This window comes from Ahaetulla prasina, chromosome 4 (genome assembly GCF_028640845.1).
Source record: "Ahaetulla prasina isolate Xishuangbanna chromosome 4, ASM2864084v1, whole genome shotgun sequence".
NCBI classification, from domain to species: domain Eukaryota; kingdom Metazoa; phylum Chordata; class Lepidosauria; order Squamata; family Colubridae; genus Ahaetulla; species Ahaetulla prasina.
The window spans coordinates 125,056,806-125,200,984 of NC_080542.1; the positions used below are offsets into that span (position 1 = coordinate 125,056,806).

The 144,179-nt window shown below is 39.4% G+C and overlaps 1 protein-coding gene and 1 long non-coding RNA gene across 12 annotated transcripts; one reads left to right on the plus strand and one right to left on the minus strand.

Moving 5' to 3' along the window:
• Positions 1-17,360: 17,360 nt before the first annotated feature.
• On the minus strand, positions 17,361-109,419 carry ARHGAP21 (Rho GTPase activating protein 21). 10 transcript variants are annotated; one of them, XM_058180523.1, is made up of 29 exons: positions 108,484-108,504; positions 107,579-107,705; positions 94,058-94,174; positions 92,450-92,584; positions 66,602-66,778; positions 66,482-66,506; positions 63,165-63,192; positions 57,239-57,270; positions 56,046-56,150; positions 52,534-52,612; positions 48,388-48,442; positions 35,710-37,582; positions 32,331-32,492; positions 32,141-32,240; positions 32,006-32,042; positions 31,389-31,514; positions 30,105-30,383; positions 29,380-29,444; positions 29,154-29,302; positions 27,292-27,440; positions 27,023-27,178; positions 26,867-26,945; positions 25,271-25,344; positions 25,092-25,181; positions 24,012-24,137; positions 23,800-23,841; positions 23,312-23,417; positions 21,504-21,535; positions 17,361-20,236 (listed from the first exon to the last, which is right to left on the minus strand). In XM_058180523.1, exons 2-29 carry the CDS (start codon positions 107,597-107,599, stop codon positions 18,674-18,676), a joined length of 5,982 nt encoding a protein of 1,993 aa, XP_058036506.1. In that variant the 5' UTR covers positions 107,600-107,705; positions 108,484-108,504; the 3' UTR covers positions 17,361-18,673. The 10 variants fall into 10 exon arrangements, with proteins under 10 accessions (XP_058036506.1, XP_058036505.1, XP_058036510.1 ...); XM_058180522.1 differs by lacking the exon at positions 107,579-107,705 and having other exon boundaries at positions 108,484-109,419; XM_058180527.1 differs by lacking the exon at positions 92,450-92,584 and having other exon boundaries at positions 108,484-108,502.
• LOC131196991 (uncharacterized) lies at positions 88,260-96,295 on the plus strand. 2 transcript variants are annotated; one of them, XR_009154858.1, is made up of 3 exons: positions 88,260-88,358; positions 91,298-91,346; positions 95,719-96,295. It is a non-coding gene; the product is annotated as an uncharacterized LOC131196991 (long non-coding RNA). The 2 variants fall into 2 exon arrangements; XR_009154857.1 differs by lacking the exon at positions 88,260-88,358 and adding an exon at positions 90,409-90,529.
• Positions 109,420-144,179: the final 34,760 nt, after the last annotated feature.

Below are 144,179 nucleotides of genomic sequence, written 5' to 3' on the forward strand. Positions count from 1 at the left end.
GAATAAGGCAACAGTAGCCGAACCGCTGCATAAATTACTAGCAAAGATGGCTGCATGGTCTTGGGGAAAGGCAGAAGCTAGGGCATTCGAAGGGGTAAAGAATCTCCTAACGAGTGATAGCCTCCTTATCCAATACAATGGCACGCTGCCACTAGTGTTAAGCTGCGACGCATCTCCCTATGGGGTGGGGGCTGTGCTCAGCCACAGGTTACCTAATGGCACAGAGGCCCCTATTGCATACTACTCCCGAACCATGTCAGCAACTGAAAGAAATTACAGCCAGCTTGATAAGGAAGCCTTGGCTATAGTCTCAGGGGTAAAGAAGTTCCATGAGTACGTATTTGGACGTGATTTTGAAATCATCACGGACCATAGACCTTTGCTAGGTTTGCTGGCTGGCGACCGCCCGACGCCCATGGCACTTTCGCCAAGACTAACCCGATAGACTATATTCCTGGCAGCGTATTCTTACAAATTGCTGCACCGGCCAGGAAAGGAATTAGGGCATGCAGACACGCTGAGCAGATGCCCGTTACCAGAGACTATCGAAGACCCCACTCCGGGGATACCAGTTCTGCTAATTGACTCTTTGGACTCTGGCCCAGTCACATCCAAAGAGGTGGCTCGGGCTTCGTATAGGGACATTACAATACGAACTGTAATGGGTTGGGTACAAAGAGGGTGGCCCGCTGCGCCGGGCGAGCATTTTAAAGAGTTTGTAAAGAAACGTGGGGAACTTTCGGCTCAAGGGGGGTGCCTCCTATGGGGGGATCGAGTGGTGATCCCGGAGAAACTAAGGAAAAAGGTATTAGATCTCCTTCACGAAGGTCACCCAGGGATCGTGAGGATGAAGGGTCTAGCGAGAAGCTATGTGTGGTGGCCCTTAATGGACTCGGAAATTGCTGAGAGGGTAGGGAAATGCCAGGCCTGCCAGGAGTCCAGACCGCTACCCCCTACGGCCCCGATTAGGGAATGGGAGAGACCCCAGGGACCCTGGTCTAGGATCCATATCGATTTTGCCGGCCCCTTCCACGGCCAAACCTTTCTGGTAGTAGTCGATGCCTACTCCAAATGGCTGGAAATTATCCTCATGAGATCCATGACAGCCGAGGCTGTGATCTCAGTCCTAAGACACCTATTTGTAACCCATGGGCTGCCCGACACTTTAGTTTCCGATAACGGCCCGCAATTCACGGCGACCCAGTTTGAGGGGTACTTGGCAGAAGAGGGCATCCGACATGTCCTCTCGGCGCCTTTCCACCCTGCGACGAATGGCCTTGCAGAACGTTTCGTTCGGAGCGCAAAAGAAGCATTGTCCAGGATCAGGCCAGGTGACTGGCAAACAAAAATCGATACTTTCCTGGCAGTCCAACACAGAACACCCTGTGTCACAACTGGCAGAAGCCCAGCAGAGTTACTAATGGGTCGGAAACTCAGGTGCCCACTAGACCGTTTGAACCCGAACTACACACCAGACGGTTACAAAGGGGCACTCGGAAAAACAAGAGGGATGGCAGTAGGCGACCTAGTGTGGGCACACAACTATAGCGAGGGCCCGACCTGGTTAGCAGGAAAAATCCTAGAAATAACAGGGCCCAAATCATATCTAGTCGAAATAAAAGACGGCCGGGTATGGAAGCGCCACATAGACCAAATAAGAAAACGCATAACCGAACAATCAGAATTAGACGAAACAGGCCCTGACTATCCAATGTTTGAACCCACAGCTGACTCAAACCCGGGGCAAACGCGGGACTTATCTGAGTTCCAGGAGGTCCAGCGACGCCAACCGGTTCCTTCGGAAAACAGCAGGGACGGCTCTGCAAATAATCCAGGGCCGGATGGCCTAGAGGAGGAGCTGAGAGGAACAAGCAGTCCCTCCGGTCAGCTCGACGCACTCCCAGAGAATGAAGTGCGCAGGTCCGAGAGAGTCAGGAGACGCCCAGTCTATTTGCGTGATTACGTTGAAAAGTAATATGTAAATATTATGTAAATAGTGGTAAAGAGTTTTCTGGGAGGGAAGGAGTGTAATGTATCTTTAAAAGTTTTGGCGGGAAAACAGCACGTTGCTGATTGGTTGAAGCCCCCGGCTAAACTGTATTTAAAGAGAGGTTTTTCCCAGCCCGAGTTGCTGGGTTCACCATATAGTAAAGAGCTGTTGTCACTATCCTGGTCTCCTGTCTCGTTATTGCCCGAATTTAACACCTACAGCTTCAGTGACTCCATCCAGCCACCTCATTCTCTGTCATCCCATTCTTCTTTTGCCCTCAATCTTTCCCAGCATCAGGCTCTTCTCCAGTGAGTCTTTCCTTCTCATTAGGTGGCCAAAGTATTTCAGTTTCATCTTCAGCATCTGGCCTTCTAAAGAGCAGTCAGGGTTGATCTCCTACTTATTGGTTTGATCGCCTTGCAATCCAAGGGACTCGCAGGAGTCTTCTCAAGCACCAGAGTTCAAAGGCCTCAATTTTTTGGCACTCAGCCTTCTTTATGTCCATTTGAAGGAATAAGAGCATTCATAATTAAAACAAATAAACCTTTAGCAAATGTTTTGGAGGGTAGATGCTTGGGTGGATGTAAGGTCTACCAACTTTTTAAGTTTGGCAACAGCTCAAAGCCTTTCAAGAAAAGTTTTTATTAATATAATTAATGGATCTCTTGGTATTAGCTGCTCAGTAGCTTAAAGTGCTTTTTAGACAAGGTCATCACCTTTACTTGTTAAATTGCAATGAAATCAATGACTTTGCTCAGTAAACATTTTTCCATCTGTATGTTTTATTAGTTAATCTTTAAATAATTAATTTGTTGTATTAGTCATCTTTATTTGCAAGTAGGTCTTTATATGGAACAGTTTCTTTATTTCCAAAATTATTTTAAATCAAGTCTCTTGCTGCCATTCTTATCATAATGCTCTAGAAATAGACCACAGGCTTGAATGATTGTAAATGATTATAGTATATCACGTTGATTATTGCAAAACTTATCTAAACTCTGTATTCATCAGCCTTCCTAACAGTGGTGAAATGTAAAATTTGTTACTACCGGTTCTGTGGGTGTGGCTTGGTGGGTGGGGAGTTAATGTGGGCATGGCCAACTTTTTTTTGTTTCTTTTAAAAGCATTTTTTTAGAACCTCTTTGGCCGAAGAGGTTGTAGAAAAAATGCTTTTAAAAGGCTCCTCTGATGATCCCAGCTGAGTTGCCTGATTGTCAGAGGCTTTTCTTTTCTTTTAAAAGCATTTTTTTGCCTTTAAAAGAAAAGAAAAGTGTCTGACTATCAGCTGGGATTGCCAGAAGAGCCCTTTAAAAGCATTTTTTCTACAACCCCCTCGGCCGAAAAGGTTGTAGAAAAAATGCTTTTAAAAGGCTCTGATGATCCCAGCTGAGCCGCGCAATCATCAGAGGCTTTTTTTTACTTTTAAAAGCATTTTTTCGGCTGAAGAAAAAATGCTTTTAAAGGTAAAAAAACCCCCTCTGATGATCGTGTGGCTCAGCTGGGCATGGGGGGAACAGGGATTTTTGGCTACCAGTTCTCCGAACCAACCCCCACCATTGCTATCAGATCAGGTGATCTGGTCCAAACCGGGAGCATTTCACCCCTGCTTCTTACCCTCTAAATATGCAGATTGGGAGCTCACTGATTATCTGCCTTGTTTTTGAAAATTCAAGATGGATTTCCCAATTTTGTTCTCATAATATTGACCCTGTGAATTAGATTTGTTTAAGTAAAATATTTGGCCCAAAGTCATGTCTTGAACTCCATGGATTTGAACTAGAGTCTTCTGATGTAAGTTAAGCATCATAATTATTGCATTCCATAAAATCAATCTAAGGAAGCTGGAAATGGTTGATGTAGACATAAATGTTCTCTAGATTTTCAAGAATAAAATCCCTGTATACTGAGATCAACTGACTGAAATAGTAGTTCAGAGAAATCATAATGAAACTAATTTACAATTAAGCTGTCAATTGTTTCAGTCTGCATATATTTGTAGATTTAGATATAACCCTAATCGAGAATCATGGCCTCTTTTCTTCTAAAAGTTTTATGTAACTTGTGGAGGCATAGAACTTCTAAATCTCAGTTTGCAATAATTAATAATTAATGAATTATTTATAGTTTGTAAATGTATTGGTTTGTATTAATTGGTTTGTTCTAGCATCTGGGTCCTTTTTGAATCTGTGACAGTAGCTACAAGATATGTTTGAAAGAATTCTCCATTCTCCTCACAAGATTTCCCTGCTGAAGGAGGGTTGTTTTGGAGGGAGGGGGGAGGGGACAGAGTGGGGGGGGGGAGTGGGGGAAAAGGGAGGTGAAAATTTTTGTAAAAATTTTTTCAATAAAAAAAAAAGATTTTATTTTATTTTTTATGAAGCAGTTGTCTTATCATTAATTACTGATTGGATTAATTTAACTGAGGAAAGAGTTTTGAATATAGAAGGTTATGGTTTGTTATATGGGTGGCATGCCTATTTATTATATGATAAGAAAGTAGATAAAATATTTAAAAATAATATAATTAGAAATGCATTATTGAGGGTCTGGAGGAAATATCAATATAAATTAGATGGAAAGATTCCAATATGGACAATCCCGAGACACATGATAGAAAATATAAATATATATCAAAAGATGGAGGTAGTTACCTATAAAGAACTTCTTTGTATGGAAAAGGGGGAATTACAATTAAAATCCAGAGAAAAGATGGGGGAAGAAGGGAAAAATTATACATGGTTCCAATATGGACAATTACAAGCTAGATGGAAATTAGATCAAAAAATAGGTGTTAAGCAAACTGAGGATAATTTGTTAAAACAAATGAGAGATCAAGGCCAACAGCATATTAAGAGGTTGTATAATGTATTAGTAGAAATAGACTCAGAGACTGAATTGGTTAAGGATTGTATGATTAAGTGGGCACAAAATTTTCAGCAACCAATAATGTTGGAAACTTGGGAAAGAATTTGGGTGAGGAATGTTAAATTTACACAAGCGCAAAATATGAGAGAAAATTTTTATAAGATGTTTTATAGATGGCATTTAGACCCCAAAAAGTTGTCATGTATGTATCCTAATGTACAGGCTAAATGTTGGAGATGCGATTGTGAAGATACCACTTATTACCATATATGGTGGACTTGTAAAAAAGTTAGAGCATTTTGGATTAAAATATGGTGGATCATGCAGAATATTTTGAAAAAGAAGATTAAGTTTACCCCGCAATTCTTTCTACTAGGAATAATTATGGATTGTACAGCTATAGAGACTACATTGATTTTGAACTTAATAACAGCCGCAAGACTTTTGATTGCTCAATATTGGAAGAAAGAAGAATTACCTACAATTGAAGAATGGACACTCAAAGTATCAAATCTGGCAGAAATGGCAAAAATCTCTGCTTACTTGAAAGACTATACACAAGAAAAATATATTTTAGAATGGAAAATGTGGATTGATTATATTCAAAATAAGTATCAGATAAAAAAATATTGAATAGCATATGAGTAAATTTAGGAAATATTTTGTATTAGATATATTTCTGAAGGAGAGGGGAATTGAGAGTGTGATTAAGTGTGGAGTGACTAGAGATTATAATTTAGGAATTATTTTAGATTACGATTGTTAGTTTTGATACCCTGCATTTTGTTCTGGGAAGTCGGGGTGGGGGGTGGGGGGTAAGGGGGAGGGGAATTGGGGGGTTGAGGGTAGAGATGGAGTAATGGTTAATGTACAGGGATTATTGAAGATGTATAAATATAATTAATGTAGGGTCGGGTCTGCCCAGTTACCATTTTAGAACGGTGGGGAGGGAGAAAAGAGAGAGTAGGAGGTAGGAAAGAGGAGAAGAGGAAGGAAGAGGGGTAGAAGAGGGAGAAGGAAGGTGTAGGGTGGAAGGAGGAGAGGATGTAGATAAGAGAAGGAGAGGAAGGTCTGGAAAGTAAAAGAAGGTAGAAGAGGGAAGAGTGTTAAAAAGGGGGGTGGTGACTGGGCAAGCCCAACTAATTGTATATAACTGTACATTGAATGAGTTGTTTGACATGATTGTAAAAATAAAACTTTTTTATGAAAAAAAAAAAAAGATTTCCATGCTGGAGAAAGGATTAGGAGAACTGTTGATTCATATATTTGGAGTAAAGATAAAGGTAAAGGTTCCCCTCGCACATATGTGCTAGTCATCCGACTCTAGGGGGCGGTGCTCATCTCAGCACTGTCCGAAGATGTCTTTGTGGTCATGTGGCCGGCATGACTAAATGCTGAAGGCACACGGAACACTGTAACATTCCCACCAAAGGTGGTCCATATTTTTCTACTTGCATTTTTACCTACTTTTGAACTGCTAGGCTGGCAGAAGTTGTCTGGGGTACCTCAAGTTAAAGGAAGTTCTTGCAATTAATTTTTCAGATAAGCCAATGAGACATATATCTTAGTCAGAAAGATGTTTATAAAGCTTTGGATGGTAATCTGAAATCTGTAGATAAAGAATCCCTGAATCTTCTATTTGTGTCATCAAAAAAACCTTAGGAATTTGGCTGCAAATCTCTGAAAAACAACAATGTGGTTCTTTTTCTTTTCCAAAACGAGGCATAGAGAAAAAGAACTTCTGGAATTTTGGAAATCCCAGCTCTGTTATTTCAATTATTTAATTCTACCATTGTTTTGCCTGCTGCAATCTTTGACTGCCAAAAATAAAGAAAATAAATGTTATCTGTTCTTGCCTGGGGAGAAAATAACTTGAAAACCATCATTGCTGTGTGAAGTCCACATTTCTTTAGAGTTTTCCCTTTGATTGGCTTTTTGTATCAATTTATCTTTCTTTTCTTCCTTTGTCACTTTGCACATTGCTTTTGTTTGTGTTGTGGGAACATCTACTGTATATTTAAAAAAAATTAATGTAGAACATTGCCAGCCCTCATTGAACCAATTAAGTAATATTAATAACGGAACACAATATTCTGGCTGAACTTGAACTTGAATTGTAAAGGGATGCTGAAAGTTAAGAGAGTGATAGCTATTAATTATCCAGTTTTTGTTGTTCTTAATGTTCAGCTCTGTGAAAGTCTGATGCTTTGTCTACTGCTTAACTACCTTGGAGTTCACATGAACTACCGATCATTGCCTTTAAAAGAAACTATTAGTAATTTGTTTAAGGAATCCAATTCACCCTTATCAAGGTCCTTGGAAGAAATGAATATGTATATACTGGAATGTGCATATTTAAGAGAATTAAGTCGTGTTGAGTTTCAGATGGCTTAATTCAACTTAAGCTGCCCATAAGAGCACATGATTTGAGCAATGGAAGTTCACTCATTTTTTAAAAAAGTTTTTTTTAAAAGCAACAAAACTGTTCCTCCCCAAGGTCAATTCATAAATCCAGCAAAGATGAACTGCTCAGATTTATGGTTATCTGTGATATCACAGTTTATGCTCCCTATCCACCCCATCACTTTGACAACTTGTTAATATTGATTTCCTCTTTAAAAATAATCAAAGTCTGTAGTTTCATTATCTCAGAGTTTCAGGCCCCCACCTAGAGCAGTTCTAATGGACTTCAGCATTAGGTTGATGCTAGCTGGGGAATTCTGGGAGTTGAAGTCCACACGTCTTAAAATTGCCAAGTTTGAGAAAGCCTGACTTAGAACTTTGGATGCATTCCTTAAAGCCCTGTTCAAACAACTGCTATATTGTTATTTTTTAACAGGGCAAGAAGGGACAAATCAATGAACTCAGGGATAGTAATCATACTTCTTTAATTAGTTACATTTTAATTAAATTAAGTAAACATTTTTCATTGGTCTAGCATATAGTGACCAGATTTTAACATTGGTAAAGTGGGACACCATTGACGGGGTGGTGGGGTGGTTCTAATTTTTTTTACTAGTAGTTCTGTGGGTGTGGCTTGTCTGGTAGGTATGGCTTGGTGGTCATGTGACTGGGTGGGTGTGGCCACCTTGATGTCTCTCACGTCAAAGGTTAGGGTGCAGAGTGTGTATGAGCACACAACTTTAAACTGGAGGACTATTTAAAAAAAAGCAGTGACCTTCCTTGATGTGAAGCAAAAGTGATCTGTGCATGTTCAGGAGCTGCATATCCTCCTTCTTGAATACCTTCCATCAAAATATCTTCAGAGATCATATCAAATCTCTTACACTGCATTTTCAATTAATTACAATACAGTGATCCTACCTAGCTCATATGGTGTATTGTTACTATCAGGAGTAATTACAATACACTATATTAAAGGGGGGGTGGTAGAAACATTAGGATGAATTTATACAGATAGCATAAAGGTGTGAGGCAAGGAGGAAATATTGTCATATGGAGTATTTGGCAAAAGTGTATAAAATGGAGATCTGTGGGATTATCGTATCTGTTAAATTTAGAAAAATTCCGAGATTTACTAAACTGGAATTGATGCAAAAGCCAATGCTTAAAATGAATAAAACCAGGAGTTTCCTGCGCCAGTCCTTCCAGAAAAATCCAAACCTAATTACTCCATCTTTACTTCATCTCGGCAACCGGAATGAGTGTGACGCTGCTGCTGCTGCGGCTGCTGTTTAATCATTCCAAAACTGACCAAGTAATTCCCGAGCCAAGTTCTACTTTTAAAGTTCAAACTTGGGCTGAATTCCCGAAAAGGGCATTACAAGTTGCTGTAGTGAAGGTAGGGTTTTTCGTGTACAGAAATACATTTTGCATTTAATGGGCCCCCTTCTCCCCCACCCATCCCCACTCCCCCCGCAGCCAGGAAAAGAAAGAGAACCGAATTTTGCAAGCAAAACAGGCATTCTTTTCTCTGCTTTCTTCTATTCGGTGTAACAGGGCACTTGTGACAAACATCGCCCGAGGGGAGGAAATCCAAACCAGACCTTCCTTCCTTCCTTCCTTCCTTCCTTCCTTCCTTCCTTTCTTTCTTTCTTTCTTTCTTTCTTTCTTTCTTTCTTTCTTTCTTTCTTTCTTTCTTTCTTTCTTTCTTTTTGCTGGCACGAACCCCAGCGGCTCTTCTTCCAAAGCCTACCTTGCCGGATTTGCTGCGGCACCAACTTCCAGAGGTTCAAGCGCTAGGGAATATCTGCGCAACCAAGGCGAAGCCGATGGGCAAAGGTGGAGAGCGCGCGCTCGGCCACGACTGGCTATTGCCCCAGCGACTGAGCGCTCCTTTCCACGCCCGACCGCTCGGCTCGCTGCTCCCAGAGAGGAAGTTAATACCGAGCGGAGAATACAGGCTGCCGATGGGGCGGGAGGGGCGGCTGCTCGAAGATGACTGGGTGGGCAAGAATAGAATAGAATAGAATTTTTTTTTTTTAATTGCCCAAGTGTGATTGGACACACAAGGAATTTGTCTTGGTGCATATGCTCTCAGTATACATAAAAGAAAAGATACGTTCGTCAACATTTCTAAGGTACAACACTTAATGACAGTCATAGGGTACAAATAAGCAATCAATATCAATATAAATCATAAGGATACAAGCAACAAAGTTACAGTCATAACAGTCATAAGTGAAAGGAGATGGGTGATGGGAATGATGAGAAGATTAATAGAATAGAATAGAATAGAATTTTTTATTGGCCAAGTGTGATTGGACACACAAGGAATTTGTCTTGGTGCATATGCTCTCAGTGTACATAAAAGAAAAGATACCTTCATCAAGGTACAACATTTACAACACAATTGATGATCAATATATCAATATAAATCATAAGGATTGCCAGCAACAAGTTATAGTCATACAGTCATAAGTGGAAAGAGATTGGCGATGGGAACTATGAAACAATTAATAGTAGTGCAGATTTAGTAAATAGTCTGACAGTGTTGAGGGAATTATTTGTTTAGCAGAGTGATGGCCTTCGGGAAAAAACTGTTCTTGTGTCTAGTTGTTCTGGTGTGCAGTGCTCTATAGCGTCGTTTTGAGGGTAGGAGTTGAAACAGTTTATGTCCAGGATGCGAGAGATCTGCAAATATTTTCACGGCCCTCTTCTTGATTCGTGCAGTATACAGGTCCTCAATGGAAGGCAAGTTGGTAGCAATTATTTTTTCTGCAGTTCTAATTATCCTCTGAAGTCTGTGTTTTTCTTGTTGGGTTGCAGAACCGAACCAGACAGTTATAGAGGTGCAAATGACAGACTCAATAATTTCTCTGTAGAATTGGATCAGCAGCTCCTTGGGCAGTTTGAGCTTACTGAGTTGGCGCAGAAAGAACATTCTTTGTTGTCCTTTTTTAATGATGTTTTTGATGTTAGCTGTCCATTTGAGATCTTGCGATATGATAGAACCCAGAAATTTGAAGGTTTCTACTGTTGATACTGTATTGTCAAGTATTGTGAGAGATGGAAGTATGGAAGGGTTTTTCCTAAAGTCTACCACCATTTCTACGGTTTTGAGTGTGTTCAGTTCCAGATTGTTTTGGTTGCACCACAAGGCTAGTCGTTCGACCTCTCGTCTATATGCAGATTCGTCATTGTCTCGAATGAGACCAATCACTGATGTGTCATCTGCGAACTTCAGTAGCTTAACTGATGGATCATTGGAGATGCAGTCATTGGTATACAGAGAGAAGAGAAGTGGGGAGAGCACACAGCCTTGGGGGGGCCCTGTGCTAATTGTACAGGTATTTGATGTCATCTTGCTTAGCTTCACCTGCTGCTTCCTGTTTGTTAGGAAGCTTGTGATCCACTTACAAGTCTGTTCCGGTACCTGTAGCTGGTTTAGCTTAGTTAGGAGAGTGTCTGGAATGATGGTATTGAATGCTGAACTAAAGTCTACAAGATAGGCATAGATAAAACAACAGGCGTTTCCTAGAATGTGTTTGAAGAAACTTTTTGCCCTCCCCTGTTTTGCTTTGCCTCTCTTCTCTTTGCTTTAACGAGATTTGATCTCTCGAAGAGAGAAGTTCCGTTTGACCACAGTCAAGACCTTCCCTTCCCAGCCTAAAGACAAAGCACCCTTAAATGCACCCTCACTCAATCGGGACTTTTTTAGAACGCCGCGGGACGTGGGACAAATTTCTAAAAAGCGGGACTGTCCCACCAAAAGCGGGATGTCTGGTCACTATAGTCTAGCACCCACTTCATCTTTACTGCTTCAAAAAATCTGAGCAGAATCGGATTTAATTAGCACTAATAAGAGACAATCAGCGATTCCCAGATCTGCAGGTGAGTCTGGGAAGTTGTAAAAGAAGGCAGAGACAAACCACTGTTACTCTAGAAACTATATGCAATTATTTAGGGAGTCGGTAAGAATCAAACACAATACACGATGCAAGGACAACCCACAGTTTAAGAATGGCTGAATAGCTGAGCTAGGGAAAAGATTCATGGATTCTTGAACAGATTGGCTGTGTTTGCACAGTATGTTAATTGGGGCAGTTAAAGAATCTCATACAAGTGAAACTGGATTAGTTTCTATTTGGCTTTGGCATGGCTTTAACATCTTATACAAACCCAGCCCATGTGATCATTTTACGTTTCTGCTTCTTAGCTTCAAATTTATTTATTTATTTTATTTATTTATTTGTCACAACAGTATATATAAGCATGAAATAACTATACGATATATAAGCATAAATATAATCATAAATATGTAATAACTATATGAAATTGGATACAATCAAAGGGAACATTAGGACAGGAACGGTAGGCACGCTGGTGCTCTTATGCACGCCCCTTACAGACCTCTTAGGAATGGGGTGAGATCAATAGTAGATAGATTTTGGTTAAAGCTTTGGGGATTGTGGGAAGGGACAACAGAGTCTGGTAGTGCATTCCAGGCATTAACAATTCTGTTACTGAAGTCATATTTTCTGCAATCAAGATTGGAGCGGTTCACATTAAGCTTAAATCTATTGTGTGCTCGTGTATCGTTGTGATTGAAGCTGAAGTAGTCTTCAACAGGAAGGACGTTGTAACAGATGATTCTATGAGTTAAACTCAGGTCATGTCGAAGGCGGCGGAATTCTAAATTTTCTAAACCCAGGACTTCAAGTCTGGTGGCATAAGGTATTTTCTTGTAATCAGAGGAGTGGAGAACTCTTCTTGTAAAATATTTCTGGACATGCTCAATTGTATTAATGTCCGAAATGAGGTGTGGGTTCCAGACAGGCGAGCTGTATTCAAGAATTGGTCTTACAAATGTTTTATATGCCCTGGTTAGTAGTGTAGTGTTTCTGGAGAAGAAGCTACGCAAGATTAAGTTTACAACTCTTAAAGCCTTTTTTAAGAGTTAAATTAACTCTTAAATTCCATTTATTGGGTTTTAGTTACATAGATACACAGATGCAGAAACAATACATGTATCAGTTGTTGAATGATGCCATCTCTTATCCATAAGAAGTGTTGGCCACTTCGGGATTGTATCCTAATGTACAGGCTAATGTTGGAGATGTGATAGTGAAGATGCCACTTATTACCATATATGGTGGATTTGTAAAAAAGTTAAAGCATTTTGGATTAAAGTATGGTGGATCATGCAGAATATTTTGAAAAAGAAGATTAAGTTTACCCCGCAGTTCTTTCTACTAGGAATAATTATGGATTGTACAGCTATAGAGACTACATTGATTTTGAACTTAATAACAGCCGCAAGACTTTTGATTGCTCAATATTGGAAGAAAGAAGAATTACCTACAATTGAAGAATGGACACTCAAAGTATCAAATCTGGCAGAAATGGCAAAAATCTCTGCTTACTTGAAAGACTATACACAAGAAAAATATATTTTAGAATGGAAAATGTGGATTGATTATATTCAAAATAAGTATCAGATAAAAAAAATATCGAATAGCATATGAGTAAATTTAGGAAATATTTTGTATTAGATATATTTCTGAAGGAGAGGGGAATTGAGAGTGTGATTAAGTGTGGAGTGACTAGAGATTATAATTTAGGAATTATTTTAGATTATGATTGTTAGTTTTGATACCCTGCATTTTGTTCTGGGAAGTCGGGGTGGGGGTGGGGGTAAGGGGAGGGAATTGGGGGTTGAGGGTAGAGATGGAGTGATGGTTAATGTACAGGGATTATTGAAGATGTATAAATATAATTAATGTAGGGTCGGGTCTGCCCAGTTACCATTTTAGAACGGTGGGGAGGGAGAAAAGAGAGAGTAGGAGGTAGGAAAGAGGAGAAGAGGAAGGAAGAGGGGTAGAAGAGGGAGAAGGAAGGTGTAGGGTGGAAGGAGGAGAGGATGTAGATAAGAGAAGGAGAGGAAGGTCTGGAAAGTAAAAGAAGGTAGAAGAGGGAAGAGTGTTAAAAAGGGGGGTGGTGACTGGGCAAGCCCAACTAATTGTATATAACTGTGCATTGAATGAGTTGTTTGACATGATTGTAAAAATAAAACTTTTTTATGGAGAAAAGAAGTGTTGGCCACTTCCTGCCATCTAGTGGCTGTTGTTTAGACTACAACTTTGTTGTTTTTTTACTCTGCTTCCTTTAAAGTTTTCTACGCTATCGTTTGATTATTCTGCTGAATAATGACAGCTGCAGAACTATATATAATTCTCTCAAGTCTTCCCATGATTCCTTCTTTTTGATTGCCATTTCATCCAAGTCCCAGTCTACTTTAAAATGCACATTTTTTCTTGGTCAGTGCAATATCTTTGGTTAAAAATGTATATCAGGCATTTATAAGTTTAGTATCAGTACATTAAATGCTTATGTGAGAATCAGGTCTACAAATTGTAGTTGGGTGTAAAGATAAGAAGCTGAGCTGAACTTGATTCTTGATGAAATTAGGGGCACAAGATAATAGACTAAATGTACATGATAATGAAGTATTAATTATGCCTCTTGGGCTTTGTTTGTATCAGTGCACTCCCATCTGGTATTGTGTAGAGCAGGGGTAGTCAATCTTTTTATACCTACCGCCCACTTTTGTATCTCTGTTAGTAGTACAATTTTCTAACTGCCCACCGGTTTCACAGTAATGTGCTGTGTATCATCATCTGTGCATGCCTCTCACACACCAATGTGCGATGTGCACGTGCATCATGGATTGGGTTTGTGGGGGGGCGCCGGCTACCAGCTCTGCTTGTCTGATACAGCTAGGTAGTGTGGGAAGAGATGTGTGAGCTATTCTGGGACGAGGCTCTTTTGTTTGTGGTCGCACTATAGTGCCATTTAGTTTCATTTACGTAACATGAACTAAACTTATGCGCGGGCGATACAAATAATATATTTTCAGAAATTTAAATTGTCACAGGGAATTTTATGAAAACCTAATGAAAATGTTTTTAAATCATGCTATGGTTTTTTTTTAGAAAGTCAATTAAATTTAAAAAAAGGAAAGTGCTTCAGTATCGCCCACCATGAAAGCTGGAATGCCCACTAGTGGGTGGTAGGGACCAGATTGACTACCATTGGTGTAGTTCATGATCTATACTTGATAAGCTGAGTCCAACTAGTTTATAATTTGCTTCACAACAATATTTGGCATAGTGGTAATTTCAGTGTGATAAGTGAAGTTAGTCCTTTTCATTTTAGGTGTGTTTCATAGGCTTTTATTTTCACAGGTGAATTTCCAACAGTGCTGAATAAAACATGAGCCATTCTTTGTATCAAAGCGGAAGCTATGAGATTTTAAAAATAAGAACCATAAACTCTAATATCATAAACTAGATATCTTACTAACAATAGTCCGGAACATACAGAGATCTTGATTATTCTATGGAGGTGATACTTGATTAAGCTACATTTTATCAGTTAGTGTTCATGTGATTTGCATCCTTAGGACTATTAACACAGCTATTTGTTTTTGCTTCCTTGGCTAGTTAACTTTGCCTGACAGGTAACATGTGATTGACTCATGCAAATACATCTTTAAGTGAGGAAGGAGGCAGTCTGTGGTAGACACACACACACACACACACACACACCAAGGAACCTTTGGTGGGTCCACCATGCTGAATAATTTTCATCCAGATTCCAACCTTCTCTTTTTAGGGAAGAGTGATAAGGGTGACCAGCTTGCAACTACAATGGGTATTGGAGGAAGTCCATTATTTGAACCTTTCAGTCATGTTTCAAGCCAGGACAGAGTGTGAAATGGCATTGGTTATATATATATAGTCCTCGCTTAATACTCTATGACCAAAGATATAACAGCACTTAAGAATTAGCACTTATGCTTGTCTTAAAAGTTACAGCCATTGCAGTGCCCTCATGATCGCATGACGTTGGGTGCTTGGCAGTCCACCCACAATTACAATCAAGGGCACTTCAGCTTCCCCTGCCAACATATCTCCACCACACCTCTATCCTTTTGGCCACCCTGTGCTCTGCCACCCCATCTGATCTTGGCTGTGTTCTTCCTTTTGCTTTCTAAGGCCTTGCACAGCAGAGCGCACGACAGCAAAAGAGCAGAGATTTGGGAGGAAGGAATGGGCAGGAGGGGCTTTGGCAGTTCTTTCCTAATGGCTGCAAGCAGGACTACAAAAATTGCCGTTGCTAAGTGGTGCAGTGATCAGATATTTTGCCCAATCACTGCATTGCTTAGTGACAGAAATTCCACACCCAATTAGGGTCATTAAACAAGAACTACCTGTATTTTTCTTTGGCCTCTGGAAGAACTAGGGTGGTGCTGACATGACTGTAGCAGTTTTTGATTTTTCAGGTATTTCAATACCCCAAGTCATATTCATACACAATTAAGAAGAGTCTCATCACATGTTATGATGTGTGTTCATAAGGGAATTGATAACACTCTATGTAGATGGACTATTATACTGTATATACATATTAAAATTATGCTGTGCTTGCTAGTTATTTTTTGTCTGAGGCATTAAAATGTCGTTCTAAGGATCTGTGATGATGCCATTCCCAGTTGTTACCAAATTCATTATTTGACCTTTATTTATTTTTAAAAGAAAAATGTTGCAGAAGTCAAGCTTTAAGGCAGGGGTGTCAAACTCAAGGCCACAGGCTAGATCCGGCTTGCAATGTGGTCAGATTCGGCCCTCGCGGTTGTTCTGATCTACCCAATGTGAAGACGAAACATGTCAGCAGTTTGGCAAGTGGCGTCAAGCTGGCCATGCCCACCCAGTCAGCCATGCCTGCCTGGCCCCTCCGAGGTAAACTATAGCCCTGACGTGGCCCTCAATAAAATTGAGTTTAATACCCTTGGTCTAGGGCAGGGATCTCCAACCTTGGCAACTTTAAGCCTGGAGGACTTCAACTCCCAGAATGCCGCAGCCAGCTTTCCTCTAGACTTAAAGTTGCCAAGGTTGGAGACCCCTGGTCTAGGGCATTGAAGTGAAAAGGAGGGGCTAGAAGGTTTTGGTGATCAGAACAAGGAATTACTTATTTGATAAATATTTGATAAGTTTCAAAATGAAGGGATCTGAATGAGAAAGATATTTCTCTAGAATTTATGAGATTCATTTCTGGTGTTCATTTGAGTTAGAAATAATACTGTATGCTGATTTTTGAATTTAAAATATCAGTTATCTTCTATTATCCAAGCCAAATTTAAATTCTTTTGATCTTTATTATTATATGTAAACTATTCACTTGCAATATAAAACTTTTCTTAATGGAAATATGTTTTGTATTGAAGTTCAAACTTTTATCTTAAATGAACATTTCAGTTACATCTGTTAACTGTCCAATTTATGACTCAGAAAATTATCATCTCACAGCTTGCAATATGCTCATTACATCCTCAAAATCCACAGGACCAAGGAAGACATGGTACATCTATTCAAACTAGTATTTTCTAAAGGAACAAAAGGCAAGACAAGAAACAATCACTGGAGAAAAGAAGAGAAGCAACCTAGAAATTTCCTAATGGTGACAGTAATTAACCAATGGAATAATTTGCCTTCAGAAGTTGTGAGTGTTCCACCACTGTAAAACTTTCAAAAAATGCCTGGACAACCATTTGTCTGAAATGATATGGGGTCTCCTGCTTGAGCAGGGAGTTGATCTAGAAGACCTCCGAGGTATCTTCCAACTCTATTGTTATTTTATTCTATTCTATCTTCTTTGAAATAATTCCCAGGAATGGTAACTTTGTCCAAAATTCCTGAAATATTTTACTTTTTATTTTTGTAACGTAAAATGAAGGAGCTTATCTTAGCAATGAAACAAATTAAACTCCCATCAAGCTGACACAAGGTTTTAGTATGTACAAGAACATTGTTTGCTTATAGCCTGCTTGTAAAAATTAGAGGCTGTTATTTGATAAGTAATCCCCACTGATTAATAAAATTTGCAAGCAAGTACTAGTCAAAGAACTCACCCATCTTTCAAATAGCAGATCCCTATGCAATAACCTCTTTCAATTATTTCTTTTTATTTTATCCTTTATATAGTTATGAAGAAAATTTGACATGTTTATTGTCTCCGTTAAATGAAAGTCAGTCCATACAAGAACAATCAAAACCAATTTATTTCCAGTGTTTTAAGTGGATATACACAGAAGCATGTACAGATCTGGATTTATTAACTCCTCATGCAGAATTATATTCTTGGTAAAAGAAACCAGTTCTATCCACATATCCAGGATCTACTATCTACACTTCTATGTTACAACATTTATATCAAAGCTGGTGTCTGAGGAAAAGATACACACATAGTGTATTTACATTTAAGTTATTTTACAGAAAGAGTAAAAATTCAAGTCACATAATACTCAAAAACTGTATTAAAATCAGAATATAAAACTCAAAAACCCAACTGGAATGCCTAAATGGAAGCTCTGTACCCATGTGTGTTACATTTTGAAAAATGTAATGAAATGTCTTAACAATAAAATGCAGCAATTTGTTTTATGTTTAACATAAATGTCTAAATGTAACAACTATTATGGCACCTTAACAAACCAAATGAACTTTTTTAAAATTTTAATTTTTGATGAGGCACTTGTTAACGACTAAACTCAAATTTTTTTTTCTTCCAACTAACAATGTCATAGTTGCATTAATGCATAGTGCATACTAACACTGGGGGACAGGACAACATAGAACAAGAGAGGAGAGGGGAAGGGAGGGGAGAGCTACTGAATTGTGGTGCTGGCCATTTAATGGTCTCAATGGGACTGGTAGAATCAAGTTATATCCTCCTGGGCCCAGATAATTTATGAGGGTGAATATCATTGTTCATATATTGGTAGCTTTTCCCAGTGATTTAGAAATCCAAGTACTCAGTGAGTATTATAAACCAGAAGAACTATCAGAACTGGTATTATTACCTCTTGATTATAACTCTGCAGGAAACGAGGACTCTGTTTTTGAGGAATCATCTAATTGGTTTACATTCTCCCTTTCAGTCTCTACAATAAAATGTAGCAATTTGCTCTTTACAGTTAACATAAATATCTAAATATAACAACTATTATGGCACCTTAACAAATCAAATGAACTTTAAAAAAAAGTTGATGAGGCACTTGTTAACAACTAAAATAAAAAGAATTATTTTTTCTTCTGACTAATAATATTGTAGCTGCATTATGCATAGTGCACACTAACACTGTGTGTAGGGTGGGGAAAAGCATACAGAACAACCGAGGAAAAGAAAAAAGAAAATACGCTACTGAACTGTGGCAGCGGCTATTTAACTGTGTCAAAAGGACTAGTAGAATCAAGACATAATCTCCAAGGTCTCAGATAATTATTGAGGGTGAGCATCAACAGCCAGGCTGATGGACCTCATTCATAGTTTGGTAGCTTTCTCCACTGAAATGGTCTAGAGTACTGAGTACTCCATGGGTTTTATGTACCAAGCTTCAGTGGAAGAACTACCAGAAGAAGTGGTACTATCACCTCCTGATGATAACTCTGCAGAAAATGAGGATTCTGCCTTTGAGGAATCATCTAATTGGCTTACATTCACCTTTTCAGTTTTATTTGTTTTAAGGTCTACTGGGTTACTCAGCAGACGCTCTTGTGCAACATACTCTGAAATGGGTGTGTACTGGGATGGGGATTTTGTCTTAGGTCGGGTTACTGCTAAAGTGTCTTTCTCCATGCTTGGGTATTTCTCTTGAATTTTCCATGCATTCAGAACACTTGATTCAATAAAATCTCTCTGTCCTCCTAATGTGTGTCTTCGCCTGATGTTCTTTCTTTTGGAGCTCTCTGCAGGGCTTGACTCCTGACTGCCACTTCCAAGCATATCATCGGAGGATGATTTGAGACGCAGTCTTAATCTGTCTGGAATCTTGAGTTTCCATGTAGGCTCCTGTTTGACAGGTTCACTTCCTGTTGATGGGGTTAAGCTGCTGTCTGTCTTTCCTTTCTTTATATCCTCCTCGTGTTTTGCATCCCTTAAGCCTTCACTCTCCATTTTGTACCTGGCCAACTTTTTCCGAGATAGAGTATCACATTCAATAAGTTTGTATGAATTGAAAAGTCGGCGACTGTCTAACTTTGGCGTTGAAGTGCCTCCTGAACAACCTACTTCATTTTCTTCAGAGTTTCTCCTAAGGTTCTTTGCCATGTCTTGAGTCTTCTCCCTGAATAACCTATCCACAGGAGAACTTGCTGCAAAATCAGGAAAATCATTTTCACTGTCTGTTTCTACAGGGCGACCTTCACTGATCAGCTCACTACTTTCGTCATCGGCCTCTTCTCCTTTACTCTCAGTCACCGAGTAAAGCGCTTCAGTAGCCAGCACAGTGGAATCTACACCAGCTAAATATGCAGTGGAGGATGTTGTGGAGTAACCTGAAGTGATGGAGCCAACATCAGCAGTTAAAAATTCACTGCGTTTATTTTCAGGGTCTCCTAATCTTTTACAGGATACTTTTTGCAGAGGTGAACTGCAGCTGAGGGTAGTGCCTGAGTCCAAAGTGGTTTCTTCCAACACAGAAGCAATCTGGAAATTAGGGACTTTATGGTAATCTTTTTCTGTATTTTGCCAGGAGACGAGATTTGGGGATCTCCTGTATTTCTGAATATAAGATGTTGAGGGTTCTTCAGAGAACAAATTCTCTTTTTTCAGCAACATTTCATCCTTGCTTGTTGCAGAATTGTTAACACAGTCTTCTTTTTCTTTCGGAAATCCTGTTTTCTCTATTCCCCCTGCGGTTTCCTTCTCCAGCTCCGTTTTAGATGTGTCCTTTTTTGCTGAATCATTGAAATGGAGCTCTGCAGGCTCCTTCATGAAAAAAGCACTATCCCACTCATCTTCAGAGCTGCTGGGTTGCAATTTGTCTTTTGCTTTTTTCCGCTTGCGACTGGTTGTGGCAAATATAGAGGATTTGAGTAGCTCTCTGCTGTATTGATTATTTCCAGATCCCCAAGAAACCTGTATGGAAAGAAACTCATCATAAGCATCATGATTAAATTTAAAAAAAAAAAAATCAGTTGTGGTTCAAAATATTTTCTCTACCAATCTTCCAACACAAAATTTTATGTATATGAAACTAGATATATGTTATTACCTGTCACCGCTGAATTGTTCTGCACATAACTGCTCTAGCACCATAGCATATCAATTACATAGGCCATGTTTTCTCAACCTGTGGCTTAGTACTCTTCAGGAAGTCTCACCCATTGTAAATGGACTGTTATTACGAGCCTAATCAGCCTTGCATTGCCATAACTAGATTGCTACCAAAACCTGTTCTCTTTACTTTGCCTGTACTAGTGCTTTTGGGCAGTTGCTGTGATACAGAGGGTTTTTTCTTTATATTTATAATTTAAATTTAAATTTACAAATTTATAATTTGTAAAAGCACAGTGGCCTAAGTGAAATGAATGTAGCACTTTTTTTTGAAGCAGTGCCAAATTAAAAATAACCTTGCCAGTATATTCTTAAAATGCAGTTGATTATTTATCAAATACCAATTAACATTAATCAGGATTGCAGTTTTGACTGAATTATTGAATAAAGTAAAGGGGTTTACTTACTTTACTCAAAATTTGCAATTGTGAGTGTCTCAAACCAATTAATATTAATTCTGATCTATCACTTGATTTTTTTTTTACAAAACTCATTCTATTCTGCTTTAGAAATATTTTACAATATATTCTATATTTTCAATACAGCATTTGTGCAGACTTGATTTATAAAAGACTCACAAACTAAGATACGAAGAACACAAACATCTGTATATAATATCCCTTACATTATATGCCGCCAATATATACTTTTCAGTGTAAAGTATTTACATTGGATTTATCCTCTTAACCTCTTTCCCACAATCTATCTTTAAAATTAATAGTTGCCTTTAGTCATGTTAATGAAACAAGATTATGCATATTATGTTTACACATAGCAACATTAAAGTGAATGGTATATTTCTTACCCTTAATAATCAGGCCCAAGAAGTACAGTGGGTGAGTCATTTAAATTCAGGTATAAAAACCAGAGCCCAATTCAAAGCTCCAAGGGGCTTAATACAAGCAAGCCTTTTATTGTCAGAATCCATTTTTTATCAACAACACATGAAAGATCTAGTATAAATAAGCCTGTGAGCCTCTCTCAACATTGTAATGTATAAGCTCAACCTTGTAAAAAGGTTGTATTGTAATGTATAAGCTCAACCTTGTAAAAAGGATGAATGATTTACCTTAAATTTGGAAAAGTCACCAGTAGCTGAATCTATTGGAGAGAGAAAAAAAATCAACACAGCACTTTAGTCAACATGGCACAAAGTTTTGCTTTTACTCTAGACAATGCTGAAGTATGAAAGAAGACAAGCACAACAAAAGGTGAGAGCAAACAGATAACAGAAAAAATAATCAGAACAGTGGACAGTAATTGCTCACAAAGATGCAAGCTGCACCACAGAAAGCCACCGCCATGAAAGGATGCTGTGAGTTGGAGGCAGAATCAGCTCAATGACAGAAATGGCAAAAAAGCCCTTTCTTCTAAATAAAACAGAAATACTAATATTTATTTAATGCTCTAAGCGCACGGCCCTGCAAAACCGCAGCTGGGGGATCTTTTCAGGACTGTACTCTGTACATTCCAGCAAATGAAATGTACATTTAAAGCATTATTTTTCGTGCCTTAGACTACTTTCTGAAACAATTATTATAATTCTTTTTTGCAGTTCTTGTTTGTATGCTGTCAAATTATATTGGGCTTTATGGATTTAAAAGCCCCAGGTAACATTTCAGTGCTCCTCCGAGCCATTTGTTTAAGAATTTATCATTATCTAGATTTTTTTCCACAGCCATCAGTTTTGTACTCATTTCCAAACAGAAGCGTTATTATGAAATGAAAAATGGATACCATAATTGTACTGTTCGGCAAAATAAAACAACGGAGGTTATACAATTAGAAAGGAGGTACGGAGGGGCTAGCAGAGTAACTAAAAGACATTTTCCAACTTGCCAGGAGAGTGACCCCACTGGAGAATTAATGAGCTGAACCCCATGCCATGCCCCTTTTGACACATGGCTAATGACTAGAAAAACCAGTGGACCATACCATGCTATTTCTCCTCAGGGTCTGCTTCAGAAGTAACAAGAAACAGCAAAAATACTTTTAAAAAGTAGCATTGATCTGTTCAAATACTCTTGAAAGGATAAATTTACAGTACAGATCAACTAGTCCTTTGTGCATTTACAAGAAACGGGGGTTTCTGCAGACAAGGCAGCTACAATGTGGGCAACAATCCTCCTTCTTCCTACAGTTCCAGTTGTCCATCAGTGACACCACAGAGTCCACTAGTGACATCACCGTGTGATAGACTCCTCCCACTTCTCCTATTTCAACAGCAGGATAGAGGGGCTGTTTCAATAAAATGCTGAAAAAAGTTTTCTATAAGCTAAAACACAAGCTAGAGACAAAGGTATAACATTTGGGATAAAAACATATTTAGTGAGACAGTATGATGGCAGTTTGCAGTAGTAGTACTTAGCTGAATATTAAGGTGGCAGTCATAAAAAATAAAAAGCATTTAGTAATGAACAAACATAATTAGTTGCAATATAGTTTGGAAAAATATACTTATTAGTCAAGCAAAATGAATTTCAAAATCTTGATTTTGCCTCTCTTAAGTTTAAAAAATTACTACCATCAGAACAGTACGTAGAAGTTAAAGCTTTCTGCCTTCTTCTCAACGACTTAGAAAGTAGTAGATACCTTATCTGTGTCATGTTAAAAAGTACATGGATAACCATGGTCAATGATACACTAGTGAACATGCTGTTCTCATGGTCTAAGAATTATATTGGTTGCTGAGAAAGCATTCCAACCTACATCATGCAACATGCTCAACTCACTGCTGACCTTTAAATAACACACCCAAGATCATGTAGATAAAGGGAAAAATCAAGTTTATTAGCAAAGAAAGAAAAAGAAGATCATTATAATAGATCATCAGAAGAGAGAATTTTCTAACCTACAAACTGTCCAGGCAAGAGTTACCTGATACATCTCCAGGATATACTCCAATCCTTCCAATGTTGCTGAGTAAATGATCTATGCTTGGCACTGGCTGAGACTCTACTGTGTTTGCTTCCTGAACTCCTGTCTATAGTTAATAAACAAAGATTTCTTCATCATCAAGTCACAGTCAGTGGTTTCATCACGATTCAACAGTATTTAGAAAAATTAGTCACCCGAGAACTGAAAAGAATGTCAATCTTCCTATATAACATTTAAGGAGAAAGAAAAATACTTAAACTGGCATATTAAATGGAGACAAAAACTACCCTGGAAGAGAAATTTACAACTTCATTTTATATGCTATTTCTTCATGGATTACTTCATGGATAAAACCCATTGGTATGTTTTGGTGTGGTGAACAAAGAACACTGTTAGAAAACATTGGAGAGGGGCGGAAATCATATATTCATTTGTATGCTATGAATTAAAACAGGAGGAGAATCCATTTAGTTAAGGTTAGTACTTACAAAAGGTTGTTCAGCATCATCTTCTGCGAAAAACCAGTCATGCTACAATTCAAAATAAAAGAAGTGAAAAACTCCCCAGAAATGAAAGAATTAAAATGTGGCATTGAAGAGATAAAGAGTAGTTTATGAGAAAATCAAAATCCAGGCTGATCTAACTAAAGATAAAGTTCTGTCTGAATATCTGTCTAACAACATGAAATGAATTCACTTACTTTTTGGATAAGTGTTTCTACAATTTTGTATTGATCTGGCATATGAGTAACCATATTAGTCATGTTATCTTCAGATGTCCTCACAAGTGTTGGACCAAATACTATTGCCAGGTTTCTTGGTTCCATCTAAAGAATAAAGAAAATGAGTGTACTTACAGCACATCATTGTACTTACATAAATGTATATGTCTCTTTAAAAAGCAGAAGCATCTAACAGTAGCAATCAATTTTGCCAAGTGAACCTGAATTTTCTCGTTAGAATGAAAATTCAAAGAAAAAGCTGATCAGTGTATAAAACTGATTTATATAGCAAATCAATTATATAATAATTATATAGCACCTTGTTCTTTTTAATCTGTTCCTGAATGTAATAATTCTTCAGTGTTCATAAGTTTAGGGTCTAGAAAGAGAAGTCTGGTTGTATCCATTCCTCTCCTCAATCTAAAGTAGTACATCCATCTCTCAACATGTTATGAAGCTTTAATTAAATGCTGAGCAGGTGACTTTCTTATGGGCTATAGTACACACTTTTTTTCTGCAATAAATCTTCAACCTGTAACTACAGGACCGCTTCCTAGCCATATAATGCAGCAGCTATAGGTTCTGTGTACTAAGCACATCATCTGTCCATCCAATATGTGTGGAAAGAAAAGGAACCCACAAAAACCTAATAATGTTTTTCCACAAATGTTGCAGATCAAGGTACACAACTTAAGAAAAAGAAAACAAAAATAGTTTTGACCTATAAGACTAGGTGTCTTCTTTGTTTGCTTTATCTCCACATGGGAAGCAACTCAATAAGAAAGATTTATTTTTATCCCAAGGATAATGGCAGTCCTTTGCTTCTTGTTTTTTCCCCATACATGCTTATACTATTGGTTTTCCTCTATGTTCACCATGCTAAAGCAGCCACAGAGCCAATGAGCTGAGAAAGCAAATGCAGACTACAATATTTGCATTCCAAATCATCTGAAGTATGATTTATAGCCAGAAAAAGAAATCTATTACCACAGCTTCTAGAAGCAAGCTCTGAATTTAGTTATCAGAAATATAGACTCTTGGTATAGATAAGCCAGTTACCTTGTTCTCTTCTGAATGTTCTGCTACACTTCTCAGATGGGCAGAGAGAAATTTAAGTGTTTCAAAATGATGTTCAGGTAAATCATAGATCTGAAATGGATGATATCAACATAAAATTTTAAAATAATCCCAAAATATAACAATGGTAACTGATTCAATCCCTGTCAAAAGCAACCTACCAGGCTTTTCAATGTTTTTAGTCGTTCAATAGGATCTACTTTTCTGTTGGCGTCTATGAAAGCTGTATATCTCTCTAATAAGAAAGAAAATAATTTTATTGCAAGACCTGCATTACAACCCCTCTGCAGGAAAAAGAGGACCAACTAAGCATAAACAGTGGATTTGTGTCACCAGAGTAACACAATGTTTTGCTTATTCTGTCTAACTTATTTCAACCAATTTGAATAGCCTGGATCCTTTGCATATGAGTTGAAAAATATGCCTTTGCAAAACTACGGATATAAACTGATACTGTGGGATCAGAAAAACATGATATGATTTGCATTTGTAAAGACGTTTGTATATCTTACTATGTATCTCATCTAATAAAAATAAAGGTTCCCCTCGCACATACGTGCTAGTCGTTGCTGACTCTAGGGGGCGGTGCTCATCTGCGTTTCAAAGCTGAAGAGCCAGCGCTGTCCGAAGACGTCTCCATGGTCATGTGGCCGGCATGACTCAACGCCAAAGGCGCACAGAACACTGTTACCTTCCCACCAAAGGTGGTCCCTATTTTTTCTACTTGCATTTTTACGTGCTTTCGAAACTGCTAGGTTGGCAGGAGCTGGGACAAGTAACGGGAGCTCACCCTGTTACACGGCAGCACTAGGGATTCGAACCGCTGAGCTGCCGACCTTTCGATTGACAAGCTCAACGTCTTAGCCCCTGAGCCACTGCGTCCCGTATCTCATCTAGTTGTTGCCAATTTGTCTTAATAATCCACACAAGTGGCTCTGATCTTGCCATGGAGAAATTATTCCTTGTTTGTTTTTTCTTGTGCTGAAAGCAAATAACTAGAAAAACCCAGTAGCCCAAAGATTGCATATTAGCAGCAAATGCACAGAAATGGGGCCATTAAAGGAAGGCAAGAAAGTACAGTTCTAACATATTTTTAATATTTAATTCCCAACCATTAACTTCTGACATGGTTTATGACTCATCTACTTAAATCCACTTCCCTAGCCACATATTGCAATCCATGGGGGCTTCAAAACATTTTAGTTTGTTTGTTTGTCTTGTTCATAGAGATGGAAAATGGATGCACCCTACAGGTTAATATGTGACTGGGAGGACTGTATAGTATTTGAATTACTGGCTACAACCTGCATATGAAAATACTTGAAGAAATATAATGAAAAGTCCAACAACTGGCAATTGCAGCAACTTGGAATTGTTTATTCTGCTTAGCAATAGTTGTTCAGAGTCTTAGGCAAAGATAAGTCATTATGCATCAGCTTCAATAATTTTTTATTTCATTTAGAAAATTTATATTGCTGGCTACTCACACAGGGCGACTCAAGGTGGCTTGCAAAGATATATTTCCAGGCTAAGTAGAATAAAACCTATATTTTCTGCATATAAGCCAATAATATATATCTGTCTTTTTAAGAGAAATGCAAAAGAATCCTATACTAAGCAATACTATAATTAAGGAGAACAATGCTTAAATGAATTCTAACAAAACTGTTTTCTAATTTAACTTATCACAGATAAGTTATGTGATGTGTTTTATTCAATAGCTTTCTTTTTTCCTCCAACTTTGAATCAAAACTTACCATTAGTAAAGAGTGGTTCTGGAAGCTTTCGAAGAAAGGACTTCAATAAACTACTTATAACATTCAGATCTCGCCATTTCTAAAAAATGAGCAGACAAAACATTGTCATTAAAAAGAAATACTACGAGAATTTAAAACAGAGAGGGCAGAACTCACATCATCTTGAAGGTCAATGTCAGTCATTCCTTTGTTCAGTTCTTCTTGCATATTTGAGATGGCAACATTATTTCCTGGAACCCTATAAATACCAGTATATTGAAGACCTCTCTCTTCAACTAGTTTGCAGCATATTTCAACAATTCTTGGAATATACTGAAAAATCCAAAAGGGAATGAAAGTTTGTGTTCACTATCTATGTCTTTTGATAGTATTTTTCAAAGAAATTATCAATATGCATGACTTTATTTACAAAAAAGAGAGAATACCTTATTGCTTTCTGCTGGGGGACAATCATCTAGTTTGACACCAAATGTGCAAGCGGCAGATGGCTTCTTTTCAAATGTTCTTTTCATGATGCTTGGAATGTTTTTTCGCCATATACCTTTATCTTTGGGTGGGCTTGTCTCATCTTTTTCTTCAAGGAAGAACAAAAAGGTAAACAAGTCATTTAAAACCTTCAGTAAGCTAATGGAATATAACTGGATATAATGATCAAATGCACCATCAAAATAATAGATGAGTATAAGATACTTAGTACATTTAAATCTTGAAACAGACTAGAGACTACGGCTTCTCCGCAATCAGGCCACAGAATAATCACAACCTTAGCAACCGATGTCTAGCAATTATATTAACTCTGGACAGAATTAAATTTGTTGGCATCTGCAATCTATATGAACAGTACATAAATCAAACAATTTATGATTTGTATATCGACACAATCAACAAAATGATATTTGTATGTGTATTTTTGTGTGTGTGCATGTTTATATGATTGCGCTCGTGCCTATGTACATATGTGTGTGTATAGACACTCACATATCAAGAAGAGAAAATATATAAACAAGGAAGAAGAAAAGAGTAAAAGAGTCGAGTACAAATGAGTAAACAAGGATTTTACAAATCTCATGTAATTTTCCAGTGTATCATTACTTGATTTTGAATGCCTGAATACATTATTCAGTCACTTGGTTGCGATGGGTGGCTGTAGAAATTGAATAAATAAATAAATGTCATTTTAAAAGCTTGAAAAATCACTATTAAACTCTAAGCAAAGCGTAAATATCAATATCAAGAAGCATAGTTAGCACATTATAAACCATAAAATGAAATTGTGAACTGTACAAAATTCTGTCGGTGCTACTAAATCTATTCTGATTTAGAAGTCTTGTAAAACTAAAATACAAACTTTACAGACAGAAACCCACATTTTGAATGTGGTACAAATCCATATATTGAATTGTAATTCAAGAAGGGGTTCTTATCTGTATTAAAATTCTTATGTGTTAAGATATACTTTTGAGATATATTTTTTGTGGGGATTATATTCTTTATTAACCTAGTATCCATACTTAAATATCTCTTCTAACTTTCAGGTAACTACCTAAGCTAGTAATTTTTAAAGAAATAATGCAATATTTTTATGAGACCTAATTCAAATACTTAGCAAAAGAGCATGCTATATTTATTACATTTATATAAATAAGAAAACAATTAAATGTAAACAAGCAACCTTGTTTTATAAAACAGGCTGCATCTAAAATTGCTACAATGAAAAACAAAATTTTAGTTCTGAGTATAGTAATCAGAGAATGATGGTTTTATTCCTACCGATCCCACTGCCATTTCCACTTTCCTTGACAGAAGATTGCATATATCTCCAAAGCTTCGTGACTTCATAACAAAACAGAAGATACTCTGTATTTATCAACTTTCTTTCCCAAAATGATATGGAATTATCACAACTACAGAATGAAATGGTTCTATTCTTTTTATATACTGTAGGTATCCTTCCCTCCATTTGCCCTTTTCAGTCTATTTCATCCCACACTCTTTCCCACTCTCTTTTCAATTCTACCCCACAGGCATGCACATTTCAAATAATAATTTTCCAGATTGTTTCTGATCTGGAGTTTTCTTATAAACAAGGAATAATCAAAAGTTCCCAGCACAAAAGGAGTTTCATCATTACTTATCAAAGCATAGGATGTTTATTCAATGAACTTCTCTTAATAATCAATGAAACTCCAAACCCCATGACACTTAGTGTCCTCACCATCAGGCTTCCTTCAGTATAAGAGGAAAACCTAGAGTAAGTAATAGTATTCTTATATTCAATATACAATACCTTTAGTAAGGAATTTCTTTTCTGATTCCTCCTTAGGAGAATGTGGACTCTGAGTTCTTTGCTCAGTTTTAGTGCCAAGGAATGTCTGTCTTTTAATAAGGCTCGGTCGGGATGGTTTTGAAAGTGGCTCAGTTTTGCCACTAGAAGCACTGAAAAAAAAATATTTAAAAGCAGGAAATCCATGTACTGACTAACTGAGCTCTCAAATGGTACTGTGATGGCTTACCCCATAATTGTGCTGTATTCTTTAATCCTCCGGCTAATTAGATCCTTGCTTGAGACACCTGTGTCCTGCAAAATGAATACAGAACTATTTTGGAATTTCTGCTTTGCACAACTCCATAAATGAAAACTTAACTAGCCATATTTAGGACAGGAGCAGGACATCCCTCAGACATGTGCAAGGCACAAGGAAATGGCTACACAAGAAAGATGGGGAGATGCCCAGCAGGTATGCACAACTGAATCCAAATGCAGTGTAAACAAGGAATATCAAGGGAAAGGTGCCGGAACAGACTCAGGCACAGAAGAGAGGGATGAGCAGACTAAGGGGAGAAGGGAAGGGGAGGGTGGACTTGCAACTTTTGGGCAAGTTGTACCGTCTTCCTTGGCTGAAATCCCAACAATCTAAACGAGCTGTATTTCATGTTAGCTGAACCATAATTTACTTGGAATAGTGTGGCCAAATGTCAAAGGTGAAATTGATTCTTTTCGCTTCATACAGACTCATACCAATATCACTTTCTCACATTTATATTATTTCTCCAGTTGGAACACTGAAATCTCATGCAACTTTATAAAAAGCCTATGAGATTATGGATTTTTAACAGCACTAGCTTATATTTATTGCTTGTCAGGGCTACCATGTGGAATTGCATAATGGGTCTGGAAAAACATGATCTCTGCAAAATATAACATGTAAGTGGAATAAATCCTTAACAAGAACCCAACCTCCTCATTGCTGTTTTCTCGTATAGCCTTAATCCATGCCAGCATGTCATCTCTATTTTCAGCTTGAAACAGGTATTCACAGTCTGATGTAGTAAGCCGAAACACATGTTTCTTCTTGGTATCACTATATGAAATGTCTGTTAAACAAGCATTGATGTTGATGGGCTGTTCCTCCTCAGAAAGCATAGCTGGTTCTTTTTTATCCTTGTATAAGTATAATGAACACCCTCTGAGGATGACATACATCTGTTTCCATGGCCGGATGCTCCCACCAACTCTCTAGAAAATAGAATCAAGAATAATATTTATTTAAGAAAACAAGATGAGTGTGCCGAGTTTTTTATATGTTAAAATTTGTAAACTGCCTACTTTGGTGAGATGGGTGGTGTAGAAATTTGATAAATAGATGATAATAATAAAAAATACTGCCACCAAGCAAGCAGTCATGGCGGTACAGTAGTTAAAAAGCAGCACTGCAGGCAAACTCTGCCTGCTGCTAGGAGTTTGATCCCGACTAGCTCAAGGTTGACTCAGCCTTCCATCCTTCTGAGGTCAGTAAAATGAGGACCTAGATTGTTGGGGGCAATATGCTGATATTTGCTCAGAGAGTGATTTAAAGCAGGGGTCCTCAACCCCAATCTATGGACCAGCACTGGGCTGTGCAAACAAGCAAAACCCCATCCCCGGGATGCAGGCAGCACACAAAACCACAAATCTGCGGGTCTGCGGAAAAGCCTTTCTTCATGGAACTGGTCCCTGGTACCCAAAAGGTTGGCGGCTGATGGTTTAAAGCACTCTGAGCAGATATAATCTTTTTAATAAGTTAATTGCCATAATGCCAATTGAATATTTTCTGCATCAAAAATGACTAATTATCAAGGAGTACAAATAAGACAGGACTTTTTTTTATATCACTGAGAATTTTTACATTCAAACAGAAAAAAAAAATCCTAATAATTTATCTGTGTCAGTAGCCCCAAAAATCTCTTACAGTGAAAATATCAGTAAGATTGGAATTGCACAGCATTGAGTTGCGGAGAATCATTTAATTGTGTTTAATGTTTATAAGTTTGTTTTAACAGTTCAAGAACAGGAAGATTGCAACAACTGTACCAGGTCTATGCAGTAACGGGAAAGTTTGAAAAGTTGAGTTTCTGCCAAAAGAAAAACAAGCAAGTTTCGAGTATTTTTCACAGGAAATGAAAAACCTGTAGGCATCTGAAAACATTTGAATATGTATAAGAAAACAGGTTTTACACTTAGCTGTGGTTTGGAAAACTATACCTTCCCCTTGTCTGTAACCAACTGCCGAAAATGAAGATATCCTTCTTTGGAGGTGTCACCAAAGACTTCTGAAGCAGATGCTTTTCTGAATCCTGCATTTTTTGAAGATGCTTGGCTATTTGGAATCTAAAGAAAACATAATCAAACCAGCTTCTGCTAGTTCTCTAATAATTCAAGATCTCTCTCTTCTTTCCCTTCCATCTGTCAGATGGGAATACAGACAACTAAGATGAAGCAGGACCTAATACTAATGGAACAGTACATTCCAGTCAGCCATCAGCTCAAAGGGACCCCAATGAATTACAGAAAAGGCCTGCCATATATCTCAATCAGTTGGTTTTCTTATAATATGCAAGGAAGTAATAATAATTCTAAAGTTAACTACAGAGTATGCTATCCTGTCTGTGGCCAAAAAAGGACTTTTTCATCAAATGCACTAATATTTTTAATTGGCAGAAGTCAATAACATCTGTCCACTAAGCTTGGATATTAATAAAAAATAACATTAAACTTTAAACAGCCTATATTCGCACATACCTAGGTGCAACTTAAAGCTTAGTCATACAACACTAATGTTATTTACACAGCAGATAAATATTGAAAATAAAGTAACTGACCTTAATTTCCTTTAAGCTCGGTGCATGCTTTATGGCCCTATAGATGTAAGGTAGATATTTTAGTGAACATTTTTATAGAGATTCCTAAATAATACATCCAGTGATGCCCATTTATATTTTTATAGGTATTCTTACCTTTTTCCTTCTTTATAGTCATCAAGTCCTTCATCATAAGATTTGGACCTTTCATTTTTTGCAGGGAATTGATCATCTAGGTCACTAGTCCTAATTGATTCTGTAACGAAAGCAAAAGCAAATCCCCATATTTTAAAAATAAGCAGGTTTTGGTGAACTTAGCTAAAACAGCTTGAAACAATATACTAACCATGGCCAGAAGACAGTTGACGTCGAATAAAAGGTACAAGAGCACTGCAACTCAAAGGAACAGCACTGGTGGTAGCCATTGCTCGTGAAGGAGGTGGTGAAATAACAGCAGAAGCTGGAATGTGGGTGATGTCCATGTCAATACTAGGACTGGTCAGCTCATCTACAAAAAGAATACAGTAAATTAGTTATTTTAGTAAAAAGACAAGAGTTGGCTCAATATGGGAAAACTAGGAGGATTCCAGCAATATCCAGAATACATGTTGGTATAGCATCATGTCTGAAGGTACTTTTTGACATACTGTATATGAGAACTGCTTGCAGTTATAATACTAAAAGTACTATTTCTTCTTCCTTTAAAGTTTAAGAATTTATTCATTAATAACTATATTATTATACGCAAAATATAAATGGCTGCATTTATACAAGATTTGGACAAATATTGAATTGAACAAAGACTGAGCTGAATCAATACAGTGTCATTAGAAAAGCTTTTAATAACAGTGTTATCTATATTTTAAATAAAAGAAATTTGCCAAAATACCCAACTTTATAGATAGTCTATCTATTAAAAAGCTTGGTCTATCAATTGGTTGGCATAAATAAAAGTTCAAAATGAATGCAACAGTAAAATAAAACTGTTTTAAAGTTCGCCAAAAATAACAACCCCATTTATTATAATGAACCTTTAGCAAAAGAAGGGAAATGCTATTATTCTTACAGAAAATTTAAGTAAGAAGCTAAAATTATCCAATGAACCTTTTAAAATAATCAAATCCACAACATAATCTCTGAAATATCAACATCTGCTATGCTATATGCCAATTATAGTTTCTAGTAACTGCTGATATAATTTGTCACAGGCTGTACATATCCAGCATCTTGTAGTTTCTATTGCCACCAAAACTATCCTTCATATTCTAAAGCCTAAATGTTTTGAAAGCTTGTAAGAATTGTAGAAATTGCCAAAATCTAAAATAGTTCCACAAAATAATACAAATCCTATCTTTTAAATAGTGATAGGGCTTCTTACTGTGGTTTCCATGTATGAGAGAATTATAAAGAAACCAAGAAACCAAAAAAAATGTGAGCATTTTTTCTTGTAATTAATTAATATATATAATTCTAGGTGTTGTGCATTCTACTTTAGTGTATTTCTAAAAGGTCAATTGAGATAGGCAGCCGTTTGCAAACAGTGATTTATTTTTTTCTTGTATGAACAAATCAGCACATATTGCATTGTGGTTTCAAAGCAATTGGTGGTTCTGATTTAAGGAGACGGGGTTTATAACTCAAGTTTTCTAATTCAAACATGCATACACTGACTTGCAAACAAAAATGTCTCATCTTTTCTACCCTAGGTAGATTTAGTAATTCTATGATTCCTTGTGAGTATGGTTTCACAATCTAAATTAAAATATTATTTTCTCTCTCATATACATACAGAGCTAAAATCTTTCAAAGTTGCTGCTTTGAAATCTTAAAAACATGAATTAGTTTTTTATTTAAACAACTGTAATTTATCAATGCAGACTTTATTTCTCAGACTTTTTAAAAAGCAGGTCTCCAAAATGTATATCTGTAAAAAAAAGAAAGATTTCTTATAATCTATAAAATAGGTTCTTGTTGTATCTTCTCAACTAAGCCTCTAGAAATAATGATAACAAAATGAGGCATATTATTTTTATACTTCAAGCTTCATTCACATTCACTATCTTGACCAAGAAATGCTTTATTTGGAGCAAATCAAGCAGTACTGTAGACTGTGCTATTATATTGCAGAATTTCTCAGAATAATAGCATTTCTCTTTAAAGAGGTATATAGAATCCTTAAAACCAAAGCTAGTCATATATAACTGAAAGTAAAAAGGTTGATAAAAATTAGTTCTATTGTACCATCAGGCAAAGAAACATGTCTATAATTCCATCAGCTGATATGCAAATTCTTGACCAAAAACACTGTCCATTTGTTCAAAATATACAAAGCAGTCTTCCTGCAATGAGTTTCACATTAGCCAATCTGTAATGCAGTAGGATGTGAAGGATATAGCTGAGGAAGCCATAATAACCCAATAGTTGTGTTATTTCATGGCCTCTTTTTCACTAGCCAATAATTTAGATGTCAATCTTTCAGAAGTCTTCATTTTTTTACTTACAAAAATTAATCAAATTACGTTGTGTGTTATATTTTTGTTTCAGTATGTTGTGTGATAGTCTGATAAAGCCATATCACAAGCAGTTAGATAAAATCTTCTAAAAATCATGAGAGTTAAAGGTCAGCTTTAAAAAGCCTCCCGATGCTTTAAAGGTTAAACTACAATTTTATTGTGAGGTAGTCACAAAGTATCAAATTTCCAAATGAACTTTGTATCAGATTTTTAAAATATGTATAATTCAATATTACAATTAGGTCCACTTCCCCATGCACCTTACCTCCTAAAATCCAAGGGACTTTAGTCTGTTTTGCTGAAAAAGAAATCCTTTGAGAAGTTTAAAGGGGCTCCCAAAGTAGTTTACAACATGGTAGTTTCTGCTCTCAAAACCTTAAACCCCAGGAATATGCTCCTATCTATTAGATATGAATATAACTATATACTGCTTCGGACAGTGCTGGCTCTTCGGTTTTGAAACGGAGATGAGCACCGCCCCCTAGAGTCGGCAACGACTAGCACGTATGTGTGAGGGGAACCTTTACCTTTATATACTGCTTACAAGTATCAGTCAGAGGTGACATGAGAAATGATTTTAAAACAATTATTTTGGCTCTAAATCCTCATATGCACTTTGTATAATATTCATGAATGCAGGTGACAAAATAAGGCAAACTCCAAAGTCTTTGTAAAAACATCCCATCAGTGAAATCAGGATTTTTTCCCCGAAATGGCTACGGTATTTCGAAAGGCTTCAAACAAGTAGTCAAAATAATTTGCACAAATTATCAGATATCCAATTAAGAAACTGTAGATGGCTGTGATGTCCATATGCTGGAGAAAAAAAGTAAGACATTATCATTGTTTCAAATCTTTATGATTTATAATGAATTTGAAGCAATTTAACAATCTTACACAATTAAGGATACTGAAAAACCCCCACCAATTAGCCATATTAGACTTCAGAAAGAGAAAACTGGGATCATTCTTCACTGATCTTACCCTACTGCAGTTTTAGTCTTATTTTTCGATGTGTATTAGCCTTGAACTAAAATAAGCAGGTAGAATGTTTAAGGATCCTAGTAGACACCATGAAGTTTAAATGCATTTTTAAAATTATTGTTTAGAAAACTAACCTACACTGAATAAAATAGTGTATTCATGCCAAAGGAGTAAATGGAAGATCCAAATATGTATCAAATTCAGAGAAATAAAAATGGTTTTGCTCACCTATGAATGGAATTGATGCCAAGGAATCATAAGGTGTGCAGGAACAAGAGGCTTTCCTTTCTTCTATTTTTCTTATATGAACTTCTCTCCGTGCATCATTGGGTAACCAACAAGTGGTCTCAGAGGCAGAGTCCTGACCATTTACAGCTAAAATATAGGACTGATGTCGCAAAAGCTGTGGGGTTTGATGGCCAGAAGATGGCTTTTCCCGCAAAACCACTTCCTCCTCATTTGTCTCATCTGTTGCTTGGACTTCAGGCTGTTTTATAGCTTCGGTTTCAAAGTTTTGAATCTTTTGTCTGACAGACACATCTAAATTAACCAAGGTAGTTAAGTGCTCGTTAACTTGTGGGACAAAATTGACAGAAGTTGTATAGGAAACGGGGGAAAGATTAGACTTGCTCATGTCTAGTTTGGGATCTGGTGGACTTTCTGCATGTTTCCTGGATTGTTGAGGTGGCAAACCACTATAGTGCACATAATTAATTTCTCTTTGGTCTGTGGTTGTAGCACTATCAAGACTCTGATTAGAAGGAAATGATGGCTTTGCTGCATAACGTACACAGGTCTTCAAAGAACTATTTCTTGTGCTTCTAGTTGTTGAGCGAGGTGATCTTGAACCTCCAGTGGTCGGCAAATCCTTGGAAGGTTGCAGCAATTTTACATCAGTTGAATTTTTCTGGAATTGAGCAAAGGGTCCTAAGACTCGGTTGCTTATTTGTCTACCACCTGAAGAATAAACACCAGGAGCCACAGAAAAATCACATGAAATTTCATAAACGCCTTGAGGGTCATTTTGATCAGTAAGTTCAGTACATTCATTTGTAATTTTTTTGGCTGTGCTTGAATCTGCAATAAGGTCCTGACTGGGAACACTTTCCACTGCTTCACCGTGTCTGCCTAAATAGTTCCAGGAGCGTGCCCTACGACTTCGAGGACTGATAACTGGTGAAGTTAAACTATCTTGCGAAGCACTTCTTGGCCACCTTTTGATTAATACAGTATCTTTAACTCTTTCCTGGGATATGCTCCTTTGCCGAGCAGATAGAGACTGTGAGCTCCTATCATGAGAGGTGCTTCTGCAGCGTACCTGTGAGCCAATATAGTAATCTACTGAATGTGTGGATGTGCCTCTTAAACTATCTAACCTTTCCTGTATGGTTCTGAAACCATATTTGGGAAAGCGTTTGTTATCAATATATTCTTTGTAGGTTTTGTAAGTTTTCCAGTCTATCTTACGACGGGCACTTGGAGAAGTGGTGTGATTAATATTACCAGAGGGAGAATCTCCACTCTGAGCAGGAGAACTACAACCTGAAGCTCCTTTTGGCTCTCCTTCATAGTTTCCAGAATCACAGGCTGCTTCTGGGGAATCTGTTGGTTTTGTAAGTGGAGTCTGAGGAAGTATAATGGCAGTGGACATCGAAGAGGAAGGTGAAGTGGTACGTGGTTTTGCTTTTACAGAGGTTTGTTCTTTGAAACTGTATTTTATATCTTCTGTCTGGTGTGATGGACTAGTGTGGTTTGTTCTAACTGATGAAAAGTCTACATCGTTCTCAGAAGGCACAACAACTGTTCTTATGGTCTCGTTACAAACACAGACAGCTGTGTTAGATTTTGCAATATCTTTTGGAGATGGAGGCACTTGTATTTCCTTTCTGCAGGCCTTTTCAGGTTGTGCTAATGTCGGTACAGCTCTACTATTTGATTGCTTTCCCAGTGATAAGTCAGGAGGTGCTTTCTCCATAGGTAATGTCAGGACAGGAGTTGGATATGTTAATCGAGGATAACTTATTGGTGGAGGTTCAGGTATGTAAAGAGCATTACCAGTGTAGGCTTCATTGCCTTGCTGGTAGGCATCCTGGGAATATGCCTGTGCATAGAAAATTTAAAAAGAAATTAAATCACTGTAAGTATTTACTGGAAAACCATCACACTATTTCAGAGGCATGAACATGGTAAAGTTAAATTTCTTGACAGAAATGGACTTCTTATTTAAAAACAGTGAAATAGGTGCTCTCTACTAGGCATTTTAAAAATATTTTTCTATTATTGTTTTCTATGGTTAAAAATATGCATGAAAAGTCTCCAGAAAAAAGCATGTTCCCGTTCTCTTTTTCTCTCTCCTCCTCCCCCCCTGCCCGTGTGTGTGTATGTGTGTGTGTGTGTGTGTGTGTGTGAGAGAGAGAGAGAGATGGTTATGTATCAAATTGTAGCAAGTGCTGCAAACAATGAAGAAAAAGAGAGATTATAAATATAAACTATTTTTCCACCATGACATTTTAAAATTTCTTCTCTCCCACCACCCGCCCCGATATTTTTTATATCTAGAGGCTGGGTTCTATAAATATCGACAGGTTAAATTTTCAGTTTGTTGTCACATAGAAACAGCAAGAAGCCTCTGCATTTGATCCATTGGCTTTTCTAAAAGGCACAATTCCTGTATCTAACATGACTAGACAGTGGCAATGTCTTTGTTGCCAGCCAACGCCCACCCTCCCTCTGAATAAACTTACATGTTACTTATATAAATTTCATACTCTTCACAAGTGGTGCTATTTTTTAAACTCAAAGATATCCTGAACATACATTATTGGTAAGTATATTCAAGCACTCCTTAAGCATGAAACACAGTCTGTCTTAAGGTAATTTTCCTTACATACTTCATCATTTCTTCTTGTACTTTAAAAATATGATTCTTAAAGAAATATTTATTTTAAATTTTGCATTATTTCTTTTATATTATATTATTTGTATAACTATCAACAATAGCATATTTTCCAGGTCTGCCCAGAAATTGCAAACATTATTATTTTATACTTTGCAACGACTTTCTGAAGTAGTAATAAAAAAAATTAAGAATTGACAATGCAGGAATCCTTTCCTGATGCTTTTAAAATAAACAAACATAGCTTATGTGTGATACTGTAATACAGCATTTCCTGCTCAAACCATAACATGCTCCATTCAGAGAAATCAACATGCCCTGCCTTAGCATTAGACAGGTTGTACAAGCCTAAATGCAATCATAAACATTAGATCAAGAGCAAGTGTTAAGGATGAAAAGGCGAGCCGCTTGAAACACATAGCTTGATAAATTTTACAGCGAGCAATAATTAAATGCAAACAAAGTATTATAAGCTTTTTCTAAAAAAAAATAATCCAAAATTTTAACACAGGCATACATTAAAGTGATAATAGGATAGCTATTACCATTGAGATTCAGCTAACCAGCAGATCTAGCTTGCTTTCAGCAACTTGCAGGCTTTAACAACCCAGCTCCTTGCAAATTTATGAAGAAACACATGCCTTACAAAAATCAGAGAAATGGCTACAGTACACTCTTACCAGTGCTCTGATATCCTTTGAAAACTGCAGCTGGCACAAAACAGGAAAACATAGTAAAAGCTGCCTATATATGTAAAGATAGAATTATGTTGTCATATTGAAGCCAAATACACAGCAAGCTAAAAATACAGCTACACCAATTTCTCTGGAAGGTACCAAGACGACTGAGGTGCACTGGAGTGCACACAATAACTTCAGCCTCCTTGTGAGCATGTCAGTCTCAGGTTTTTTTAAAAATACCTGCTTCTTGCATTTCTTCCCTAGCTTTCCAGAAAAAAAGAAAACACGTTTGTGCTGTGTGCCTCAGTGCATCTTTCGTGCTGCAAACTGAGTCCTCCGCTTGTGCCACAAGGCATCCCTTCTGCTACAGCAACATAACAGTCTTTCATCTCGCCTGAGCTGCTACCATCCCTGCTTCCAGATGACGAAACAAGGGCTTTATTATGCCTTTTAAATCTGTGCACCCCTTCCTCTCATAAATCTGAACAGAGCCACAAGCTGTCAGCTGACTCTACATCTGACATTAGAAAGATGATTTCAGAATAATTTTCATTAAAAAAAGAAACACTCCCACCATGTGATTATTTTCATTTTGTGTATCTTTGCTGTTCCTTTTCTGACAAATTAGGAATTAGCTGTGTTTCAATCGTAAGGTATATTTGCATGTATTAGGTATACCAGAAAATATATATTCTGCATCTCAGGTTATTAAAAGAAGAAAACAGGAGAGCAGATACACTGGAAAAATGCATCTAGAAAATTAAGCAATGGTGCATTCTAAGGAAACAACATACTGAGTGACACTCCGAAAGATGCCTATACTGCCTCCCTAGTCTAACGTAGGTTCAAATATTTATTCTCAAACCTCCACATTTGCAAAATTTTAATGCACATTTGCATTAAAAAAAGGTTGAAAAAAGTATGAGGCTGTAAGGCTGATATAATCACCAGCTGCAAGCCATTTCCTGATTCATTTCCAGAAAATATTAAAAAATAAAAAATCTTTAAAATACATAATAAGATGTCACATACAACTGGAGCTAAATATTTTGGAAATCAGGATCTTTTGGAGTAGGCAGCCATAAGAAATTTAGGTAATTTATTATTTAGGTAATTAATCAATAAGTTATTAATAATAACAAATTTATATATAAACCAAAGTAAATGTTTTACAGTAATATCATATATGTAAGAGTTCCATGTATAGATACAGCCTTTATGCTTAGACGATAGAATTTGCAGAAATGGCAAAATTGATCTTTTGATAGAGATAATACAACAAAACTGGAAATCTTTTGTAGATATTTTGCTGAGAAACACCCCCCCCTCGGGATTTATAGATTTGCTGATTAAAAAGGGTTGAATATGGGATATATTTATTAGTAATTGTTATGGAAAAGCCATCTCTGTATATATCTTCCCTTTTTCTTGCACTACTTTTCATGGCTTTTTTTGTATTTTTTCCCTTACTTTTACTTCATGTTTATCGCTTATTTCTAGGTAAATTCTCCAATGGTTAAGGCACCAAGAGAGAAGTCAGATGACTGTGAGTTCTAATCCTGCCATAGAAATGAAAGTGAGCTGGATGACTTTAGGCCAGTCACTCTCTTGAAATCTGATTCACTTCACGGACTTGTGGAGAAAATAGGAGGAGGAATGACTATTAAATATGTTTGCTGCCTTTTGCTATTTATAACAATAATAAAAGTGTGATAAACATTCTAAACAACAATGCTCAATGCTGAATATACAGCCAAGATGTCCCAAAGGTGTGTTTTTTTTCCAAGAGGTAACTGGATTTTATGTTTTTTTCTTGAAGATGTTTTGCTTCTCATCCAAGAAGCTTCTTCAGCTCTGACTTTATACCCCATCATCCAGTCAGATCTGAAGAAGCTTTTTAGATGAGAAGTGAAATTTCTTCAAAGAAAAAACCAGAAAATCCAGTTGCCTCTTGAAAAAAAGGACTTTTGGGACAACCATGACCTGGATGACTGAGAACATCCATAGACATACAGCCAAGATATTACAATGGAGTTTGGATTGGACAAATGTGCTATCCTTATCATCAACAGGGGGAAAATAGTGAAAAGTAACAGAACCAAGATGCCCTGTAGAATTAACATCAAAAGTATGGATGAAGAAGATCACTACATTTACCTGGGCATCCTTCAAGCTGACTACACCAGGTACAGTGAAGTCAAGAAGAAGTTTAGCACAGGTAATTCTCGATTTACAACCACAATAGAACCCAAATTTATGTTGCTAAGCAAAACATTTGCTAAGTGAATTTGACTGCATTCTACAAATTTTCTTGCCACAGTTATTTATGAATCACTGCAGTTGTTAAATTAGTAACATGGTTTATTAAGTGAATCTGGCTTCCCCATTGACTTTGCTTGTCAGAAAGGCAATGATCCTAGGACACTGCAACCATCATAAATATGAACCAGAATCTGAATTTGACCATGGTCATGGGAATGCTACAATGGTTGTAAGTGTGAAAAATGGTCATAAGTCACTTTTTTCAGTGCCACTGTAACTTTGAACAGTCATTAAAAGAACTGTTGTAAGTCAAGAACTACTTGTAATGAATATATCAGAAAGTAAAGAAGACCTTAAAGTCCAAACCAGGTGGCAGAAATACCATCAGGGTGATCAATACCTGGGCATTCTAGTCATTAGATATACAACTGAAAAACTGGACTAGACTCAAACTATCAACTGGAAGCCTTGAGTAGGAAGACCAGAAACAATAAATCATCCCCTTCATCCACACAGCAAAGTTGACAGACAAAAGAGCATTGGTGGGGTATGTGTGTGTGTGAAATGTTGCAAGTATACCAGACAGTGGAAGAAAAAAGGCCATTGGAAGACTATCTGAAAGGCAGTGAAAAATATTTGCTGAAGCTAGGACACCATGAAGGCTTATTGAATAGCAGAAACCAAACTGATCTATAAGAAAGGCCAGATGAAGCCAGAAAAGAGATATGGCAGCGCAAAGTATTACATAGCTTGTTCATAAAAAACCGACAGGCAAAGTAAATAACAACCAGATCTGCCAATGGCTAAGAACAGGAAAGTTAAAGAAAGACAGTTAATTCTGACAGAATAAGACCAAGCCTTAAGAAAAAAATGCATATAAAGCCAGAATTAAGACGACAGCCGCTGACAGAAAATGCCCTCTCTGCAAAGAAACAGAAGAAACAGTGGAACACATCATTAGCTGCTGCATGATTGCACAGGCTGATTACAAAGTAGCAACATAACAAAGTAGCAACAATGGTCCATTGGAATAGCTGCTAGAAATATTGTTTGTTGCAAGCAAGATCTGGTGAGAACACAAAGCAGACAAAGAAATAGAAAATAAAGAAGCTTGAATTATTGTCACCAGTTTTAGACTGTGAATCTCACTGTAGATTACGCACACACAAAAACATTTAATTAGAAAGACAAAAAAAAGTGGGGTCAGTGGTTGTGGCAATACCTGTAGACAACAAAATAGAAGAGAAAATCACAACATACAAAGACCTGCAAATAGAAACAGAATGGCTTGGCCAAAAAACAGAAGACAAACAAATAAAAACCCAACGATAGAACCAGTGATAAAAGATGTCTTGGGTGCAATTCCAAAACACCTGGAGAACCCCTTGAACACAATCTGCATTGACCAAATAATTTTCAGTCAATTACAGAAGTCAGTTTTACTTGGAACAGCCTGTATCTTGCAATAATATCTTTAATATTATTCAACAAAAATATTTGCCTGTCCCAGGTGAATGGGAAAGACTCAATAGGTAAACAAAAATGCAGAATCCAGTCTAAACTGACTGTGTGACCAGCCATAAAAGAAAAATGTCATGAAATCACAAACTCTATTGGATATAATGTTACCAAATCCCATCAAGCCAAATCCCACGTTCACCAACCCTAAAGATACAGATAGTTCTCGACTTACAACAGTTCATTTAATGACCTTTTGAAGTTATAATGGCCCTGAAAAAAGTTACTTATGACCGTTTCTCACATTTACGACTGTTGCAGTATTGCCATGGTCATATGATCAAACTTAAAATACTTAGCAACTGACTCATATTTATGATGGTTGCAGTGTCCTGGGGTCACATCATTACCTTTTGTGATCTTCTGACAAGCAAAATCAATGGAGAAGCCAGATTCACTTAATAACTGCAGTAAGAACAGTTGTAAACTGGAGCAAAATTCACTTAACAACTGTCTTGTTTAGCAACATAAATTTTGGGCTCAATTGTAGTTGTATATTGAGGAACACCTGTAATGACTGTTGATGTCTGGTAACCCTAAAACTTTAATATATTGAAAATACAGTGAGTGTAGGATTAAGTTTGGGATGGTTAATGTATGCCATCTGGAGTCACTATGTGTGAGTTGGGTGGGTTGGGTGGGATTGTTAAATCAATCAATCACCAATCACTACATTTTGAAACCTATATTTTGAAGCAAAATATTTTATTTTGAATGTGTTTAAAACCAGCACTTTAATTGCTAGAAGTAATCATTTTAAACCACATCCTGTATTTCTGAATGTAAACATATATTTTTTTTGAAAAAAATTAACTGGAAATATTCATGTCAGGACATACATACATAGATTACCTTAATGTATAAAAAGGAACTTTTTTGCCTTTTCTAAACATTAAAGACACATACTCTTGCAAAGTTTAGGTAAATGTCAGGTCAAATTGATTGGGTAAATATAATTGTAGAAATTCATAAACCATAGGCCTCTTTTGCATGGGGAGAAATTATTATTCTTGACATATACATATCTTGTTTAGTTCTGTTCTCTCCCCCCACCACTTTTTTTTGGAGCTTGTATTTTAATATGAATAAAATAAAAATTTATTGAAAAAAGTTAGACACATACTTTTGCAAAGTTTAACTGGAAGTAATCCATCAGAAAGCAAAAAAAGAAAAAGAGAGAGAGAGAGAGAGAGAGAGGGAACATTACAACATATCCTATTTTGAGCCTTTCTGGGGGAATATAAAAGGTGGTAAAAGCTTTGGACTCCTGTGTACAAAATTACTTAAGGCTAATTCCACCTCCCTAATTTTATTTTACTTTGAAATATTTTTGTAAACAGTAATGACTCAGGATGTTAGCATGACCCAGACTCTGAAAGCCTGCATTATAAAAATACATCATAATTGTCTGATGAATTGTTGACGTGAGCAAGAAGAACAAATTAAGGGGTACATAGAAACCACTCATTAAAAACCTTTCTGCAGACTTCCAGACCCGAAGCTTTCTGGATCATCCTAAGTATTCTAACAAGCTGAATTGGCAACCGTCACATATTGTATTGATGGAGACAAAAAAAGCACTTTCAATTTGGGTCCAATGTTTGATAATGAGGAATGATTTTTGTGATTCAGGCTTTCAGTGTCTGGGTCATGATAACACCTTTATACTTGTTGCAAAACTTAGAATAACAACAGATGGCATAACAGTCTCCCCTGTACTCTCCTCAAACAGGATGCTTGGTTCATGAGTGCAGAGTCTTCTTCTAGGCCTTTCTTATGGAGGCCCAAGGATGAATTTTATCTCGAAACAAATCAGCCTGCATGCTGCTTAAACAAGACCCCTGCTTCTCCCCCAAAGCTAGTTAAAATCAAGTTATGCCAGAGGGCTTCTAGGTGTTAACTATAATGATAGCTAACATAGTGATATTGTATTTTGTTTTTTTTCATTGCTGTAGGTAACTAAGTTGGTTGTTGGTAGGTTGGTTGTTGGTAGGTTTGTTGTTTAATGGCAAAAGCAAATATAGAGCTAACAGACCAACATCTAAGGAGGGATTACTGACTACCATCACCTCTCTTCTTCTGTTGCTGGTCATGGGACAAAACCAAGAGCAGATGAACCAAAGGAAATTTCTAGTATCACTTCTAATGAATGGAAGCCAAGCAAATAGAAGTGGTTACCTATTACAATAGGGGTGTCCAAACTTGGCAACTTTAAGACTTGTGGACTTCAACTCCCAGAATTCCTGAGTCAGCTTTGCTTTCAGCAATTCTGGAAGTTGAAGTCCACAAGTCTTAAAGTTACCAAGTTTGGATACCCCTGTATAAGAAGTATACTCATAATCTCAGTTTACATTAAGTTTCAATAAAATTTTATGTTCAAATTCTGACAGTATTTATCTATCAAAAAAGTGAAGCTATCTGAAACCTTTTGTGTATTAAAGAGGAAGGCAAGCATGTTTTTCTTGGTTCAAAAGGAAAATAATCTCTTCAATAAGTTTCTATCTCTATTTTTCTGAAGATTATCAAATTACGTTCACCTTCTTATACAGGTATCTCTCAATTTACATTTGTTTAGTGACAGTTTGAAATTACAACAGCACTGAAAAAAGTAACTTATGACCATTTTTACACTTACAAGTGTTGCAGCATTCCCATGATCACATGATCAACATTTAGATGCTTGCCAACTGGCATATATTTATGACAGTTGTTGTGTCTTGGGGTCATGTGATCAATTTCTGCAACTTTCTGACAAGCAAAGTCAATGTTACTAATATGTTAGTAATTTAGCAAATGTTTAACAAATGTGGCAAAAAAAGGTTGTAAAATGAGGCAAAACTCACTTAATAACTGTCTTGCTTAGTAACAGAATTTTTGGGCTCAATTATGGTTATAAGTCGAGGAGTACCTATACATTTTAGTATCCTTTTCAAGCTAATAACATTTATAGAATATTATATAAACTTTATTTAGTTATATATAAGTAGATAGAAAGAAAACAATAGGACTTGTTCACAGTAAATCAGCACCCCAACAGTTAATCCCAAAATGATCTAAACTTTCTGGCCCTTGATATAACTAAGGCGGTTTTGCTAATGATATGCATAGTCATGGGCTGCAAAAAGTAAGGCAGTTTCTCCTGGGTACCCCAGTATTTTTTAGTTTTTAAATGAAATTAAATAAAAAATGTCCACTGTCTTCAATGGCTGGTGTTCCACAAATACACAGTTTTTCTTCAAAATGGAACTCCATGAAATCTCCCATATTTTACCAGGGAGTCTAATTGTTTGAAACAAGCTCTTGAAAAAGCTCCTTTGAGACAGAGGCATATCAGTTTTAAATGTTTTTTTCTAATAACAACAACAGCAGCAGCAGCAGCAGCAGCAGCAGCAGCAGAGTTGGAAGGGACCTTGGAGGTCTTCTAGTCCAACCCCCTGCCCAGGCAGGAAACCCTACACCATCTCAGACAGATGGTTATCCAACATCTTCTTTAAAATTTCCAGTGTTGGGGCATTTACAACTTCTGCAGGCAAGTTGTTCCACTGATTAATTGTTCTAACTGTCAAGAAATTTCTCCTTAGTTCTAAGTTGCTTCTTTCTTTGATTAGTTTCCACCCATTGCTTCTTGTTCTACCCTCAGGTGCTTTGGAGAACAACCCGACTCCCTCTTCTTTGTGGCAACCCCTGAGATATTGGAACACTGCTATCATGTCTCCCCTAGTCCTTCTTTTCATTAAACTAGGTATACCAACTTCTTGCAACCGTTCTTCATATGTTTTAGCCTCCAGTCCCCTAATCATCTTTGTTGCTCTTCTCTGCACTCTTTCTAGAGGCTCAGCATCTTTTTTACATCGTGACGACCAAAACTGAATGCAATATGGGAGACTGATTTGTGTTGAGCCTGGCACTACAAAGACTTAAAATATTTAAGTGATGCTAGATAATATTAGTGACTCTTTGAACATTTTTCTGGCCTTTAGATCAAGGTTGAAATGTAAAATTTGTTCTGTGAGCGTGGCTTGGTGGTGGTAGTGGTGGTAAGGTGACTGGGTGGGCATGGCCAACTTTTTTAAAAATTTATTTTTAAAAGCATTTTTTCTACAACCTCTTTGGCGGAAGAGATTGTAGAAAAAATGCTTTTAAAAGCCTTTGATGATCAGGCAACTCAGCTGGGATCATCAAAGGAGCCTTTTAAAAGCATTTTACAACCTCTTCAGTGGAAGAGGGTGTAGAAAAAATGCTTTTAAAGTGTTCTGATGATCCTAGCTGAGTTGCCTGATCACCAGAACCCTTTAAAAGCATTTTTTCTACAACTTCTTCGGCTGAAGAGGTTGAGAAAAAATGATTTAAAAAAATTCTGATAATCCCAGCTGAGCCGCGTGATCATCAGAGGTTGTTTTTTAATTTTTAAAAGCATCTTTTTGGCAGAAGAAAAAATGCTTTTAAAAGTTAAAAAAAAACTCTGATGATTGCGCAGCTCCGCTGGGCATGCAAGGGTGGGGGTAGGGGCAGGGATTTTTGCTACCAGTTTTCTGAACCACCTGCTGCCATCGCTACCAGATCGGGCGATCCAGTCCGAACTGGGAGCATTTCACCCCTGCTTTAGATCTAATTGGACTGGAAATTATATGGAGAATCCATATTATGAGATGACACATCTGAAAGCATAATGACCAATCTCAAGGTAGCATGTCATGCAACTGTTCCTCGAAACACGGCTTGGATAGTCAATCTGGATCCATAGAAAGGATTTTCAGCTAGTAGTTGAATTATTATTAGCTGGGTTTGTATAGGGTAGTGATGGCGAACCTTTTAGACACCGAGTGCCCAAACTGCGTGCACATGCATGTCCAAACTGAAAGGTACGTGCGCATGTGCGGACATGCTCGTGCTTGAGTGGAGATGCATGAATGTGCGCATGCATGGACATGCGTGCATGCGCAGCAGAATCCCGAAGACCAGCTGGCCAGCAGGAGGCGGGGCATCCCAACACCGGCATCCTGGTAAGAAGTAAGATCTTTTTCTTTTGTGAGCTTTTGTTTTGTCGTTTGCAGGGAAACAGAAGCTCATGAAAGAAACATCACGGGGATCTGACCTGGGGCGATGGCGCGTATATCAGCAGAGAGGGCTCTGTGTGCCACCTCTGGCACGTGTGCCATAGGTTCATCATCACGGGTAAAGGTGGTATACCCAAACCTGAGTTTACTGCTGGAGTTAGACTTATCCACTCCCAAGATGCATTTCAGAAGAGTAGAATGCATCTGTTCCATAAGAAAGCAGCAAAATTTATATTCATTTCACTACAATGAACTATAAGAAACACAAAAAGTATTTTTTTTCTGTTTCATTTTTACCTATTTTTACACCACTAAAACTGCAAATAAAATAAAACAGAATAGAATAAGAGGGGTGGGTGGTCATTTATAAATGCAGAAATAGTGATATTCAAAGCTTCATTACATTCAATATGCTAATTAAAGACTTGAATCCCTTTTGCAGGAATGTTATGGAGACTTTGATTTTAGATTTCAGGTCAGAAGTATAACTTACAAGTTGAAGAATGTCCTCATCTTTTGGCATAACACTGAGTTCCAAATCATCATCACTGTGGGAAAAATAAATACACAACTTGATTATCAAGGAAATAAATTAATATACTAACAATTTGAGAATGAATTTCATTTCTAGCTGTAAAAATAGGAATGTTAATAACTTCAATAGTTATCCTTTTTCAAAAATCCAGAGAATATAAGAAAAACTCAGCACAGAATATATTTATTTCTTTTAACACTATCTGCTATGAGTCACTAGTATTTTTTTTAAAGCACAACCCATGCATTCCTTTTCAAAATTACCTTCATGCAGATAATTTATTACGCAAAAATAAATGATGAAACTAATGTACCGTATATACTCGAGTATAAGCCGAGTTTTTCAGCACGTTTTTTGTGCTGAAAAACGTCCCCTCGGCTTATACTCGAGTATATACGGCTTATACTCGAGTTTTTTTTTCTTCTTCTTTTTTTCACATTATACCGGATGGTGCAAACTTGGCGGGCTTTTGCATTAGCGCGGGGAAGCCCTGCCGGTGCAGTGAGAGGGCGGGGCGGGGGAGCCGCCAGCCTTCTCGGCTGAGGGAGGGAGGCTTTCCCTGACCGGTAGCTGCCTCATTTCCCTCCCTCGGCTTATACTCGAGTCCCCAGTTTACCCCAGTTTTTTGGGGTAAAATTGGGGACCTCGGCTTATACTCGGATCGGCTTATATTCGAGTATATACGGGTATTCCTGGCACTTAGAAAAATGAATTTAATTAATTAATTAAATTAAAAGAAAAGAAAACATTTTGGATATCTCCTGTTTATACTGTAGTTTTCAGTATAAACACAAGTAGTCCTTGACTTACGACCACAACTGACCCCAGCAATTCTATTGCTGATCAAACACCTGATTTGACTTTAGTTTCACATCTGCTGCATTAAATTGATTGATGTAAAAAGAATGATACAATGACAGTCTTAGGGAGAAAGTATCCTATATGCTTTAATCAAAATTAGAATAGACATCAAAAAAGTAGAAAACAGAGCAGGGGTGGGTTTTACTTACCTTTACCACACATGCGCATCATGCCCTTATTGCACCCGCGCCTGTGCTCTTTTACGCATGCGCAGAAGCTTCTGCGCATGCGCAGATCACCTACGATGACGTCCGGGTCAGTGGGTGGAGTCTCCCGCCGGTTTTACTACCGGTTCTTGCAAACCAGTACGAACCGGGGGCAACCCACCACTGAAACAGAGTTACAAATTAACATCTAAATCCTGACACTGTATCTTCTTTTAATCCATGCTTGATTCATTATATTGTTTTATGAAATTCTCAAAATCACATAAAGAATTCAAGATGTATTTTAAATATTTTTTAAAATCTGCATATTAGTCCAAAAGTAAACAGTATATGTATTTTTGCACTATAAAACTACAAAATGTATTTGGGAGCTTATAACAGAATAATTTTTAATACAAATGTTTCAGATACTTGTGCATGGATTTTTAACATTTAAAAAATGGTTGTCACTGAATGCTGGTTTTTCCATTACCCTAAAATTTGCAATTTCTTTTTTGGAATACAGGGAATGCTAAAGAAGAGGTAGGAGCTTGTGGTCTTCTGATTACTGTCAGACTGTTTTACCTTGATTTTTGACAATTTTATTAGAGCTGATTGGAAAATGATAAGCACATCTGGAAGTTAATGGTTCTGGCCTTTTTCCCACATCATAGTTAATTAGGTCAACAGGGAGGGGCATTATATCATGGGGCTCAGAAAAAATCAACTGACCTAATAAATAAATCCTAGGTGCTAATATTTAGCACAAAATACTATATTTTTTGGTGTATAAGATGCACCTTTTTACCCCCCAAAAGAGGGTGAAAATCTGGGTGTGTCTTATACACCGAATGTAGCCCCATCCACCCGCTGCCCCCACCCTTCGGAGGTTGTCTACCTAAAATCCCCGCTGCTGCATTTTCCTGAGGACACGCGGTTGTGCGAATTGCATCGGGGTGGAAAACGCTATGCATGAAGGCGATGCTCTTGCGAAGCGAGCAGTTCTGCAGGGAGGCAACACTCTTTTTCTTCCCCAATTGCCTGAAGCAATTTGCAAAGCCACGTGCCCTCCTCCTCCTTTTCTGCAGTCGGCTTCTGCTCCTGGCCCGGGAGGCGGATCTGGCTAGGAGGAAAGAGAAAGTGAGACTACAGAAAAGGAGGAGAGGGCGCATGGCTTTGCAAATTGCTTCGGGCAATCAGGGGAGGAAAAAGAGCATTGCCTCCATGCATGGCATTTTCCAGTGCTGTTTTCCTCAATTCTCCGAAGCAATTTGGAGAAAAGGAGGTGGAGGGCATGCGGCTCTGCAAACTGCTTCAGGGAATTGAGGAGGAAAATGCGATGCATGGAGGCATTTTTTCCTCCCTGATTGCCCAAAAAAATTCACAAAGCCGCGTGCCCTCCTCCTCCTTTTCTGCAGTCTCAACTTCTCTTTCCTCCTAGCCAGATCCGCTCCCAGGCCAGGAATAGAAGCCGACTGCAGAAAAGGAGGAGGATGGCGTGCGGCTTTGCAAATTGCTTTGGGTAATTGGGGAGGAAAAAGAGCGTTGCCTCCATGCATCGCGTTTTCCTCCCCGATGCAATTCGCACAGCCACACATCCTCATGAAAATGGTCTTGCATCTTCAACCAACTGGTGGCTTGCTGGGTGCTGTGCAGGAGGTGTAAGGCAAGATGCTGCCACCCGAAAACTGTTGCCGCGATCTCTGCTGCCTGGAACTGCCCAAAAACGCGATGCTCTTTCTTTGCCTCTGGACATCCCATTTTTGGAACTGGGGAGGCAGCGGAGATCACAGCAACAGTGTTTTTGGGTGGCAGTGCCTTGCCTTTTGCCCCCTGCGCAGTGCATGCTTTGCCAAGCAAGACACGACCTCCATGCTTCCCCAGGCCACTCCCATTATCAAAATCCAAATGGAAGTGAGGATGCCGCTGATCCTGATGCCGGTAGGCAGAGGCAGAATTCTTTTTTTCTTGTCCCCCCCCCAAAAAAAAATTAAGGTGCGTCTTATACTCCGGAACGTCTTATACACCGAAAAATACAGCAGATCCACACGTACAAAGGATTAAATTAATTCCAGCTATCTAGCCATGTTCTGGGGACACTGCTCTTTTTTGCTTATACAGACCTGCAAGAAATAGAGGTGGAAAGAACAGGCTGAATTCAATCCCCCAAACAGCTTGCCTGGCCATTCAGAAAGGGATTAATAATGAAGCCTGCTGGTATTTCCAGGGAGAAGAGTCTATTGGTGGGTTACCAACCATTTTCTGAATGAACATGTAGATAATCCCTGTGACTGAGCAGTTGTTCAGCAATAATTCAAAGTTATGATGGTATGCATCCTTATAATTGCAGTCCTCACAGTGTCCTTGTAATCACAAGACTGCAATTTGAGCACTTGATAACTGGCTCATAATTATGACAGCTGCAACATCTCAAAGTCACATGATCATCACCTTCATTGCTGGCCTCCATCAAGAAGTTAATGGTGAAGTCAGCAGGGGGGTCACAAATGGCAATCAAGTGATTGCAGGATACCGTGTCTGTATAGGATTCATCTGGTGATGGTAATTAGAACTGCCACAATTACTATTGTAAGTTGGCATGATCAAGTGACATTGTACTTTACAACTGTGTTGCTTAGTGATGGAATTCCTGGTCCCAATTGTGGTTGATAAGCAAGGATATATATTCCTGAAGAATGACTTTTGACCCAACTAGTGTGATTGTCCATTAACAAACCAAACATAAGAAAACTTGACTTGGCTAGTGAATGACTGGATTAAGTATGGTATATTCTGGAAAGAAAACACCTATAAACTCTGGTGTAAGGTGTGGTGAAATTCACTTCAGAATTATTTTCATTCTTGTAAATGTTATCAACAAGGAAAGCTAGACTGAAATGCTTAAACTGTAAGAGGAGAAAAACTAGATGTTTTAAACCATTCACCTTCATTTGTCAGCCATTTGACTTTGAGGTTTATTATAGTTCATCGTATCTTATCACAGAACAATTTCATAAATCAATCAATACTTATTGAAATATTTATATAAAATATTTAATATGAAAATTCAAATTATGTTTAAAAATAAATGGTTTACCTGTTCTGAATTAAACCAATTACTTGAGAAAATGTCTTCCCTATGATACTTTCCCTGTTCACTTTTATAATTCTGTCACCTACAGATTAAAAAAAGGAAACAAAGTCATTCTTTTCTTAATTTAAAGCTAACACACATGTTTTTTTAAAAAAGGGAAATTAAAAACAATTCTAATTTTCTAATTGTCTTCTTTACATTTACTATAACACCAGAACTAGGAAGATGACTCAGTTTCTAGACAACTGTACCTGGGTGACTGAGAAACTTCGATACCATAACTAGGATTTTTCTAATACCAGCTATGTTATCATGGATGAAAATCTACAAGTGTGGAACTCATTTATTATTCCAGATCTCATGGCATTTACAGAACATGGATCACAATATGGAAATATATAATAACTTCTTGTTCTTTTTTAGCAATATATGAAGTGGTTATTGTTTTTAAAACTCATTAACTCTTTTAAAAAGCCACCAACAAAAACTAGCCATAAATTATTAAAACTGCCTAAAAAGAATTAGTTAGATATCACTCTTATGCAAGAAGTGTTCTTTTATTGTTCAGAGACACTGAAAAAAATAATTCTATTCATGACGTTCCATTAAACTTCAATTTAATGAGCTAATGGAGATGTAGGAATTTCCACCTTTGCCAAATGACCATTATTTATTTATTTTTATTTATATTTATTTATAATTTAATTTTTATACCGCCCTTCTCCCGGAGGACTCAGGGCGGTTTACAGCCATATTAAAACTGACACAAAATTCAAACACAAATTTAAAAGCAAAATTAAAAAACCAAATTACAATAGGCCGAATCAAATTAAAACGGTCATAGACCGACATAAAACCCATTAAAATTTTCATTTAAAAAATTTCGCTTAGGCCAGTGTTGCACAGTGAAATAATAAGGTCTTAAGTTCGTGTTTGAAGGTCCGGAGGTCGGGGAGTTGGCGCAACCCCGGAGGCAGCTCATTCCAAAGGGCAGGTGCTGCCACAGAGAAGGCTTTCCCCCTGGGGGCCGCCAACCGGCATTGTTTGGTCGACGACACCCTGAGAAGGCCCACTCTGTGGGAGCGCACAGGTCGATGGGAGGCTATTGGTGGCAGCAGGCAGTTTCGTAAATAGCCCGGTCCCAAGCCATGGAGCGCTTTAAAGGTGATAACCAGCACCTTGAATTGCACCCAGAAGACTACTGGCAGCCAGTGTAGGCCGTGCAGGAGAGGTGTTATATGGGAGCAATGTGGTGCTCCCTCTATCACCCGCGCAGCCGCATTCTGGACTAGCTGGAGCCTCCTGGTGCTCTTCAAGGGGAGCCCCATGTAGAGAGCATTGCAATAGTCCAGGCGGGAAGTGACGAGGGCGTGAGTGACCGTGCATAGGGAGTACCAGTCTAGGAAGGGACGCAACTGGCGAATCAGGCAAACCTGATAAAATGCTTCCCTGGTGACGGCCATCAAATGTTCCTCTAAGGACAGCCAGTCATCCAGGAGAACGCCCAAGTTGCGCACCCTCCCCATGGGGGCCAATAATTCACCCCCAACAGTCAGCGATGGTGTAAGCTGACTGTGCCGGGATGCCGGCATCCACAGCCACTCTGTCTTGGAGGGGTTGAGCTGGAGCCTGTTCTTCCCCATCCAGACCCACACGGCTTCAAGACACCAGGACATCACCTCGATGGCTTCGTCAGGGTGGTTCGGGGTGAAGATGTACAGCTGAGTATCATCAGCATACAGATGGCGCTCCACCCCGAAACCACAGATAACCTTACCCAGCGGCTTCATATAGATGTTGAACAGGAGAGGTGAGAGAACCAACCCCTGTGGCACCCCACACGTGAGACGCCCCGAGGTCGATCTCTGCCCCCCTGCCAACACCGTCTGCAAACGGTCCTAGAGATAGAATAGAATAGAATAGAATTTATTGGCCAAGTGTGATTGGACACACAAGGAATTTGTCTTGTGTGTCCAATCACACTTGGCCAATAAATTCTATTCTATTCTATTCTATCTCTAGGACCGTTTGCAGACGGTGTTGGCAGGGGGGCAGAGATCGACCTCGGGGCGTCTCACGTGTGGGGTGCCACAGGGGTTGGTTCTCTCACCTCTCCTGTTCAACATCTATATGAAGCCGCTGGGTAAGATAGGAGGAGAACCACCGATAAACGGTGCCCCCCACCCCTAAACCCTCCAACCGTCGCAGCAGGGTACCATGGTCAATAGTATCAAAAGCTGCTGAGAGATCTAAAAGGACCAGGACAGAGGAACAATCCCTGTCCTGAGACCTCCAGAGATCATCCACCAACGCGACCAGTCGTCTCCGTGCTGTATCCAGGTCTGAAGCCGGACTGGAACAGGTCTAGATAGACAGTTTCCTTCAGGTATTGGGGAAGCTGATATGCCACCACTCTCTCTACAACCTTCGCCAAAAAGCGAAGGTTGGAGACTGGACGATAGTTTGCCAATACAGCTGGGTCCAGGGAAGGCTTCTTGAAGAGGGGCCTCACCACCGCCTCTTTTAAGGCGGTGGGGAAGATGCCCCCCAACAAAGAAGCGTTGATAACTCCCAGGAGCCAGCCTCGCGTAACCTCCCGTGTGGCCAGTACCAACCAGGAGGGACACGGGTCCAATAAACATGTGGTGGGATTCAGCCTACTCAACAACCTGTCCATGTCCTCGAGAGTCACAGGATCGAACTCCGCCCAGATAGTATTCACAAGACCCATCCCCGTCATCCCTCCTGAATCTACCCAATCAGTGTCCAGTCCGTCCCGGATCCAAGCGATTTTATCGGACAGATACTGTACAAAATCCTCAGCACGACCCTGCAAGGGGTCCTCCCGAGCCCCCTGCGTAAGAAGGGAGCAGGTCACCCTGAATAGGGTGGCTGGGTGATTATCTAATTATGTTTTGCCGCTCTTATTGCCACTAGATAGGTCTGAATATAAGACCTTACTAGTGTTCGGTCGGATTCGGAGCGGCTGGACTTCCAAACACTCTCTAGGCATCTTTTCCGGCGCTTCATCTCTCTCAGCTCCTCGGTATACCATGGAGCTGGTCGAGCTCGGCACCGGGTCAGAGGCCGCAAAGGCACGACATGGTCCAAAGCCCCTGCCGTCGCCCCTTCCCAGGCGGCGACCAGTTCTTTGGCCGAGCCGTGGGCTAGCTCCCCGGGAAACGGCCCAAGCTCCGTCAGAAACCTCTCTGGGTCCATCAGGCACCTGGGACGGAACCAACGAATCGGCTCCGTCTCCCTGCGGTGTGGTGCAGCAGTTTGAAAGTCTAGTTGAAGGAGTGAATACCATTAAATTGTTAATGGTATATATGCACTTGTAAAACATACAAAATGTACTTCATGTATATAAAATGTTTGAGAGTCATCAAGGCGGATTTGCCAAACAATGAAATTTGGTAGGAAATTTAAATTTGCCTATTGAATTGTTATCTATAAAATCCTATACCAGTCAAATTCAGAGATATGATTACTATATAAAGAGAAGTGAAAAATACCTGTGGATAGTCCAGCTTCAAAAGCAGGACCTCCTTCTCTAACTTGTTTAACAAATATGGTATCCACTGGCTCAGGCTTCTTTCTTGCTCTTGCTCTTGCTCTCCCTAAAAGATAAGTGGAACATAAATATTGAGATCATGAAATATTTTATAGATATATAGAAAATGTTGTAAAAAATCAACATTTCATTACTGAAAAATTAATAGTTTCATTTTCATTTTGCAGAGAATTATTCAAGTTTTGAATTATTAGTTTCATTGTAGCATCTAGTGTTATGAACTTTTTAGCCAATTTCTTTCACAATTTGTAATATGTGGTAGACATCTAAATGTCTGGTGGTAATTATGAAAATTTTCTGAAAGCATAAATAACTTTGTGGATTGGTTTCTTGATTTTTACTTTTCATTAATATATGTATAGTTGAAACAAATAACAATCTTGATCAGCTGGATATTTGCTGCCCTATTACTAATAGTAATAGTAATAACAGCAGGCACATAACAATGGAAGCAGACCTAGCTGAATAGTAAAGCTGAAAGACAGAAATTAACACACACCAAGCACCATTATAACTGAAAAATACAAACTGTATTGTATAATAGATGAATTTAGATCCTTCTAGAAAAGACACTACTTTTCTTTTGAAAAACTATATCCAAGTTTTATTATCACAAATAAATTATTTACTAATTAAGAAAAACAATTGTTGCTTATGGACATCACTAAATGGGCAGGTTTACTCAAAACTTACTTTATTTTGAAATATGAATTGAAAAATGCAAGCAGACACTACACATAACTTTACCATAATATGGTATTAGATGCCATAAATATGGTATTAGATGCCATAAATATATTTGTGAGGCAGTTAAAACAACCCAAGAAAATAGACTTAATAAATGATGATGGCTATATATGATCATTAACTCACCTAACATTTCTCCTCTACATTTGCATAGAATTTCAACAGTCAATGTTAACTGAAGATTGTTACAAATTATCCCAACATTCTTTCTGCATTCTTTAGAATATCCTCCAACATCTATAAAGTTGTGAGAACTTTTCTGAAATTTTGCAAATACATGGGGATAGTTGTTGCCCTAACATTTAATCTTTACAAAGATTACCACTCATGTTCCATGTCTTTAAATTCATGAACCTCTCCCAAAAGAAATCTTTTTAAAATACAAACCTCGAGCTTTTTCAGTGAAGTCTACTTTAGTTCTTGAGCAAGGGAAAGAGATGCATGCATTAGGACAAGAACATCCTGAACCCATCCTTAGATATTTTTATTCAACCATTATTCTACCCTGCTGCAGCCCAAACATTCTTGCAGCTTACAACAAGTAATAGCAACTTCCTTTAAAGATACAGAAGAAATAGGCTCTGGCTGACACAGCTGCAGCTATGATGAAATTTAAGGTCCCACCATGCCTAAATGGTGCTGCAACCTATCAATTATTCAATTAACTCATTTTTGCTTCTAGTCTTAATATATTAACACTTGCATGCCACAGAGTTTTTGAAAATGAAGCAGCATGTAGATTATGGTAATAAACAAACCAATAAGCCCAAAAGATGAATGGTGCTTTTTCCTTCCATGTTCTACAACTGATTAAGCTTTTTGACACATTTATTCTTTTTTATCCAGAAGAAAATCTATCACGTACTATTTATATTGATATATTGCTATAAATTGGAAAAGGATTTCATGTCTAAACAAGAATGAAACTGGTTGTGCATTTTGTTAAAATTATTTGAAAGTTTTTTAACTCAAGCTGATTGAAATAACTCATTTTTCAACCTATGAAATGTATTTTCAATATAACAGAGTAAAGAAAGAATAGTTCTTTTTCATTTCAACGAACTTTATTTACACTATCTCTATAATATGAGATGGCAAAAATGGTGCTCATGAAAATGTGAAAAGACAAATGCTTGGCTATTTTAAGTAAAATTCAGTTTATAAAATTATTAGCAATGGTGATATGTATTGGCTGTATGTATATGTTACTTTTCCATCTGTTGATTCTAGTACAGGCAAACAGGCAAATCTCAAAAGATTTCTGAAAAAAATTAAGATCCTCAGAATGTTGAATGTTGAGCTGCTCCACAGTGACCTGAAAAATGTTTAATAATTTACCGTAATGATTTAATGGAATAGCTACACTGCATTTTCTAAATAAGTGACTACAGCTGCAGCAAAAATGAGATTTAGTAGCTCACGTTGCCTGAAAAGCATTCATTGATAGATGAAAATAAGAAAATTGAAATTGCAGTTGCCATGGAGACCATTATACAAAATCAAAAGGCAAATGGGTAGAAGTAACAGAAAACACGATAAGTGCACAAAAATATCTTAAAGGAATTATATTTTCTACTTCATTTAACATGATTTTCAAAAAGGAAAAAAAGTATCTGATTTAATTGAAATGAAATTGAATGAATGTATGTGTACAGATAGTCCTCAACATATGACCACAATTGAGCTCAGCATTTCTGTTGCTAAGTGAGACATTTGTTAAGTGAGTTTCCCCCCATTTTATGACATTTCTTAGGGATGCGGTGGCTCAGTGGCTAAGCTGCTGATCTTGTCAATCAAAAGGTCGGCAGTTCAATGGTTCGAATCCCTAGTGCTGCCGTGTAATGGGGTGAGCTCCCATTACTTGTCCCAGCTTCTGCCAACCCAGCAATTCGAAAGCATGTAAAAAATGCAAGTAGAAAAATAGGGACCACCTTTAGTGGGAAGGTAACAGAGTTCTGTGCATCTTTGGTGTTTAGTCATGCTGGCCACATGACCATGGAGACTTTTTTGGACAGCGCTGGCTCTTCGGCTTTGAAACAGACATGAGCACTGTCCCCTAGAGTCAGGAATGATTAGCACATATGTGCAAGGGGAACCTTTATCTTTACCTTTATGACATTTCTTGCCACAGGTGTTAAGTGAATCACTGCAGTTAGTAAAATGGTTGTTAAGTGAATCGAGCTCCCCATTAACTTTGCTTGTCAGAAGATGGCAGAAGGTGATCACATAACCTGGGGGACATTGCAAGTGTCATAAAATATGAACCAGTTGCCAAGTGTATGAATTTTGATCATATGACTGTGGGGTTGCTGCAACTTTCTACATGAATGGTTGTAAGTCAAGGACTACCTGCATACATATATTCTCCATTTAAATAAGGTAAGGCTTACCATATACCCACACACCTTTATATCATCATGTTGGATTTTAATTATCTAATAATGTTCTCAATAGTTTTATTTATTTTATATCCTGTCTTTATTATTTTCATAAACAGCTCAGGGCACTGAGCATTTCTAATACTCTCTTCTCCAAATTTCTCTAGAAGGACAATCCTGTGAACTGAGTTAGGCTAAAAAAATGATTGGCCCTAGGTCACCCCGTTGGCTTTCAAGCCTAAGTTGGAACTAGAACTCATAAACTCCAGGTTAGTTCATAATAAGGACTAAAATTACACTGTTTTGATTTTTATAATTATAACTGATATAAAAAGAAATTAAAGATACCTGTATTCTAGAACTGAATCCTAGAAAAATCAATTAGCATTCATCACAAAACACACTGAAGTATTCTAATAGCTCAACATTATTTTTGTATGCAAAAAGTAGATACAGAAAAGCTTTGACCCATCACTCATTACACTAAAATTTCACATTATCTAATAACACGAGATTCAAATTATAGAAAAGGAAACCACATTTCACACAACTTTTAGTTCAGTTATGGAACTTACTACCTCAAAATATATTATGACCTAGTTAGTTGTAAAAGTGAACTTGACAAATTCACTGAAAGTAGTAACTACTTATCACAATAGTGATACATTGCATCCTAGATTCAAAGGAAAAATTAGACACACAGTCCAGGAGAAAAGCACTCATGTAAATTGAATGATGCATATCAACAACTTCCTAATTTTAACAATCTTAAATGTAGACAGGTAATTTTTTAGAAATAAAACCCCACAACACCTGATTCCATTTCAAGAAACTGCATCTCTGGAATTAACAGTGTCAGATTTTATCAGAAAAAATGTGAGGCAATTTGGCTTCTACTAAGGTCTGGCTGAAATTATTAAAATAAAACAGCTACAGTGAGTCAAGCTTACACATTATACTATGGCTTTACAATTGAACAAAATGCTAACTTTTCAGAATGAACTTGACAGAATTATTTAATATTTTCCTCACTTAATGCTAGCCTATGTTCAGTCTAAATCGCCCATAAGAAAATTTCATAAAAAGTACTTGTTTTTTATGCATGAAACTATTTCTGAATCCAGACATTGTTAATTATTCTTGATAAAATGTCAGAAATGAATCATAACCATTTATGTCTCACTGATTGGTAATCAATCAATCAATCAATCAACCAACCAACAATGATTGATGGCTGTGAAGCATAATTTGCTAAATATATAGCTCCATTTATTACTTTCAAAGCACTTGCTACTCAAGTTTTAATGAATTTCATACTTTTACTCAACTATACCACTAGGTGGCTCCTGGGCATGTAATTAAAGCACCATCATAGCAGCAATTTCACAATATAAGTCTATCCACTTTCTGATGCTATTCTTAAATGGCCATATTGAGCATGAATTCTGAGTTATTTATTTATTTATTTATTTATTTATTTATTTATTTAATTCGGTTTTTATACCGCCCTTCTCCCGAAGGACTCAGGGTGGTGTACAGCCAAGTAAAAATCACAATATAAATATTAAAAGAAATTAAAACAAACATATTATAAAGTGGCCGAATTTAAAACAATTTAAAACATTAAAATATAAATAACCCCAATAAAATTTTAGGCCAGTCCCGCTTGAGTAAATAGGTGTGTTTTCAGCTCACGGCGAAAAGTCCGAAGATCAGGCACTTGACGTAAACCAGGGGGAAGCTCGTTCCAGAGCGTAGGAGCTCCAACAGAGAAGGCCCTACCCCTGGGGGCCGCCAGCCGACACTGTTTGGCGGACGGCACCCTGAGAAGGCCCCCTCTGTGAGAGCGTACGGGTCGGTGGGAGGCAAAAGGTAACAGCAGGCGGTCCCATAAGTAATTTATACCATCATAATACAGAATTTTATGGTAGAAAAATGTTCTATGTTTTAAAAGTTAACTTGTTCTTAAAATGTTTTTAATAAAACACTTATTGAGGCATACATCCATAATTGAGAAATCAGTAAGTTTTATTTTACAATTTTACTTTTTAATTTATCTGAAAATGTATGGTTTTAACCCATAATTATATATTTTATATACATGAGAGGATGTTCAAAAAGAGGAGGTTTGAAAACCTTATTTATTCATTCATTTTATTATTAAAGCAGGTCCTGTGGAGTCACTTTTATGAGCTGATAGTCAACTGGATGGCCCAACAAATAAAATAAATAAAATAAATACATGACTCAATAAAATAAATCCATGCATAGGAGAGGTTGTTCCCACATTAACAAAATAAACAAGCAATTCACTCTCTTTCTGAGCTACTAAAATAAAGGAGGCATAAAAACATAATAATGAAGGAACCTAATAATTAAAGTAGGCCTCAACTTATGAGCAGAAAGGGGACGGCAAATTATGGTTATAAATTGTTACAATTGTAAAACAAATCATCATATAATCAACCTGATTTTTAAGAATGTTTTTGTTAAACAATCATGATGACTGTTAAGTGAACCCATTATTTGCTATGGGCATTTTTGCCAAAAACTAGAAGTAGCCAGTTTTCAGCAAAAATGTTGTAATTTGTGATGACTGTGGGGGGGAGCAGCCATAAAAACTTCAGAACTGGGTCATAAGTATTGGGGGAGGGGTCTGTCATAACATTGTAAGTTGACTAGCTGTATCCCTATTATTTCTTTGTAGAAAGTCAATGTGAGCAAATATAGTTACCTTAACTTTCATGAAGCTCCCTATACTCGCTGCTAAATGACTAGATTTTTTAAAATTTATCCAATGCCAATAAACATTCATTTGATCAATATTTGATATCAATTGCTATCTTGCAACTACCATCCATTTCCCTTCATTTAAATTCTACAATTACTTAAATGGCAACTCCCTCTTTTTTAATTTACTCCATTTTTGTCCCTTTTGTCCCTCAATTTCTTAAACACATCTTTTTCAACTGCCAATATTTACCTCATAATTCACAAATGTAAAACTAGCATCTAAATTTCATTCCCCACCTACCCATGTATGGGCAAACCTAAGCTGCTATTTATTCCCCTCAAAATGCATAATAACACCCTCTTTTAAGATAGCATATGCTGACATAGTTCACTATTAATACATCACCTGGGACAGACCCAAATACTGAAAATCACACAAAAAAACAATACCCTCTCCGTCTTGGCCTCCATTTTCATCTGCTTCATGTTCCTCATAGAGACGTTGTCAATGATGCAATTTCCTAGCTCCAAATATAACCATCACTAGCTCTTGTAATTAATTTGGGGTAATAAAGAAAAGACAGCTGAGTTTTTCTTAGCTAAGACTAGGAGAAACTTTTCTTTTTTCTCCCAGCAATCTGCTGCAATGTTTTAATGATATTGGGTAACTTGGAAATTGTATTTTTTCCAGATATCTAAGATCCGTGCACAAGGCCTAACTTATTCACCAAGAGAGACAGACAGATGTGGAAAAGATAATGGTCCTCTAAATCACCCTTAGAAATATTTGCCCTACATCAGTTCTGTTAGTTTGATAAACATATTGGTTTGAATTTTATCTATGTTACAGTGTTCTTTTTAAATGCTTTATTGTATTTTTGTACGTGCTAAACCATAAGGAATCCTGTGACTGGGCAGCATACAAATTTAATTAATATTAAGTTTAAAAGTTATTATTTGTCCACGTGTACCAGTATGTCACCAGTTTTAATTTATGGCATCAGTTAAAACTGGCTTCCATGGGCTTTTGTTAGTTTCTACTGATATGGATTTATTATCATATTTATGATTCTAAGGATTCAAAGAAGAGACCCTGGTAAGACAAAGGGAGAGGTTTTCTTTAGATATCTTCAGTTATTTTGTACCATTTCCTATCCAAGACATTTCTGTATATGACTTAAAAATGAAGAAAATATAGATACCTTTTCTTCATAAAGTGTATTGAAGAGCCTATTGTTATCAAGAGAACAAGATGAATTTGATATTGAACAAACTCTGTATTCTCATAATCGGACATGATAACTTGATCTAGTATAACTTTGGATGACTTATTTAGAGAAATCCTAATTTTCACATTTGTCCTTATAAAAATATGTAGTATCCTACTATATCCCATTACAGTTCAGGCAGTCCATCTGACTTAAGGACAACTCATACCTATGAACTGCCTGCCTATTAGTAAAAATGGTGGACAGCCTTCTTCCTTGAGCTGAAGCCACATAATATTTTCACGAACTGCTTAATATATTTACAATATATTAAACATATAATATATAATATATCGATCTCGTTTAGCCCCTTGGTACTCCGAGGGGCTGAGGGAGATGAAGCACCGGAAAAGACGCCTAGAGAGTATCTGGAGGGCCAGCCGCTCTGAATCTGACCGGACACTAGTTAGGTCTCAAATTCAGACCTATCTAGTGGCGATGAGGCTGGCAAAACGGGAGTATTTTTCCAACCTCATTGCATCAGCAGATAACCGCCCAGCCGCCCTGTTTAGGGTGACCCGCTCGCTCCTCCATCAGGGAGCGGTAGAGGATCCCTTAAAGGGTCGAGCTGAGGAATTTGGACAATATCTGTTTGATAAAATCGCTCAGATTCGGGAAGGGTTGGACACAGATTGGGTGGATCTGGACGGGGTGGGAGAGGCAGGTCTTGATGTTATTATCTGGGATGAGTTTGATCCTGTGGCTCCTGAGGACATGGACAGGTTAATGGGAAGATTGAATGCGACCACATGTTTATTGGACCCGTGTCCCTCCTGGTTGGTACTGGCCACCCGGGAGGTGACACGAGGCTGGCTCCAGAAAATTGTGAACGCTTCTTTGATGGAGGGTGTTTTCCCTGCCGCCTTGAAAGAGGCGGTGGTGAGGCCCCTCCTCAAGAAGCCTTCCCTGGACCCAGCTATTTTAGCAAATTATCATCCGGTCTCCAACCTTCGCTTTGTGGCGAAGGTTGTCGAGAGTGTGGTTGCACGACAGTTGCCCCAGTACCTGGATGAAACTGTCTATCTTGATCCATTCCAGTCCGGTTTCCGGCCTGGTCACAGCACGGAAACAGCCTTGGTCGCGCTGGTTGATGATCTCTTAAGGGCTCGGGACAGAGGTTGTTCCTCTGTCCTGGTCCTATTAGATCTCTCAGCGGCTTTTGATACCATCGATCATGGTATCCTGCTGCGCCGACTCAGGGGAATTGGAGTGAGGGGCACTATTCATCGGTGGTTCTCCTCCTACCTCTCCGACCGGTCAGAGACGGTGTTGACGGGGGGACAGAGATCGACCCCAAGGCGCCTCTTATGTGGGGTGCCGCAAGGGTCGGTTCTCTCGCCTCTTCTGTTCAACATCTATATGAAGCCACTGGGTGAGATCATCCGTGGTCTTGGGGTGAGTTGTCATCTATACGCTGATGATACTCAGCTCTATATTTCCACCCCTAACCGCCCCAACGATGCTGTTGAAGTGATGATATCCCAGTGCCTGGAGGCCGTACGGGTCTGGATGGGGAGGAACAGACTCAGACTCAATCCCACCGAGACCGAGTGGCTGTAGATGCCGGCGGCCCGGTATCAGCTAATTCCATCACTGACCATTGGGGGCGAACTATTGGCCCCCACGGAAAGGGCTCGTAATCTGGGCGTTCTCCTGGATGCACGGCTGTCTTTAGAAGATCATATGATGGCCGTCGCCAGGGGAGCTTTTCATCAGGTTCGCCTGATATGCCAGTTACTCCCCTTTCTGGATCGGGCTTCCTTATGCACAGTCGCTCATGCCCTTATTACATCCCGCCTGGACTACTGTAATGCTCTCTACATGGGGCTCCCCTTGAAGGGTACCCGGAGACTCCAACTGGTCCAGAATGCGGCTGTGCGGGTGATAGAGGGAGCACCTTGTGGCTCCCGTGTAACATCCCTCCTGCGTAATCTGCACTGGCTCCTGGTGGTCTTCCGGGTTCACTTCAAGGTACTTGTTATCACCTTTAAAACGCTCCATGGCCTAGGGTCGGGATATTTACGGGAACGCCTACTGCCACCATTAGCCTCTCACCGACCAGTGCGCTCTCACAGAGAGGGCCTCCTCCGGATACCATCAGCTAAACAATGTCGGCTGGCAACCTCCAGGGGGAGGGCCTTCTCTGTGGGGGCCCCTACCCTCTGGAACGAGCTCCCTCTGGGGCTTCGTCAACTCCCCGATCTCAGGTCCTTCCGCCGCAAGCTGAAGACGTTGCTGTTTCGAAGAGCAGGACTAGTTTGAACGTAGTTTTATATTGGGGTTTTTAAATCAGGGGTTTAAATGGGGTTTTAAATTTGTATTTAAAAGTTTTAAGGCATCAACTGAATTTAATTGTCTATTCTTTTTGCTGTTTTATATGTATTATATGTTTTCTGTTGTTTTATTGGCTGTGAACTGCCCTGAGTCCTTCGGGAGATGGGCGGTATACAAATATAATAAATAATAATAATAATATTATATATATTAATATATACTCATGTATGTGTTGTAAAATATATATTAAAATATATATTAAATATATTGCCTGTTTTCAGCAGTTTGTGAAAACATTGTGTGGCTTTAGCAATTCATTGGCTTAAGGAAGGAGAACTTACATACAAACTGAGTTAAAGACAGACCTGGGAACAAATCTCATTCTTAACCCAGGGACTGCCTATAATGTTTACTTACATATAATATGCAGTCCTAGCACTCCTATAATAATTTCTAATTTCATAATGATTATCAAAGGTTTGTAATATCTATAACTGAACATGACTAAAGTTTGTTAGAGTTAAGGGCAAAAGTTGAAGACTTGTGGAAATGTGGGTATTTCCCAGCTTGCTAATGACTCTGAATTCAGCAAATGTAATTTTTAAGGATATATCTCTTTCATGAGCTGTTTAACTTTCCAATTAGTATCCTTATATATAAATTAACATAAAATGTTATCTAAATTATTTTTGAATAAAAGATAGAGGAAAAAAATAAAGCTTTGCTCATTCTTTCAAATCATGATGATTATATGGATGGCCGAATTATTTTTTTTTTGTCTTTTAGTACTAAATTTTACAAGAAGGAAAAGGAAAATACTTGGGAGTCTATTTGGTAGACAGAAAACGCTACATAGCATATGTACATTTACAAATTTCACATATACATTAAATAACACACTACCAATATTTCATATATATATTCTAATCGTCACAAAAAGTAGAAAGTTAAATAAAAGTATCAAAGAGAAAACATACCACTTTTATTTCCATTCTCTTCATCCTGTAAAAAAGGCAGAAAAATTCGGAGTCACTATTTTTTTTCTTACAACCCTCTTATAACAACAAAAGATTTTATTCATAATTCATTTCACTCACTTTTAAAGATATCTGAATAGCAGATTCTGGAGGGTAAACAATAAAATGTCTTAAGGTAAAACCAAAACCCATTGGTGATCTTCGTAAAGCTATCAGTTTAAGTCCGGGCCAAGTTTCTTCATCTTCTGACATTGACCCTGTTTCACACTGCCCTTTTTCCTCTTCATGTTTGGATACCTAGTAAGAGAAACAAAACAAAAACAACCAATTTAATGTCTTTAATTTCATGCAGTAAATTATATTTTTGGAAGCAGTTTTACTCAAGGAAATGAACTTGTGCAAAAGACTGGTTCTTGTTTTTCTTGTTTTATTCTGTTTTTATTTTTTGTTATTCTGTTGTTGTGTTACATAACAAGCTGTGCTTCGATCACCACATTTTGATTCTGTGTATCAGTTCATTTTATAGTCATTTCATAATATAAATGAAACAGATATAAGAAAATTATATATCTTTGTCCCTACCTTATCCTAAACCACATTATACCAAAAACTAAATTCTTACATTAGCTTTTTGTTCATAGTAAAGATTTCTCAACTGTCCTGGCTCAACTCTTAATTTTAAGATGTTTCGCCTTCTAGAATGAATGACTTCTATTGTCAAGATCCCACTGTAGTCAATCAAGCAAAGAAAAAACTCCTTAACTTCTTTTGTTCTCTCTCTACCCACCTTACGCTATCTATCCAATCTCATATTCCTTTGTGTTTCCAAAACCCACTTGTTCATTTTGCATGTTCCTTTCTTGTACGCTTTATTCTTATTTGTAAAATCTTAAGCAAAATTGCTGCAATGGTTCAGTAACTTGAACAATCCTGTATATTTTATTTTATTCTATTTTATGACTTTATAGGTTACCTCTTTACACTGAGCAGCTCACAATAAATCATAAAAATATACACTCCATATAGTTTCACAACTTCTTTTTCTATAGTTTAAACAGACCAAAGGATAGTTAATATGTAACTAATGCTTTCATAGCTTATAACTGGTCTTACTGATTCTTAAAAAACATTTTCCAATAATGTTGGTTCCTGAATTAGCTTTTCACTAAATCTTTCTCTCATTCTATAATAATGTTTGAAATGTTACATAATCTTTTCATCTTTTTAAAAATCTCACATGCCTTTTTAAGCTGCTTTCATAATTACACTTGAATTGTCCTACCTTAACTTTAAAAAAAATCCTATGAGTTCTCTGTTCTTAAATATTAGTTTTCTCTTTTCTTTTTTTGTTGTCTTTATTAAATGCTTTATTATTTCAGATTTTGCATTTAGCACTTAGTACCACTATATTTTTTTTAGATGTGGTCTTGTAATTTGTACAGAGGTCCCCAGTCTTCCACAACTATATCTGTATTAGGTGTAGACATTTGTATAACATAACATTAGTGCTGTGGTGGTGCAGGGGTTAGAACACAGTACTGTAGGCTACTTCTGTTGACTGCCGGCTGCCTGCAATTTGACAGTTCAAATCTCACCAGGCTCAAGGTTGACTCAGCCTTCCATCCTTCCCAGGTCGGTAAAATGAAGATCCAGATTGTTGGGGGCAATATGCTGACTCTGTAAAACTGCTTAGAGAGGGTTGTAAAGCACTGGGAAGCGGTATATGTCTAAGTACTACTACCACTATTAATGTTCACTATTATATCCACTATTTTAATAGATATTTTTCTATCAGTAGTTAGTTTATAGCCAAGCCTTCTAAGTATCTCTGCTACTCTGTTCTTTCACATAGACTCATGTCTTGAATAGTAAGCATATCGTTTGATTTGGATTCCAATTCATTATATATTTTTTCAATTTTTCTGAAGTACAGGAAGTAGTTCCAATAAGTAGTTCCAAGAGTAACATGGGAACATTTTAGCTTAATGCAACTCAATTATATCTTGAACCAATTAATTTGATTTAAAAAGTTATATCCTAGCTTTTTGATAATTTTATCAAAGCTTCTGTTCAGAAGTATATGCAGTCTTGATTAATTTTTCTAGTTAGTAATAGTCAGGGTCAAAGGATTTCCCTCATGGCATACTTCCAAGATTCCCAGGCATTTGGAAGGAAACACCTTGAACTGCAATGGAAACTATGGCAAGGTGTACTGTACAATAGTACAAAACTACTATCTCTCACCCTCCCATACAAAGAAGCAAGGATTTTAGAGTTTGCCTTGTAGACAGATAGGTAAAGTTTAATTGCAAGTTTAAGGACAAGTTTAGTAATCAACTGATTATTATTTGAATCTACTGATTCAAAAATCAACTATTCAAGAATCAGTATTATTTGAAGGCTCACCAAGTTTTCATTTAAATATTAAATAATCTATTTTAATGTATCTATGAATCCTCTCTACGCAAGATAACATATTTCATCATATTTCAAAACAGGGCTGTGGGATAGGCTATCTGCACAGACAATAAGGGTGAAAAAGTGTCATTTTACTGCCCTTATCACCACTAGATAATCTTAACAATAGCTCTAATCCCTGCTCAACTGAGTTTGTCTCTTGGTAAATGCCAGCAGCCTTCTATAAATCTCTTCTGCCATTTCATCTCCTTCATTTCTTCTGTGAACTATAGAGAATGATGGGATCCACAAGAAGGCAGATGTGAGCCAATCAACCAAGGCTTCAGCTGCATAGCACAGCAGTTCAGTAGGACACTTTCCAAACTCTCTCTGAAACCCATCCAGATCCATCAGTTGTGAATGCAGACTGATCTAATAGCTTTGGTCCCTATAGTGAATAGTAGTGCCAGAGAACCTCATAGTAATGAGTGCATGATCTGACCATGACAAGGGTGGGGGGTGTTGTCACCAAAAGCTCTCCCACTTCCAGATTACATTGCCACTGCTCCATTAAGACAGCTAGATCAACTGTACAATTGCTGTCTTGTTTTGGGTCCTGGATGACATGGGATAGGCCCATGGTTGTCAATAGTGATTATGAATTCCTGAGCTGCCTCTTATCCCTTAACAAGGGCATCATTTGAAGACCCTTAAGACCCGAAAATGGAGTCAAGCAACTTAGGCAGGGAGGCTGCTATGCAGCAGGGAAACTGTACATAGCAACAATCCCAACTGATTCTTAGAACCCAACAATATGAACAGGATATGAATTTTAGCAACCTGTGGAGCAACATCCTTGGAATGAAATCCTTTTAAAAGATGTTGAAAAAGTTGGAGCAATGCAATACATGAGTTTGCAATACTTTCTCATTATGGTGACAAAGTAACACTATCTAGTAACTATAGCCCCCCCCCCAAAAAATAATCCAAAAAGCATTTCTGATCTGAGGTTAATGTGTTTATATGGTTACCATTTTTATAGTGGAGGGATAAAAAGAAACTAATTTTAGACATTGAGAAACCACTAAGAATGGCCAAGCTATTTCTCATGAAGAATATTTGGGTTGCATAGAAAAGAGATTGATCTATAATTGAAGTATGAAATCTATATTTTCAGTTTTAAAATCCAGAAGAAATGTCATCTCTAGCTGTTACATGTGACAAATTATATAAAAATAAAACATTAAAAATAAGGTAAAATGCTTCTTTTAATATATGATAGGACAGGCATTTGTAAGTCTTCTAAACTGAGTTCCATTATATATGAGGATTGTCATGGGGTGTCTTATAGAAACATTGATACAGATTGATCTAAAGGAGGGAAGCTTAATATCCCTGTAACAGAAATACTAAAACTGGTTGTCAATTAATTGTTTAGTCTTCTAAGTAAGTATTTTCATATTCCAGATACCATATTTGTCTTTTATTACAAGAAGTATATTGCCATAGGTAGCAACTGATCCCAAATCCTAAAGATTTAATCTAACATATCTGTTTTAGACTGAGATCAGGGAAGATCATTCTATAGTACAATTGTAAACACAACTCTTTGGAATTGCAAGATAACTAAAACTGCCACTCTAAAACAGGCATAAAAGGGTTGAAAGATGAATAGTATCAGTGCCACTATCCAATACTTCAACTGCCCCTCACATTCATTTTTCATTAAAATGGCTACTCTGAAGTCTGTGATTTTGTGACTATAGAATTTAAAATGGCCATCAATGGTTCTCTAATGATCTTTATACTTTCCAGTTTTACTTTCACAGTCATTTTAAGATCTTCATCAAACCATAAGAACCATACAATTAAGTTTTGAGAATGTAATATAAGGAAAATCCATATATAAACAATCATTTATGAAAGATAAAAGAGGTAACAACAGTGGCAGGCATTTTGTTGAGTCTAGCAGAGGACCTCTGTCTATGAATATTTTGATCAGTTGTCTCAGGCAGAATATAGCTAGCCCCCCCCCCCCTCAAATAGACCTTACTTGCTATTGGAACCTTTTCATAGGCTACAGTTGGATTGAATAAACTGTAAGGTCACCTTGATTAGCTTTTGTTCCCCACTTCAAGGGAATCTACATCACAATACAAAGGATCACCATGTCCAAATGGGGATAGAATGTCTACTTGGACAGTGGTCTTTGCTACTATATGAAAAAGAATGCCCTCCCCTCTTTCTACAATGGAAGTAGCAATGTGTGCAAGAAAAGGGACAGAATGATTTAAAAAAAACACTCACACACAAGAGATGTCAAAGTAAAACAGGCCTAATACCTTTTTATAGCTTTGCACTGTGACTTCTTAAGTGTAACCAACTGTTAATATTAATTAACTCAAGCTTTGTTAGAAAATAAATGCTTATATTATTGTCTTTAGCTGTAGAGTAGGTTATAAAACCAAAACCTTGTACCACATCTTGAGCAGCACATGGGCAAAGTTCTAGCTAGTAAGTTAAGCCACACTTTAGGGCAACCCATCAGCTTTGTTAAATTCAGCTTAGATTGCTTGATTCCCAAATACTGTCATATTTTTCATGAGGGACAGGCAACAATAATTCTCCCCCTTAATGCAGAAACTACCAGCCTTCAGCCCTTTGCTTATGCATACACAAACAGACAATCTGTTCCTTCCTTAAAGTTCAGTTCTGCACTTTAAAGTTCAAAATTATTTTAAAAAATATATCATTTGCTCTGAAGCAAAAATGGTTAACTTTAGTAACATCAGACTTCAGAGTTTCAAAATAAGAACAACTGCTGTTACATGAAATCCAAACTGTACTATCTCAGCTACTGACCTTCTTTGTATAAGCAGCTTATCTTGTTTATTTTAACTTATCTTATGTTTCTTATTTAATTGTGTAAATTATAAATAAGTCATATACTACTTATTTCTTTCCACTGCAATGACAAATTCTTATAATACATACTTGTGATAATCTGGACACTAAGTAAATGAATCGATAATCAATTAGTAACTTTCCTTAAAATATAATTATATAAGAATTAGAACTTCAAACCTTGCATGCATTGTAAATTTGCTTCTCTCTATCTTATTCTTGAACTGAGCTACTTTTTCCAAAAACTGCAACCTATCTTTAAGAAAAGAGTTCTTAATAACCAATTTAATAGTTAAAAACAAATTAGTTAAGGCAGAAAGCACACTAAATATTCAGCTCACAATCAATTACTAAAGATTATGGCATACTGTAAAGAATTGGAGATGGAGTGCAGAAAAAGAAAGGGGAAAGAGTTTAGTTTTCTCCTTTTGGTATAATGCTATTTTCCCTGCTTTATAAACTACTAAATATAATGAACAAACCTGACCACTCCAAGCGCAATAGAGGTTACATATCAAATTCCAGTTGTGGTTGATCATGCAGTCTAAAATCCTGAACTGGGCCATGACTGCCTATAGCGCAAGCTGCATCTCTCCTCTGACTCAGCTTTTGCCTGTGTAGTACTCAGATCTGCAAGCTATGCAGTGAAGAGATTCAGGAAAGAGGTCTATCCCTCCCCCTGCCTCCCTGCTGCCAAATCAGCAATATAGCAAACTGCAGAGGGCATTTAAAATGCAAAATGGTAGTGCCATATTCTACATTGATAGAAAAGGGAGAAAGGGAAATCCCTAAATATTTTGAGGTCAAAAACGCCAGTGTAGTTGAGATCTCTCTATGCTCTTTGCAACTGAATATATTAGAACTACATATAAATTAAGGCTGCAGTTCTATAGAAAATGTACTGCTACTAGCAGAAAAGAGTATGTGCAGCTCAGGATTGAACTGAGGAGTCCTCCTTGAGCTTGATTGTTTGCTTGCAGAAGTTTCATTATCTAATTCAGCTTCAGTTAGTCCAGAATGCAGCTGCGCGGGTGATAGAGGGAGCTTCGCGTAGCTCCCACGTAACACCGCTCCTGCGCAGACTGCACTGGCTACCTGTGGCCTTCCGAGTGCACTTTAAGGTGTTGGTTACGACCTTTAAAGCGCTCCATGGCTTAGGGCCTGGGTACTTATGGGACCGCCTGCTGTTACCACATGCCTCCCACCGACCCGTACGCTCTCACAGAGAGGGACTTCTCAGGGTGCCGTCCGCCAAGCAATGTCGGCTGGCGGCCCCCAGAGGAAGGGCCTTCTCTGTGGGGCTCCACACTGGAACGAGCTTCCCCAAGCTTACGTCAAATACCTGACCTTCGGACTTTCCGCCGCGAACTGAAGACATATCTTTTCATTCGCGCGGGGCTGGCCTAAATTTTAAATTTTATATTTTAAATTTTAAATTTTAAATTACATAAATTTTATCGATTTTAAATTCTCTATTAATTTTAAATGGGGTTTGGTTTTATAAATTTTAAGGTTTTAGGCTAATTATAATAAGTTTTTTAATTCGTATTTTAAATGGTATATTGTGGTGTTCTGTATTTTATTGTTGCCTGTACACCGCCCTGAGTCCTTCGGGAGAAGGGCGGTATAAAAATCAAATAAATAAATAAATAAATAAAATAAATAATTAGGTAACATTTTTAGTGGTAGTGAGTGTGGAGCTTGTTTTGTTGGTCTACCCATGTTGATGGGGATGTGGTTTTCTCCTTGGCAGTTCCTTGCTTGGAGTATTATTTTCTACTTAATAGTCTTAAATTAATCCCTTCTTAGTGTTAGATACCTTGAGGATGTGTTCTGTTTTTTTGTTTCATTCTTAGCTTATTTATTGTCTGATCTGAATAGTGTATAAATATGGTCTATCACTATGTGGCTATTAACAGATTTATCTGTGTCAAGCTTCCAAGAATACCCTAGTGTTTTTTGGGATTAGGTTGGCCTAGGATGCTCACAATTTCCCAATTGAAACCATGGTTGAGTCTATCACATGGATTAACCATGTATTGTGAGATTACAGAGTTTTCATTATGTGTTCTGACTGGTTTCTTGCATGTGCTGTGCTAATCTTCTGCCTGATTATTTCTGAGATGCTTATGATGTATGGTAGTGTTGTCTTTCACATAGCTTGTCCTGGTTGTTCTGAAATGGATTGACTAGCTAGGGACTTTTTAATAAAATTATGTGGGTATCCATTTGTAGGAAGATCCTGTACAGGTGATGTTTCCTTTTTATGGCATTCTGGTTTACTGCAGTTTGTGCTCATCTGAATAATGGTCTCACACAGCTCGTCTTGTTGGAAATTGAGTTGTTACTTTGGTAATGGAGCAATTGGATAGTGTGGATTGCATTTTGATAAACCGTGTTTTTAACTTGTAACCTAGCAGTTCAAAACTATGTAAATGCAAGTAGATAAGTAGTTACCACTTTTGGGAAGGCAAGAATTTTGATCACATGACCATGCTACAATGGTCATAAGTGTGAAAAATGATCATAAGTCAACTGTAATTTGAACAGTTACTAAATGAACTGTTGTAAGTCAAAAACTATATTAATGTCTAAAGTGTGTAAAAAAATAATAATCAGAAAAAAGCTCAGCATAGAGCTACTTTTGTATAGCCTATACTAGCCTCTATATTTTATAGAGACTTTTATAGAGGGTATACTTTTTTTGATCTCCCAGAATACCCAAAGTGGACAGGACTAAATATCTTTTAGATGCATTTGTGGAGTTTAAGGTGTTAAACAGGTGCCTAAACATGGCTGGTAATAAAGGAATTCATTTCAATCATAAATCTCCCAAAACACTTCTGAAAATTGTTCCTGATTGCATTCACTTTTGGAATATGGCCTTTGATATGCCACATAAAAAGGCAATGGAATTTGTACACTCAAATAGGCTGCATTGGAAGAAAAACTGTAGCTTTCTGTTTTCGCTGTTAGTTTTCACAAACCATTGCAATAGCACTTCTTTGCCTTGGCAATTATGTTTGCATAAGTGAATCATAGGTACTTCTCCTTTAATGAAGAGCATTTATTTTGACACTGACAGAAGCCCCAACTGTCAGTATCAAGCAATGTTGAGAGATAATGATACCTATAACAGTCTGCTTTTGCCTGTTTAAATCTAACTTCATAGTCACTTCCAACATGACAAGTGCTTTCAATGAGATGCTTTCCTAAAGTACTTCTTTAGAAATAAAGGCCATAAACTGCTTTCCTATTTAAAATTCTTTATGCAGTACTAATACCACAGATAGCTGGAAATCTATATATATAAAAGCAAAAACCACTCATGCCGAGATCACGAAATCTCCAGAAACATAAAGCCTACAAACTTGAAATTTGGCACATATTGGCTTCTAGGCTTCTAGGTGCTCACTAAGAAAGGATTTTTCAAAATGACCATCAGATCATTAGTATTTCTTATATTGTTATTAACACGCTCTGATGTTAATTAGTTAGATGTTCTACTCTTCCTCACAACCTGAAAATAATTTGAGAGACGGGGAGGCTTCTGCGGGGCAAGGCTGAGGGAGAGAAGGGGATAGGATAGCGGAGGCTTCTGTGGGGCTAAGCTGAGGGAGAGAAGGGGATAAGATAGGGGAGGCTTCTGTGGGGCAAGGCTGAGAGAGAAAAGGGGATAGGATAGGGAAGGCTTCTGTGGGGCAAGGCTGAGGGAGAAAAGGGGATAGGATAGGGGAGGCTTCTGTGGGGCAAGGCTGAGGGAGAAAAGGGGATAGGATAGGGGAGGCTTCTGTAGGGCAAGGCTGAGGGAGAAAAGGGGATAGGATAGGGGAGGCTTCTGTGGGGCAAGGCTGAGAGAGAGAAGGAAATAGGTTTCTGTGGGGCAAGGCTGAGGGAGAGAAGGGGATAGGATAGGGGACGCTTCTGTGGGGCAAGCCTAAGGAAGAGAAGGGGATAGGATAGGAGATGTTTCTGTGGAGCAAGCCTGGGGAAGAGAAGGGGCTAGGATAGGAGAACTTTCTGTGGGTCAAGGCTGAGGGAGAGAAGGGGAGAGGAGATGCTAATTGTAACTACTCATTAATTTTCAAGCTTTAATATTGATTTATCAAGCCCGATCACATCATTTCATAGCAGAACATGGGTATTCAGCTAGTAAATGATAAAACTGGGCCTGATTCTTGAAAATGATGCAGCAGGATGGTATCACTTAAAAAGCTGCTTATGGTTTAATACCGATTAAATCTTTTTAATTTTGAGAGAAAAGGAGAGAGAAATAGATGGAGACACAATACAATCTTGCATTTCAGCAAAAGTGAAGATTACTAAAGGTGGAATTATTCTTCCTTTTTTTTTTTACACACAAAAATGCACCCCTAAATAGGACAATGAGATACTAAAATTATTGGATGGTTTCATTTTTTTGCCATTTTTTCCATTTTATTTTTCAACTGCTATAAGCACTACAATTGCCAAGAATGTACATATGACAAATACTGCTGCTTATTACCTATAAAATAACACTGATACCTGTAGCTCTCAAGAGGAACAGTTTAAATCTCTCCTATTAGTAAGTGTAGTTTTGCAGTCCCTTAAGACTTTCAGGAATGACAGACATCCTCCTTGAGTAAGATCAAAAAGTCACCGCCTCCATTAAAATGCTTAGGCTATGTTTGTATTCTCTACCTGAATTGTTATAAACAAAGGTTTACAACGATTTCAGGATTTTGGTATTTTCAAAAGTTTTCAAACTAGAGAAAACAATCTTGAACATATCTGATCTCATCTGCTAGAGGAAAAAAATGTAATAGTGGTTTCCAACTTTAGTACAAAAAAAGAGGTACAGGTACTGGTGAAACAGGTTATCCCTCTTAATAAAGGTCAAGAGTTCAGCAGATAAAGCCATGGATTTGGATATAGGTGTAATAATATTAAGAGAAGACCAATATTAAGAGAAGACTAATTTACTGTCAATTTTATTGAGACTATTATAGGAATGAGTAATTCTTGATCCAATGCAAATTATTTTATTTCTATATGCACTGAACTCAGATAACATCTTGCAACAGTATATAGGCTAAAACAGGATGCCATTTCCAATGCTTACAACTTTAGAAAGATTGGAGGAGTCTAAGGAAAGAAAAAATAGTAAATAAGATTAACAAAGATGAAAGGTCTAGGAGAAACCTTTTAATGAAGAGAAACAGCCTATGCTTGTTTCATTATTTTACTGGAATCCAAAATATTCAAATGTTGCAATGATTTTATGGATCATGAAAAAGTTAAGGACTTTAAAATTGAAAGACCTACAATCAAGCCGTACGGGTCTGGATGGGGAGAAACAGGCTCAAGCTCAATCCTTCCAAGACAGAGTGGCTGTGGATGCCGGCATCCCGGTACAGTCAGCTGAGTCCTCGGCTGACTGTTGGGGGCGAGTCACTGGCCCCGATGGAGAGGGTGCGCAATCTGGGCATTCTCCTGGATGAACGGCTGTCTTTTGAAGATCATTTGACGGCCGTCTCCAGGAGAGCTTTCCACCAGGTTCGCCTGGTGCGCCAGTTGCGCCCCTTTCTAGACCGGGATGCCTTATGCACGGTCACTCACGCCCTCGTGACGTCTCGCCTGGATTATTGCAATGCTCTCTACATGGGGCTCCCCTTGAGGGGCATCCGGAGGCTCCAGTTAGTTCAGAATGCAGCTGCGCGGGTGATAGAGGGAGCCCCTCGTGGCTCCCGTGTTACACCTATCCTGCGCAGACTGCACTGGCTACCTGTGGCCTTCCGGGTGCGCTTCAAGGTGCTGGTGACAATCTTTAAAGCGCTCCATGGCATAGGGCCGGGCTATTTACGGGACCGCCTACTGCTACCAAATACCTCTCACCGACCCGTGCGCTCTCACAGAGAGGGACTCCTCAGGGTGCCGTCAGCTAGGCAGTGCCGTCTGGCGACACCCAGGGGAAGGGCCTTCTCTGTGGGGGCTCCCACCCTCTGGAACGAACTCCCTCCAGGACTTCGCCAACTTCCGGACCTCCGAACCTTTCGTCGCGAGCTTAAAACACACTTATTTATCTGCGCGGGACTGGATTAGATTTTAAAGTTATGGGTTTTAAGGGGTTTTTATTATTTATACTATTTTAAATTTGGGGCAATAGAATAAGTTTTTTAATTGTTTTTTAATCTGTATTTATATGTATTTTAACTGCCTGTGAACCGCCCTGAGTCCTTAGGGAGATAGGGCGGTATATAAATTTGAAAAATAAATAAATAAAAATAAATAAATAAATAAATCATACTTTCTGGATAACAACACTTTATACCTACACTTATTGATAAAGCAGCAAAACAATTTACTGAGTAAGACAAAAAATACCAAGGCTCAACTGTATTATTGTCCTTGCATTATAAATATATATTGTTACTACTATTTTAGCATATTTTTCACTGCCTGCTAAGCTTGGCCTTAACCAGTTAAATTCTCAAACATACAAACCCAAGTTTTTGGTCTGTCTTTGCACCCAAAAATGTTAATATTATACTCAGATTTACACAAACATTATTAAGAGATAATAAGTACGTGATGTTAGGAAACCTTGCAAACAGCTGAATGTGATCAATAATCTATAAAATGAGAGAGTTAAAATGGAATCACAGCAGCCATGAGATGATTAATCCATAAATTGTTGACAATGGAACCAATTAGCTATCAATTTGTTTTGCTGCTGTTTGAATAATAAGACTTTTCCCCTCTTTTCAAAATGCTCAAAGATAAAAGCTTAACAGCTTTGCTTCAGTAATCTCCTAAGTAAAATTTGTTCTATATTTAAAATCATTCACGTTTTCCACAGATAAACAAATTCAGAGTAAATCAAGTAGGGTGGAAACACTATAGAATTAATAGAAGTCCAGATAAGGACAAAGTAGTAACTAAGCTAAAGAGAAATAATAGCATCTGTAAACTTTATTTACATATATAAGCAAACTTCAATACCATTTTTTATTCAGAGATGACTGGGATTCCTATATGTATTATGGTATCATTATTCAAAAACTTGTAACTGATTCAAAATTTAGACAGTTTGATTAATTGCTTATTTGTAGCCTATGACTATCATTAAATGTTGTAAGTGTTGTATCTTGATGAAGGTATCTTTTCTTTATGTACACTGAGAGCATATGCACGAAGACAAATTCCTTGTGTGTCCAATCACACTTGGCCAATAAAAAATTCAATTCAATTCAATTCAATTCAATTCAATTCAATTCTATTCTATTCTATTCTATTCTATTCTATTCCATTCCATTCCATTCCATTCATTCCATTCTAATTAATATAGCCTATAGGGTTTATTGGTTCACTTGCCTTGGATTACCATGAGTTTCTTTTAGAACAGGAAGAAAACATATGTGGTAATTCAATATAATAGTGCTTAGTTTGAATGTTGAAACAAGGTCAAGAATGTTATTGACCATTGGTCTCCTTTTGGGGAAATTTAGGAATGGATGGCACTATTCTGGGTTGGTTACCTTTTTCCTCTGAGGCCGCTATCAATATTGACAGGAAGCAAGAGGTCCACCTCTCAGCCCCTGCTTAGTAGGATGCTGCAGGATTCAGTGCTTTCCTTTTTAACATTTACATGAAACTGCTGGGTGAGATCCATCCTTATAGGATGAAGTATCATCAGTTTGTTGATGATACCCAGTTATATCTCTATCCCAGATGAAGTGAATGATGCTGTAGTAGACATTCTTTCACGGTGCCTGGAGGTTGGATGAATGTGTAATCTGGGGTCCTCCTGGACTCACAGCTCCTAGTCAAAGAGCATGTGGCTGCCATGGATTTACTCAACTTCAATTTGTGCACCATACCTCCTTTTCTGGATAGGATCACTCATTCTCTGGACAGCTCCTACTTGGACTATTGCAATAAACTCTACATGGGACTATCCTTGAAAAGTATCTGGAAGCTTCAGCTTACAGGATGTGGCTCTATGGGCAATTTGGGACATCTAAAGAATGACGCATATAACACTTCTGTTGCACGAGCTGCATTGGGTGCCAGTCTGCTTCCTTGTCTAATTCAAGGTATTAACTCTAAAGCCCTACATGGTATGGGACGAGATTACCTACAGAACTGTCTTTGTCCTATTAAATCAGCCCAACCCACACAGCCAGGCAGGGAAGGTATGTTGTGTGCCCATCAGTCAAAGAATTCTGACTAGAAAGGTTCAGGAAAAAAAACCTTCTCTGCTATTGCCCCCATCCTGTGGGACACTCTCACCTCCAGAGGTGAAGCTTGCCCCTACGCTTCTGGCCTTCCAGAAAGGCATGAAAATATGACACTGCAGCCTTGCTTGGGGTGCACAGAGGGACACACAGCCATCGGGTTGGCTAGCACCCTGAACTTTCTCCCTGCCTTTTAATTAACTTTGCATATTTTTAAATTTTATATATTGTTTTTTTTATTTTTAATATTTTATTTGTACACTGCCCAGAGTCCCTCTGTGAGGGAGATGAGTGGCTTCAAAATTAGAAAAATAGACAGACAGACAGAGATAGCCTGTAATGGAATGAATGGATGACCTTGGGGGAATTGAAGGGAAGAGGTGCTGTCTAGGAACTATCAGACAGGAAAGGGATGATCGCCTGTTGCTTGAAAGTTAGAAAAATTCAAACTTATGTTTGAATTGCATTTTGGAGAGGACAATAACTATTAATACGAGTAAATTCAGCCAGTGTTTTGCAACTACAGGGAAGTCATTAGCTACCACTGGAACTTAGCAGATTTCTCCTTAAAAAGCATTAGAAAGCATCTATTATAAAACCATAGAACTGTGGAGTGTGAAAGGACCGCAAGAATCATCTAGTCCAGTGTTGGCGAACCTTTTTGGCACTGAGTGCTGAAACGGGAGTGCATGCGCACAGGACAGCACCAGAATCAGAAGAGCAGCTCCCTGACACAGACATGCAGGAGCACTGTAAAAGGGAAGAGCAGTTCCCCAGCGTGCATGCAGGTGCCAGGAAGCTGAGTTTTCAGTTTCCAGCGCGTGCATGTGCGCTGGACACCTGGTCTTCCGGTTTCTGGCAGGCATGCATATGTGAAGACCAGCTAGCCGGCGCGTATGCGCTCATCTGAAACCGAAAGCTCACCTTCCCAGTGCACGCATGTGCACCAGGGAGCTGCTCTTCCCCTTTCCAGCACTCCCGCGTGAGTGATCCTTGTGGTCCTTTCACTCCACATTCTATGGTTGCAAAATGTGACCTTAGGACACAGCAACGGTCATAAGTATGAACCAGTTGCCAAGCATTTGAATTTTGATCATGTGATTATGGGGCTGATACAAAGGTTGTAAGTGTGAAAAATGGTCACAAGTCACTTTTTCTAGTGCTGTTGTAACTTAGAAAGGTCATTAAATGGACTGTTGTAAATTGAGGACTATTTTAAATAAATAAGGAGCCCCATCCATTTTAACCCCTAGTAGACGCCATAGCCAGCATAACTCCTATAGTTTCCAAAGAAACACTATAACAATTTAAAAGTAACAATGAATGACACATTTAAAAAATAATAATAGCAGGGTACATAAATACAAAACCATACCCGAAAAGTTTTCTTAAGGAGTTCCATCTTCCAATCTTCATAAAGGAAAGCAAGATGTTCATTATTCCATGCTTACTTTAGCTATATTTCCCATTTCCCATAATTATAACACATGAGATGAATAAGCTGAATACATATGATTCAGACAGTACACTTGGACCACAGGTGAGTACTAAACTAATCCAAGAACTGCATACAATTAGAATGGGGTTTTTTTTAAAGGAAAAAAAAAGAAATAACATATGCTCAAGGATTGTAGTACTGGTATGGTCCACCACATTTACTACATTGCTTTACCAAGCTATCACCAACAAAGTAGAACCATTCTAAGATCAGTTCCAACTTCAATATATTTGGGCAGAGTTAAAATTATAAAGTCCAGTGCATTTACTTGAAGCCCAAAAGTATCAAAGGAGAATTCCTTCTACAAATGTCTACACATACACTTATATTTAACAAAGCATCTATAAAGTGGATTACTGACTGGCTGCAATCAAGAGGCAAAAGCAAAAAATGAAAAAAAAACAATTCAAGAAACAAGAAAAAGTCTATTTTCCAGGATCTTCTTTCTTTTGAAAGATCATTTGGCAGCAGCCAATATGTGAATTATAATTATGTCAATATACAGTATAGTGGCAATATTTGGAGAAGATTCTTTTGCTATCCCACAAAATTATTTTGTCATCAGTGATTTTTGAATTTCACAGTTGCTGTTGTGATGAGCAATGTCATTATCTGGATAATAAGACTTATTAAATAAGTCTAAAGCCTTAGGGTACTGAATCTGGACTTTTGTGTGGGCAGAAATGAATTGAAGCAAATGAAGAGGAAAATAGCAATACTCAGGCATTGGTGCCTGAGTAGCAGAGCTGAGGCAAAAATTAGCTGTCTAGCAGGCTCAAATGTGTTTTTTCAAAAGGCAACTGGACTTTTTTTCCCTTAAGAAGATGTTTTGCTTCTCCTCCAAGAAGCTTCCTTGGATTCTTCTTTCTTGGAGGAGAAGCAAAATTTCTTCTTCTTCTTCCTCAAGGAAAAAACAGTCCAGCTGCCTTTTGAAAAAGCACCTTTGACACAACTATGACCTGGATGACTGAGAATCTCTACAGAATCTCTACAGCCTTCTAGCAGATAACCACAGAGAAGACCTTCAAGATGCCCATGGTATGTTTTCCCATTTTATAAAAATGTAAGGAGCTTTTTTTAACACAAGAGCCACACTTGACTGTTGATACCAGAGGCACCAAATTTTATGGACTCAAGATAAATATTTTTGATTTAATTTAATTTAATTTAAATATAGTGAATATGATCATTTCACTGTATTTAATCATTTGCCCCTATGTCTCAGTAAAATTACAGTTTGGCAATAACTTTTGTAAGGTTTCTATTGTTAAATGTAAAGCTTAGTGATTGTGATGCAGCTCTTGGTTTTAGGTTGCACACCTATTTTATAATCACATTAACTTTCCTCATATGATTTAATAAACTGTTTATTAAAGCAAACAAATAATGTGCCCACAGGTATTTCTTTGTCACAGCTGGCTTTCCTAAGATATTGAAGAGTCAAAGACTAAAGCATACCTACTGAAAATATTATTTCATTACCACTTATGTTTAAAACAGGAACTCATTAAAACAGCAGGCAACACCCCTCAAAATCCATTTTCATTACTTGTTAGAAAATAATTACCATTTTAACATCTGGCTTCAAAAATGTGCATAGAACTGTATTATCTTTACAAGATCTTTACCAAACTGCTGCAAAAGGAGTAAACATTATCAAGCTGGAACTATAAACTCAGTCAAAAAATCTAGAATGCTTTTGTCCATTAACCACATTTCCAAATGTTTTGTTATTAATAATATGTCCTCCCAAAATAAACGTGTATGCGCTAAAAATGTTGCACTCCGATGTACATTTACTTGGGAAGAAGTCCCACTGAACTCAGGAGGACTTGATTCTGAGTAAACATTGTAGAGACTTGGGCTGAAAGTTTTAAATTTGCCAAAATTCACTTAAAATATGCAGTCCAGGAAATATAATCAGCTCCACAGGGACACATCACTCTTTCAGCAAATCCAAGTGAGGAATGTACAGTGCAAAGTTAGTTTAGAAGTAGAGCCAGGACTTGTTTGATTGCTGGAGAACTCAGTACAGAAAGAAACTATTTGAGTTGTTGCACAACCCTACCTTTAAACCAGCTTTAAAATGACAGAAATATATTCTAACTAGTAATGGAAATATTTGTTTACCAATATTTCCAGTATGGTAATACTTCTAGTCTATATCCTATTTGCTGTGCTCAATACAGCACGTAGAGAACCTACCATATAACTTGCATATTAAGTAGACATAAGACATAAATGCAATAACTATTTCAAGAATCACCCAGCCAGTGCAGGCGATTTGAAATTGGACTAGATTCTAAAGTGACATCTAATTTATTGCTCAGCAACCAGGCAAAAGAAATTAAAAACAAGACATCTATTTTTAAGAAGTTAAAATAGTGAAAGTGTGCAAGTTTCAAGTCTTACACAGAAGACAAGTTTCAAGTCTTACACAGAAGTCCCCAAATTCAGTAATAAATATGCAAGATTTTACTACAGTCAAATTATTACTTAGCCTTCCCCTAGAAATGGATTAGAATTCGCATAATATCACTTTACTTGAACTGTGAAAAGTTCCTATTTATTATCCTGACTGCATTGGATAAATATAATGGAAAAGGCTAAGTACAGAATATATCCAGGGGTTCTCAAACCAGGAAGTGGGCAGACGAATCGTGGTACATGCACCCAAAGCTACAATTATGACAGAATTCTCTTCTGTTTGCTTGGAGAGTGGAAAAGGAAGCAACTAAGTAAGGATGTTCTATAGCTGTTTAGAGCAATTATCAAGAATTGATCCAAAATATAAGAGAGGCTGTATCAAAAATACATAAATCCATGTTTTATAACTTTTGCTTTTTCTTCTCCTTAAAATTAGCTTTAATGGTTTTATTGTTTATTTACTATGAAAAGGAAATAAATATAAATTTTTATTTTATGAAATTATGAAAGTTTACTGCATCTTTATTCTGACGTAGATTAATATATAATTATTAAAAGTAGCATATTAACTTCTTACTCAACTCTAAATCCAACAAAATCATGATGAGTACTGTCATTACAACTTATTTATCATTTTAGGGGATCATGACAGAGCTCATGATACATACACCAATAGATACTGGAAATCTGATTCCAAGAAAATCTCATTTGAAAGAAAGGTATAAAATAAAAAGTTCAAGAAGATTGATTTGTTAAGAGAAGAACAAATATTTGTATAAGTAGTCTTTGGCGTATGACCATTTGTTCAGTGATTGTTCAAAGCTACAATGGTGCTCAACCAATGATGGTCTTAACTAATCCTTGGAGTTCCAGCTGTCCCAGCATCCACACAATCATGATCTGGGTCCTTCACAATCAATTAACACTTATGACTCGTTGCAACACCCTGTGATCCTGTCATTGCCATTTACAACTTTTCAGAAAGTTAATGGGGAAGCTTGCAGAAGGTCATGGGTCATTGGGGTGCACTCTGACCCCTACCTCCTTTGCATTTGTGCTGACCACTCACACACCCTTCTTCTCACCTCACCTCCCTCACACCTATGTGTACTCTCTCAGACAAATGCCTCTTGCACATAGCTCACAACCTCCTCAATCCTCTCACACTCTTTCTCCCCGCCCCCGCCCCCACCCCCAGTAGTAACAGCCTACTGGTCTGGGTCAAGAAGCCACAGTGAGAACCACTGATTGGTTCAAAAATGGGAAAGGAGTCTGACAAGGCTGTATACTATCACCCTGCCTATTTAACTTATATACAGAGCACATCATGAGAAAGGCAGGGCTAGATGAATCAAAAATTGGAATTAAGATTGCCGGGAGAAATATCAACAACCTCAGATATGCAGATGATACCACTCTAATGGCAGAAAGCGAAGAGGAACTAAAGAACCTCCTGATGTGGGTGAAGGAGGAGAGTGCAAAAGTTGGCTTGAAATTCAATATTAAGAAAACTAAAATCATGGCATCTGGCTCTCTCAATTCCTGGCAGATAGATGGGGAAGAAATGGAGGTAGTGACAGATTTTATTTTCCTGGGCTCCAAGATCACCGCAGATGGGGACTGCAGCTAAGAAATTAAAAGACGCTCCTGGGGAGGAAAGCTATGGCAAATCTAGACAGCATACTAAAAAGCAGAGACATCACCCTGCCAACAAAAGTGCATATAGTCAAGGCTATGGTTTTCCCAGTTGCAATGTATGGCTGTGAAGGTTGGACCATAAGAAAGGCTGAGCGCCAAAGAATCGAGGCCTTTGAACGCTGGTGCTGGAGAAGACTCCTGCGAGTCCCTTGGACTGCAAGGCGAACAAACAAGTCAGTCCTAGAGGAGATCAACCCTGACTGCTCTTTAGAAGGCCAGATCCTGAAGATGAAACTGAAATACTTTGGCCACCTAATGAGAAAGAAGGACTCACTGGAGAAGAGCCTAATGCTGGGAAAGATTGAGGGCAAAAGAAGAACGGGACGACAGAGAAGGAGGTGGCTGGATGGAGTCACTGAAGCAGTAGGCATGAGCTTAAATGGACATGGACATTAAATGGACATTAAAGAGGATGGTAGAGACAGGAAGGCCTGGAGGAATGTTGTCCATGGGGTCGCGATGGGTCGGACACGACTTCGCAACTAACAACAACAACAACTGGTCTGGGATTTGCAATTTCCTGTTGGCTTCCCCACTGACTTTGTTTGTCACCTAACAACCATGGCATTCAATTAAAGACTGCAATTGGGACTGCAGGATTGCTATCACTAAGCAATGTGATTGTGCATTATGATTACATCCCTTAGTGACAGGAGTTCCATTTTCAACTGCTGTCTTAAGCTAAGGACTACTTTTATTATTATGCTTTCATCAGAAAGCAAAATCAAATGGAAAGCTTTCAGTAATGTGTAATAGAGTATCTTTACATAACTAAAGGAACTGAAGGTCTATAATGAGGCACCTCAAAGGTTCAGAGTTGTGGGATTTCTAACCACATTTTGAAGTTTAAACCATTATCGAGCAGCTGTGCCTATCAATTCCCTGTCCCTTTCACCTTCTGGTAACCAAAACATCCAGACATTTGACCACAAGCAGCATTATCAGCTGCTGCTACTGGGTGGCTTACAGTATATCTATAAAATAAATACAGTAAGTAGTAGTTTGACTTCATAGAACAATAGACTTGAAAGGAATCTCAGAGAATGACTGATAGATGAGAAGCCAGCTTCTGTTTAAAGATCTCCAGTGAAGCAGACTGAGCCTCCTGGCATCTATGCTGAATCTATTTCTTTATAGTTTTAATTCATTCTCCTCTTCTCTGGGGAGATGGGGAGTCTGGACCCTGTTTGGTATGTTCTCTGTTCTTCTCATATTTGAAGATTGCTATGAGCTCAACATAACTGAAAACTTTAACCATACCTTCTTGGGCCAGGCTTCCAAATCTCTCACCCTCGTGGTACTATTTTCTTCTTGATCAATTTTAGAATATTATATTATTCTTTTTTAAATTTCATCTTTTTACTGTAAATCTTTTTCTCTCTTCTCGGAAGTATTAGCCAACTACCTACCTATCTCCAGTGTTATGTTGTATGTTAACTGATGAGCATCTCTTTAATTCACTCCTCCAAGTAAATGGGTTGTCATTCGGTCATGAACAAGAGGATAATAAGTAAAAGAAGAGCCTGTTTGGTCTAATGGTTAAGATAGCAATTCAAACACAGGGAGACCATGGCTGGAGGCTGGAGTCCAGCCATAGTCATAAAAGCCAGTTGGGTGATTTTGGGTCAGTCAGTCTCTCTCAGTCAAATCCACCTCTTAGGGTTGTTGAGAAATAGAAGACGAAGGAGTATTAGATTTATTTATCACCTTGAGTTATTTATAAAAACAGAAGTTTTATGGTACTTCACACAAAACTTTCCTCTAAACCAAAACTGTTAGCAATCAGTCTTTGTGCACTATCATTCAGCCAATTTTGAATCTGTTCAATACAGTAAAGACTAGCTGATATCTTATTATTTTTTAAGGAATCTAACCAGAGAGATTTTGCCAACATCCAGATCTATTATGTCTAATGCGCTCCCCTTATTTATTTAAGTTAACTAACATTATTAAAGGAGATTAACATTAGTCTGGGTAAGCCAATCCATATAACTGAATTCTAGAAGCAATTTCACTGTAAATTAACAGAGATTATTAAGTGACTATATATAGCCATGCTGAAATAGCAGCCAGTGGCAAACCATAGGCCATTTGTTGAAAAAAAAATAAAACATTCTAAATTATTTAGGTCTTCCAAAGATTTCCATTCTGATTTTAAAAACTGGAGGAGGAGGCAAAGAAAGACTCATTAAACTGAGAAATCAACCCATAGTTCTCCCCAATAGTTCTAAACATTCAACAGGTTATGTAGCAAATAAGTATCCGAGGTAATGTTTGGTGTAAAAAAATATGCATGGATCTGATAGGGAGTTTAAAATAATGAGCTGCTAGTTCTATGATCTAACAGATTAAAGTTCACTTCTTAAATAATTTAGTTTAATCAACCTGGAGCTGATGACAGTGATTCATCTCATTACTCTTATGTTAGAGGTGAAAGGGCCTCTTGCTGCTTGACACAGTCTGGGTGAGGTCCTGATAAGCTAGGTGTGCCAACATTAACAATAGAGCCTGCATAGTCATTCATCCATAGAAATATGTAAGAATCTGAACAGATTATGGCATAGAATTTGCAGCTATAACATCACCAATTTTTCCAAAAATGCTGACATACTTTGCAATATTGAAGGTATGATATTACTGAGGGTAAAGGTAAATTGTGTTTTGCTTGGACATGCAAAATTGCTGAATTCTTCAAGAGAAATGATGGTCTCCGGGCAATATAGAGAGTAAAAATGTAAGCATTTATTTTTATACTCTGTTTTTGTTTGATCTAATTTAACTAGTATTGAGATGGCTTCCAAGTGCAATATTTGATATTTTAAAAGCAACCACATTTAAAGCTAGTTCTTTACTTATTCCAAATAAAAATGGATGTTGTTGCCATTTAACTAGATCACATGTATATTAGGCATAAAATACGGTAGTTTCACAGATAAAACATAGCAGCACTTTTAACTGTTAATTTCATATGTTGTTTGTTTTCTTGTTTGTTTTATATCCCACCCTCATTATTTTTACAAATAATTCAAGGTGGCAGACATATCCAGCACATCTTCCTTCTTCTATTTCTCAAACAATAACCCTGCGAGGTTGAACAGGCTGAGATAGACAGATTGATCAAAGTCAACAGTTGCCAAAGTTCTTGTTCTGTACATCAACTGGTGTACAATTATTTTATAATTAGACTAGGTTAGTTTTTCAGTGTGTTTAAATCTGTTAGGTTCACTGAAACTAAAATATACCATTTAACATGAAACTATTTGATTCCTGAAATAATCTGCTGTGTTCTGAACAAAATAAGCTTTTGATTAATAACCTAAATTATATACTTTTCAATGTCAATAATTCTGGAATTCAATATTCTTGAATAATATTTATAAAAGGGAAGGCTAGCTATGTTTTATTCAAGGTGCTTCAGGAAAACTAATTTATTTTTTATTATTTATATAAACTGCTTTTATGTTGCTTTAACTGGCAAATCTAAGAAGCTAGGAAAGTTAAAACTAGTGTAGCTGTAAGCCTGGTATCTGCAGCACCAAGTAGCCATGCAGGCCAGCGCTGAGCAGCCCAATGCCGAGTGGCAGTGGGCAAGGCAGCACAGGCAGTATGGCTCCACTGGCAGCAGCTGGCAAAGGGGCCCTGGCAGGCTAGTGGCCCAGCAGGGCAACTGAGAGAAGCGCTGCCAGGAGGGCGAAGAGCCCCTATGAGGCCAGCAGCAACAGCGACAGCCACTTGGCAGCTAGCATGGGGCCTGCTGCAGGCAAGAAATGTGCCAGCAGCAGCTGGGCCAGCAGGCAGGTTGGGTGAGAAGCACCCTACCGGCCAGGCACTTAAGTGCTGCCGCTGCTGCTGCAAAGAGAGAGAGAGGGCGCGAGAGAGAATGATCCAATCCAACCTCAGAAGGTTGGCGGTAATGTGCTCTCTCTTTCACACATACACACACATCTCTCACCCTCCACCCCCACCCCAAAGCAATCACATCCCTTCACTAACAGGGCAAGAAAGGTAGTCTGTGGGACTACGGTAAAGAAAAATAGTTCAGACCTTCCAACTTTGCAAGATTTTTTTGTTTGTTTGGTGTTTTTTTTTTTTTTGAGAAGTTGGCATATCTGAACCAGGGGTGAAATGCTACCGGTTCGCTCCAGTTCGGGCGAACTGGTAGTTATAAAAACTACCGGTTCCGGTGAATAGGTAGTAAAAAAAAATGCTTTAAAAAAGTAAAAAAAAAAAGGTTCCGACGATCATATGGCATAGCTGTGATCATTGGAACCTTTTTTTCTACTTTTTTAAAGCCTTTTTTTACTACTGGCTCAAGCGAAAAAAAAAGCTTTAAAAAAGTAAAAAAAGGGTTTCGACGATCGCACAGCACAGCTGTGATCATGGGAACCTTTTTTTGTTTTACTTTTTTAAAGCATTTTTTTACTACCAGTTCAAGCAAATAAATAGTAAAAAAAGTCCTTTAAAAAAGTAAAAAAAAAAAGGTTCCGACGATCACACGGCACAGCTGTAATCATGGAATCTTTTTTTTTACTCTTTTAAAGCATTTTTTTACTACCTATTCATCTGAACTGGTACTAAAAAAAGGCTTTAAAAAAAAGGTTCCGGCGATCGCACGGCACAGCTGTGATCATGGGAACCTTTTTTGTTTTACTTTTTTAAAGCATTTTTTTCTACCTATTCATCTAAACTAGTAGTAAAAAAATACTTTAAAAAAGTAAAAAAAAATGGCCACACCCACCCAGCCATATGACCTCCTTGCCAAGCCACACCCATCAAGCCATGCCCACAGAACTGCTAACAACAAATTTTACATTTCACTACTGGTCTGAACTATTTTTTACCGTAGTCTCACAGACTATTTCTCTTGCTTCTGCACATGTAGCGGAGAACAGAGCTGGAAAGCAGGTTAGTGAAGGAATGTGGCTTCCTTTGGGGGGTGGGGGAGGTGAGGGACCTGTGTTTGTGTGTGTGTGTAAGAGAGAAAGAGAGAGAGGAAGGGAGGGAGGAAGGGAGGGATAGAGAGAGAGAGAGAATGTTCCTTCTTTGTCTCTCTCTCTCTCGCCCTTTCTCTCTTGCTTTGGGATCTTGCTTTGGGCTTGGCCAAAGGGCAGCAAAGGCACGTGCAGGGCGGTTGGCTGCTCGCTTGAGGAGGGTCTTTTCCAGGGGTGAAATTTAAAAATTTTCCCTACCGGTTCTGTGGGCATGGCTTAATTGGTGGGCGTGGCTTGGTGGTCAGATGACTGAGTGGGCATGGCCAATAACAATAAATAATAAGAATAATAAACAAAGTATAAAAAACAATAAGAGGTATCAAAAACCAACTTTCACACTTTACACACACACAACACAACACAACACAACTGACTCACACACAATGTAAAAGCAGCTGCACTTCACACTTCACACAGCCACAAAAAGCTCAAAAACCAACTTTCACACTTTACACACACACAACTCACACACACACACACACTCACAAAATGCCATATACAACTTTCTGAGATTTTGTGTGTTTGTGTAGTTAGAGTGAAACACTACAGAAACACACCAAATCTCAGAAAGCTGCACAAATATTTTATTTTATTATTTTATTTTATTTTATTGTGGACTTCAAATCCCAGAGTTCCTCAGCCAGCAAAGCTGGAAGTCAAAGCAAGCTTTTTTTTTCTTCAGTAGCTGAAGAAAACATGCAGTTGCCAGCCCGAAAGAGCAGTAATTACAGGTAAGTGAGGAAGGGGAATTGGCTGGGCTTGGGTGGGAGCTCTTGTAAGTGGGGGCTGTTAAAAAGTGAGTTTAAAAACCTGTGAGGATCAGGAAGCTTCTCTGGGATTGCCAGAGGAGGCTTTTAAAACCTCGGGTTTTTTTCTTTTTTCTTTTCCCCTTCGGCTGAAGAGGGTTTTTTTAAAAAAAACTTTTAAAGTGTTCTGATGATCTCTGCTCAGCCCCGCAATCATCAGAGGTTTTTTTTTTTACTTTTCAAGGCATGTTTCAGCTGAAGAAAAACCTTTAAAAGTAAAAAAACAAAAACCTCTCCTGATGGTGCGGCTCAGCAGAGGCAGTGTGGGCGGGGCCAGGAATTTTTGCTACCGGTCCTCCGAACCAGCAGCTGCCATCGCTACCTAATCGGGGGAGCCGGTGCGAACCGGGAGCATTTCACCCCTGGTCTTTTCCCTTCAGGTGCAAGCTCCCACCCCCACCACAACCAGCCAGGGGATCATGAGAAAAGGGGAGGGAGAGGAGGGGGGAAGCCTCCATCTCAGCTTGTACTTGTTCCTTAATCAGCCTGAATTTCTAAAAAGTTGCCAAGAAGAAAGAAAAGGACTAGCAAGGAGAGCTCGCTGGGCTTTCCGAGAGTGAGAAAAGACACAAAGACAGAGAAAGGGAAAGATACATACACACTCACACATAGACATATATATAGAGAGCTATAGAGAGATAGGGAGATTGGCTGACGGGTGATCGTCTTTGGTGAGGGTGCTCCAGCTTTCTCTGAGCCTGACCTCTGGGGCGGGTGTGCAAGGTTCAGTGGGGCCATCCCCCTTTTCCCACTGCCCTGAGCTTCTTAAAGCCATGGGTGGGCACTGTGGGCCCGTTGTCCCGTCCTCCCAGATCCCATTCCCACCCCACCAGCCCTCATGTTAGCAAGGCCAGTGTCGGTTGCAGCCGGATTGGGCCAGTTTCTCAGGGTGGAGAGCAGGTTGATCATCTCCCCAAGCAACCGAGACACGCCCAGCACCAATAAGGGCTGGAAGAAGGGCTCCAACAAGAGTGAGGCACTGGAGAATCAGCTCTGGCCGCTTCTCCATCCCCCGCCGTTGCCCTTACCTTCTCAGGCCAGCCAAGGAGTGACTGGGAGGGGACGGTGAGGGGCAGGGCCAGCCAGTGTTGGGGCAAGGAACAGCAGCAGAAGGCCCAAAGACCTGCATGCGGCTCCGGATCCGCGGGTTGACAACACCCGCACTATAGAATATAAATAAGAGCCTTATATAGTAAGGTTAATAATTACAATGATATAGGTAGTTCATGACTTACAACCACAATTGGAACCAGTATTTTTATTGCTAAGCAAAGTTTTGTTAAATGATTTTATATTTTTTGCCATGATTGTTAAACAAATAACTGAAGTTAAGTGAATCACATGATCATTAAGCAAATCTGGCTTCCCTCATTGCTTGTTGGAAGCTGGCTGAGAAGATCACGTGATCTTGGAATGTTGCAATGATCATAAATACATGCTGGTTGCCAAGCACCCAAATTTTGATCATGTGATCACAGGGATGCCACAATAATTGGGGATGCCACCATGATCATAAGTGACGACTGGTTATAAGTCATTTTCAGTGCCATTGTAACTTCGAATGGTCACTAAATTAATGGTTGTAAGTCAAGGACTAACTGTATTCAAAATTTCTATCAATATAAAATATGATTTCTGATTTCTTAAGCAGAGCATTGCTTAAATTGTACAATTGATGCTGAGTATAATATTGAGAAACTGAAAGGTATGTTAAAAAATAGAGTGAGTGAGGGAACTTGGAGATTAAATACTTATCAGTATTTAGCAATTCTTTTTTGCTTTCTCTTTTAATACAAATTATAATACAGCGGAGACCTCTTGATATTACACTCAAAGATCCAAAAGCCAGGATTTTTTTTACAACTTTCTGTAAAAAAAACTATGAGAATGCTATTCTTATTTTAAGTTCTACAGGAAAGGAACTCTAACAGAGAACATTGGAGTATAGTACCTAATTGCTACAAATGTAAATATAACAAACATAAACCCAAGAACACCAAATAAATAATAAAATAAGGGGAAATAAATCTCTTCCTCCACCCCCACCCCCGCCAAATCTCCACAGAAAAATCAGTAAGAAATATTAAAGCTTTAATCCAGATGGAATAGAAATCTGATGTCAAAAAAAATTCTATAACAAGGGCATCCCACTAATAAAAAAAATCAACACAGAGATAACTTTTTTGCAGCTATCCATTTCACTCTTAAGAGCTATGCCATTTGTAGCAGGGTAGTATTTGTTTAGCCAGAGCTTTCGGGAAATTATTGTTTAAAAGAGACAGAAAAATTATTGCCAAACAGATACTGAAAAATCCAGTGCTGAAGCACAATTTTATTTCCAAAGCTTCCATGACTATCAAAGTAATTTGATGTACACAATAGTTATTGGATAATTGACTATAGGTCAATTAAAAGTCCAATTGGAAAAAATCAAAGGCTATATTTCACAGATATTTCAGAGAAGTGTTGGTCAATATAATTCTAATATTCATTGAATTAATCATTTGGTTTTGATCAAGTGTCTCAGTCTAGTACCTTTAAAGCTGAGAGTCTGAATGCAAGATTCGAGGGCTGCATGACAGCTCCTGCCATTTAGCAGTTTGAAAGCATGCAAATGTGAGTAGATAAATAGGTACCATTTTGGTGGGAAGGTAACAGCATTCCGTGCACCTTTGGCATATGCCACATGACCACGGAAATGTCTTCGGACAATGCTGGCTCTTCGGCTGTGAATCAGAGATGAGCATCACCCCCTAGAATCGGACACAAAATCGGACAGGGGAAACCTTTACGTTTACCTTTCCCAAATTATATACTTAACAGAACAATTATATTTGTACTTTTGGATAAATATACCTATTTATAATGTTTAATTAACATTAAAGTGTTAATGATTTTTTAAATTATAGAAATAAAAAAATCATTAACACTTTGGTTAAATATTCAGATAAGTGATATCTTCAATCACTAGCATTTTAAGATGCTAATAAGACATAAATCATGGTGCTCCTTAATAAACTTCCACATTTACCTCCAACTGATGACACCTTATGAAAAGAGTAAATACAAAAAGAATCAGACTTTGGAGGAACACAATTAAAAGAAATATTTGTAAATAAGACATTAGTTAGCAAACGTCCATGTATATATACAAAGAGCATCAATAGTTTGGTATAATGCTTAAAATGGTGCCCTAAAAAACAGAAGGCTTTAAATCAATCAACCTCCTAGCCAGTCAACCTACCACACGGGGTTGCTATTGTGAAGAAAACAAGAGGGAGGAGTATTAGTTATACTTGCTTTTTGAGTTATACATAAAAAAATGGGACAAAAATATTTTTCATATAAACAATTCATTAGACCGCAATATTAGATGCAAGTATATCCTGTGTATAGCGAGTCTGATTTATCATTATCCAGAAAGCTGTCATTATTCACAGTATCCTTGCTAGAAGTTGATCTAAAATGACATACCAATCCCATTTACTGTTTAGTATTCAAACCAAAGGAGCATGGTGGCCTAGTAGTTACGATACTGGGCTTGTAGACTGGTCAGCAGTTTGAGACCCAAGCACCATATGTTGGGGTGAGCTCCTGTTCTCGCCCCAGTTCCTGCCAACCTAGCAGTTCGAAAGCATGTAAAAGCAAGTAGATTACATAGGTACCATTTTGGTGGGAAGGTAACAGAGTTCAGACTATATACTTTGGTATATAGTCACGCCAGCCACATGACCACAGAAGTGCCTTCAGAAATGGAGGTGAGCACTGCTCCCTAGAATCACATACAACTACACAGGAAACCTTTACCTTATTATTATTATTATTATTAAAACAGAAAGCCAATTGTTAAGATTGGTAAAAACTCTACAATCCTTGCCTCTTTGCAGGCTTTCTATTTTAGTATTAATTAAGCATCATTCAGAACAAACTTCTCATCTTTCTTCACACGTAAAATTATATCTGCACCTTGAGTGAAATGCTCTACAAAAAGAAATACCGTACTTCTAAAATTTATCAAAGTGATGAGAAAATTAAGGCAACTGAGATTAAAGCTTAAAGTTTCAATACACATCAGAGAACTAGCCTTTTGTTGAAATTGAGTAGCATTTTAATTTGTATAGAACTACTAAAACATGTGGCCTATGCAAGAAACCACAAGTAATGTAAAACTTGGGGGGGGGGTGCATTATCATACAGATGGCTCTATCACATATTTGTATTGCTACATCTGATGCAAGAACATAAATTACAATGTTTGTGTGATTATTTCATGTGTTTTTTTCCATCTGCCTCCTAGTGCTCTCACTGTGTGGATACGCATGCATACTCAGAATAGAAAGGCATCAGGAGCAGTTCAAAATGACAGATGGTTTGGCAACTTTTTTCAGTGAGTGCAAAATAAAAAAAAACCTAACTATGCTGCTGAGAAATTAAAAAAAGGTTAATTAGCCAAAAATTGGCCTTTTAAGGACAAAATATTAAATTGTGAATTAACGTAAATTCTACCATTCTGTTTTGTGCAGTCTCAAAAAAGAACATGAAATCTTTATTTCAACTTCCAAGCTTTGCAGAATTTTTTGTTATGTCTGAACTTAGTTCTCTTTAGTTTACAAGTCAATGCCTAGTATATTCTCCCTGGAATCCCAAACAAAAGCAGCTTCAATTTCCAAGATGCTGTCATTCAAACTAGATCACAATACCTGAAATGCCGCTCAACACACGCTCAAGTTGCAGTAAACAGGTTAACATTATAGATAACAGAATCACAGAGTTGGAAGGGATCTTGGAGATCTCATCCCCTGCTCAAGCAGGAAACCCTATACCAAATTGAAAACCTTTCCTATATTTTATTTATACTAGGGATAGTGGGCCATTCCAAGATTGTGAATATTCTCTCAATGGAACGCCACCTCACCCAATATAGGTGAACCATACTGGAGTACAGTTTCCATTTGTCATGAATACCTTTATATTTTCTGGATGTAATTTGCCCACTCACATTTAGTCCATAACTATATTTAGTGAATATTCAAGAGTATCTATGACTTTTTTGAGTTAAATAGTAAGGAGCAATAGGTTGAATGCCATCAGTGCATTATTTATGCAAGTAATCTTCAATTTGGGATTGGTCATTTAACAGCTGTTCAAAGTTACGGCAGACCCCCCACCCACCCAATAGCTACTTATAATTTGGTCCCAAAGTTCTGGCCACTGCAGTGCCCCCATATTCATTCATTTTTATAACCAAATGCGAGATCACTGCAGCACCTCCCACCTATCTTCTCACCCTCATGGGGTCCTTGAAAACTTTTCCCTCCCTCATCAGGTCCTGCTGGCGTTAGGCCTGATTCATTCCCCACTAGGCCTCACATACTTCTCCTCACTTACCTGTTGAAGAGATGCTAAGTTTTCCATAGCACTGGAATGGGTTGCTTTCGCAAAATTCCAGAATCATGCTGCATGGGTGAGGGACAAACTGCTCCTTTTTGCTGTGTTAATATGGTTTGCATAGTGCTACAGAAGTTTTTCACAGCTTTCAGAAGCTTGCTGCAGCATGGAAAACCAAAAAGTTTTGGTTTGATGCTAATGCTTTTTTTTTTAACTGCAACAGTGGGAGTCGGAATTCAATATTTCTTCTTTTCTTTTTCCCAGTTTCTCCTCACATTTTTCACCCACTCCCCCCCCCACTGTGTCTTCCTATTTACTTTTATATTTTATCTTATAACCTAATAAAAATGTTAAACTTTAGAAGTTTGCTGCAGCATTGTGCAACCTTGCCAAGGCAGCAAAATGGAGCAGTTTGAGTTGCGGCCGCTATTTTGTCTCTGCCCACAAGCAGGTAGGGCAAAATGGCAGTTCCTTCCAGGTTGCTGCTGGACAACCAGGGACAAATTGCTCCATTTTGCTGCCTTAACTCAGTTGTGCAAGCCTGCAGACGTTTTCTGAAGTGTTCAGAAGCTCTCTACAGTGCAGTATAACCTCATTAAGATAGCAAAATGGATTAATTTGTCCCAGGGATGCATGGGGTAATTCTGGAAGTAGGGGTGCAATTTAGCCAGTGAAAGCATAGCAGCTGCTTCTGAATTTGCCCCAAGCCTCTGAGGGATAAAGCGGGCCTTTACTTTGCTAATGCAGTCCAGTCGACACAGCCTTTTAAGGCCCAGAGATTTCTGAAAGACTATGCAGATTGCATTAGCAAAGTAGAATGGGTTGCTTTGTCCCTCAGCTGCACAACATTATTCTGGAAGCAGCCGCCATTTTTCCAACAGTCAAATTGCATTCTGGTAGCTGTAAATATCGCTGCCGCTTCTGGAATTGTGCCACATGGCCCCATGTTGAAGCGAGCCACTCCAGCACTCTGGAAGGCGTCGGAGCTTTTCAAAAGGTAAGAGAGAAGGAGGGGGGGGTATTTGGCCTGGTGGAAATCAGGCCTAAGGCTGGGGGGATCCAGTGGGAGTGGGAAAAAGCCTGTGCAGACATGGTGGGGTGGGGGGAAGGAAGCAGAGCACAGGATGTCTTGAGGGGGAAACCTAGGGACGACTGGTGCAAGCGGGCCTGGGCCTGGATCAGGTCTCCAAGGGCCTTCCCTGCCCCTGAGACATTCCATGCTCCACTTAATGACTTTCATGTTCTTTTAAGGATTCACTGGAGAGAGCAGGGATGAGGATATCATTAAGTGAGACATTTCACTTAATGTCATGCAGCTGTAATGGGCAGGCTCCATTACAATCGTATGTTGAGAATTACCTGTATGCCACTCCAAAACACTAGATCACCTCATGTAGATGTTGACAATCCCTGGAGATAAGATGAACCCCTGTGGGGCAAGGATGCTATATAATTCAATCTGGATGCTATATAATAGCTCTACTACACTATCTACATACAGTAGCCCCCACAATAGCATCTTCTGAATACAGCCCAATAGAGAGAACCAATTCCATTATACAATTGCACCTTAAGTCTTGAAAAATACTATTAGTGATGGTACTGAATTTGACTAAAGAGCTCCAGGAAAATTAACAAACTACTCTTTCATGAAACCCCAAAGTCCATTTTTTTCATATGTGATAGCCACCAAATCCTTGATTTAAATCATTTCAAATATCTTTCAGTTATATCTGAAACTATGAAACTATCACTTTTTTATCTTTTCCAAAAATAGCTGAAACTGACCTATAATTGTTAGCTGTCATGAATCAAGGAAGCAGTTTTTAAGCAAAATCTTCTTGTCTCCTGTGGAGGTCAAAGAAAAAGTTAGCCTCCAATTTTTTCACATATATCGCACATCCTTGAGGCTAACAGGCTGAGAAGAAATCAAAGCAACAGGACAAGTGGTGGTTGAAGTTACATTTCTATATTCTGCCCTAAGACTGGAGTCCATGTTATCAGAAATATAATTAATTTTGCCCACATAGATTGTTCTATCTCCTTTTTGTAAATATTTTGATGGATGGATGTTTCAAATATAACACATCAAAACTATACTGCATTATTTTATGTTGATGGAACTGAAGCAGTAAAGTTGCTAAACAGTTTAAAACTGTTTAGCAACTGCATTATAGAATAACTGTGAAAGTGTTGAAAAAGTAACTTGCAAACAACTTTCACATTAACAAACTCCGCAGGCCTGTAAAGCAGTAGTGGGTTCCACTTACCTTCACTAGCTTCAGTAGCTTCGCATGTGCGTGGCGCTTCTGTGCATGCGCACAGCATCCATGATGACATCACGGCGGGTGGGCAGAGCTTCCTGCCGCTGCCACTACCGGTTCGCTAGAACCAGGGAAACCAATAGAAACCCACCACTGCTGTAAAGGCAAGCTGAAGTAAGCTGAAATTTAACTTAGTGACAGCTTCACTTAATGAATGAGTTGCCAGTCCCAATTATGATCACTAAACAAAGTCTACTTGTAATCGCTTTCACTGTCCCTACTGCGGCACAATAAGAATTTAAGACTAAGAAGTTACTTGAGCTAGAGTGTCATAAATTAAGATTTGGGAAGCATGCCTATTTATGAAATGGTAAGGTTAAAGTAAACTTTGATTTCAACATTCACTATATTAGACGTGCCCTCCTGAAGGTCTGAAATAAATCTAAAGTAACGTTCCCTGCGAAGATGCCTCTTTGGATGTCACTGCAGGAAGGCTTTTTAAAGAAAAGAAACGTTGATGAGGCCAGACTGGCGGATTTATGATCAAATATTACTTTTTAATTATGCTGAATCAACCCTCAAATCCAAAGAGGAGCTGAAATTAAAAGGACTTGTCTGCCACTGGCTTACATATTTACAATTGAAAGAAAGATTTAAATTAGATAAAAAAAGTTATGGATTTGATTGTGTACAAAATGAATTGGAAACTCTACAGATAGTCCTCGACTTACAACAGTTTATTTAGTGACTGTTCAAAGTTAAAGCAGGATTGAAAAGTGGTTTATGACCATTTTCACACTTATGATGGTTGCAGCATCCCCATGGCCACATGATCAAAATTCAGATGTTTGGCAACCGACTCAAATTTATGATGATTGCAATATCCTGGGTTCATGTGATTACCTTCTGTGACCTGACAAGCAAAGTCCATGGAGAAGCCGGATTCACTTGACAAATTGTGTTACTCACTTAACAGCTGCAGTGATGCACTTAACTGTGGCAAGAAAGGTTGCAAAATGGGGCTAAGCTCACTTAACAACATAAACGTTGGGCTCAGTTGTGGTAGTAAATTGAGACTATTTGTATTGTATGGTAATGATGAACGTATTATTGCTAAGATTTATAAATTGTTATTGAAAATGAATTTGGAGAATGAATATGTATGATTCAATGCGAAAAAATTTGGACATAATTTAATGCTTGAACGATGAGAAACGTGTAAAGAAAGGATTTAAAATTCACATTAAATTATAATTTAAACAAAAATTTTGCTGTTGGTATATTACACTAGATAAATTGTCAAAAATGTACAAAGCTATTTCAAATTTATGTTGGAAATGTAAATGTAAAGAAGGAAATTTTATCATTTATGGTGTACTTCAGGGGTGGGTTCTACTTACCTTTACTACCAGTTCACATCGTGTCCGCTCTTCTGCGCATGCGCAGAAGAGTTTTGATGATGTTTGGGTCAGTGGGCAGATCCTCCCGCCAGTTTTACTACCGGTTCTATAGAACCGGTCCGAACCGGAGGCAACTCACCACTGGTGTACTTGTGCAAAGAAGTATTGGAATAGGGTTCACATCTAGACTATCAAAGTGAATATAAAGGTAAAATTAGAGACTTTTCTTTTAGGCTTAACGGAAAAAGATCTTGAAAAAAAGATTGGAACTTTGATGTTATATATGCTGACAAGAGCAAGAATGTTCTATGCACAAAAGTAGAATGATACCTTAATTCCCACAATGGATGATTGGCTACAAAGAGCTAGCAGAAATGACTAAATTGACTGCTTTAATTAAAGGAAAAGATACAACCTATTTTCTTTCTATTTGGAAATTGTTTCTAGATTTTGTGCTTGAGATAAAAAAAAAATGAAACTTTGATTTTGGGTTTGCTGATTAGGTCTGTTGTTATAGAAATAGTATATATTATTTTGTAAAAGGAAAAAGTTGAGGCTGTATGTTCTTACATTATTGTACTGAGCTAAAAAGAGTTGGAAGTCAATGCATTTTCTTTTCCCTTGTACCCTCCACTTTTTTCCTCTTCTCTTTTTCTTCCCTTACTTTCCTATTATTTTTCTTTTTCTTTGTACCCTATACTTTGATAAACTAATAAAACATTGTGAATCAGTTTGTGCAAGGATGTGTCCCCCCCCCAATCCTTTATATTCCACAGAGCAGCTAGACAAAGATAGCATGACACACAAATATTATGGGAAATTCCTTAAGCACATTAACAAAATTATCTGGTTCCATTAAAAAACATTTTAACCAGCACCTACCATTACAGTGTTCTTATACCAATAATCAAAAATTGACCTAGGAAACTGGGTAACTATGACAACAGTCACACATATTTAGATTTATATATAGAGGTATATATATAAGTGTGTGTGTGTCTGTATATGTGTATGTGTGTGTGTGTATCCTTGTACTCAGTGATAGGATTCAAATAATTTAACTGGTTTTGTGGGCATGGCTAGGTAGGTGTGGCTAGGTGGTCATATGACTTGGTGGGCGTAGTCAACTTGACATCACTCATGGCAAGGTGGGCAGCTCCTTGCTGGGTGACGTTATTGGCCATGCCCACTCAGTCACATGACCGATGCTGCAGAGAAAGGGTGATTTCCTACCTCCCCCCTCTGCCCTTGGGGTGGCAAAATAAAAGCCCATCAAAAGAGTATTGCCTGCCTGCTGAATACTGGCAAAAGGAGGCTGGGGTGGGGAAGAGAAGGGCCCATGGAAACACCCCATTTTCCGTGCCAGGCTGGATTGGGATGGGGAGGGGTGGAGAGCAAAAAGCTTACTCAGTCTATACCAGCATGACAGCAAATCTCTTTTCCAGGTTGCCGGTTCAGGCATTGGGAGCTTGGGCAATTTTCTTCCAGCGCTCGTACAAGGAATCCCGGGAGCGCCAGCATGTTGCATGCTTTTCACTCCAAGCAGCACGGACTGGAAAACACATGGCTGGGGTAGAGGAGCACTCCTTAACAAGCTCAAAACTGTTGCTGCAAGCCTAAGTTCCCCACACGAGAGCTGCAAGCCCAGCTCTGGCTGCAGACGTGATTGTGAGGGCAGGATTTTTTCAAGTCCGATCATAGAGGAAAACAGAGATGAGTTTGCCGGAATACCGGACTTCCAGCTCTTGAGCGGGGAACCAAGACTTGCAACTCAGTTTTGAGCTTGTTAAAAAGGACTGCTCCTCCACCCAAGCCATGCGTTTTTAAGTCCCGGCTGCTTGGAATGAAAAGCATGCTGTCAAGTCCCAATTCGGAGCTCACCATACCTGGGGTGGGGCATGGAGCTGCAACCATCGGAGCTGGTGAGTCCAACAGCGAGCAAGGCTGCAGTGGAGGTGGTGCATGTTAGGACAGCGCCGGTCTGAAGCTAGCATGGCTCGGCTAGGAGGATACTTGCCCCACTGGTCAGGAGGCTGCTCACCTGCCTGGCCAGTGTCAGAAAAGAGGGAGACAGAAAAGTTCAGCCAAGTCTTCTCTTTTTTCTCAGCTTAAAGCAAACAGGCACATGCACCTCATGGTGCTGGGATCTTCTGCAACGAGACGGTCCATGCGTCTCCTCGCAGAAGATCCCGGCACTCCTCGCAGAAGATCTCGGCACTGTGAGATGTCTGCATGTTCTCTGTGTGTTTCAGGCTGAGAAGGAGACAACTTGCCTGAACGTTTCCTGCCTTGGAAGCCACCCTTAAGTAGCAAGGACAGGCGGTGGCAGCTGCCTTCCAAGTAGCTTCGACTGGCCTGAAAAACAGGGCAGTGACGGCAGCGAGAGGCTAGGACATGTCAGGACAGCGCCAGCCTAAAGCATGTCAGCAGGCCATCCTCCTGGCCGTGAGTGGCACTAGCATCAGCACCGGCAAGCAATGAGGCGTGTGGCTGCCGGAAGTCCCATCCTGATCTTCACCCCATTGCCTGCCAGTGCCAGTGCCAGTGCCAGTGTTGCTCATGGCCAGACCCGGCCAAGAGGACAGCCTGCTGACGAGCTTCAGGCCGGCACTGTTCTGACGTGTCCCACCGTTCTCCTGACCCATCGCCGCCATCACTGTCCTGTTTTTCGGGCCAGTCAAAGCTGCTCAGAAGGCAGCTGTCACAGTCTGTCCTTGCTACTTAAGAACAGCTTTCAAGGCAGGAAAAGTTCGGGCAAGTTATCTCCTTCTCAGCCTGAAACATACAGAGAGCATGCACACATCTCACAGCACCAGGACCTTCTGCGAGGAGATGCACCAGCCTGTTTGCTTGAGGCCGAGAAGGAGGAGAAGACTTGGCTGAACTTTTCTGTCTCCCTCTCTTCTGACACTGGCCAGGCAGGACCAGTGGGGCAAGTGTCCTACCAGGTGTCGTGCTATCTGGGAGAGTGCTCTCTTCCCCCTGGCCGGGAACCACATGGTTGTGGGGTTTCCGGCCAGGGGGGAGAAAGCGCTCTCCCAGCTATCATGGCCATGCGGCTTCTCAGCCAGCATTCTGAGTCAAGCGGGAAGCTCTGGAAAGTATGGAAATGGAGCCATGGTGCTGGGTGGCAAAGCAAGACAAGCAAGCCCAGGGACAGCGGGGGCAGCTAACTAGCTAGGCCGCGAGTGCCATGTGCAATGAAGATGCGGCGGCGGCAGAGCTAGCCAGGCAAGGCCGGAGATGGAAGGGGGGGCAGCGCAGTGGCAGCAGCCTAGGCTGGCTCAGGAGTCAACACTTGACCGGGGCTTTCCGCAGCGGCAGGAAAGCTGGGGGGTCTGGCTCAGGAATCAACTTGATCGGGGCTTGCGCCACAGGGTAGGGCAGGGTGAGGGGTGGGTGGGCCAGCAATTTAACAAATGGTTCGGTGTGCTCCGAGGCCAGTAAGTAGTGGTGGGGAGGGGCGGGCGAGTCAGCAATTTAACAAACGGTTTGGTTTGGTGTGTTGCGAGGCTAGTAAGTAGTGGTGGGGAGGGACGAGGCGAGCCAGCAATTTAGCAAACAGTTCGGCTGAACCGCCCAGAACTGGCAGAATCCCACCACCGCTTGTACTAAAACTGTGGCTCTCAGAGAGGGCTTTCATCTTTATGGTGAACTTGCCCAATCAGGAGCAGCTGAGGACAAGAAATCCTGGCTGCTCCTGACTTGGCAAGATCACCATAAAGACCACTTTAGCTTGCTCAAAAAGAGAGTTATACAGTATCTCTACACCAAGATGGTATTTTTTCTGGACAGTCGAAAATAGCATCAGCCATACAAAATTGGCAGACTGTCAGATGTCACATCTATTCAGAAACATGAATTCTGTACAGATCAGAGTAAGTCCATCACTCAGATTTTCATTCCTAATTTACCTATACCATGGAGCAACCTGGAGAGAACAGCTACAAAAGATTAACTCCATCCCATCCCCATCATCTCACTCAGACAGGTCTTCATGGTACATGCCACATTCATGCTTCATTCGGAAAAAAAATCCAGGATACAAGTTGCTTTACCAGTAGTTGACCTGGGAACAAAGAATAGGGTTTTTAAGTTGGAGGGTCAACCCTATTATCATTTTGAAGCTGCAAGTTGCAGCTTGAATAAATAATTGAGACCAGCCTTGGTGAGGTTTTAGAAATACAAACTCACTTGAATGATCTCTTAATACCCCAAATTAGAAACAACCATGTTCAAGCTCACTTCCTTTGTATTTCCTCTATTTCTCTATTAATAAGATTGCAATCTATTTATGAACATGTACCTTACTAAATCCAGAGAAAGAGCAAGTTCCAAGTAAATACACATATGATCAATTTGAAAATCTTTAGCTGTGTGTGAATTTAAGTATATACAGTATATGTTTGGGTATGTATGTGTATGTAGATATAAATCTTTGTCTCTCTGTCTCTGTCTGTCTGTCTGTCTGTCTCTCTCTCTCTCTCTCACACACACACACACACACACACACACGCACACGCACACATCTGTATTAGAGTACAATATTGAAATGAAAAAGAATTAACATATAATTCCCCATGTTGTAAGGTGCATTCAACACTTGAATAAAAGACCCCATGGCAAGGAAAGATTGAAGGCAAACGAGGTCCAGGCAGAAGAAGAACATTGTGTTCTTCAAAATCTAAGGGACTGGTTTGGACAAAACTCAATAGTACTTTTTCGTGTGGCTGTTGATAAAAATAGGATCACCAACATGATTTCCAAGGTCCAATGAGGGACATGACACAAGAAGAAGATAGCAATCCCTAAAGACATTCATAAATTCTACATTTGAAGCAACAATTCCTACAACAAAGGCAAAACTCCATGAATACAATTTGATTTTATTGTACCATTAATTTCTTAACAAATTCAACACTGATAATAGATATTATTTCAATAGCCCTATTGTGTTCAGGTGGACTACAATTCCTTTCTTAAAACTTATTCTCATCATATGCATCTTATTGCCTGCAATAATTACTATGGGATTGTGTTTGAAGGCAAGAATCACATATATAATAGTAAGCCATGAAGTTTAAAGTTTATGATAGTTATATTCATAAATAAAATGTTGATTCATAATGTTTAAGAAGCTGCCACTCTTTGAGAAGACCACATTATATGACCATAATATTTGCATATTTGCATAACAGTACTCAGAAGTACTTTTGTTCTATATATTTGATGCATATAGATGTATGTGTTTGTACACTACTTCTTTTGAAATTGTGAACAGATTCCAGATTATTTTTCAAAATAAAAACTACATACCACATAAGGGACAAAATCAATATTAGGAAATGTTATACAGGTCCTATTAATATTTTTCAATATAAATTGTTCAACTAAAGGTTAATAAGACAAGGTAAAGGCATGAACAAATTCTCATTTCATTTTAAGTTGTTCACGGCCAGTTCAGTTATTTCTATTAGAAAACAGTTTATAATCAGCTTTTAAATAGGCATATAGCCACTGTTATCATTTTCAATATAAGTGGGGAAATAATAATATTTTCTTTTGGATCTTTCAAATCTATTTTTTTCCTACACAAACAAATCTCTAAACAAAAATATGTCTTTGTACAGTGAAAAGCAAACATATTTGCTACCTGTTCATATTCAACAAGTGACTCCAAGGTATAGAAGCAGCAAAACCATAGTTCTCTATTTGCTGAAATGTATCATTATCACCAACATAAAACCAGTTCAGGTATTATACCGCCTAATTATCAACTCATTGTTCATCAATAGAACAACTGCATGGACTGAGAGGACCCTCGTTTTCCTTTCTCTAGCTGGAACTACTTATGATTCAGTATTCACTTCTAAAGGAAAAAGCAAAACCAGAACCACAGTTAGCATTAATGAATCAATAAAAGAAAACAAAATTAAAACATATTATTTCAAATTATGTATTGGGTCTCTACTTCATAATTACTCTATCATCAGTATAATGTTGCTAAAGATCATTCATTCAAAATGCATTCCACAAGCTCTGTTATTTATGTACATATATATCACCAAAATTTCCACAGATCATTTCAGTTATTGTGGATGTCAGTTACACCTTTTCTTCAGCTATGCCACAATTAAAATTTATAATATTCTAGTAAAAAAAGTTACATTTCATCTCAAAGAGATTTCATTTTTAATTGTAGGCACAGAACCGCTGAAAGTGATTTTACTTTACTTATTTTGTATGCCTCAACTGCAAGGGATTAATTATAGTTTACCATAGTAATGATAGATGGATTATATAAATAGTGCCTGGTCCACAACTTCTACTTAGTGGAAGAGTTATTAAGAAAAAAAATCTCAGTCAAGCAGCCCTTTTTTTCTTTCATTTCCTAATAATATTTTCAGACATAAATAGCATGGGGCTGGAGAACTAAGAATCTAATCCATTACCCTTTTGCAAAAAAAGAAAAAAGAAAGGAAAGGAAAGGAAAAGCATTTGAAATGCTAAACCTTAAATATAAACAATGATAGTTCCCAGTAATAATTTTCAATGACGAGTTACCCAGCCCAGGTAATATACTGAAAGCAACTCCTTTAACAATGAGCTTACAATACCATTACACCATTTGGCACTTTTACATTAAAGCACAAGGTAAATCAAGGACAAAACATCAGAAGGTGTTTTAAAGCTACATTCCTAAGCAAACTATATTTAAAAAGTGTAAATTACATTTCTCAAGAAGACATTCACAATAAATCAGCTCCACAGGCTTCCCTAACACACTAAAACACACACAATTCATAATCAAAGCTCAAAGCTTTACATGTGGAAGATAAAACGTCCATACACCATATGCTTTCACATTCCGCATCCACAGAGACACCGCACAACATTCTGGCATGCCAATCCGAAAGACACTTCCGATAGCATTTCTAAGTAAAAAAGAGTCACTTTTGATACTTACGGCTAGCAAAGATCTAATGTTTCTATGTGCCACTAATAGGAATCCTGGGATTCAGGGTTGAAATCGCTGGCTTTCTAAGGACAAGCCTGCTAATTGGAAAGTGGCAATTCCACGGTGAAGCCCAAGAAAAATACACACCTTTTCCGATGTGAGATCCATGGACTTAGCATCCCCAGCAGCAGAGCCGGGATGGGTGGGAGAGCCCCGGGAAGCTGCCGGTCTAGCTAGGCTCTCGCGAAAAAGAAGGGAAGGAAATATGTGTGTACTGTACACACACAGAGGCACCAGAGGGAGGGAAAAATAGAACAGTGTCATTCAAGGGCTTCACGAGAGAGAGGGGGGGGAACCCCCGGGGAAGACTGCACCGCCCCCTCTCTCCCTCCTATCAGATCAATGGGACAAAGAGAAAGGCAGAGAAAGGAAAGTCTGGGGGCTGCCTTTTCTAAAAGGCTTTCCCAGAGAGGGCGGGCGAAGGGCTGGAAGCAGCCAGCGCTCCCTCCCTTTATCAACAAGGGGAGGTCCTGCTGTGGCATCCCAACTCCCCCCCCCCCAAGGAGTAAACGGGGAGAGGCGAGCGAGCGACCGAAGAAAAAAAAATAGAGCCGATCTCTCGCCCAGGGCCTCGGCGTCCTGTCAGGACCAGGAGCCCATCCAGCCTCCAAAAGCGAGAGGAAAAGGCAACGGAGCCGCGTCGGCTAGAAACTTTTTTCGTTTTTCTTTTTTCCCGCCCCTTTTTCCCGTCTTTCTGCCTCCCCGCCCCATTCGAGGGTCGGGCGGCCGAGAGCAACACACGCCGCTCCAACGACTCCGGGACGGGAAGGCAGGAAGCAGGCAGGCCCGCAGGGATGGGGCGGCCATTAACGCCGCTCCAATCCTAGCCTTTCCCCGCGCGCGGCGACTACAACCGAACCGCCCCCGCCGTGGCTTCCCTCATAAACACTGTGGTGGCGCTCGCCTCAGCCTTTGCCCGTCGCCCCACAGCTGGGATCGGGTTCAGCCCCCGCCCCCCACGCCGCCCGCCCGCCCGCCTCCCGGGGTCTTACCTGGCTGCATTTCTCGGGGATTTCGGGTGCCGAGGAGCCTCTTTTTCCCCAAAGTGTCCAACGGCTCGCCATTATTTCAGACTCCAGTTACAATGAGGGGGAAGAAATCTGCTGGAGTCAACATGGGGTGTTTGCGTGTGTGTGTGTGTGTGTTGGTGGTGGTGGGGTTGTCGCGCGGCAAAAATAGGCTCCAGAGGGAGGAAGTGGGGCGGTAGGCAAAAGAAAAAGAAAAACACGGCTGTCCACATGCACCAAGGAAAAGGGGTGCAGCCACTCCCACCTGAAAAAATGGGATAGCGCTCAAGCTGGGAAAAAGACCCGTCTCTGTCTTTTGGGAGAGAGCAAAAAAAAAAAAATGTTTTTTAAAAGAGCGCTGTCCAGCACGCAAATTCTAAGCAAGCCTCGCCTTCACGATGGGATCCAAGAGGAAAGGGATTCTTGTCCAAAAAGCCCTGCGAGAGTAAAAAAAAAGGGGGGGAGAGCGTAGGGAAAGATCCCGCTGGACTTTCTCAACCGGTCGCCCCGGCGAGAAGAAAAAGAAAAAAAAGGGGGGTGGGATGTGTCAGTGGCCCGGGCAAAAGCCGCCGCCGCCGCCGCCGACTGCTCCCACTGCCGCCGGTCCCTTGTTAGGCTAATTGCATTGGCTCGCCATCTTCCTCTTCCTCCTCCTTTGCAAAGCCGTAGCGCAGGGAAGATTGGGCGGAGAGGAGCAGAGGCGCTTGCCGCTGCCTCCTTCGAGCGCGCACGCAGGCACCCGTGTCTGAAGCATTGAGAAAAGAGGGGAGGAGGACACTCATATATACAAGTTGTCCAAGGACAGGGAAATAAATCAAGATTCCCGCCCCCTCCCCGTGACCGACATTTCCTTCTCAAGCGACGGAGGAGCGCAAGGTCCGGGCCAGGTTGGCGAGGGGACCGGATGCTCCTTTGGAGAAGCTCAGGAATTTGAAAACTTTTCTGCCCGATCCTGCCAGGCATGTGACACGGAAGTCTTGCCTGCTACATACGCTTTTGGCACACAGTTTGAACCGGCCCAGGCCGATCGCAACCTGAAGCGGGGAGAGGGGTGGGTGGGGGGAACTATCGATCAGCGAAAGCTTCGCTCGCCTCTTAAGTCCAATAAGGGGTCCAAATTGCCCTTATCAGGTATGCTACCCAGCGCGCAGCGCTGAGTCTTGCCGCCTTTCTACAAATGAGGGTTGCTTTTCGGTGGGTAGTTCACGGCCGATTGGCTTCGAAGTTCGAAAATACCTCCACTCTTTCCAGCTGTGCAACACCTTGGCAAAATTGCCCAGCACCTCGCCTTCCTACATTTTCCAAACGGAAGTCACCTCTCCCTGCCCGAGGGAGTCCTAACTCTGTTTTTAAATTCTTTAAACGTGCTTGCCGCACAGCGAGCAAACCTAAGGCTGCCAGGAAAGGGCACTGTTTTTAACACGGAGGAAAAAGACAGGGATCAAAACTTCTTAATAAAGAAGAAATAAGCTACCGGTTTTATTTTACTTTTTTTTTAAAGTAAACAAAGCATTTACATTGCCCTGCTGCCCTAGGCAATTTGCAGGAGTGCCAGCTGCACCTAGGTCTGCTCTAGCTGTCAGCCGCACGATAGGTGCTAAATTATATACCCATTGTTTGTCGGACACTGCATGCATCTTCAACTAATCTGTCGGACAGAGCGAAACAAACCAGGTGTATTTACGTAACCCCCCCCCCCCACGCACTGTTAAAAATCTAGCCAAGAGCGTTCGCTGGAGCTTAACAATTCAGAAAGCAACACTTGGAGTTATCGGGTCCTCCCGATTGTTTTTCAGAGTTCCTATGCTAAGAAAAGAACTGGATGGCTCGTCAAACCAAAGTTGCTAAAAAGTGTAAAACAAACTTCCGTGAAAACAATACCTAATTCAGTATTTTATTTTCCACCTTCCTCTACTCTTCAAAAGCACTCTGATTATTAACAGGTGATAATTGTGCATCTAAACATACTGTATTTAAGTCTTCCTCTAGTCTTAATCAAAATCAGTTTTCAAAGATTTTAACGTTGTGAAAGGAGTGTAGGATAGAGAGATGCTTTACAATTTCAGATTCACCCCATAACTTAATGATTATGGTGCATTTGCTTGCAAACCTTTGCTGAAACCTCAGATTAGGAATGCTGTGAGAATGGTTTTCATGTGTACTACATTTAACATAACATAATAACATAGTTGAAGGGACCTTAGAGGTCTTCTAGTCCAACCCCCTGCTTAGACAGAAAACCCTACACCACTTCAGACAAATGGTTATCTAATCTCTTCTTTAAAACTTCCAGTGTTGGAATATTCACAATTTCTGGAGGCAAGTTGTTCCACTGATTAATTGTTCTAACTGTCAGGAAATTTCTCCTTAGTTCTCCTTAGTTGATGAAGTAAGAAGAACTCATCCTTGTGAGGTTTGTTGCCTTGATTCTAATTTTTTATATAGCTTTTTAAATTTTTAATTGCTTTTATATTTATGTTTTTACTGTCATCCAGAGTCACCTTATTTCTGAGAGGGGTGGCATATAATAAATATTAATAGTAATAATCCCCCGAGGAGGCACTACTTTGAAAAATAAAAAAGTTAGAAGTGAATACATCAAGACAGTGAAGAAAATCTTAAAGTCCAAACTCAGTGGAGAATATGCCACCATGGCAATTAATACCTGGGCAATTCCAGCCATTAGACATACTGTTAGAATAGTGGACTAAATTTAAGAAGAATTAAAATCCCTGTATAGGATGACAGGAAAAATAATCACACTGAAAAAGCTTCTTGAATAAGAAGCTAAACATTTTCAAAGAAAAAGAAAACAAGAAAGGCCACTTGCTTTTTGGAAAAATTATCTTTGGTATTACATGAACATTTTTTAAAAAACAGAAGGCAAAGAAGATAATAAAGAGACTTTGAAATGGCTGAGAGCAGGAAAGTTGAAAGAAGAGTCAAAGAGGCTAATCTTGGCTGAAAGTCTCAAAAACAAATGCATGCAAATCCAGAATTGAGAAGATAGCAATAGACAACAAATGCTCTGCAAAGAAGATAAAGGAACACTTGGTTAGCTGCTGCAAGATTTTTAGACAGACCAACTAAAAACAGCAGCATGACAAAGTAGTAACAATGGTGCATTGGAAGTTCTGCAAGAAATACTATTTGCCTGTGAGCAAGAACTGGTGGGACCATAAAATAGATAATAGAAAACAAAGATGCTAAGATACTGTGGAATTTTAGAATTCAAACAGACAGGCACTTGCCATATAAAACCCAGGACTTAACAATTATCAATAAGAATGACAGAAATCTGGATAGCAATAGCTGGAGAAAACAGAATAGGAGAGGGAAAAAACCTGGATGTTACATGGTTGCAAGTACCCTCATTTGGCCAAATTAAATGACCAGCCACAACTCTGAACTTAGTGTCCTTTGTCCTACAGTCTGGGGTTTACTGACAGGTTAGGGCTTGTTGTTAGTTGCGAAGTCGTGTCTGACCCATCGCAACCCCATAGACAACATTCCTCCAGGCCTTCCTATCCTCTACTATCCTCTGGAGTCCATTTAAGCTCACGGCTTCTGCTTCAGTGACTCCATCCAGCCACCTCGTTCTTCCTTCTCATTAGGTGTGAGTCCTTCCTTCTCATTATATGGCCAAAGTATTTCAGTTTCATCTTCAGGATCTGGCCTTCTAAAGAGCAGTCAGGGTTGATCTCCTCGAGGACTGACTTGTTTGTTCACCTTGAAGTCCAAGGGACTCGCAGGAGTCTTCTCCAGCACCAGAGTTAGGGTTAGGTTAGGGCTAGGCAAGGTTTTTTTTTTGGTTTTTTTTTACATTTATATCCCGCCCTTCTCCGAAGACTCAGGGCGGCTTACAGTGTATAAGGCAATAGTCTCATTCTATTTGTATATTTACAAAGTCAACTTATTGCCCCCCCAACAATCTGGGTCCTCATTTTACCTACCGTATAAAGGATGGAAGGCTGAGTCAACCTTGGGCCGGGCTTGAACCTGCAGTAATTGCAGGCTACTGTGTTCTAATAACAGGCTCCTTACAGCCTGAGCTATTCCGGTTAATGGAAGGCATGGATGGGAAGGATGGCATGATAGTTTTTCTTCCTATAGTCATTGAAGCTGTAACAAGCATCAAACAGAGGTAAAGAAAAACACTAAAAATTCTGCACTTCTTCCAATGTGTATCTGGCAGTCATAGTATATCAGGCCATTACACACACACACACACACACAGAGAGGAAACAATGAATTTGCGTCCTCCTTCTGTATGACTGTGTCTACAAAAAGTACAAGCACAGGAATCCCAACTTCTTTCCAATTAAAGTAAAATAAATCCTAGCTTTTTTTCCTTTCGAATTTAGTATTTTGGAAGGTGAAAGAGAACCATAATCCTAAATAAACAAGGAAGAAGGAAGTACTATAAATAGTGGTACTTCAAATATGTAAATGATTGCTTTGAAAAATCAAATTTTGTAAAATGTTTTTTGTTCATTAAAAATAATCTAAATTAATCTCCAACCAAGTGGGATCATCTGGCTGATTTTGCCAATATTCAGTCATCTGAAGATCCTTCAGAAAATACCAAAGGTATAGAGCTGAAAAAAATTATTCTGAAAAAAAGAAGTAATGAAATTGTCAGCTTTGGAAGCCATGCTAGGCTGAAGGCTTCCACACGCTGCCACTTTCTGGAAAGCTGACAGAAATATTTTATTTATTTATTTATTTATTTATTTATTTATTTATTTATTTATTTATTTATTTATTTATTTATTTGTCGTAACAATATATACAAGCGTTGTATAAAGGGTTATATAATATATGAACGTATATATGAGGAGAAACAAGGTACTATAAACGTATATATACATAGGGGAAGAAACAATAGGACAGGAACGGTAGGCACGTTTGTGCTCTTATGCATGCCCCTTAGAGTCCTCTTAGGAAAGTGGTGAGGTCAACCGTGGACAGTTTTTGAGTAAAGCCTTTGGGGTTATGAGAAGAAACCACAGAGTCAGGTAATGCATTCCAAGCATATACAATTCTGTTACAGAAATCGTGTTTTCTGCAATCTAAACTGGAGCGGTTGACATTGAGTTTAAATCTGTTGGTAGCTCTTGTGATATTGTTATTGAAACTAAAAAAGTCATTGACAGGAAGGACACTACAACGGATGATTTTATATGCTAAACCCAGATCCTGTCGAAGGCGACGAAGTTCCAAGTTTTCTAGACCCAGGATATCAAGTCTGGTGGAATAAGGTATTTTATTGATTTCGGAGGAGTGGAGAATTCTTCTTGTAAAATACCTTTGGACACGCTCAACTGTGTTGATGTCAGATATATGGTATGGGTTCCAGACAGGAGAGCAGTAATCAAGAATTGGCCTAACAAATGTTTTATATGCTCTGGTCAGTAGCTTGGTGTTTTTTGAAAAGAAGCTACGTAAAATTAAGTTAACAACTCTTAGAGCCTTCTTAGCTATATAGTTGCAGTGGGCGTTGGCACTTAAATCGTTAGATGTAAAAACTCCAAGGTCTTTGACAGGGTGGGGGTCATCTGCGAGGCAATGTCCATCAAGCATGTACTTTGTGATTGGGTTCTTTCTTCCAATATGCAAGACTGAGCATTTACTGGTTGAGATTTGTAGTTGCCAAATTTTAGACCAAGCAGCTAGATGATCAAGGTCCTTTTGAATTGTGGACGTATTGTCAGTGGTGTTGAAAAGTTTGACATCATCAGCAAAGAGAGATTTCTTCAATACTTGGCAGAAAACTGCATCCAATGTCCATAAAACCACCAGGGATACTTTTTTTTTCTATTTAATATATAACAGTTATCTATGGGATTATTTTAACATCTTCTTATCAACATAAAATAACATATTATCAAATCAAAAGAACAGGTCTCACCCACTTAACTACAGGTAGTTCTTGATTTACAGCCACATTTTGGACTAGAATTTCCATTACTAAGCAAGGCAGTTATTAAAGAAGTCATGTTCAATTTTACAACCTTTTGGTCACAGTCTGAAGTGAATCACTGAAGTTGTTAAGTGAATCCAACTTCCTCAATTGACTTTGCTTGTCAAAAGCTGGCTTCATAGGTCACAAATGGTGATCATATGACTCCAGAACTCTGCAATCACCAAAAATTCATGCTAGTTGCCAAGCAGCTGAATTTTGACCCCTTGACTGTGGAAATGTTACAATGATTGTAAGTATAAGATTGGTTATACATCGTTTTTCCCCCAGTGCCATTGTAACTCTGAATGGCTGCTAAGTAAATAGTTGTAAATTAAGGACTACCTATACTCAAGAAGAGTATCCTTTCTCTTATCCTAAATAGTGTTAGACAATTTTATTTTTTATTTATTTATTTGTCACAACATCATACAAAAAGATTATGTAGTATATACACATATAAACATATATAGGAAGAAGAAAAGAAAAACAATAGGACAGGAACGGTAGGCACGTTTGTGCGCTTATGCACGCCCCTTATGGTCCTCTTAGGAATGGGGTGAGGTCAATAGTAGAAAGTTTTTGGTTAAAGCTATTAGGATTATGGGAAGAGACATGGGAAGAGACCACAGAGTCAGGTAAAGTATTCCAAGCACTGATGATTCTGTTGCAGAAGTCATATTTTCTGCAATCTAGATTACAATGATAGTGTATTTCCAGTATATGAGTTTTGGGAAGTAGTCATTTCTTTTTTCCAGGAGACGAGCATTCATCTTTTAACTGCAGATACATTGCTTGGACCCATTCATTTAATACCTGAAGGTTAAGGAGAAATTTATTTTTTAAATAAAGCAGGAAGAAGTATAATTCTTGTTTTATAAAATGGAGAAATTGGGGTGATCTGTGAATCACACACAGATTAATAAGAATTCCATCAATATGACTGTTGCTGATCATCCAAATTTGTAACCAAATTTGTTACAACCAATGTATAACCAAACACCAATACTTCGCTACCTTCAGAATAGTTTCTATGTTTTCTTTAATCAGATCTTTGCTCCTACTGATGGTAGGGGTGTCAAACTCATGGCCAGGGGCCAGATCCAGCCCACTGGGTGCTTAAATCTGGCCTGCGGGGCTGCCCTGGAAACAGCCAAGGACCAGCCCGTGGTGCCTCTGCCACCGAAAATGGCATGCGGTCCTCTCAAGCTCCGTTCTTGCTGGCAGAGAGTTGCAGGAGGCCATTTTCCCTGGCAGAGGGTTTCAGGAGGCCACCGTAACTGAAAATGGAGCTCGCGAGGGTCGTGTTTGGCACCCCTGAGCTCGGTTTTTGCTGGCAGAGGGTTGCAGGAGGCTGTTGCAGTCAAAAATGGAACTTGCGAGGACTGCGGGCAGCCCTCCCAGGCTCCATTCTCGCTGGCAGAAAGTTGTAGGAGGCTGTTGCAGCCAAAAAGAGCTCAGGAGCCTGTTTTTGCTGATAGAGTGCTTGGGCCGCCACAGGTGCCCCTGACAGGGGTGGCCACACCTACCCTGGCCATTCCCACTCTGTCCCCCTGAGGTCAAACACAACCCTGATGCGGCCCTTAATGAAATAGAGTTTGACACCCCTGATCTAGAGTCGGATGGCTTTTGCAGCTCAGATCTGGTATCTTTAATATTGAACAGTATGCTAAATTAAACTTATTAAAAACATGATTTTTTGTTGTGGATTGTTTTTTTCCAACTCAGATGTTGGGAAGAAATTAACATAAAGGAACTTGAAGTTATATCAGTCTGTTAACTCCAGAAAAATTGAACAGACTGGGATCAAATTTGGTGTGAAGGAAAGGATAAGACAGTGAAAGAATCATTATATTTGAAAATGGGTCAGATCCAATTAGGGAAAATATTCCAGGAAAATATCCCCACTGCATCTCCATGGGAGAAAGTTAAGTAGTTGCTTGGAATGTTGCTGACTCTTCCATTCCAAGTTCTGTTTCTCTTGCTTGTGTAACCCAGAGCAGTGGATATGCAGTTTCCCTGTGCATGCACACTTATGTGTACACACAGATATGCAATATGAGGGATGCACTAAGGGATGCAAGATATTATTTCATTACAAAAAAGAAAATGCACCACTTGTCCGGTGACAACTATTCATGACTATTAAAAGGGTTAGAAAGAATTCCAAAGCTTTTCTGCCTGTTGGCTTTTTGTACATCGTTATAAGTAGCAACTGATTTGCTTAGTAATAGTGGCAAAAAAATGATTGTAAAATTGGGTGTGACTCACTTAACCACCTTGCTTAGCAACAAAAATTCTGGTCCCAATTGTAAATCAAGTCTACCTGTATCTTTTATCCCTGTTAATCACTAACATTAAGATCAGGTTTGTATCACATGCTAATTCTTAATGTGGTCATTTGTTTTTAGATCAGAATGTGATGTAAGCCCATTCTAGTTATGTAAATATAGCCTTAGAATAATCCTAGCCATTCATTTATGTCTGCCCATTTCAATGGAAATTATTTCCTAATACCCATGTTAGGATTTTTATTCTTCATAAAGTACAGGAAAATTACAGACCAGAATGCATACTTTGGAAAAGGATAGTATTTAGGTTCTGAAATCTTTCTTTGTTCTTCTATGAACTTCAAGGTAGACCAGTTGGGTCAATTGCAAAACCTTGCTAAAGTCATATATACTAACTATACTCATGCACATCAACCCCACATTATTAATGTAATCATAAGCTTCCTAACAAACAGAAAGTAGCAGTTGAAGCTAAGCAGAATAACATCGGATACCTGTACAATTAGCACAGAGGCCCCCCAAGGCTGTGTGCTCTCTCCACTTCTCTTCTCTCTGTATACCAAGGACTGCATATCTAACGATCCATTTGTTAAACTACTGAAGTTTGCAGATGACACAACAGTGATCGGTCTCATTCGAGACAATGTAGATAAATCCATTGTCTGGGTTCACAAAATACATTACAAGTAGCCAACCTAGTGTAATATATAAAACTAATCAGTGTTACACAAATCAAGAAAATTAATCTGGCTGAGCCAACCACAGTTTCATTAACCATGGGTAATTGTGACAACACAGCTGATGTTTAAGGGAATAGAATAACTTACTATAAAAATAGGAAAGAAATAGTATAAATTATCCACCCTTAGAATTTGCTTTCAGTATCTGAGCAGTACTCATAGTCATCATCAGTTACTATTCATTCCTGCTGGACTTTGGGCAAATATTAGTAAGAGATCTTGATTACAACTCAGCAACCGAGACAAAAATTAAGAGGAAAAAGAACTCTAATTTTCTTAGCCCTTAATCTTGTTGGCTTTGTGTAATTAAAAGTTTTCTTTTAAAAAAAATCTCATAATGGTAGTACCCATCTTCATTGAGATATTAGTAATCACTGGATTGTAGTTTACCATGTCTAGGGGTGATTAAGGGTGACATGATAACAGTATTTGAGTACTGCTATTTGAGTAGCAATATGAGTTGCTGTCACAGAGAAGAGGGGCTATCCTATTTTTCAAAACACCTGGGGGTAGGACAAGAAGTAACAGGTAGAGAAAATCACTAAAGAGAATTTCAACTTAGAACTGAAGAGAATTTTCCTATCAGTTAGAATAATTAATCAGTGGAATAACTTGCCTCCAGAAATTGTGGGTGCTCCATTGCTACAGGTTTTTAAGAAAGATTGGACAGCCAATTTGCCTAGAATAGTATAGGGTCTCCTGCTTGAACAGTGGGTTGGACTAGAAAATCTCTAAGAGCTCTTCCAATTCTGTTAGACTGACTTCTGTGTGAAAAACAAATATTTTCATTGGCATAAAATATAACTAATATCTGCCTTGTAAAGACCCTTGAACCGAACTCAGTTTCTTGGAATTAAAATTATTATATATATCCTTATTGTTTTCTTAGTGAGAATGACATTGTGTTTTTCTGTTGCTTGTCTACAATTCTGTGGTTTTTTGTCTCTCATCCAAGTAATAAGCAAATCCAATTCTGTGTAGGTTCTTAAGAACAGTTTCTGGCCATTAAAGACTACCATGTGCTGTGACATCACTTGTATACAGCAGTACAAAATTCCTTAAAAATCTTCAACTCCGAATCAGAATTGTCTGAAGAAAGACAGCCCTGGAATTTTGAAGGATGAATGTATCTTTTTGAATGCTAATTTCAGACATTTGTGGAATGTCAGCCACATAAAAACCCATCTCCAAAAGAAATAAAAAAAAAAAATAACATTAGCACATTACAAGAACACCCTGTCATCACAGCTTCTCATCTTCACTCTCAGTGTTTAGGACAGCTGAATAAAATGTCCTCACTAGCACAATCCTGCATTGATTTTATGATACTTAATATGTCAACATGCATAAATAAAAGAGTCATGGGCTTGGACTGGCAGCAAGGCACTTATGTCACACACTGAAATCTACAATGAAATATCCCAAGATCCTAACTGACCCTATTTCATGTAGAAACATTTAACTGGGACAGAAAAAGAAGTTCATTATATGCAAACAGCTAGATCTAGCACAGGGACAAACCTATAGAGCAGGGGTCTTCAACCTTGGTCCCTTTAAGACTTGTGGACTTCAACTCCCAGAGTCCCTCAGCCAGCAAAGCTGGCTGAGGAACTCTGGGAGTTGAAGTCCACAAGTCTTAAAGGGACCAAGGTTGAAGACCCCTGCTATAGAGGAGACCAGGAAAAACAACAACATTCTAGGAACTCCTATTTATGTTCTTTTCTTGTATTACCTACATCTTCCAGACAAACAGTTTGGTATCTAATTTAGATGGTATCTAAATTAGGCAACAATTGATACCCTAAACATAACCCTTTCTTCTGCTTCTTAAAAATCAAGAGTGAAAGGTGTCATTTGGAGGATGGACTGATGGTCCAGATCTTACTTTTGAGAGATTGTTGCCTGTATACAATGTTATGGCACAACTTTTCTTTGGTTAGAGGATGTCAGGATATAGAAGGATAAACCATTCTGGTAGTTGCAAGATTGAGTAGAGGTGGAACCTCTACAACACAAGTTGTGGCAAGTTAATGGGTCTGGCAGGTGAGAGAATATGGTTGGTGGGGAAGTCTCCTCTTCCTCTTTAGCCATTGTAAAGAGACAGTCTGCAGGAGAATGTGGACAGAGCCACTAGCATTAGCTTCTTCCTAACTCAAAGTCTGGAGGGTCAACACTCAAGACAATGTTGGGATTCTTTTTTGCAGCATCCTGCTTTCTCTGCCAGCTATCCTGAATCCATACCCCAATCTTCATCCTATGGTATCTCTGCATTTCATCATCCAACTTTAAGTGATTGGACTGGCCTGCAAGGCTCCTCTTTCTTCTCTTCTCTAGTTGAATTTTTTTTGTTCTAGATCTTGCTAGATGGAGAACTGGGCTAATTTTACTCTCATGGCGGAGTTGTAAAGAAAGTGGCTAACAAGGATTCACACTGATGATGTTATCTAATTAGGTAGTGAGATGTCCGCAAATAAATAACAAAGTTCAGAAAGCTCCAAGGATTTCATAGCTACCAGAGGTGCAGAATCTTGAGATAAGCAACTAAGGGCTGCTATGGAAAAGGTGAGAACTCCATTTGATCCCAATCTGTTATGCCTCTGATTCTTCCTTGGAAAATGAAGAAGACAAATTTCTTCTGTTGCAAGAAGTGGATAGAACTGACTAAATAAAACTTTTAGAGGAGGGGAGAAGCTGGGGGTGGGGGGCAAGGGATATTGAAACCTTTGTCCTTGGGAGCCAAGAGTCCAATTGGTGTCTACTTCCTTTTCTTAAAAAAAAAAAATTCCTGTGGAAAACTCCAAAATATATGGAGCCTCCCTTGGATCTGAACATCACAAACCTAAGTTTTCTATTTCAGGAGAGCAACTGATTGGTTGGCCAGGTTGTGTGAACATGTTTATATTGAGAAAGAATAGGACACAATTAATGCAGGCATAAAAATCATCCTGTTGGACCCAGTTACTGCGTTTGATCCCATGAAATGACATTTTTGATCTGAAAAGAAGAAGAAAGAATTGGTAAAGGGGGTCCCGCTGTTTGCTATCTCTTTCTTTCTTCTATCTTTTCTTACTTACAATTTTGCTTCTCTCAGCCTTTAACGCAGAACAGATTTTATTGTATCCGGACTTTCACCACCAAATCCAAAAGTCATTTGTTTTTCATATTTATGGACCTCCGCCGTACCAAGGACATCTCAATGGTTCTCAAAGATAAAACACAGGAAGGAGGAGGATGTTTGAACTACTTAATATAAGAATCTATGAACAAAAGACAAGCCCTCCCAGATGTCTTCCTGAATTTTTGGCAGGGTCCTTGACCACTTGAAAAATAGGGAATCTCCCATATAGTAAGACAAAATGTGACTATCCCATCCCACCCACTAACATTTGAAAAGTTCAAAGAAAAAAACAGCAAAATTGAACTGAGAAGAAGGATATATTGGCAGGTGGGAGTGGACTGTGTGGTGGGGAGCAACTGCCTTGATGTCTTGATAAATTATTGCTTTATAGCTGGCCAGACCCAGGACCAATCTTTTAACAGCTGCATTCTGATAAAAATTCAGAATGATTTCCTGTACAGCAGAAAACACCTGGAACTTTGGACCATTATTTAAGGCTAAGCAGAACTTTTTATCTGAGAATGAGAGAACAGCAAAATTTCTTTGGCAAGTTAGTGGCTTATCTGTCAGTAGAAATGAATACTTAAAAGGAGGCCCAGCTGTATGGGTTAAGGGTGCTTAATGAACAGATCTGGGCTCTCATATATACTGCTTACCTCTTCAGACTTACACCAGTATTGTTTGGCTATGCAGATTGCACTGTGACAGATTAAAGCACCAGGCATAATGTGTGGCATTTGTAAAAAGGAATATATTAATGATTAATTGTTATTCTGCAGCAGTCCTGTATCAATATGCTCCAGACTTTGAATTAAAAAAAACCCCTACAAGCTGCATGCAGAGATGTGCGATCAGCAGTCACCAAACAATTGAGGCACTCAGATGAAATAAGTGAACTAAGCACAAGTTAATAAAATGCTTTCTAACACAATTGACTGAGTCCAGAAATCAGCAGCCCTTGAAGTTTTGCCACAGTTGAATCTGTGATATGATCTGTGTTCTCTAAAGCAGATAAATATGCAACTCTAAATCACCCCTCAATGAAATAAGCCCCGTGTTGATCCATAGCACCTTAATGGAAATGATCAGAAATAGGATACAGTTGGGATTACTCTTGCTGCATTAAGATTAGTTGGTGACTATTGTTGGCAGCCAATGTAGGAAAGGCATATGGCATCCTTTTCAACTAAGAAAACATTTGAAATTTTGACAGCATACATGTAAAACACTGCTGTGGAATGTTGCCCTGCTTGGCATTAAAGTTCTTCTACAACAGCATGGCCAGGCAAATTATTCTGCAAAGGGTCAGAAATTTATAAATTATAAATATATATTTTTATTAAAGTTTTTTTTTAAAAAAAGAGATTTTCTATTAGTTTTTAAAGTCATATAGAGTGAGAAAAAAGGAGAAGAAAAGAAGTTGAAGGGAGAGGTAATCGTTCAAGGAAGAAAAGAAAGTAAAAATAGGAAAGAAAGAAAAAGATACAGAAAAGTAGCTTCCATTCTGCTTTACAGCAGTTGTACCATTATAAATTTATCTCTTGCTCTATGGCTGCAACATAATTCTATATTGTTGGCCATCACATATAAAGTATGGGATGGGACCAGTCTATCTATGGAATGACTTTGTCTCATCACTTCAGCTCAGTGGTGGGTTTCAAATTTTTTTACTACCGGTTCTGTGGGTGTGGCTTGGTGGGTGTGGTATGGCTTAGTGGGTGTGGTTTCATGGGTATGGCAGGGGAAGGATACTGCAAAATCCCCATTCCCTCCCGATCAGCTGGGACTCAGAATAGGTGGGGGCAGGGCCAGTCAGAATTTTTACTACTGGTTCTCTGAACTACTCAAAATTTCCGCTACCAGTTCTCCAGAACTGGTCAGAACCTGCTGAAACCCATCTCTGCTTCAGCCCATCTCATTTGGTCAAGCAGTGAAGGCATGTTGCAGACCCCAAAGAATTCTGACTAGAAAGAAAGTCTAGAAAGTCTAGACTAGAAAGAAAGAAAGAAAGAGAGCTTTCTCTGTTGCTGCCCACACATAGAACATCCTTCCCCCAAATTAGGTGGAAGTGTGGAGGCAGGCCCCCACTCTTCTGGCCTTCCATAAAAGGGTCAAAACCAGGCTTTGTGGACTTACATGTGAGGCACAAACAACCATAAAATTGAGGGACTGGCTAATGCCATGAGAACCCTACTTCCATCTTTATTAACCAATGTTAAATGGCCATCCTGGGATTATTATTATTTTTTTGGAAATGTTATAATAATAAACCTCATAATTTTTTAAAAAATTAATCTTAAAATAATTTTAATATCCTAATATTAATTTTATATGCTGTTTTATTGTCAGTTACATCCTACACCACCTAGAGCCTTTCCTTAAGAGAGATGTATGATCTAGAAATATGAAATATAAATGAATAAATGAATGAATAAATAAATAGATAGATATCTAAAATAGTTGTATCTCTTGTTCTATATTGTTACAACACAATTCTATTTTTTTAATTTTTTGTTTATAAAGTTTTTTATTTTAAACACATTAAAATGAAAGACAAGATATACAACATTTATATACATTATCACTGTTTATCAGCTATTCAAGGCAGTACTTTCCTATTATTTATACATATTTTAATTCTACCTTATTCTACTTTTATTTATCTACCGTTCTTTATTTCATCTACATTTTACCTTGTTGTTCAATTTTCTTATCTTACCTATTTTCTAACCATGTGCAGAGATGGACAAACTTACAAAAGAAATTAGAGAAAGAGGACACAGGATACCATAAGTGTTAAATTCGGGCAATGAAGAGGCAGGAAACCAGTGAGTGACAACAGCTCTTTAGTTTATAGTGAACCCAGCGAAAGACAACAGGCAAAAACCCCTCTTTAAATACTATTTCGGCTGATGCTCCAACCAATCAGCAACGTGCTAGTTCCCGCCCAAACTCCCCTCCAAAAGTTTAAATACATTACACTCCTTCCCTCCCAGAACGCATTGTACCCATATTTACATAAAATTTGCATGTTATTTTTCCACGTAGTCACGCAGGTAGACAGGGCGTCTCCTAACTCTTTCTGACCTGCGCAATTCATTCTCTGGGAGTGAGTCGAGCTGGTCGGAGGGACTGTTTGTTCCTCCCAGCTCCTCCTCTGGGCTGTCCAGCCCTGGATTATTGGCAGAGTCATCCCTGCTGTCTTCAGGAGGAACCGGTTGGCGTCGCTGGACTTCATCAGATTCAGATAAGTCCTCCGCTCGCCTCGGGTTTGAGTCAGCTGTAGATTCAAACATTTGGTAGTCAGGGCCTGGCTGTTTGGTTTCTGTATTACTTGGTATTCGTTTTCTTAGTTGGTCTATGTGGCATCTCCAAACCCGGCCATCCTCCATGTCTACTACATATGATTTCGGCCCGGTTATGCCTAGAATTTTCCCTTTTAACCATGTTGGGCCCTCGCTATAGTTGTGTGCCCATACTGGGTCACCCGCTGACATCTCCCTAGTTTTTTCTTGGATACCCTTGTACCCACCTAGGGTGTAGGTTGGGTTTAGTCGGTCTAATGGGCACCTGAGTTTCCTGCCCATCAATAGCTCCGCTGGGCTGCGGCCAGTTGTCACACAGGGGGTTCTATGTTGGACTGCCAAGAAGGTATCGATTTTGGTTTGCCAATCGCCTGAACTTATCCTAGATAGCACTTCCTTGGCGCTCCGAACGAAACGTTCTGCAAGTCTGTTCGTCGCCGGGTGGAAAGGCGCTGAGAGGACATGTCTGATGCCCTCTCCCGCTAAGTACCCCTCAAACTGGTTTGCCGTGAATTGCGGGCCATTGTCAGAGACTAGGGTGTCAGGCAGGCCGTGTGTTACGAATAGATGCCTCAGGACTGTGATTACTGCTTCGGCCGTCGTGGTTTTCATGAGGATGATTTCTAACCATTTTGAGTAGGCATCTACTACAATTAAAAAGGTCTGCCCATGGAATGGCCCAGCAAAATCTATGTGAATCCTGGACCATGGCCCCTGGGGTTTCTCCCACTCTCGAATTGGGGCTGTAGGGGGTAGTGGCCTTGACTCTTGGCAGGATTGGCATTTCCCTACCCTGTCGCTAATGTCCTTATCCATTAAGGGCCACCATACGTAACTTCTTGCCAAAACTCTTCATTCTCACAATTCCCGGGTGGCCCGCATGCAATAGTTCTAACACATTTTCGCGTAATTTTTCTGGAATAACCACTCTATCCCCCCATAACAGACACCCCCCTTGAACCGACAGTTCCGATCGTGTTTTCGCATAGTCTTTGAAACGCTCGCCCGGCGCAGCGGGCCATCCCCTTTGCACCCAACCGATTACAGTCCTTATTGTAATGTCCCTGTACGATGCCCTAGCCACTTTCTTAGATGTGACTGGGCCTGAGTCCAAAGAGTCAATGAGCAAGACGGGTGTCCCCGGGGTCGGGTCTTTGATAGTTTCTGGTAAAGGGCACCTGCTAAGAGCGTCCGCATGCCCTAAGTCTTTTCCCGGGCGATGGAGCAGTTTGTAAGAGTATGCTGCCAGGAAGATAGTCCGTCGGGTCAGCCTGGGTGAAAATGCAATGGGCGTTGGGCAGTCGCCCGCTAGGAGTCCCAGTAGGGATCTATGGTCCGTGACAATCTCGAAATCTCGCCCGAATAAGTATTCGTGGAATTTCTTCACCCCGGAGACTATAGCCAATGCCTCCCTATCTAGCTGGCTGTAATTCCTTTCAGCTGAGGACATTGTTCGGGAATAATACGCTATAGGGGCTTCTGTTCCATTCGGTAACCTATGGCTGAGCACCGCCCCCACTCCGTAGGGAGAAGCATTGCAACTTAGTACTAGTGGCAACGTGCCATTGTACTGGGTGAGGAGGCTATCGCTGGACAAAAGGTTTTTTACCCCCTCAAATGCCTTAGCCTCCACTCTGCCCCAGGACCAAACAGCTTTCTTTGCTAGTAATTTATGTAGCGGTTTGGCTATTGTTGTCTTATTCTTTAAAAATACCGCATAGAAATTAACAAGCCCTAAGAATGCTTGTAATTCCGTTTTATTTTTGGGAGCTGGAGCCTTCCTGATGGCCCGTACCTTGCTCTCGGTGGGGTGGATCCCTTTCCTGTCTATTCGGTATCCCAGGAACTCTACTGACTCTACCCCAATTTGGCATTTGTTAAGCTTTACCTTAAGCCCAGCAGACCTGAAAATGCCCAATACCTTCCTTAGTTTTACCCTAGTTCATCTAAGTTTTCTGCCGATACCAATACATCGTCGAAGTATGGTACCACCCCGGGTAGACCCTGTAACAGTCGTTCCATTAGGTTTTGGAACAGCCCTGGAGCCACACTAACTCCGAACTGGAGTTGCGTGCATTTGAAAGCACCGCGGTGCGTGACAATTGTCTGTGCCTCAGCTGTGCTGCTATCTACAGGTAGTTGCTGGTAGGCTTGAGCCAAATCGAGTTTGGCGAAAACCTGCTCTTGTCCTAACGAGTGCAGCAAGTGTTGCACTACCGGAACGGGGTATGCACTTTTCTGCAATGCTTTGTTAAGTGTTGCCTTGTAGTCAGCACAAATCCGGACCGATCCGTCCGGTTTGACTGGGGTCACTATGGGTGTCTCCCATTTTGTATGGTCGACGGGGACTAGTATTCCCTGGCTTACTAGTTTGTCTAACTCCCGGTCAATCTTGGTCTTTAGGGCAAATGAGACCCTCCTAGCCTTTAACCGGATAGGGGCAACTTGAGGGTCTAAGTTGAAAGAAATAGGGGTCCCCACGTACTTGCCCAGGCAGTCCTTGAAGACGTCCTCGAACTCCTTCAGTAGTTCATCCTTGAGGTTGACGTCGTTTCTGTAGACCCCGGTCACTCCCATGCCCAAAGCTTGGAACCAGTCCAGCCCTAGCAAACTCGGTAGAGTTCCATCTACTATGGTGATTGGGAGGGTCTTCTTGTGCTGTCCATACTTGACTTGGACAGACGTGACCCCTCGAACAGGGATCTGATTTCCCTGGTAGTCTTGCACTCTTAGCTTCTGGGTTTGTAGCTGGCGCTTAGCGATGGCTGGCAAGTCTCTCACGATGGTGTCCCAGGACATAATTGTGATTGATGAGCCGGTGTCTACTTCCATTTGGCACGGTACCCCTTCAATGTAAGTTTTGGTAAAAATCTTCTTTTCTAGTCGTGTCGATGCGTGGCCCACTCTCACAGTGGTCTGATTTAACTTCGCGCCCTTTTTGAATGGACCAATCCCCGGCCGCTTTGCTGCTCTGGTGCTCTGATTGGTCAGTTTGAATTTTTGGCGGGAAGGTAGGGGGGCTCGACAGGCCTGAGCTATGTGTCCTTTCTTTTCGCACCGCCGACAAACCGCGTCTTTGAACCTGCAGTTTTGTCTCTGGTGTTGGCCCCCGCAACTCACGCATTTGTCCCGGTCACCTCTCTCCGGCCTCCCGGTGTGGAAAACCTCTTTCTCTTCCTCACCTTCCGATTCAGCCTGGACTTCCTCGCTGTGGACCGGTGTTGTTTTCGCTTCGGCACCCTGCGCGTTTGGCTTTTGCAAGGTTTCCGCCGCTTTGGTGGACATCTCGTGAGCCCTGGCCTCGTCCAAGGCTATTGCCAAAGTCAGGTTGCTCTTAGACAGCAGCCGCCTTTGCAGTCGGATGTCCCTGACCCCACAAATGAGTTGTTCGAGTAAGGAGTCCTCCAAATCTCTGTGCTCACAGTGGTTCGCGGCTTTCCTCAACGTGGCCATGTACACACTTATCGATTCGCCCTCTCGCTGTACCCGTTGCCTCAACTCGAACCGTTGGACGAACTTTGAGGGTATCGGTGCGTAGTGCGCTCGAATGTAGTGTTGTTTGTAGTGTTTGCCACGGTACCGATTGTACCAGCGTTGGCTCTGAAAGTGACTCCGCGGTATCGAAAACCTCTGGACCGCAGTGGCTTAGGAAGTACTCTCGCTTCCGATTGTCCGAGACTCCTTGGAGTTCGTTCGCTTCAAGGAAACACTCGAAACGAGCCATGTACGACCCCCATTTCTCCTTGGCTGGGTCAAATGGCGCTGGCAGCGTGTAGCTGGACATCACTAACTTTCTGCCCTTGAAACTGGCTGGGTTCGCGGATTCCTTTGCTCCTTCAGCTCTTTTCCCGATCTCACTGCCTCAATATCCCATCCTCGTTGCCAATGTTAAATTCGGGCAATGAAGAGTCAGGAGACCAGTGAGTGACAACAGCTCTTTAGTTTATAGTGAATCCAGCGAAAGACAACAGGCAAAAACCCCTCTTTAAATACTATTTTGGCTGATGCTCCAACCAATCAGCAACGTGCTAGTTCCCGCCCAAACTTCCCTCCAAAAGTTTAAATACATTACAATAAGGTCTGGTGCAAATGGTACGAATAGACAATTCTATTTTTTTTAAATAATCTATTCTGTTTAATCATCAGAACCATAAATCTGTGAGGGATAGTGATCAGAAAATTGAAGATAACAGTTGCAACCCTGCCATTTAAGCCTTACCTGAGTTGGGGCCACCGTTCTGATTATTCTGACCTTCCTTCCTTCCCATGGACATCCCTGGTTTCCTAGATTTCTACTGGGAAATATTTGAAGAATGAAGAATTGTGAATCCCAGTGATCCTGCATTGTTCAGTTTTGTACCAGTGGGGAAATCCAATTTTTTTACTACCGGTTCTGTGGGCATGGCCTGGTGGGCAGGGTGTGGTGTGGCTGGTTGGTGTGGCTTGGTGGGCATGGCAGGGGAACACAAAATCTCCATTCCCACCCCACTCTGGGGCCAGCCAGAGGTGGTATTTGCCGGTTCTCCGAACTGCTCAAATTTTCCGCTACCGGTTCTCCAGAACCTATCAGAACCTGCTGGATTTCATCCCTGATTTGTACTATATATCCTCACTCATGCTGCCAGCCCTTGGTGTACAGGCTGGGGAGAATGGTCTTGGAAGCCTTCCTTTTATTGCTAGCAAATACTGTACTCATGGTTCTGCCTATCAAACTGATGCTAATAAACATAGCCTCTCAGTCCCTTGTTTGCCTTAATCTGGAATGGCATCAAGAAGATTTTCTAGGTAAAAGCAATGTGTTGGGATAATAATAATAATAATAATAATAATAATAATAATAATAATAATAATAATAATAATAATAATAGTCCAACCCCCTGCCCAGGCAGGAAACCCTACACCATTTCAGACAAATGGCTATCCAACATTTTCTTAAAAATTTCCAGTGTTGGAGCATTTACGACTTCTGCAGGCAAGTTGTTCCACCGATTAATTGTTCTAACCGTCAGGAAATTTCTCCTTAGTTCTAAGTTCTACCATCTTTAAAGCGCTCCATGGCTTAGGACCCGGGTACTTACGAGACCGCCTGCTGTTACCCTTTGCCTCCCACCGACCCGTACGCTCTCACAGAGAGGGTCTTCTCAGGGTGCCGTCCGCCAAACAGTGTCGGCTGGCGGCCCCCAGGAGTAGGGCCTTCTCTGTGGGGGCAGTGATGCTCTGGAACAAACTTCCCCCTGGCCTGCGTCAAGTGCCTGATCTTCGGACCTTCCGTCGTGAGCTCAAAACACATTTATTCATTCAAGCGGGACTGGCATAACTAGTGTTGGATTTTTATTGGGTTTTCTTACTATTTTAAAATTTTAAATCTAATTTTTAACTATCAGCCTTTATAATTTGCTTTGTTTTAATTGTTATCTTAATTGTATATATTTTGTTTTTTATCCTTGGCTGTACACCGCCCTGAGTCCTTCGGGAGAAGGGCGGTATAAAAATTTAATAAATAATAATAATAATAATAATAAATAATAAGTTGCTTCTCTCCTTGATTAGTTTCCACCCATTGCTTCTTGTTCTACCCCCAGGTGCTTTGGAGAATAGTTTGACTCCCTCTTCTTTGTGGCAACCCCTGAAATATTGGAACACTGCTATCATGTCTCCCCTAGTCCTTCTTTTCATTAAACTAGACATACCGAGTTCCTGTAACCGTTCTTCATATGTTTTAGCTCCAGTCCCCTAATCATTTTTGTTGCTCTTCTCTGCACTCTTTCTAGAGTCTCAACATTCTTTTTACATCGTGGCGACCAAAACTGAATGCAATATTCCAAGTGTGGCCTTACCAAGGCATTATAAAGTGGTATTAACACTTCACGTGATCTTGATTCTATCCCTCTGTTTCTGCAGCCCAGAATTGTGTTGGCTTTTTTGGCAGCTGCTGCACACTGCTGGCTCATATGTAAATGGTTGTCCACTAGGACTCCAAGATCCCTCTCACAGGCACTACTATTGAGCAAGGCACCACATATACGGTACTGGTGCATAAGATAAGATTATCTGTGGATAAAATCAGATTACAAATGGAAGTTAACAAATCTGGCTTCCACCTCACAATGCTTACATGAACATAATAGGAGTACTTCACAATAACACAAAATGGTACCCTTGTCAACACATCTCCCCCTTTTAAACATGTGCTGCTTTTTCAACATCCCCTTTCCTCTAGAGGATGTATAACATTTGGAACATACAATTTGGGTCATAAGTACAGTAATTTTTTTGCAGCGTCCTTATATTCTATGTAGCAGCTTCTTGATTATGATAGCTCATTCTAATGATCTAATTAATTTCACTAATCAGTGAATGCTTAAATTAATTGGGGCAGAGGCATGCTGGTTATTCCTGAGAGTCTGCTCAATCCATTGATATCCACAGTGTCATTTACATGATGATGATGTCATACAAATGATGGGATTTCATCCATTGCACATGAACACCCTTCAGAATCAGAAAAACTGAAATTTTGCACTGTAGTCACAATGCAAAAAAAATAAAATAAAAAATCCTGTGTTCTTGGCTCCAAGGTCCCATAGGGCATATTTTGCTTAAAATTGTAATTGCAATATGGGGAACCTTGTCATTTGCTCAGAGAACATTTATTCACAATATTTAACAACAACATGGGCTTTAAAAGTAACTGTGTGGTTTTGTAACATAGGCCTGCAAATATAAGATCCTAATGAGAGAAACAATAAACTATATTTGCCCACTTATATCCTATTGGATACCTGCTTTATTATCCAACTTTACCTTTATCATCTTGATGTCTAGAAACTTACACTTCCTTCAGAATAAACACAAGGGATTCTTGTGATGCTAAGGGATAAATGGGCATTCTTAGCCCTCCTCATTACACGCTACTCCTGCTTTGTTTATCTCAGTTTCATACTGTGTTCTGCCATCTGCAGAAGCAGAAGGAATTGATTTATATTTCCTTAGCTCTCCCATTGGTTTCCTCTCTGCAGCCAAGAAATCATAAGTATAGTATTTAGCATGGAATTCCTAATAAAATTCAGATAACGAACAGTTGTCAATCATCTTTTGATTTTTATTGATGGATATATTAATTAGAACTTAATCTGCTTACTAGACAGAAAAAAAAACCCTGCAAAGAAGATATTACTGTATTTGTAATATTCTGCAAATAATTTTCTCTAGTGTCTAGAAAAATTCTCTCCCCTCCCCCCATTTTCAGATCTTTTTGTATCTTCTCTACAGAAACTGTCTGGAGTTGCATCTCATATCAGCACTAGAGAGTTGGAATAACATCCTCCATAGGACTTGAAGGAAACAGGCTGGAGGAGGGACAAGTGTCAAAGGGGAAACAACACAGAACACAACTCTTTATCATGCAGCAACTTGGTATTGCAATAACTGTCTCAATCTGCTTAGCAGGGCAGCTGGTATCATTTCTGCATTAATTCAAAGCACAGGAGCCTTAATAGGTGTGCTGGGAATTTATTTTAAACCAATTATTTCTGATAACAAATATGTATGATTGTTTTGGTTGATGTAAATACAAATCATGAGGCAAGAGGATGGGGAGTTTATGCTTTCCTTGCTGCATTTCTAACCCCAAATTTGTGAAATAGTGGGTTTTAAGAGTGGCTTGTGTTTTAAAAGAGACTAAGTTAAAAGTGTGGTCAGCTACAGCTAGCTAAACTAAATCACCTAGCTGTACCTGACCACACTTGTAAATGGATCATAAGCTTCCTAACAGACAGGTGAAGCTAGGCAAAATCACATCAGATACCTGTATTATTAGCACAGGAGCTCCCCAGGGCTGTGTGCTCTCTCCACTTCTCTTCTCTCTATACACCAATGATTACGGGACCGTCTACTGCCGGCCTCTATCTCCCAGCGTCCAGTGCGTTCCCACAGAGAGGGACTCCTCAGGGTGCCGTCAGCCAAACAGTGTCGACTGGCGGCCCCCAGGGGGAGGGCCTTCTCTGTGGGGGCTCCTACCCTGTGAAACGAGCTTCCCCTCAGGCTTCGATAACTACCTGACCTTGGGACCTTTCGCCGCGAACTTAAAACCTATTTATTCCGTATGGCTGGACTGGCCTGATTTTAAATTTTAAATTTTAATTGAATTTTGATGGGTTTTAAATTTCTGTAATTTTATGGGGTGTAATGTTATTTTAAATTTTCTGGCAAATTTGAATCAGTTTTTTAAGGGTTGTTTTAACTATTGTGTATGTTTCTGTTTGTATTTTATTTGCCTGTTCACTGCCCTGAGTCCTTTGGGAGAAAGGCGGTATACAAATTAAAACATTATTATTATTATTATTGCATCTGAAAAGATCCTTCTGTTAAAGTACTGAAGTTTGCAGATGATACAACAGTGATTGGTATCATTCAAGACAACGTTGAATCTGCATACAGACGGGAGGTTGAACAACTAGCCTTGTGGTGCAACCGAGACAATCTTGAACTAAACACACTCAAAACCGTAGAAATGGTGGTAGATTTTAGGAGAAACCCTCCTATACTATCACCTTTTACAATACTAGACAAAACAGTATCAACAGTACAGACCTTCAAGTTTCTAGGTTCTATCATATCTCAAGACTTAAAATAGACACCTAACAACAAAAATGTCAACAAAAAAGCACAACAAAGAATGTTATTTCAAACAAAGAATGTTCTTTCTGAATGTTCTCAGAAAGCTCAAACTGCCCAAGGAGCTGCTGATTTAGTTCTACAGAGGAATTATTGAGTCTGTCATCTGCACCTCTATAACTGTCTGGTTTGGCTCTGCAACAAAACAAGACAGATATAGACTTCAATGGATAATTAGAACTGCAGAAAAAACAGTTGCTGCCAACCTGCCTTCCATTGAGGACCACAAGACAAAAAGTGGGCTGTGAAAATATCTACAGACCCCTTACATCCTGGACATAAACAGTTTCAACTCCTACCGTCAAAACGACGCTACAGAGCACTGCACATCAGAACAACTAGCCACAAGGACAGTTTTTTTTGAATGCCATCACTCTGCTAAACAACTAATTCCCACAACACTGTCAAACTATTTACTAAGAATGCATTACTATTCTTCTTCTCATCCTTCTTGTTGCTTGTATCTTTATGATTTATATTGTTTGATTTGTTTCCTAGTATGATTTGATTGCTTATTAGTAACCTATGACTATCATTAAGTGTTATATCTTATGATTCCTGATGAACGTATTCTTTTCTTTTTATGTACTGAGAGCATACACACCAAAGACAAATTCCTTGTGTGTCCAATCACACTTGGCCAATAAAGAATTCTATTCTATTCTAATATCAGTGATGCCTTACAAGGAGTTCGTGCATTGAATAGGAGTTGGATCCAGCAGTCTAAACGGTGTGTTTCAATCGTTTTGGCCCCAACAACTTCCAATGCAGTTTCTCAGATATTTGTTCCCTCTCAAAAGACACTTTGGTTTTTCTACCTCATTATCAGAATGTTTCATAATGGCTTTTCATGTTTTTCTTGCTGATGCCTTTGGGCTTCCCAATTCACAAATAGTGATTCTGGGTGGCTTACAAAATTAAAATTCCTGTTACAATAATCCATAGTTCTCCCTCCCCATGATGACAATATATATATTGATGCTTATACCTCCTAATATTTACTCATATATATGTTTATATACTATATAATCCTTTTTATATGATGTTGTGACAAAAATAAATAAATAAATAAAACAGTCACCCCAACCACTTGATTGGCTCTGTATCAGATTGGAGTCCCTAATCACACTGACAGAACCAAATCTTCTGGGCCTTCGGAAAAGAATTATGTCAGGGGCCAATTTCATCTACAAGAAAATAGTATTCTATAGGGAGGAAAAAGGCCCCTTTTCTTGGTCCCACCAGATAGACTGCTTATACCAGATAGAATTCTGGTATTACTGGATAGATTTAACTAAACAGAGACAGCTCTTAAAAAAGAACTTTCAATAACCTTGAAGCCATACAAGGCTTTGAAGATGATAACCACATTCTGAACTAGTCTGGAAGCAAATTGGCAACTAGTGCATCTTCTCCAAAAGAAGCTACACATGTGCAAATTTGAGTTGTGCAAAATCATGCAAGCCACCAGTTTTTGAACCAATTGACTCTTCTAAATACCATCCTAATATCATCCCAATGTACAGCACATTGCAGTAGTCCAAATGGGAAATGCTTAGGGTATGGGTAACTATTAGGACAGCATGTTGGTCTAGGAATGAACGTAACTGCTGCCCAATTCATAGTTGTACAGATGCCCTCTGGGCCATGACTACCACCAGCTGCTCAAGGAGGAGTCTTGGGTTCAGGAGAACCCCAAAATTACTATGGTTGTCCTGCCTGCAAATGGAAGAAATTTCTTCCTAATGTCTTCCCTTTGGATTCAGTTGAAATGGGCAAAGCTAGGAGATCGAAGCACTCCAAGACAGTAGTGCAGGGTTGGGCAATTAATTTTCCCAAGGAGCCCAGAAGAAACAGGGACTGTAGTGGAGGGCCGTTGCCCAGGCCCCTGTGTCCCTGCCAAATCCAACCTATCCTCACTGATACTGCCCAGCCCTGAGGCTGATACTCTGGTCCCACTGCCAATGCCACAGGCCAAACAGTGACAACAAAAGGGTTGGAGGTGGCCCACAGGCTGTAAAATGTCCACATTTGGATTAGTGCATAGTGTGAGATGAGACACTAACCGATCCTTGTTGGCCACTTCATAAGTAAGAAAACCTTAATCTGTACAGGATAATTCCACTGAAATTCTCTTTTCCTTTGAAATAAATGTGAAAAACGGATTTATCAAACTGAAGGAAAATGGATAGAAAAACATGGCATTCTATTCTATGAGCATTTACCCAACTGCCATCAGCTAATAAAAATGGATGTTCATAATCCTGATGTTTACAATGTCCACAAGTGCAATTTTCCCCAACCTGGGCGCTAATCTCCACTCCAGATCTCCCACCCTAGAGCTCACAATGCAAGCTCCTGACAGGGTTATTCCTATGATCCAGTTGGAGGCTTTCACAGTAAAGAGAAGTAGAAAATGAGCTTTGTGGGACTTAAGGGAAAAGAGAAGCAGGCTTGAAGGTAGAGGTGATGTTTCCATCAGTTCCTAGACTGATCAGATTTAGAGAACCTGCATAGTCTTTGATTATTGTTGAAAAAGACTTGTCAGTTTGGTAATTCACAGAAAAACATTAAAAGGGACAAAGACAGTGGTGGGATTCAACCAGTTCGCACCACTTTGGGAGAACCGGTTATTAACTTTCTGAGTAGTTTGGCAAACTGGTTGTTGGAAGAAATCATTACAGCAGAGAACCAGTTGTTAAAGACTTGAATCCCACCACTGAACAAAGAGCATGGCTTCACCAGTATGTATTTTTGGAAAATAGCTGCTAGGTCCTGGGAACAGTTCAAGTGCTAGGATTTTTGTAACCTCATCTCATTCTTCCTAAATTCTCACTAAAGAGCCTATGATAATTGTGCTTGGAAATGGATTTACTTTCATTTCTAAGCAGAGGCCAAGAGCCTAACACATATCTTCTAACCCAGTGTTTCTCTGTCTCAGCCACTTTACAATGTTGTCCTCATATCTTAAGAGTTACTGAGATTGAGAAAAACTGCTTCTATCCTTTCCCTTAACTCTATCTTCTATTGTTTTGCTGGACTGGTGGGATATGATTTTGGAGGGGAGAAAGGAAGAGAAAGAGAAAAAGGCGATGCATATACAGAGAATAATATGTAATTCTCTTTTGAGTTTAGCTTGATGCTAGAGAATTAAGGAATACATTCATGCAGCTTTCTTGGCTACAGGAGATAATAGTGTTTTTTCCCCCAGGTTATTTTCCAGCTTCCCTGTTTTGCATGGGATTTGCTAGAATCTGAAGTTCTATCTTGCCCTACCCTGGACAAGACTGGGAGAGTGCTTCCTTTAAAAAAAGTTCTACATCTATGAGATCCTTCATGTTCTTGACAACCAAGCTCAGAGAGCACCAAGGACCCCACAGTTCAACCCTGAGCTATAAATATTCTCTTCCATTGGTTCTATACCTGTTCAACAGAATTATACTCTAGAGTTTTGAAAAGGCCAAGCGAGGTGCAAGAAAAAATAGAAATTCCTATGACAGGAATATGGGGGGTTGGGGGGAGAAGAAGAACATTATGTTCTTCACCATTTAAATATGATTCTGTGTTCCAGGAAGCCAAAAGGCCTCCTACTCATGTTTGTCTGCCAAAGTCTACAACTGCCTACTCTTTTCCTATTAAAGACACTTGTTTCCTCTGACAATGCCTGTAATCATATTTTGAGAATATAAACCATGCTACAATAGTGAATGCTGACATTTAGGAAGTTTCTTGTGGAAAGGATGCTACAGATACCCCTACTTTATACATAACTGATCAATTCTCAATAGCACTTAGCCATGCTGGCAAAAGATTAAGAGAACTATAATCCAGCACATCAGAAAGCCCCAGGATGGAGAAGGCTGTCCTAACCTATTTGTGGCTTTTACTTTGGGGAAGAGAGATGCTAATTCAGTTTGTCCCAAAACTGGTGCCTTTAAAATATATGTGATTGCGATTCTCAGAGCTTTAGGGTAGCATGTCCTTTGAACATGCTGGCTTGGCATTAATAAGAGCTGAAGTCCAACTATTTAGATTCAGGAATATTTATGTAACTTTTGTGGTTTTTATGGAAAAGTTCTGCATTTCAATATCGAATGCAAAAGAAAAGGATTTGTCATCTGTTTCCAGTAGCTGCAATTTCATAATAATAAGGATCCTATATGTTAAATCATAGTTCGTTTAAGCATGGTTTATTGATTAAACTATACTTGGTCCAATATGCTTAGCCACAAACCACAGGTTTCAAACCACAGTGGCAGAGCACACAGAATATACTAAAGAAAATGATCCATGTTATGCTTGGTATATTTCATTCTCATACTCCTAGGGAATATCTGGAAATTTGATTTAAAAGCCAATTTATGCTCTGCTCACAATGTAGAACATACAGACTTTGCAAGTGAACATTAGTTAATATTCTGACTCAGTCACCTTCTTTCTTCCATGATGAGATCACTTGAGTTGATTTGGATGTCTTTAATTTTTTTGCATTCTAGTTTAAACACTCTCTCCTCATTAGATGACATAACCATCAAAGTATAGACAGTGCAAAGGGGGCTGAAGTCGTGGTAATTTGGGGGAGACGGAGAGTAACCATGTCATGCTGGAATTCAACATAATGCTAGCACAAGTAATCAAACAAAGTTAAACTACTGTCTTACACTTTAAGGGAGCTGACTTCAACAAGCTAGCTTAGAAAGATTCCATGGATGAAAATCCTAAAGGGGAAAAATAACTCAAGATGCTTGAGAAACTTTGAAACATGAGACTATAAAAACCCAATCTAATACAGAGAAAGAAAAACAAAGCTAGTGTGGTTACATAAATAATTCTCTGACAAACTGAGAGAAAAAACAGGACAAGTATAAGAAAAATAGAAAGAGGGACACATAACTAAAACAGAATACCAGCAAATAGCTCAAATTTGTAAGGATGAAGTCAGAAAAATTAAGCCTCAAAATGAATTATGACTTGCAACAAATTCCAAAATTAACTGCAAAACAGTTTATTACAATAATGTATGGAATAAGAAAAAAGTCAAAGAAATGAGTGGTCCACTAATGGGAGAAGATGGCAAGGAGGTGATGGGAGGCAGGGAGAAAGTGGAATTGCTTAATTCATTCTTTGCATCTATTTTCAGGCAAAAGGAAAAAAAAATATGCAAGTCAGAATAGGCAAGAAAACGATAGGAGAACACCTATCCACTTTAGATGAGTTCATATTGCCAGGACCAGATGGGTTACATCCCAGGGTTCTGAAGGACCCGGCAGATGTTATCTCAGAACCACTGAACAAAAATTTTCTGGAGCACTGAGAAAATACCACTGGAAAAGAGCTAATGCAGTCCCAATCTACAAAGGAAAAACAAATGGATCCAGGAAATTATAAATCAATTAGCCTAGCATCAATCAGCTTTCTCCATTACCTGGGGAGATCTTGGAAAATATAATCAAGCAGCACATTTGTGAGCACCTAGTAACAAACAAGGCAATTACTAGAAGCCAGCATAGGTTTGTCAAAAACAGATCATGCCAGACAAATCTTATTGCCTTCCTTGACAAAGTGAATAAATTAGTCAATAACTGAAAGGCTGTGGACTTGGTTTACCTAGGCTTCAGTAAGTCATTTGACAAAGTATAACTATTATTTCTCCATCCTTATTGGATCTAGTCATCAGTGTTCTGAGTGACTTGGTCCCTCCTTGGAGGGAGCCATGTTAAAATCTACTTAAAAATAGATTTAGAGCAGAATCTGTGGAGGAGTGGTGGCTATGTCTTGCAGAGTGATCTAGGAAGAGTTTGAGATCATTGAACCTGGGGAAATGGACAGGGCTCTCTCAACTGCAAATTCAGGCACTTGTGTGTTAGATTCATGCCCTCCCTGAATGATTAAGGCCTGGCGGGAGGGAATGTATGAATGGATCTGAGCAATAATTAATTCCTCTTCGAGTTAAAGAGGTGTGATGTGCCTCCTCCTCAAAGAACTATCAGTCAACCCAGCTAGTCTAGATAGTTTTTATCCAATCTTCAACCTCCCCTTTCTAGGGAAGGTGGTGGAGAGAGTGGTCACACAGTAGCTTCAGAGAACTCTAATGGGGCAGATTATCTACTCTTCTTTCAAGATTCAAGGTTCAGACCTGGATTTGAGACTGAGATGGCATTGATTCAGTGGTGAAATCCAAATTTTTTTGCTACCAGTTCTGTGGTTGTAGCTTGGTGGGCTTGGCAGCAGAAGGATACTGCAAAATCTCCATTCCCAACCCACTCCAGGGGAAGGATACTACAAAATCCCCATTCCCACCCCACTCTGGGGCCAGCCAGAGGTGATATTTTCTGGTTCTCCGAACTACTCAAAATGTCTGCTACCAGTTCTCTGAACTGCTCAAAATTTCTGCTACTGGTTCTCCAGAACCTGTCAGAACATGCTAGATTTCACCCCTGCATTGATGCATTCATGAATGACCTCTGACAGGAACAGGATGTAGGTAGATCCATTCTGGCTTTTTTTGTGACCTCTCAGCAGCAGCATCAATAGCATCTATCATAGTATCTTTCTGAGCCAGCTCTTGGAATACTCTGGGAGAGAAATCTAGTTCACAACTCCTACTTTGAGGGGTACTTCAGGGTTCTGTTATTTCTGTCCTTCTATTCAACATTTACATGAGGCCACTACCTGAGATGATCCATCAGTCTGGGGTGAGATATCATTAGTATGTACATGATATCCCTCTCTACATCCCTACCCCAGGCCCCTTGAGTAATGCCATGGATGTCCTATCTCAGTGCAGTGGTGGCTTTCAATTTTTTTTACTACGGGCTCTGTGGGCGTGGCTTGGTGGACATGGCAGGGGAAGTATTGTGTATTGGGTTCGAGGAATTACTGAGGCGACTACGAGCGTAGTAAACAAGCAACCTTTAATGAAAGCCAACTTCAAAACAATAATGGCTCGCACCCTGCATTTGACAGCTCTTATATAAACCTGCTGTCAAACAGGAGAGCCAATCAACACACTAAGAATTCCCGCCCATTGGGTTGCCATGCGTCTTAACCAATAGGATACCGTCTCTCATTTAACATGGCGGCTCGCCGAACACAACACTCCTTCCCCCCCGGATCGCGCATGCGTAGTCCTGTAAGTATGCCGGGGGCCGACGCGGTCTGGTGGATCGCCGTAACTCAGGAACGGACGGCGGCTGGACACGAATGGAAGGAGGTTGGACCTGCAGCGCTGCAGAGGCCCCAGAAGGTGGAGCCACAACGATGGGAGAAGTTCCACCCCCTGGTAGGTCGGGCGGTCGGTTGTCGCTGACGGCATCATGTGGAGGGCTGGAACCCGGAACAGAATTAGAGGGAAACGCACACCAGGCGGGCATCGGGTGTTCCCTCTCGCCACGTAGGGGAATGGCTAACGGTCGTCCTCGTAGTTGGTCCACGTGGCGCCGCCACGTCCGGCCGTCTTCGAGGCGGACCCTATAAGAGCAGGGACCAGTTATGCCCGAAATAATGCCAGGTAGCCAACGCGGTTCACCCCCAAAATTTTGCACATAGACGTGGTCCCCCTCTGCGAAGGACCGGGGCGGCCGGAGCAGGTCAGGGGGTGGTCTGGGTGAATAACCGGGGTGGAGTCGGTCCAACGTGGTCCTTAGGCGGCGGCCCATTAATAACTCAGAGGGGCTTCTGTTAGTACTGGGGCAGGGTGTCGTGTGCTGGGCCAACAGATAGGCCGATACCCTCTCATACCAGTGTCCCGTGTCCAACCTGGCCAGGGCTTCCTTGGCCGATCGCACGGCCCTTTCAGCAAGGCCATTACTAGCCGGGTGATATGGCGCAATTGGGGCGTGACGGATGCCCTGGGATGCCAGGTAGGACAAGAAGGTGGCAGAAGCTAGTTGCGGTCCATTGTCTGTTACTATAACATCCGGGAGCCCATGGGTGGCAAACAACTTGGACAAGACCTGTATCACTGCCTCTGAAGTGGTGGATGCCATGAGTGCTATCTCAACCCACTTCGAATAGGCATCCACCACAATTAGGAAGGTGCGACCCTTGAATGGGCCCGCGAAATCCAAATGAATCCGCGACCACGGGGCCCTGGGGTTTTCCCACTCTCTCGGGGCAGCGACTGGAGCCGCCGGCCTGGACATCTGGCATGCTTGGCATTGGGAAACCCAGTTAGCTATGTCCTTATCTAATGATGGCCACCAGACACACCTCGGATGAGGAGACAGAAGTGGACCGCCTGAAGACCTCACCGCCCGGAAAGAAAAGGCTGCAAAAGAAGAAAGTAGCTGCCTGCCTCAGCTGTGGGGAGTTTCATCCTCGTGCATCCTGCCGTTTCCGTTCCGCTATTTGCCGCCGCTGTGGCAAGTCGGGGCATATTGCCAAAGTTTGCCATTCTGCTGGGCAGCCGCCAGATGAGTTAAAGTATCGCGCCCCAGGGAAGCCCCCTATGGGTGAGAACCGTTGTGATGTTGCCCAGGGGCATGGGCCCACAGAGGTCGTATTCCATCAGCATAGTTCAGCTGATTCTAAGAAACTGTCATTGACTGTAAAACTGGAGGGGGTGGCATGTCCCATGGAAATAGACACGGGCTCTTCACGGTCCATTATTTCTTGGGCTATCCTCAAGCGGGTAGTTCCTTCTTTTCTCTCATGCCGGTTGCAACCCTGCCCCGTCCGCCTTCGGGACTATCAGGGCAAGACAATTCCTGTCATGGGCCAAGGTCGTTTCCATGTGGAGACAAAAAACTTCAAAGGGTCCCTTCCCCTAATTGTTGTTAAGGGCTCCCTCCCAACACTATTGGGGTTGGACTGGTTTAGTGCTCTGGGCATGGGTATCTCGGGCATCCATTCTGTCTCTGGGGATAGTTATGACTTCCTTTTTACGGAGTTCAGCTCTGTTTTTGACGGCTCCTTGGGGAGGTATACGGGGTCCCCAATTTCATTGAATTTGGATCCACAGGTCGCTCCCATTCGATTGAAGCCCCGGAGAGTTCCACTGGCCCTCCGTCCCAAAGTTGAAGCAGAGCTAGATAAACTAACTCGGCAAGGGGGTGTTGGAGCCCACGGATCATTCTAGTTGGGAGACACCCATAGTAGTTCCCATAAAGCCTGATGGCTCTATTCGCATATGTGCTGACTTCAAATGCACGCTGAATAAGGCTTTACAGGCTCATCCTTACCCTGTCCCAGTGGTCCAACATTTACTTCATTCCTTGGGCCCTGGCACCGTTTTTGCCAAACTAGATTTGGCTCAGGCATACCAGCAGCTTCCGGTGGATGATGCATCTGCAGAAGCACAGACCATTGTCACCCACCGGGGAGCTTTCAAATGCCGGCGCCTGCAGTTTGGCATCAGCATTGCTCCGGGTCTATTCCAAAATTTGATGGAGCGGTTACTTCAGGGATTGCCTGGGGTCGTCCCCTATTTCGACGACGTCCTAGTCTCCGCTGGTGGTCAGGCCGAACTCGTCGAGAGGGTGAGGGCTGTGTTATCCCACCTTCGTCGCCAGTATTGTGTATTGGGTTCGAGGAATTACTGAGGCGACTACGAGCGTAGTAAACAAGCAACCTTTAATGAAAGCCAACTTCAAAACAATAATGGCTCGCACCCTGCGTTTGACAGCTCTTATATAAACCTGCTGTCAAACAGGAGAGCCAATCAACACACTAAGAATTCCCGCCCATTGGGTTGCCATGCGTCTTAACCAATAGGATACCGTCTCTCATTTAACATGGCGGCTCGCCGAACACAACAGGAAGGTTATTGCAAAATCCCCATTCCCTCCCCATTCCAAAATCCCCATTCCCTCCCCAATCCAGGGGAAGGCTACTGCAAAATCCCCATTTCCTCCCGAACAGCTGAGACCTGGGAGGCAGAGAATAGATAGGGGTGATGCCCATCAGAATTTTTACTACTGGTTCTCCGAACTACTCAAAATTTTCACTACCGGTTCTCCAGAACCTGCTGAAACCCACCTCTGTCTTGGTGACTGGAGACTATTGGGGACTGGATGGGGCAAAACAAACTCTGATTCAATGCTAGGAAGATAGAGTTGCTAGCTGAGAGTATTTGGACCCTCTACCCAGGGAGACTTCTGCACACCTTTGAGTGGTGCCCCAGTTATGTAGCCCAGGAGGCCCTGCTCATTGTAACATGCTCTGCATGTGGCTGTCCCTGAAGACCTTTAAAAACTCCAGATGGTGCAGAATGTGGCTGCGTAGGTAGTAAATAGTGCCAGAGACACAGCACATGTGACATCAGTCTTGCATGAGTTGTGTTGGTTACAGGTGCAATTCAAGGTACTAGTGATTATCTTTATAGCCCTACATGGCTTGAGATCACAGTATCTAAGGGATCATCTTTTTTCAAGAGTCTCTACCCATCCAACTAAGTGAAGCAGAATGGGCATGCTACAGATCCTGTCAGTCAAAGAATGTTGGCTGAAAGTGATCAGAAAACAAGCCTTTTCTGTAGTGGGTCCTGCTCTATGGTTCATTCTCTCTTCGGAGATCAGAATGGCCTCAACCCTCTTAACCTTTCACAGTGCTCTAAAAACTGGCTATGTTTCCAAACTAAGGTGTGGAATGTGCTAAGGGCCCCTTTCCTGGCTTTATTGCTAATTGGCCACTTATCTTGCTCCTATGCACAATTAATTAGGATGTTCTTAGTGTTTTATTGATTCTATTGTTTTTAAATGCTTTTACTATTTTTAACTATATTTTTTTAATTGTAAGCCACCAGAATCATTTGCTGAACTGAGCAGCTGTAGAAATTTTATGGGTGATTGATAGATAGATAGATAGATAGATAGATAGATAGATAGATAGATAGATAGATAGATAGATAGAGTGAGTGAGTGAGTGAGTGAGTGAGTGAGTGAGTGAGTGAGTGAGTGAGTGAGTAGCTTACTTCTTGGTAAAATAGAACAATGTCGGATCATCAATACCACCACCAGATGGATTTTCAACCAGCTCACCAAACTCATTCAGCAGGTAGTTTACAATGGAACTACATTAAGTTTATTGTTAATATATATGCTATACATATAGACATGCACATGCACATCTCACTTTAGTAACATCTGGCTCTGGCGTAACAAAATCTGTAGAATCTTGCAATGTTTTTAAGGCTATTGTTTTAATTTTTGTGTCGGTTTTCATAACAGGTATTATTGATTCTTTGTTATGTCACAAGATCCTTTACTGTCTCAGCTGCTGAGACAAACATGTCTAACTCTTTGGAAATTACAGCATGTAGATTTTTTTTTTTATTTCTTTTGTCACAACAGAATACACAAACAATTGCTATAGATAAAACAACATATTTTGAAGAAAATATACATATATGTATAAAAATATGATTTATGATTCAAAACAATTGTACCATCAATTGTCTTAAAGGTATCACTTGATTCCTATTTGAAGTCATTTGTTCCCTGGTTATTTGCTTATTGAAACTGGAATTTGTTAATTAGCTTTATATGTGAGATGACACAAACTGTCTCTGGTGTGTCTTCCATGTCAGATTGTTCATAGATGCAAGACATTCCTTGAAAATGCTACATCCTCTTATGAATCAATAAATAT

What these genes read in the sequence shown, in the direction of transcription:
- ARHGAP21 (XM_058180522.1), bottom strand. Translation starts at nt 108,555, where the DNA reads ATGGCGAGCCGTTGGACACTTTGGGGAAAAAGAGGCTCCTCGGCACCC. An exon ending in GAGAAAACAGCAATGAGGAG is followed by an intron (nt 29,445 to 30,104) that starts GTTGGGTTCTTG and finishes TTCATTTTGCAG; the next exon opens with GACACAGGTGTCTCAAGCAA. An exon ending in ATATCCTGGAGATGTATCAG is followed by an intron (nt 21,536 to 23,311) that starts GTAACTCTTGCC and finishes TCTCTCCAATAG; the next exon opens with ATTCAGCTACTGGTGACTTT.